The sequence below is a fragment of the Microcebus murinus genome, chromosome 2 (genome assembly GCF_040939455.1).
Source record: "Microcebus murinus isolate Inina chromosome 2, M.murinus_Inina_mat1.0, whole genome shotgun sequence".
In the NCBI taxonomy this organism is placed as follows: Eukaryota; Metazoa; Chordata; class Mammalia; order Primates; family Cheirogaleidae; genus Microcebus; species Microcebus murinus.
This window is the reverse complement of record NC_134105.1, coordinates 4,718,018-4,859,420: the sequence shown is the minus strand read 5'-3', so window position 1 is coordinate 4,859,420 and position 141,403 is coordinate 4,718,018. Positions and strand designations below refer to the sequence as shown.

General features: G+C 55.7%; 1 protein-coding gene and 1 pseudogene across 5 annotated transcripts; both read right to left on the bottom strand.

Moving 5' to 3' along the window:
• Positions 1-1,202: 1,202 nt before the first annotated feature.
• On the bottom strand, positions 1,203-9,788 carry LOC142861647 (mitotic spindle assembly checkpoint protein MAD2A pseudogene; annotated as a pseudogene).
• A 45,867-nt stretch (positions 9,789-55,655) lies between these two features.
• SPSB1 (splA/ryanodine receptor domain and SOCS box containing 1) lies at positions 55,656-123,446 on the bottom strand. Of its 5 annotated transcripts, XM_075993810.1 has the most exons (3): positions 103,628-104,076; positions 66,386-67,231; positions 55,656-57,738 (listed from the first exon to the last, which is right to left on the bottom strand). In XM_075993810.1, exons 2-3 carry the CDS (start codon positions 67,077-67,079, stop codon positions 57,611-57,613), a joined length of 822 nt encoding a protein of 273 aa, XP_075849925.1. In that variant the 5' UTR covers positions 67,080-67,231; positions 103,628-104,076; the 3' UTR covers positions 55,656-57,610. The 5 variants fall into 5 exon arrangements, with proteins under 5 accessions (XP_075849925.1, XP_075849918.1, XP_075849911.1 ...); XM_075993803.1 differs by lacking the exons at positions 55,656-57,738; positions 103,628-104,076 and adding an exon at positions 123,269-123,446 and having other exon boundaries at positions 62,939-67,231; XM_075993796.1 differs by lacking the exon at positions 55,656-57,738 and having other exon boundaries at positions 62,939-67,231; positions 103,628-104,077.
• Between the last annotated feature and the right edge of the window lie 17,957 nt (positions 123,447-141,403).

Here is a 141,403-nt window from a genome sequence, read left to right as displayed (position 1 = left end):
GGAAGAATGTGACACAGCATTTGCCCAGCTCCTCAAATCTCTCCCATGAATCAGAAGACACAGTGGTTCCCCTGAGCTTAAGGAATCTACTTAGATTCTTAAAGTAGAGTGAATTCCTCAATCACCCGGGAAATGTTTGCAGAAGCACCCAGCACCTAGACAGCTGCCAGGCGCTCAACAGACACTGCCGAGTGGACGTGCCAGGCGCTGTCTGGGCTCTGGCTGCAGAGCTGGCACTCCAGTGGGGAGGCAGATGAGGAAAAAGACAAGTAACACGTGCTATTTTATTTACTGACTTTAGATACGTGGTTTCACTCTGTCATCCAGGCTGGAGTATAATGGCAAGATCATAGCTCACTACAGCCTCGAACTCTTGGGCTCAAGTGATCCTCCTGCCTTGGCCTCCTGAGTAGCTGGGACTATGGGTACGTGCCATGTGCCTGGAAAATTTTTAAATTTTCTGTGTGTGGGGGGGTCTCACTACATTGCCCAGGCTGGTCTCGAACTCCTGGATTCCAGTGATCTCCTGCCTCGGTTTCCTAAAGTGCTGGGATTACAGGTGCGAGCCACTGTGCCTGACCAATGTGCGCTTCTTTAGATGGGGACAAAAGCTAGAGGGAAATCACAGGTGGAAGGGGGACATGCATGGAAGGGTCTGGGGAAGAGGGTGGTTGGGACGGCCTCACTGCTAAGGGGCACGTGAGTAAACACGGAAAGGGAGGGAGGGAGGGGGCAGTGTGGATGACTCGGGAGAGAGTTCCAGCTGAGGGCATGGCATGTGCCACGGCCCTGAGTTGGAAGTGTCTGGTGTGTGCGAGCACCTGTCCCCCAAAGTTCACACACTGGAAACCTGATCCCTAATGCAGAGGTGTTGGGAGGTGAGACCTTTCAGAGGGGGTTACTCATGAATGGATTAGTGCCAGTATCTCCTGAATGGGTTCCCTATAAAAGGAGGGGTTTGGCCTTTTTTGTCTCTCTTTCTTCCCCCATTCCTGCCCTTCTGCCTTTCACCATGGGATGGAAGATGCAGTATGAAGGCCCTCACCAGACACCAGTGCCTTGACCTTGAACTGCCCAGCCTCCAGAAACTGTGAGAAGGAAATTTTTGTTCATTATAAATTACCCAGGCTCAGGCATTCTGTTAGAACAGCACAAAACAGGCTAAGGCAGAGCCTCATCTTCAAAAACTTCCGTAAGCATACTGAAGGGAAAAGATCATTATTATAAGATGATATGACAGTGACAATGTTAGATAAAACAGGCTGCAAAATAACCTGTGTTGGGGTAAGTAACAGGAACAGGCAGCTGGAGCTTCTCCGGAGTGAGGCAGGTTGTTTGGGCTTCTGAGGACTGCAAGAAGAGAAGTGATCTGGGATTGAAATCGCACAGTGAACCCTGCGGACCCCATGGTCTGCCGACCCTCGAGTGAGGAGAGGTGTTCTGAAACCTCCTCTGGCGACCGGAGTAGCACTTTAGATAGGACAGAGCGGAGTCTTTATTTTAAAATGACAAGCATCTCCTTCTGTTGAAGTCAAAGGAAGACAGAGCTCACTTCTTTTTTTTTTTTTATTTTTATTTTTTTTTGGTATATGCTCACAATGGAACAGAGCTCACTTCTTTACACCTGGGCCATATCTCCTTCACATCATTCCAGTCTTGTGTTTACGTCAACGACCATTGGTCTCATTGTCCTCCCGTCAGGACACCCAGCAACCAAACTCTGTCTGGTCAACACTGATAAAGAGAAAGCTTTCTTACCGAATCTGCCTTTGTCTCCGGTACCTAAACCATCTCCTGGTCCAGATTTCTCCCGTTCAGATTTTCTGAAGGCACCGTTCAGATTTTCTTAGGGGAAGCCATCACAGCACATGATGCCCATGATTATTTTGGGATCCAGACCAAGTCGCTGTCACTTAGCCTCCCACCACTTGATCATGCTAAGATAAAGCAACTACTGCAGAGCAGAGATAAAAATAAAGAGCTCCCCCACGTCAGACTTTGGCCACTCGCTTTCTCCCCGCCACTGTCCTGCTGAACAGCTCAGGACTTGGACAAACAGGTCGATGATATTTCAGCCCTTTGCTGCATCTGGTCACTTGGAGCTGGGCCCCTGTCACTACTGTGCAGGGCCACCTTTCCCCACTGCCCTGTTTTCCCAGAACCTCTGTGAACCCAGAGAACGTCACTCCATAAATGTGTGTTCTTCAGATAAGTATTTTGAGCCCTTGCGAGCTTTTGTTTTTGTTTTCACCAGTGTGGGGGGCTGGCCAAGAGGACACTGTGGCCTGTGGGACATCCTTACTTTTGGAGGTGGCTTCCATGGCACTCTGAGTCACTCTCACACCACACAAGTGGAGCCATCCTGGAATAAATACTTTTTTTTTTTTTTTTTTTAACAAAACCCTACCGTTTCCTGGCAGTTTGAAGCTCACGAGGGGATGGTCCAGGAGCGAGGTGTTGCAACACCAAGGGGGCAGGTCGAAGGAGGGACAGCCGTGCCACGGGAAACTTGGCCTCACCGTGCTGATGCTGGGTCTGCTTCTACAGGGAGCAGTGAAGGAAGCAGTGAGAAGAGCCGGGGTCCAGACAATGCCAGGGAGGGCAGGGGACTGGGGGGAGCAGAGAAGGCTGCCCCGGGCGCCCTGAGGAACTGGATCAGATGCCAGTGGGAACGCTGTCTGCTGACCGGCAGCTCCGATGCCTCTGCTGAAACCCCAGCTGTGCTGGGAACTGACCTCATTCATGAAGTAAACATTGAATCAGACACCAGCAGGCCTAACCCTGGTTGAGTGGAAATAACATGGACGTTTCCATAATTATGAAGCTGCCAATTGGATTTGGCAAGAGAATCTCTAAATATGTCAATCGGAATGAGTTCATTACCTCCTCTTGCCAACTTAATCAGAAGCCAGTTGCCTTGTTGCGGTTGAAATTATTTGTATTAAAATGCTTTACTTACATCTGAGCTTTTATATTCCAAATAATGTACTGGAAAGCAGCGTAGTCTAGCAACTGGAAGACAATATTGGGAATCCGGCGGTTGGCGCCCAGTCCTGGCCACATCGGGAGCGCTTTGTGCCAGCAGTAACCGCACTCAGCCTCGTAATCCTGTTCTCGGGAGGCGGGGGCCGTGCAGCAAGGTCCTGTCTCATGACACAAGCCGGGCGAGAGTCCTGGTTCTGGTATTTGTGTGTGGGGTCCCTGCGGTCACGGACACTGCAGGTTTGCGCAGCTCGCCTGGCATTACGCTACACAGACGCTGTGCACCCAAGACGCAGGCTCTTCACGCCCTTGACTTCCCCGATCGCCCCACGTCACACGGTTCATTCAGGAGACGAAGGAGTTAGTCTGTTACTCCATGGTGGCTGAGACCACTGTTTGCAATGCAGTTTCACAATGTGGGGGAGAAATAATTCCCATTATTCCTTTCTAATCCTTGTTTACTGACACCGCCTGAGTTCAAACCCCAGCTCTAGCCCTGGTAAGAAGGGTGACCCAGGGCAGGTTACTTAACCTCTTTTCTGTGCCTGAATTTCCTCATCTATAAAAAATGACGAAGGCAGCACCTACCTCATCGTGCTGCTGGAAGATTAAAGCACTGAGAACGAAGAGCTCAAAAGGGATTAGCCTTTGTCTTAGTCTGTTTGTGCTGCTCTAACAAAATGCCACAGACTGGGTAATTTTTAAATAATAGCCATTTATTTCCCAGAGTTCTGTGAGAATCCACCATTAAGGCACTGGTGTTTGGTGTCTGATGAGGGCCTTCTTGCCACAACCTCACAGGAGGCAGGAGGGCAAGAGGGCCAAGCTCACTCCCTTGAGAACCTTTTATAAAATAAGGCCCGTGGCCAGGTGTGGTGGTTCATGCCTGTAATCCCAGCACTTTGGGAAGCTGAGGTAGGAGGATTACTTGAGGCCAGGAGTCCAAGACCAGCCTGGGCAACATAGTGAGACCCCGTTTCCACACACACACACACACACACACAGAAAAAAAAAAAAATTAGCTGGGCATGAACCTGTAGTCCCAGCTACTTGGGAGACTGAGACAGGAGGACTGCTTGAACCCAGGAGTTTGAGGCTGCAGTGAGATATGATGATGTCACTGCACTCCAGCCTGGGAGACAGAGAGAGACCTTGTCTCTAAAAAAAAGGCATCTAATCACCTCCCAAAAGGCCTCACCTCTCAATACCACCAGCATAGGGATTAAGTATAACATGGATTTTGGAGGAGGCACCGTCATTCAAACCACAGCAGCCCTGGTTATCATTATTACTATTATTATTAGTCTGAATGGGCAAGAACAGACCACATGGAGTAGCTGTTTGAGAAATTTACAAAGGGTAAATCAACAACTACATTCCAGGCATGGTGATAAAAAGCCAGGTGACCAGAGCTATGACCAATGTGCCATGGCACTTAAATCAGTTACCCAGTTTCTCTTTTATTTCCTTTATCTGTTACGTGGGGCTCATGTTTACTGTTCCTTCCTTAGAAAGTCCTGTCTGATTTTGATGTTGGAATAGCGCAAAGAAAGGTGCTATAATGTGCTATCACTTCATTTGGAGATGGTTCTGTTGCTTATTTTCCTTGTTGCGCCCACAGCTGAAGTGAACAGCGCACGCCCACAGGCCCGTCTGGCAGGGCCGTGGAAGCTGTTTCGCCAGCTCATGACTTCCGTGGTTGCCATGTGTCAGTCTCACAAAGACCTTTCTCCAATCAAACTAAGCCATCCTCCCTGGTTCCTTCCAATGCTGTCACAGTTACTAATGGACCCTCCTCCCATTTCTCATGAAAGCCTTGTGGACAGTGACAAAAAGGTTGTTAGAGCCTGAAGGTAGAGCTCCGTGAAAGGTGATGCTATTTGCTCCAGGCCACACAGCTAATTAGGGCCCGAACTGGAATCTGTGCCCAGGCCCTGTGTCCCAGGTGAAGGTTCCTTACGTTGCCCATGACTTCCCCAAGCATGGTGAGGTGGAATTGTAATAGCAGATGGGACAGTGCTGTCTCAAGGCATCCTCCAGTGGCATGCCAAGCAGTTTTGTTCTTGGCCCTAAACTCTTAACATTCTATCAACAACTTTGATAAGGCCAAAGATAACTGCCTATCAACTGTGCAAATAACAGCAGTCTGGGAAGGAAGGCCAATACACTGGAATTGCCAGATCAGGATCCAAAATTATCTCAACAGGAAGGAATGATTGGTCGAATCCAACAAGATAAAATTTAACTGGAATACATGTAAGGTCCTGCATTTAGCTCCAAAACTTGATTGCAAAAGTATAGGATGTGGTCAGAAAACATGTCCAATCTCACCCGTAATCAAAGAAATGCAAATTAAAGCAACTATGAGATAAACATTTTTCTCTATCAGATTGGCAATGATTAAAAGAATGAAAATTCCCCACGTTGGTGGCTAGGGTGTGGGGAAACAGGCTCTCTTGTAAACCACTTGTGGGTGTATAAGCAAAATCACCCTTTCTGGAGGGTAATCTGGAAATATAGAGCACAACAAACTTTGTCCCAGAAGTTTCATTCATAGAAATGCATCCAAAGGCAAATATGAAAAGATTTATGTACAAGGATATTCATAAAGCCACTATTAAGAACTTTTTTTTTTTTTTGGTGTGGTAGAGTGTTCAGTTTGAGAACAGAAGACTGGGAGGCCCCAGAAGCGTATTACACAGCTATTGTCAAATACTTGATGCCACAAAGAGGAGGACTCAAGGTCTCTGTAGTGCCTGAAGGCCAATTCAGGACTTACAAGAGATAGATTTGGCTTAATATTTACAAAGCACATACTAACAAACAATTCTGTTCAAAATTAGGATGGGCTTCCTACTACATTCCCAACTACTGGCACATGGCCCTCTGTCAAAGATGTGGGGGAGGACAGTCAGAGTTCTTTAGCCATTGGGATAAAATGCCTGTCTTGGTTCCTTCTAACACAAAGCGCCACTGAATCTATGCTGCATTAAACCAAGAAAAGGCAGAGTCACCACTCCAGTTGAAGGGAGACGGGTGTTCACATCAGGTTCCAGTTCTAGACACCGAGCTCCAAGAACAAAACAAGAAACCTTCCTGCTGCCCAACACCACTCTTACTGAGAGCGGGCAGGAGGTGACGCCCATCCCTACCCCTGCCCCCAACCTCTCAGGAGTACCGGCTGCACATCAGGATCCTGACGGTAAACCTAAGGGAAGCTTTTATCTGAACCTCAAGAAAAGAAATAAAAGATGAGTGCTGCTCTTAAACCACTTCCACTGGATTTGGGCTTCTCAAAGACAGGCATATGGGGTCAGCATTTCACTGCTCTATCTACATCTTTTCTCTTTTGCATTAGTCTCATCTAAAACGTTCTGTTACAATTAGCAATCACCTCTGTCTATAGTATATCCAGCACCAAAATATGGAGAATTCAGTACTTTTTTTTTTTTTGGTTATATAGCAGCAATAGGAAATTCAGTACTTTTTGATGCTTACATTGGAATGGGCGAGGCTAACAGTTTCCACTTCCGTGAGGGCAGCCGAACAGTAAACCCTGGACTACGCGCTGCACATCTGCCATCTGTTCTCTTACATTTGCTGATCGCTTCAGTTTATTAAGTCCTTCCTGGCTTCTTCATTCAATCCTCCCATCAACCATGTCAGGTGGCCACTGTGAAACACATTCATCAGGAACCCTTTACAGAGCCCTTACTGTGGGTGAGGCACCATGCACCGTGTCACCATCATACCAACTCTGGAGCCAGGGCCAGCCTCCCTCCAACCCCAGGGTGGCAGAGTAATCTTTTTTTTAAATGTACAAATTTAACCTTATTTCCCCATTTTCATCTAAAGCTTGATTTTACAAAACTCACACAAAAAATTTTTTAAGAGTTCTGTATCACAGTAAATTAAACAGTAGAAATACCCATTGCTTCATGGGTTCAACTTATATAAATTAAAATCAAATAATTGGAAATGTATTCAATATGGAAACTATACAATGAAATAAATGACAGAAGGACGTAACAGAGCAATATGTTATTACTTATGGATTATTAGTTATTTTTAGGATTTAAACAAAGATTCTGAATATTCATACTTCTTTTGCTGTATTTTATATTTAAATTTCTCCCTACCTACATTGAGTCAAGCTACTTGACCAAAATGTCTGACTTGGGTAAGTAATTAGCTTCATAGCAAAAGTTCTTCCATCTACAGTTACCCTTCAATGAAGTTAACATTACAGTTCTGACAAAAATCTGTTGGTTCCCTTTGAACAATGTGCAATGAATTCACTATGTCAACCCTATGGTAAGTCAAAAAGGTACCAAAAAAAATGGAACAATTATACATAGTTTAGTAAAGTATAATGTTGGTTTTCCCCATCTAAAAATTAACCAATGAAATAAAACATTATCAACTATAGTTGACTTAGGTTCAGGAAAGCCACATTTAAAAATGATTTATTACATGATTTTCCTCATCGCATCCTTAGTCATTGACAGGAATTTTGTAGGCTACCATGCTGTTTACTTTGTGGATTGTAGTAGTAAATGAACGAAGACGGACTTCCTCAGAATTGGTAATGAACTGTGGTCCCGACTCTTCCCATTTTTCAGGTACAACCAAATCTTTGTCTGTATAAATCAGTAGATCAAATGAACAAGAAACTTCCAACAGTGGCAGAAATGTCACTATAGCTGTGATCTGTCTGATCACTGAACGGATTTCATCCTGGATAGCTTTCTGAGACTTTTCTCTGGGTGCACTATCATCTTTTGCAGTCTTGTCACACTCAATATCAAACTGCCATCTTTCAAGGACCTCACACTTTCAATATTTGATATAACTACAACCAGTTTCTGAACTGAACACTTGTATAGCCAATCTTTTAGTTGTTCCACCACGTTGTTTAGATATTTTATGACCTCGAGATCAGTAGTTACAAGCAAGGTGAGTCCATATTTCTGCACTCAAGTAAAGGTTTCAGATAGATAAATGGCACGCTGATATAAAATGCTGTTGATGCCAAATGAGAAGAACTTGGCCACGATTTCAGCGATCCTGTGCAGGGTGATGCCCTGCTCCTGGGCGAGCTGCAGCACCATGGCCAGGCCCACGGACGAAGGCGCCCACGGACAAAGGCACGCACGCGCAGCTGGCAGACAGTGACCTCGGCGGCTGCCACGGCACTTCCCGGCCAGGCATTTCCCAGAGTAATCTTTTCGTGAGACAATTCCTATAGTATCACTCCCAAGACCAGCCCTAGGTGGCCTCCAAGGCCCTGCATGGGCTGCTCCTCACTCCAACTCCAGCATGTATGTCACCCAGATCCCTCACTCTGAGCTCAAGCCACATGGGCCTCCACTTCCTCTAACTTGTCAACAGCCATAGGATTTCTGCACATATTCTCCCCTTTGCTTAGAAGGTTCCCCTTGTCCCATGCCTCATTTTTATGCATCCTTTGGATCTTAATGTTATAAGCTGAATTGTGCCTCCCCCGCAATTCATATGTTGAAGCCTAAACCCCTAGCATGTCAGAAGGGACTGTATTTGGACATAGGCCCATTAACATGATTATGTTGAAATGGAGCCACTAGAGTGGGCCCTAATCCAGCATGATAGGTGTCTTTAGAAGAGATTAGGACACCTAAGAGACACCAGGGGTGTGTACACACACAGAAGAAAGACCATTTGAGGACTCAACAAGGAGGTGGCCATCTGCAAGTCAAAGAGGAATGCCACAGGAGAAACCAAAGCTGCTGACACCTTGAGCTTGGACTTCTAGCCTCCAGAACTGTGAGAAAATGAGTGTCTGAATGTCTGCTGTTTAAGCCCCCCAGCCTGTGGCACTTTGTCATGGCGGCTGGAGCAGATGCAGACAGGTAGAAGTCACTTGCTCAGGGAAGCTCTTCCCCACCCTGCCTTTTAAGCTCTACCTGCTTTTCCTTCATCACACTTATCACAATTCATGAAGCATCAATTATCTGGGTGACTACGTGGCTATTGTCTGTAGCCCCTTCCTCAGTGTACAGACCCCTGGGAAGCTGGGGAACGTTCTGGTTTTTCATTGCATCTCCAGCAGCTAGCATAGTGCTTGCTGCCATGTAGGAGGTGTTCCATATTGCTGAATGAAAGGCTGAGGTATCATCTCAACCACCTTAAAAATTAGGTAACAGGCTCAGGAAGGTTAAATAAATTTTTTAAAGACCACAAAGCAACTAAGCAGCAGAGGCGGACTGGAACACAAGCCCCGAAAGCTCCAGCTCTTAACCACTGCTTAACCCTCCGATTTTCAAATGCATTCTCCCCACAGATACTGACTGAGCACCTATCATGTGTCAAATTCTATCTAGGAATTGGGGGTACAGCAATAACAAAACAGACAAGTCCCTGCCTTCATGTGAAGAGTGACATAAAATAAAGAAGTAAATTACATGGTACATTAGAAGGTGATACATGCAGTGGAGCAAAAGGAAGGGAATGAGAATGTGGGCTTTGGGGGATGTGATTTGCAATTTAAAATCAAGAGATCAGAGAAGTCCTTTTTGAGTAAGGAATGTTTGAGCCAAGGGAGCCCTAGGGATAACTAAGGACAATTACGCAGAAATAAAGGCAAGTTCAGTGTCCTACAGGCAGAAGTAAGCCTGGCAAAATGCCAGTGTTGCCAGTTAAGTGAGCAAGAGAGTCAAGAATGGACAGGAGCTCAGTGAGGTTGTGGAAACTTGGTCTTGTAGGTGGAGCATTTCTGGCTGTAGTAAAACTGGCTTTTGCTCTGAGATGGGAGGTTTGGAAGGTTTTTCATAGAGAAGTCACATAATATGACTTTTGACAGAGTTACTCAGGTTGTTATGTGAACATAAACGGAGGGGGAGAGGGGTAAGGGGAGGAGAAGGGGCAATAGTTAGGAGGCAGTTACAATAATCCAGGTGAGAGATGATGGAGGCTTGATCTAAGATGGTGTCAGTGGAGGTTTTGCTAACAGATTGGATGTTGGATGAAGGAGAACTCAAGGTTCGGAGCCTGAGAAGCCAGAAAGGTGGAGGTGCCATTTTCTGAGACGAGGAAGAGTCCCAGGCTGGAGGTAGACAAATGGGAATCATCAGCATATAGACACAGTTGTTAAAGACATGAAACTGGATGAGCTCATTAAGAGATTAAGTGAAACGAGAGAGGAGTCCAAGGAGCCAGTGCTGGGGGCACTGCTACCTTTAGAGGTCAGGGGAAAGAGGAGCTAGCAAATGAGACAGAGGAGGGGCTGGCGTGGGAGGAAAAACCCAAGTGTGTGCGGTTCCAAAAGCCGAGTGAGGAAAGTTTCACGGAGGAGAGGGTGATAAACTGTATCAAAGGTTTCAAACAGAGCAAGTAAGACGAGGACTGGGAGATTAAGAGTGTCACACAAAGAGTGGGATGAGAGAGCTGGACAAAGAATTGACTCTTTCAAGGTGTTATGATAGTCAGAAAATGAGAGATGGGATGGGAGCTAGAGGCACGAAAGGGCTTTCTTAGGAAGGGAGAAATAACATATTTGTATGCTGATGGGGCTGATCCCGTCGAGAAGAAACTGAGGCTCAAAAAGGTTAGGTTACTCCTGCCGCTAGTCTACTACAGACTCTTCGCACTACGAAGCTACTTAAGTGAACTTGAGTCTTACTGTGCCTCCTGCCTTACATGGAATCCGACCTAGGGCGGTCTGAATTTTTACTTTAACTGGGCCATCGAATATTTAGTACCTTAAGTCAAGAAGCGCCTCAAATTGATGTTTGGACGCAGACCCTGGCTCAGCTCCCCAGCAGGGCCTCGCGCGTGCTTTCGAAACCTCGCCGCCGTTCTCCTCCAATCCCGTCTCGGAGGCGGGGCTCAGTGAGCCGTCTCTCCAGCAATGCCTTTGCCAGTCAGGGCTCAGGGCTTCTGAACAGCGGGTGGCGCCTTCTGATGACGTCACACACCCTCAGCGCTTGCGTGACGTAAGCCCCGCCTCCCTAGAGAAGGCTCTGCAGAGCGGCAGATATGAAAAGGAGCCTGAGACACTGCGCATGTGCGGTGTCAGGTTGGCCCAGGTTTTGCAGACTGGAGTCGGGTTTGAGGTTTGCTGGTTCTCACTAAAGTGCCTTTCATCTTAGCCGGAGAAATCATCGGAGATGCTATAGGTTCCGTTCGGTCCTCTCAGAGCCCTCTTGCAGGCAGATACCTGAGAGTCAGACTATTATTCGTTCACTTCATCTTGCCTGTCTATTACCTCTGGCGAGATTCTCCCTGCATCTCAGTCTTTCTTTCTTTTCTTTTCTTTTCTCTTCTCAGTCTTTTTTCTCCTCTCCCCTCCCCTCCCCTCCCCTCTCCCCCCCTCTCCCCTCCCCTCCCCTCCCCTCTCCCCTCCCCTCCCCTCCCCTCCCCTCCCCTCCCCTCCCCTCCCCTCCCCTCCCCTCCCCTCCCCTCCCCTCCCCTCCCCTCTCCTCTCCTCTCCTCTCCTCTCCTCTCCTCTCCTCTCCTCTCCTCTCGAGTCTCACTTTGTTGCCCAGGCTAGAGTGAGTGCCGTGGCGTCAGCCTAGCTCACAGCAACCTCAAACTCCTGGGCTCAAGCGATCCTCTTGCCTCAGCCTCCCGAGTAGCTGGGACTACAGGCATGCGCCACCATGCCCGGCTAATTTTTTCTATATATATTAGTTGGCCAATTAATTTCTTCCTATTTATAGTAGAGACAGGGTCTCACTCTTGCTCAGGTTAGTTTCGAACCCCTGAGCTCAAATGATCCACCCGCCTCGGCCTCCCAGAGAGCTAGGATTACAGGCGTGAGCCACCGCGCCCGGCCTTCAGTCTTAAAATGCTAGTTGCATTCCCAGATTGCTGCTGCCAGCGAGCTCCCTCTAGCAGGCCATCTCCTTTCTAAGCTGGTGCTTCTAAATGTTGTGCGCTGGAAAGATCAGTACCATGCTTTTCAGCACCGGTTGTCAAGGAAGGGTAACTAGACTGAGGACCAGAGAAGTTCAGCTATGAATCAAGTATTTGAACTTTTACGTGCTAGGACTTGTGACTTCGGTTGACTGCTTGTGGTTCTTTCACATTCTTAGCCAGAATCCAGACCTTTGACTTTGCCAAGTAAATGACCTCCAGGAGAATGAGATGTCACTGTTCTAAAACTGAGAATCCTTTTGCTTAATTACTTATTCACTGACGTTGATTAAGCACCTATTCCATGCCGGTTACTGTGTTGAGTCCTGGGGCTACAGTGAGGATGCCGTCCCTTCTTCCATCAATGGTAGTACATTTCATTGATTAATTCAAGAAACGTTTATTGAACGCCATCTGTGTGCTAGGCAGGGTTTAGATCATTAACGTTCATTGAAAGAATGAAGTGTGATCTAAGATCTAGCATGAAGCTGGGAATTGATTTGAATTTGAACCTTGGCCCTGCTCCTTACTTGCTATGTGATCTTAGGTGAGTTACCAACCACCCTGTACATCAATTTCATGATCCATGAAAGTGGGCATAATAATGCCTACCTTCTAGGGGTAATATGAGAGTTCAACCTCATGGTACAGTTTGGGGACCCTTTTCTTTCCACTTCCTTCCATTTCTTCCCTTCAGAAGAATGAAAAAGAAAAAAATCCACAACGTTCTCACTCCTTACTCACAGAACACTACCGCTAGTGGGAAAACAGCCCCCTGAGCAGCACATGATCTCCGTGGCCATCCACAGATTCTCCTCAAATTGTTTTAAAAGCAGCTTTCATCTACATACTGCTTTTTGTGGGTCTGTATGCTGAGGCCCAGTTATAAATAAGCAGAGCCCCCACCTCACTCCCAAACAATGCCTCTAAAACCATCGCAATCCAAAAGGAAAAGAAATTTTTTTTCTTTAATTGCGTGATGACCTGAAGCTAACCAAGGTGTTGGCAGGTGGCCTGTGAGACTGTGTCAGATCCTGGGTTACTGTCTGAAGAGGGACAGTGCACCGTAAGGGTTGGGGAGCCGGTGTCTGGCTTCTTTGTCACCACAAGGCCTGTGGTTTCCAACTCTGTCTGCACCGAGTCCCACTAACCAACAGCGGGAGAGAAAACAGACGTGCACACAGGCGGACACACGCATACACACACACACCCCCAGACTTGCGCAGCCTTCAGAGGAAGTGGAGCACCAGATGTCCTGGGTTTCCTGTACGATGCTTCCACAGCTGGTCGAGTCTGTGGTTGTGGTTTGTCTGTCTCGGGCTCATGTGAGAGACAAAAGCTGGGCTGACGGGAAACCTCTCCTCCTGGCTCCCCCTCCCCAGCTCGGACCCATCAGCTACACAGAAACCAGGCAGCCCAGAAATTTCCTGAAGCACCCAGAGCTCGATTCTCTCAGGAAGAGCCTGAATTCCCTTATCCCCAAGGAGCAGCCTCTGGGCTGATGGCTGGCACTCACAGAACCTGGGGACGGTGGGAACCTCTCCAAATATGCCATTAATAAAGGCCACCATCCCAGCTGAACAGAATGAAGCTGAGGCCAGGTTGCTAAAGCCTCTAATCCGGTGCCTGGCACAGAGCTGCCGCTTGAAAAACACTCAACACATGAAGGAATGATTGAGAAACAGAGAACTTCATCTTTGGGGGTTGAGTATAAGAGTTCCAGCTGGGCATCGTCGGCTTTGGATTCAAACAGACAAGCCTTTGAAACAGTACTGTGCTGCTGATTTGCTGTGTGATTCGGAGCAAGTAATTTAGCCTCTCTGGGCCGGTTTCTGCACTTGTGAAACGGAGACCATTAAATCTATTTCCTGAAGTTGTGAAGGCCCAATGAGACACCATACGTGGATTTCCTTGACAGAGTCTTTCTCAGAAACTGCTCAGTGGTTGCTGGGTTCCCTTTTCTCCTTGCAACACTGCAGTTTATTTAGGGAGAGACACTAAAAAGCCAACAAGATAAAACAAGGAACAACCACAGCACTGATCCCAAGACAACTGCCTGGTGGGGCCATGTAGCAAGAGAACTGTGTTGGTGCCCACTGGGAGGGAATGTTGAGAGAAGGGGCTGGGGCCATCCCAGGGTCTCCAGGCTCTGGAACGTGGTACCCAGTGTCCTCTGGGTGCTGAGTAGGATTAGTGTCTTGGAGATGAGAGGGAGGACAGGCAGAGTGCGCCCTCACCCCGTAGCTCAGTAGTGACCTGAACGATCATGGCTACCGCTCAGTCTGCATTTGGGGCTGGAAAGGGACTCCTGCCCTGAGCTCTACCCTTAAGCAGGCTCCACTCAGCCCTCCTGCACTGCGTCCCTCCTTATGAGATGAGGCATCTACAGCTGAGTGCAGCCAGTAGGGCCACTGCCTCTGAAGTCTGACCGACTAGGTTCCGATGTTGACTCTCATCAGCTGTACAACCTTGGGCAAGTTACTTTACCTCTTTGTGCCTCTCTTTCCTCATTTATAAAATGGGTAAAATAATAACCACACCATAGGTTATCATAACTGCAAAGATTCAAAAAGTTAATAATATATGTAAAGCACTTAGCATGGCTGCGAATGCATGGCAAAGGATCAGTAAATGTTAACTGTTCCACACACAGATGGGTTTGATTCTTAAACAACCTACCTATATGTAGGTTCTGATATTAACTGCATTTTACAGATGAAAAAACTGAGGCACAGAGAGGGGAAGTAATGTCTGCAAGGTCAAGGTTGCAAGATCAAGGTTGTAAGGTTGTACTTATAAAATAAGTAGCAAGGCCGAGACTTTACTCCAGTTATTTCTGGCACTTTCTGATGTGTGCAGTTTAACCGCCTCTGCCAGCTGCATTTTCCCCCTTTCCTCTGAGTCCCCCACTCCTACCCCTTGATGCTCAGCCTCTCCTGCCACCCAGGATTGCACCACCTGCAGCCTCTGGCTGGACTTGCTTTCTTAGATCAAGGTCTTGACTCTTGACTAACATTTCCCTGTAAAAACCGACCTTGCAGAGTGACTTCTTACAAGCAGTTGTTTCTAGCTGAGAACAACCTGAGTTAATTCATGAGAAGGTCTCAATATTCTAGGACTCTTTGTATTTTAACCTAAAGAAATGCCTCTTATGGGAAAATTTCAGGTACAAAGAGCAGTCTGGCAGGGGAGACATTTTTACTGGTTGCTTTGGTTGGGGAGGTGACCCTTTGCTGTGCCACTCAAATCCCACAGCTCTGTTGGTGGCTTCCTCCCCTCCCACTGTATGCAGCTGACCCAATGGCAGAAGGCAGCATGGAGCAAGGGTTTTCAAACTTAGCATCATTATTGCCTGGGAAGCTTTTAAAGTGCAGATAGATTCCTAGGCGCTGGCTCAGTGTGTCTGAACTACATTTTGAAAAATATTTGTATTGTGGCAAGAGACACAAGACCTAGGTTCAATTGCTCTAATTAGCTATGTGACCTTGGACTTAATCCTTCTGAGCTTCAATGTTCTCATCTTTAAAATAGGAGTGAAGTCTATCCCATCCACCTCTTGGGGCATCACCCGGGAAAGTGCTTCGTGCCCTGTTAAATGCCTTGTAGCGTGACAGCGTTTCACTTTTTTGCTAGTACTCATTCAGGTGCTATAGAGAAATACAAAGGAAAGCACAGACCCCGGCCCCAGCTTCAGAGTCCTTAAATCTTTGGGGCCCCTGAATGTAAGCTCATAAGCACTATTTGGGGTGAAGGCTGTTGGCCAGAGGGGAAGGAAGTGTCGTTTTCCGTCTCAAGTGTTCCGGTCTCTCCCCGTGAACAATATGGCAAAGTATACCAGAGTGTGCCAGGAGCTTGAATCAGTCAGGGAATGCCAGGCAGCGCTGCAGTAACGACCAACCCCTGGGGCTCAGTGGCTGAGCTTATTTCTCGATCATGCTATATGTTCCCGTGGGTTGGCAGGCAGTTCTCCTCCACAGACTCGTGCAGAGGCCCAGCTGACAGCAGTCCAGCCATGTGTGGCTGCGGCATCTGGAACATTCAGCCTCCATGGCTGCAGCAGCTGGGAGAACAGGGCATTGGCTTTCTACCACCTCGGCCTGGAAATGACACACATCACTTCTGCTAAATTTCACTGGCCAAAACTAGCCACGTGACCCAGCTGGGCAACGCAGGGAAACACATGGTGTGTTTGGTGAGCGTTCTTGTTTCTGCCACTGGAAACTTCCAAGAGTAGGGAGATCTGAAAACTCGTGGTCTGGGTTTCCAGCTGAGGCACAAAGACCGATGTCTCCTAGAGAGAAAGGGAAGGAAGACGCCTCTGTTGAGTTGCTTCTGCACCCCACTTGCCTATCCTCAACACGTGGGAAGAAAAGCAGTCTGTATCAAAGAGCCAGCAGTCTGGCCCAGGCCCTCCAAGATGGGGAGGAGCCATTTCCCAGCAGACCAGGAAATGCCCCAGGAGCCCCAAGGTTCTGTGGGCCCCAAGATGGGAGCTGACACAGCCAAGAAAGCCCAGGTCGGGCCGTGCGGAGGCCCAGGCGGTGTGCCTGGCTGCCCGCAGCTCCATCTCTGTGCAGAGCACAGCCGAAAACAACCCAGATATCTTTGGAAATAAAGAACACTGGATTGGAACCCAGCAATTTGGGACAGCAATTTTTCTGGAGCACACAGCTTGGGAATTTGCCTTAAGAAATCTTTCATTCCTAGAGCGTTGGTGGATAGATGGCACTTATTTGTTTAACCTCAAATCAAGCCGCAGCCCCCATTTCTGGGCTGCTTTGAGAGAGTTGTTTTAAAATAGCTGAACAAGCTGAAAATCATGGGTCTAGGTTGCTGGAATGGCTTTGCGGAAAGCAGCCAGGCTTAGGAAGTTCTTTAATTTTCCATAGAATGTGACAGGCAGTGGTCGGGGGCTAGGAGTGGGGGTTGGGGGAGGGGGGTGGATTGTCAGGGACAAGCAAAACCCGGGCCCTTTTTTGGGAAGACTCCATATTGGCTAGACTCTCTCTGCAATGGGTTCAGCCTTGGCCTGGTTAGTGTCCCCTTGGGGGCTCGGGTGGGAGGATTCCCTGGAGCATTTCTTTCTGAGACTGCTGTAGGCAGCTTTGCATTCGACAGAGTGGGATTCTTCTGTCTGACCAGCCTTCGCTCCCCTCGTCTTTGTGGCAGAACATCTCTTCTTTCCTTGGGGAACTTATTCCATTGGCTTAGCTAAGGCTGATTCAGTGGTGTGCATAAGTGCTTAACAGCCGGCTCTAGGGGTGGGGTGAGGAAGCCCTGACTTGTAGCGTTTGCTAATTTCCATGGTGTCCCACCATGGGCAGTTTCAAGCTACAAACATGACATCACTGAGACGTCGCTGAGCTGTGGAGTTGGGAGGAGATGAGCACACTCAGCTCTCACAAGCATGTAGCTGGTGCTGATTCTGCCCCGTCCAGGGATAGACACACAACCCAAAGATGTGATGCGTCAGAGTTCTTTGGGGCTGTCAGAGCAGACCGTTTCTTTTCTTTGGCATTGCTAAATAGATAGGATGTTAGTCTGGGGCTGCCAGCAGCCATGTTGCCAGCTAGAGGGAGAGTGTTTGATTGAGAGAAGGGAGAAAAGGGGCATCTGCATCATCTGAACTCCTGGATCCAGCCATACCTGAAGCTGTTATATTCCTGGGCTTTCCAATGACACCAATTACTATTCCCCCTTCTTTGCTTAGGTAGTGTGAGTTCCTGCCACCTGCCAATAAATATGTCATGAATAAAACAAATGGATCACCCATAGGAAGCCAATAAAATAGATTTGGCTTTATTTTGATTGTGGTGGTAAAACTCATTGAGTTGTATACTTTAAGTGGATGTAGCTTATTGTAAGTAAATTGTATCTCAATAAAGCTATTAAAAATATAAAACAATATGAAACAGATGTTTGGTATGTAAACAAAAAAATATATATAAAATAATAGATTTGGGGTGTGTGTTGTTTTGGGGGAGGGGTGGCTTTTTCCACGTCTAATTCTGCCAAGCAAAGGCCCAGGTGGGAAAACAAAATGAAAATAGAAGGACCATTGCATCACCAACATCAACCAGTACCTGCTTCAACCTGTACCGCGATTTTTATCCACCCACATACTTAATACCTGGGACTTTTGGGAGAAGAGACAGATGAAGGGAGGAAGGAAACAACTCCCTTGGAAGTGGGAAAAGCAGAATCCTCCCAGGCTGAAGGTGGGTGTTCTCTGCCCCTGCAAGCTCCGGAAACCAGCCAGAGTTACCATTATCCTTTGTCCAGTGACAACAGCCTTGCAGAGTGACAACAATGAACGGTGCAAAAGGGAAACCCAGCAAAGTTTGTGTGGCCTGGCCTCCCTTGAGAAGGAGGTGAAACTAATATGATATTAATCCATCCCCCTTTCTCTCTCTGGGGTGGGGGACAGGGTGAGCTCCCGGTTGCAAAGAAGGGGGAATCCCATCTCAGGCTGAGTCCTCCGTTCCTACCGCTCAGCCCTGGCTTAGGACCCTGAGGCTCCTGGCCTGCCGTCCCCTCCCCCGGACTGCTTAGGAGCATGCCCGGGTGCCTGGGACCACACCTCGTTTCTGGCACTGCCAACCGAGTTCCAAATGCAGTTGTGAAATATTGACACTCTGCTGCTGCTTCCCCACGAGGCCATGTGAGTGCACGCCCTACGCCTGGCTCTGCGAGCTTGAGCTCATTTAATTTTCACAATCCAAGAAGCAAATTCTCTGATAATCCCTACTATGCAGATGAGGCAAATGAGCCTCAGGGAGGTCAAGTTACTTGCCCAGGATCACACAGGAGGCATTACTGGACTTCGAACACACGTCTATGTGGCCCCAACCCTGGCTTTCCTGCTAGTAGCACAGCGTGCAAAGCAAAGAGAACTGACTTTATCTTTCTCACCCAGTGGCACCCAATTCATAGTGATCAGTTGCAAAGTAGGTGAGCCAGCCTTGGCAAGATGAATTTTAGATGCCTGCTGCCAGGATAGGAGCGCTCTGAGCACCGTGGCCAGGGCAGAGTTTTCCCGACTGACACACAGATTCCCCGCCCCACCCTCAGACCCTGGGGGGACAGCTGGGGGACAGAGCTGGGTAGCTCAGCTGCCAGGGGCCAGACCAGCCTGGGACCAGCTCACAGCTCTGCAGGAGTGGCTGGGCATAAGTGAGGTCCCTGGCTATGGGCACCACTCCCAGGGTGGCAAGTGCACACCGTTTCATGTCAGGCCAGGGCCTCTGCCCAGTCTGCCCCACATATACCTTTCAGATGCCTGCCTGGCCCCAAGGAGAGGGAGGGCAGGGCCATCAAGAGATCTCATGGCCGTTCTGATCTCCCGCAGGATGGACACAGGTGCGGCTCCTGTGCCTAGTTCACTCCGGTCTCCTGAAGCGTCCATTGGAATTACCCCCTTCCCTGCCTGTAGTTTGCCAAGAGTCTGCTCCTGGGAAAGGATTCTCTTTGGCTGAGATTTTAACTGGATTCAAGGGATGCTGGTTTGGTCTGATTGGGTGATGTGGGTGGGTGGATAGGTGGGACAGGAGAGTGGGGGGAGGGGATGGGATGGGGGTGGGGGCCACAGGAAGAGGCTGCAGGGGGGGGCTGGCTCCACCCCCAGATGTGGAAGGAGAAGGAGGAAGAGGGGGATGCCAGGTCCGGATGTGGATAGGGAGCAGGGAGGCCAGTGGGCTTAGGGGGAAGACAGACCAAAGGGAGCCCCGAGGCCAGGCAGGGGAGAGGGCAGCAGGCACCCCTGAGGGCTTGGGAGAGGGATGCTGATGGGAAGAGGGGAAGAGCCCCTGAGCAATCCCAGCAGTCAAAGGGTTGCAAAATGCTATCAGATCCCTCAGGTGGCAGGAAGTTGACCAAGGCTGGTAGGTGGTGGGGAGATGAGGGGTCCCAGGAAGCTGCCCCAGTTTAGGGATGAGTGTCTGGGTGTGTCTGTGACGGGCAGGAAGCTGGGTAGGCCCTTGCCCACTGGGTTTGGGCTACGATGTCTGCGGGCCCCAGAAGCCATCCTGGTGGCGGTGGGGCTGGGCGGGAGCAGGGCAGGGTGGGGTGACAGCTATTTCTGTAAGGCAGCTTTTCTCAGACAATGGAATTATACCATGGACGACTCTGGAGCAAGAATAAACCCCGGGAGGCTTTGTTTAGAACTCCGGCTAGACGTCTAGGTATTCCATCGCTGACAATACTTAGGCTCTCCCACTTGTGAAGTGTTCGCAGTCTGTGTGACTCACGTGGCACTTGGCATGCTCAGCACTTAGCGTGTATTATGCCACGTGATTGCTCACCACTCCTGTGGTGGAGGCGCTACTCTACAGACGGGGAAACTGAGGTTCAGGATCCAGCCTCAGTAGGTCGTGGGTGCTGGCACTGGGATTTGGGCTTGGATCTTTCTTTTCAGCTTGTGTCCCTAAGCAGCATGCCTGCCTCCAGGGACGGGGTGAGAGTCGGGGCAGGGTCTGCAGCCACGGGGGGAGGTGGATGCTCCGGGCCCCACATTTGACGCTGGGCAGCTGCCACCCCTCTGGGGAGGCCCTTGGCCCCTTGCCAGCCAGCTTCTCCCCGGGGGACCTGGAGTTTCTCCTCCTGCCACTTCTCCACGTGGCCAGTGGGGGCGGGGCCGCTCTGAGCAACCGGAGGTGTGAGTGTGAGTGTGAGTGAGTGTGAGCATGTGAAGATGTGTGAGCGAGTGTGAGCATGACTGTGGGAATGAGTGTGAGTGTGATGGGTGAGGGAACGTGAGCACGCGAGTGTGAGCACGTGTCAGTGTAGGAGCGTGACTGCGTGCTGTGGGGGTGAGTGTGCAGATGTGTGAGCATATGTGTGTGTGAGGGGGTTCCACTCCCTCTCTGTTCCAGGAAGGACATGTTGGCTGTTGCCAAGTCTGCCTGTCCCAACAGGAAGTCACTTGCCCTCGGTGCATGGACAGCCTTCCCCGGGCCGGGACTGGATGCTGGGGTCTCCGCAGAAGAACGGGAACCCGGAGGGAGTGGGAGGGAGGCTGTGGCCGAGGAGGCTCAGGAAGGGTGGGCTGGGAGACAGGCGTGGGGAAGGTGAAGCGCCATGGGTGGGGTGCGGGAATACCAGAGGGCTGGGAAGAGCGAAAGGTGAAGACACTTTGGAAATGCTCCAAGACCCTGAAAAATAAGAGCAGGAGAGGACCTTGTCGAATGTGCCCAGGATGTACTGGGGGAGGAGTTCAGCACGTGCCTGCCTGGAACGGACCTGGTTCACCACCAGCCTGCATCTCACTGCTTTTCAGCCTCTGAGTTCCTCGGAATGGGCTCTTCCTGCCAGGCCAGGACGGGTGCCCCTGCCCTGGCCCATGCTGTCTCTACGCAGCTGGCGGGAGCCGGCCGGCTTTCAACATGCAGCTTACGCTTCGCCTCCTTTGAGAAGCCTGCCCACCCCATGGTATGGGGGTTTCTCTGCCATGGGCCAGGGCTCTCATGTGTACTGATCCTAACTCCCTGCCCTACTGGGGAGTCTCACCTGGCTCTCCACCCTCCTGTCTAACAGGGGCCAGGGCTGGGCCACAGTCCATACCCCAGCCGATGGTCAAAGCCATGTGCATGGGTGGGAAGTGAGATGCAGGAGACATCTCACCCCTGGGCCCTGTCCCTACTTTTCTTTTAATAATGTTTGGCATGATTAAAGATGGGGACTTGGGACTTAAGCTAACTTGGGTTCAAGATCACACTCTTGCTTAGTGTGTGGCAACCTTTCATGCTGTAATCCCACATCTAGAAATAATGAGAATTTGATGTAAGACAATAATCTCAAAAAAGAAAGAATATTCCATATAAAGATGTTCACAACAGTGTTATTTAGAATAGAGAAGAATTGGAAATTACCTATATGTATATCCTAAAATGGGAAAAGGGCTAAATGAATAATGGTATATTATCTACTGGATAAATATTAGGTAAACATTTAAAAAGATGGTTATGATGACTTTGAGGTAACACAGAAAGTGTTATAATAATGTAAAACACAGCACGATTATAGCTGTGTTAAAAAACAAAACAACAACCCTCTATCCAAGGGTGTGCATAGGAGACATAGCAAAAGTAAACACAGCAAAGTTTTCCTGGTTAACAGTACCATAGGTGATTTCTAATTTTTCCTTTCCACTTTTCTGTAATAAGCATGAATGACATATCAAGATTAATTATACTTTAAAAATATTTTTTCTTATCTTGAAAGTCAAAGTTTTTTTTTTGTAAAATAATATGAATAAGGAAAAGAAAATAAACATGTTAACATTTCATGTATTTCCTTCCAGTCCTTTCTCCACGCATATTTCCACATCTATAAATAGATACTCTTTTGACCAGGGAAGAAAAATCCCAAGGAATTTTGGAGGCGTTCTCTCGAGGCTTGGAAGTCCCAGTTCCCGGGAAGTTCCCTGCAGCTCTGGGAAGAGTTAGGCAGCTGCCCTGGCTCATGGGGCAAGAACTGCCCCCTGCTTAGGATCTCCGGCCAGGGGGAGCCCAACACATGGCCACCCTCAAACAGAAAGCTGCCCCTTGATGACCCTGGGCCCAACGTCCCCAGCCCAGCCTCTGGGCCCTGGTCTTGCCCCCTACAACGCCTTTCCAGGAACCTCAGAGCAACCAATCTTGTTACTTAATCCTGACCTTTCCAAAGTCTAAAACCTCTAACCTGTGGGAGATTTGCCCCTTTCAAGTGGTTTTGGCAGTTGTTGGCCATGGGTGGGGGATTTTCCATTTGGGTTCCAGGGGTTGGCCAATCAACAGCAGATTTGGCCTCAGAGGTTTGGTGGGGTTGGGGCCTGCTGGGCCGCGTCCTGCTTCAGCCTGCCCAGGTGGGGCTACTTGCCTCGGGGCTCTGCCAAGGCTGCACCATCCTAGCCCTGCGCATCTGCAGGCAGCACTCAAGTGTGTCCCCTCAGGCCAGGCCAGCTCGCCCTTCCCAGGCCTGGGGGCTCTCTGCTCTTCCTGGGAACTGCCTTGCCTGTGCTGGGTGGGTGCGGCCGTCTGGCCCATCCTAGCCCCTTCCCAGCCTGTGGCCACATCTGCCCCCTGAATATTGTTCTGTGATTCAGAACTTCTCTTTCCTCCCCACCCCCACCCGCCATCCTCCACCCCCACCATCCCAGCCCCTCAGCAGCTTTCTGATAACCACGGCTGCCTTCCTTTCTTGGTCAGAGGCCAACACGAATCGAGAGTCACCGGGTTCTGCCCGGAGCGGGTTTCCTTCGCTGCAGCTTGTTTCCACTTAGAAGGCAAAACAGGTCAGGTTGGCCAGGCCCTCCCTGCTGGGTCAGGGTGAGGGCAGGGGGCTGGGCTGGGGACCGGGGCAGGCGTGGGCGGAGGAGCTATGGGCGCCCAGGAGCTGCACCTTCAGGCTGCTGCAGTGCCCAGCACGGAGCTTGGCACCCAGAGGTGCTTCAGAGGACTTGTGGGGTAGATGCTCTTCCCAAGCCCCGAGGGGATGGGGTACAGGGGCAGGGTCACGCTTTTATTTTGTGATGTTGGGAAGAATTCTTTGGTTCCACTCTCTAAATGCCTAAGAGTATCCAAAGAGCATCTAAATAGCCACTGAGTGCAGAATATGTGCTTTTTCCCCCAAGGAAAGCTTTGTCACCCCGTCCCTCAACCCCCATGCCAGACTTCAAGCACCGAACCCCGCTGCCGGGCTCCGGCCCTGGGCCCCCAGCCTGGCCCGGCAGGACAGGGCGCTCCGCTGGCCAGGCCTTCTGCGGGCCTGGTGGGTGGGAGCTTCGGTGGACCTTCTTTAGCCACATTCCCTTTAATCCATTAAGCATGTCTTTCAGGTTGAGATGGCACTTTAAAAACCAGTGTCACGGTATGAGGACGCCGCAGACACCAAGGGGCCCCGGAATCGGTGGCGAACAAATGGCTGGCCTGCGTGAGACCTGAGCCCTGTGGCACCGCCCGACTCCTCCCACCCAGGGACCAAGAGGGCCACTCAAAGTCTCCTCCTCAGGCCAGGTGCGGTGGCTCACGCCTGTAATCCTAGCACTCTGGGAGGTCCAGGCAGGATTGCTCAAGGTCAGGAGTTCGAAACCAGCATGAGCAAGAGCGAGACCCCGTCTCTAAATAGAAAGAAATTAATTGGCCAACCAATATATATAGAAAAACTTAGCCGGGCATGGTCATACGCCTGTAGTCCCAGCTACTCGGGAGGCTGAGGCAGAAGGATCGCTTGAGCCCAGGAGTTTGAGGTTGCTGTGAGCTAGGCTGACACCAGGGCACTCACTCTAGCCTGGGCAACAAAGCGAGACTCTGTCTCAAAAAAAAAAAGGTCTCCTCCTCAGAAGCTGGGAGTCACCACCAGCAGGATGAGTGTGGAGCCAACACTGAGAGGGACCCCAGCCAGGGGACACGGCTGTCCCCTCAGCCCGGTGCCCCTCTATCCCCTGGGAAACTGGTCACTGCATTGCCAAGACACCACCTTCCCTTCCTCAGGGGCAGGCCCCTCTGATTGGCTCTGAGCTCGCCAATCAGCATATTCACCCACATCCCTGTCTGCAGTGATTGGCTTAGGAACAAGCACAGTGATCCATGCTGGCCAATCAGAATACTCCCAAGCACTCTTTGCCCAGAGTTGCTGGACAGCCGCTCTTTGTTCTGGGGCACTGCTGAACCGGAAGGATGGCAAGTTTTGAGTTTCAGGTGACGGTCATGCTGTGCCGCAGACATTATCTTGGAGTTGTGGAGAAAGATGGAGATGTAATGACACCACGTGGACTCCTGGATCTTCATGTACCTGAATCTGGCCCCTCTGTGAACTTTTCAGATATAAGCTAGTGGACTCCCCCAGCCCCTTCCAATACTATGAATTGTGTTATGGGCACTATTAAGGAAAAGACAGCCCCATGGAGTTTATTACTGCCATTCTCTCCAGGTGGCTACAGCTTCCTTCCTTCAAAGGAAGCAGCTGGAGCAAATTTCTTACAGGAGGTCTTCGTGGCTCGAGCTTAGGTTCTGTCTGCATCCTCAGTCCCCAAGTCCCCAGAACACCCACACTCACAGCACAGGTTTCTCTTTGGCTGGCCTCAGTGTGGCAGACGGAATAATGGCTCTCCCAAGATGTCTACATCCCAGTCCCCAGAACCTGTGAATCCGTTACCTTACACCGCAAGGGATTTTGCAACTGTGATTGGAGTGAAGGACCTTGAGGTAGGGAGATGGTCCTGGGTTATCTGGGAGGGCTGAACGTAATCTCTAGGATCCTTATAAGAGTTGAGGCAGGAGGGTCAGAATCAGAGAAGATGTGACAAGGGACCAGAGGACAGTGTGAATCGAAGAAAGGGTCATGATTCCAGGAATGCAGGTGAACTCTAGGAGATGGGAAAGACATGGGGATGGATTCTCTCCTAGAGCCTCCAAAAGAAACACAGCCCTCCCAACACCTTGATTTTAGGTAAGATGGATTTTTGGACGTCTGAACTCTAGCAGTATAAGACAATAAATGCGTGCTGTTTTAAGCCACTTGGTTTGTGTTGTGTGTTACAGCAGCAATAGGAAACTCATACACTCAGCCAGCATGCTCTGTCTCTCATCCGAACATCTTCATACCTGCTGTGCCTTCTGCCTGGCTTGCCCTTTACTGTGCTCTTAGCCATCTAACTCCTGTCGATCCTTCGGGATCCAGCCCAGATGTCTATGAAGACTTCCTTGGCCTCATGATAACCATCCACTTATGTCTCTGTCCCCTCCCTCTGCCTGCAGCTAGACAGAAATCTCCCATTTCCCATTTCTCCATCCAACAGATATATATTAATAGTATAACAATTCCTTGAATAATGTTTCGTTATAACATTGATGAAAAAAAATTGAAAATCCGTGTATAAGTGGGCCCCTGAGGTTCAAAACCGTGTTGTTCCAAGGGTCAGCTGTATACTAAACACTGTGTGTGTGGCGCTTGCAAATCCTCCCCACGTCTATGTGGGTTTTCTCCGGGCACCCCAGTTTCCTCTCGCACCCCAAAGATGTGCATGTTAGATGAACTGGCATGTCTAAAGTGTCCCAGTATGAATGATGTGTGTGTGTGTGTGTGTGTGTAACCCTGAACTGGAATACATGGGTAAACAATGATCTTACCTATTTTTATTAATCTTTCTTAAATGTATGTATAACTCACACTTGTTTCAGTGTCTAATATTAGAAGTATTTTGAGTCTTTACTTAGAAGTGCGGTGAGATTTTGTTACCAGAAATATGCTGTAAGAACTTAACCCTTGCTTCAATCAATTAGCCTATGGTAAAATTAGTTTCATTATATGTCACCTAGAGTCGCAGTTTCCAAGAACCTATCAAAGACAATAAGTGACAACTTACTGTATACAGTTGACCCTTGAACAATGCTGGGGTTAGGGGCATCGATCTCTTGTACAATTGAAAATTGGAGTATAACTTTTTTTTTTTTTGAGACAAAGTCTCACTCTGTCGCCTGGGCTAGAGCGCCATGGCGTCAGCCTAGCTCACAGCAACCTCAAACTCCTGGGCTCAAGTGATCCTTCTGCCTCAGCCTCCCAAGTAGCTGGGACTACAGGCATGTGCCACCATGCCCGGCTGATTTTTTTCTATGTATTTTTAGTTGGCCAATTAATTTTTTTCTATGTTTAGTAGAGACGGGGTCTCGCTCTTGCTCAGGCTGGTTTTGAACTCCTGACCTTGAGCAATCCACCGCCTTGGCCTCTCAGAATGGAGTATAACTTTTGACTCTCCAACAACTTAACTACTATTAGCCTACTTGTTGACCAAAATCCTTACTGATAACATAACACATATTTTGTATGTTCTGTGTATTATATGCTGTATTCTTATAAAACAGTAAGCTAGAGAAAATAAAATGTTACTAAGAAAATTATAAGGAAGAGAAAATATATTTACTCTTTGTGAAGTGGAAGTAGAGCTTCAAAAGGTCTTCATGTTCCATGGTCTTCACACTGAGTAGGCTGAGAAGGAGGAGGAAGGGGGGGTTGGTCTTGTTTCTCAGGGGTGGCAGAGGTGGAAGAAAGTCTGAGTGTAAGTGGGCCCCTGAAGTTCAAACCCGTGTTGTTCAAGGTCAACTGTATACTAAACACCTATTGTGGTCTGTGCAAAAGCCAACATTCTTGTCTTTTTGGAGCTTTTGTCCCAGCGGAGAAGACAGGTGAGGGACAGAAAACAGGCTCTCAAACTCTGTCACCTGTGTTTCCCCAGCACCCGGCCGTGCCAGGCACATGGTAGACTCAAGATCTGCTAATCTCATGAGAGGCAGAGTGAGTGCGGGATGGGTGCCCGTCTGAAAGAGGCCACAATTCTAGGCCTCACCCTCACACAGATCGTGAAGGCTGCCCTTGTGGAAAAAGTCCAGACTTTGAGTCTGGAGGCTGGCAAATCAGTCAGAGTGGGTTTTGCTGGCTCCAAGAGTTCCCTGGGTCCTCCTACACTTGCAAAGCCCCACTGCTCAGCCAGCCTCCAAGGCCAACTCTGGGGCCAATAGCACATGTAGCCCATTCATCAGGCTGTGCCCTCAATGTGTCAGCCCCGAGTTGTGTTTTTCCCTGCCCCTCCTTTCCTGAGCCTGATGGTTCTAAACTTGGGGCGGTTTTGCCCTCCCCCGCAGCAGGGGACATTTTGCAATGTCTAGAGTTTTGTTTTTTGTTTTTGTTTTGAGACAAGGTCTTACTATGTTGCCCAGTCTGGAGTGCAGGAGTGCAGTCATAGCTCACTGCGGTCTCAAACTGGGCTCAAGTGATTGTCCTGTCCTACCTCCCAAGTAGGTAGGACTATAGGTGTGCACCACCATGCCTGGCTAATTAAAAAAAAGATTTTTTTTTTTTTTTGTAGAGACAGGGTCTCGCTGTGCTGCCCAGGCTGGTCTTGAACTCCTGGCCTCAAGCGATCCTCCCACCTCAGCCTCCCAAAGTGCTGGGATTACAGGCATGAGCCACCATGCCTGGCCCTTGGGATATTTTTGTTTGTTATGCCTCGGGGTAGGGCAGAGTGCTCCTGACGTCTAGCAGGTAGAGGCCAGGCAGGCTGCTAAACACTCCACAATGCACAGGTCAGTCTTCCCCTCTCCCAAGACAAAAAATGATTATCTGGCCCCATGTCAACAGTTGTAGGGCCGAGAAACCCTGCGGTCTAGCCCCAAATTTTCAACTATTTTTGTATGGAGAGTTTTAGTGCTTGGTTTGTGGAGGATTTGGTCTCTATTTTTATTTATTAATTTTTCTTTTTCTTTCTTCTTCTTCTTCTTTTTTTTTTTTTAAACCACCATCTCCCCACCTGGTCCCTGTTTTTAGAAATAGATGGGCGGGTCTCTCCTGTATGATGTTAGGGTGGTGTCTTGGTCCAGGGGCTCTCTGCTACCGCGTTATCTTCTTTTGAAGGCCTTCTGTTGTAACTGTGTTCTGCGGCTGGTACAGGCCATGGCCGTGGTGTCTGGAGGTCAGACCAAGCTGGGAGAGAAGTGTGTTAACTGACTCCTGACATGACAAATCCCCAAACACACTGGGGTTCAGTTTCTGCTCACCTGGCCCAACTCGAGTGCCACGTGCAGGACTCATCATCTTGGCATTAGACCTTTCTCGGATGAAGGCCTTGCTGTGCGGCCATGGAGCCCCAGCTTCCTGACTGGTAAGGCAGGGATGGTAAAACCTTCCCCGTAGAGCTGTAGGAGAATGAGATGTGAGCCCCCCAGCACACTGGAGCAGCAGCTCAAGAGCTGACTGTTAAATTTTCAGGAATTGTTTGAGCCAGTTGTTAAACAGCCATCATTAACAAGTAAGTTCTATAAACCTAGTGTTAAATAACTTGCATTACAAATGATGGTATAAATACTCAGTAATTGTTTTGCTACATTTTACTATTGCCTGCGTGGTGAAAATACTACGGGATGGTGGTCGCTCAGCATCTCTTCTCAATTCCACATTCGATGACATCATGGTGATTCCTTGAAATCAGCCGTGCTGGGAATATTTACACCACAGAACTTGGCAAATACTCTAAGTCAGGGCTCACTTTTTTTTGTTTTGTTGATTTTCTAGACTTAAGAGAGTAAGGGAGAAAATGTTAATATGGCAGATCAAACTTGAAAGTAAGTTGTATCTCTAGCCATTACATTGCGAGTAGCACAAAAATAAGGAAATATTCCGGCAGTATCCAAAAACTGTTATCTAATGTAGCAAAAATACAGTTCCAAAATACAGTCACTCCTCGGTATCCAGGACCCCCTGGGGATACCGAAATCCACAAATGCTCAAGTCCCTTAGAGAAAATGGTGGTATTTGCATATGACCTACATACATCCTCTCATGCATTTTATATCATCTCTAGAGTACTGATAACACCCAATGCAATGTAAATGCTATGCAAATAGTTGTTATATTATATTATTTAGGTAATAGCGCCCAAAAAAGTCTGTGCATCTTCAGTACAGATGCAACCATCTATTTTTTTTTCAAATGAATATATTAGATACATAGCTGGTTGAATTCACGAATGTGAAACCCACAGATACAGAAGGCTGAGTGTACATCTTTACTGTTTCGCTTTTCCTTACTCATTAATATAAATGAAAATGTCAATCAACTCTCATGTCAGAACTGCACCTGCTTTTCAATAATATGAGATATTTCTTTTGCTGAGATGGGTCGGATAGTAGTCAAACATTTATGTGTAGTAAGATTTATGCTCAATTATGTACATATATGTATGGGTACATATTCCCCCCTCCCCTCCAGAGAGTTGGTTGTTAAACATTTACCAGCACAGCACAGAATGTGGCCATGGTTTGAACATTCTTTTTTTTTTTCTTTTGAGACAGAGTCTCACTCTGTTGCCTGGGCTAGAGTGCCATGGCATCAGCCTAGCTCACAGCAACCTCAAACTCCTGGGCTCAGGCGATCCTCCTGCCTCATCCTTCCTAGAAGCTGGGACTACAGGCATGTGCCACCATGCTTAGCTAATTTTTTCTGTGTATTTTTAGTTGGCCAATTAATTTCTTTCTATTTAGTAGAGACAGGGTCTCGCTCTTGCTCAGGCTGGTTTCGAACTCCTGAACTTAAGTGATCCTCCAGCCTCGGCCTCCCAAAGGATTTGAACATTCTTAACACAGGGACAGTGCCCCACAGTGTCAGCTCAGCTGATGGCCTTGCAGCTGGAGCCCTGTGGGAAGGTGACATGTGTGTCTCAGTGACAACTAGTTCTTGTCATTGTGGCCTGCAGGGTACACTTTCTCTGCCCATGAAGAAAACTTGTGGGCATCCTTGGAGCTACATGGCACACACAGGACTTGTCTGGGCACTTGTCTGGGAACCCAAGGTGGGATCCACCTGGTTTGGGCAGGTCCAGTGCCCACTCATCTTGGGAGATGATCCAGGAAGCCCAGGTTAACCTGGACTGAACAGATTGGAAGGGCAGGAACAAGTCCTAGGTGGCTCCTTGGGGGAGGGGGGAAGGGCCCTGGGGGCAACACTCAGAGTGAGCCCAGCCCAGCAGGCAGAATTTGGGGCACTGGGTCATTCATTTATTCAGACAGCATCCAGTCTGTGCCAGCACCGGGCTGGGTGCTAGTCCTACAGCTCATTTATCTTTTTTTTTTTTGAGACAGAGTCCCACTCTGTTGCCCTTAGTCGAGTGCTGTGGTGTCAGCCTAACTCACAGCAACCTTAAACTCGTGGGCTCAAGCAATCCTGCTGCCTCAGCCTCCTGAGTAGCTGGGACTACAGGCATGCACCACCATGCCCGGCTAATTTTTTCTATATATTTTTAGTCGGCCAATTAATTTCTTTCTATTTTCAGTAAAGACGGGGTCTCGCTCTTGCTCAGGCTAGTTTTGAACTCCTGACCTTGAGCGATCCACCCGCCTCGGCCTCCCGGAGTGCTAAGATTACAGGCGTGAGCCAATGCGCCCGGCCTATCTTTCTTGATAAATAATATTTATTGATTAGTTTTACCTGTGCTGATAATTTGCTGATCTTGGAATTTATTGTTATTGAGAAATACTGTGTCCCGGGCCCTGCTCTGTGCTGAACGAGGCTCTCGTGGAACTCACAGTTTAGTGCGAGGTAATGAAGTAACAAGGAAATCACAACATCTATCTGGGAGTCTAGGAACTGGTTTGGGATAGGAGTCTCTGTAAATCTTCTGAAGTGGGGATTTCGAGGGTGTGTGTGTGTGTGCGTGTGTGTGTGTGTGTGTGTGTGTGTGTCTTAAGAGAGGGTACCCAAGCCAGGACCCTCCCAAAGTGCAGGCACAACTGCCATACACAGAATAAGCGTGGTGGCAGAGGAGGTTCAGGTGTAACGGGATGGTCTGGGGTGTCAGGGAGGGCTTCCAGGAAAAAGGCAAAGCGGCGAGCTGGAAGAGACAGGTCCTGGAGACTAGAGAGCCGGAATCAGCGGTGTTGCTGGCGGTGGGGCGACAGCAGGTGCAGGGACAGACAGACCTGATTGGGAAGACACGCCACAGGACCGCTGTAAGCAGTAAACTTTATCCCCGGCTCACTAGTTACGCAGGTAAGCACGTGGTGGCTGAGGAAAGCGATCAGGAGACAGGAAGCTCGCACCTGAACTTCTACAGGGGAGGAACGAAAGATTCTCGGATGTCTGAGGATGCTCTTCCTGGGGCGCTTCATTTAAGCCCCCTTCTCATGGCCCCTCCTCGCCAGAATCCCCCCACAATGTTCTGCACCCCCACCCCTAAGGTAGCTAGATTTAGCAAGTAAAAACAGGTTGCCCAAACTCACCAACTCCCACCCGCCAAAGGCTGAGCTGGACCCTGGGAGGCTGCAGGCCGGGAACTCAGGAGCACAGGCTCCAGGTCTGAGTTCAAATTCTGACCCTGACATTTATAAGCTGTGACCTCGGGCAGGCACCCACTTTCCTTCTCCGAGCCCTTGTCCTATCTGCAAATGGGGAGATTAATACAACCCGTAGGTGACTCAGCACGGTGCCTGGTGTGTGCTGAGCACTCAATAAATGTCAGGCATGATCATACCCTTACCTGTTGTTATATATAATTATATATATATACAATATAAACAATTATACAATAATTATTTATGACAATAATTATTTATGACAATAATAAGGCATTGTTACTATAGGCTGGACTTTTGTTTACTGCTATCTCCCCAGCATCTGGAATAGTGCATGGAACAAAGTAAGTGCTCAATAGTTATGCGCTGAATGACTAAATGATGGCAGAATGGGCTTAGCCTGCAGGTAGCTGGTAAGGGCCCAGTGTCCCTGAGCTTGGCCTACCGCACTCCCACCAGGCCAAGCCACTCCAATCGCTCTAATAATAAATAAATAAGACACAAGGGGGCATAGACCCCAGGATGAAGTGTGTGGCTTCCTTTCAGCTGAGTTCTGGGAAATAGCCCCTTTCCAACCTGTGACAGGAGGTGGGTGGCATCTTGGGGAAGCTCTGGATCCTGACTCGTGCCAAGGGCCTGTTGGGACCAACAAGGTCTTGATCTGTCGCTCCAGGGCGGATGGAGAGGAAGCATCTGGAGGATGAACAGGGACACAATTCCTGCCTGTCCTCACTAGGCTGCACCTCCGTGGCGTCCAGCACGCCTGGCTGGCATGGCCAAAGGACGTCCCCACGGCCCATGTGTGAGGACAGAGCTCTGGTTTCATGGTTACCTGCAACTTCAAATTCCTGGGCCTCCAGGTGAGATGCCCAGACAGCCCCAGACAGGTGGGACACTGAGCTCGTGACCTTCTCCCACTCCGCACGTGCTTCTCCCTAGGTTTCCCGCCTCTGACAGTGGCACCTCCATTCTCCCGGATCTCACGCCAGAGAGCAGGAGTCCTCTTCCCTTCCACACCCTCTCCCTACCTACAAGCCGGACCCACCTGTGGATTCTGCCTCCCACATACCTCCTGATCCCCCCCCCCACTCACTCGCCCCTCTGGGTCCAAGCATGCCGCCATCGCCTGCTCATTGCTAACTGCCGTGGCCTCCTGGCACCTCCCTGCCCTCTCCCCCGGCCTGGTCTCCAGCAGCAACCCCTGAGCCGGGGCCTCTGCCCGGCTGCTCTCCATCCCATGCATACTCTTCTCCCGGTTTCACTCGGCTACTTCCTACTCAGCCCCAGGGTGCCTGCCTCCACCATAGACACCCAAACACGCAAACACCCATTGCAGACAAGATGATACTTTGCTTTGCAGTATTTCAGCAAGTACCTTCCAAGATCAAGGACAGTCTCCCGCATGACCTAAAGTCCATTTTCATACCCAGGCATCTCACCGATGCAGGGATATTAGATAATAGGCAACCCATAATTAAATTCTCCAATAGACCAGGCATGGTGGCTCACGCCTGTGATCCTAGCACTCTGGGAGGCCGAGGCAGTAGGATCGCTTGAGCTCAGGAGTTCCAGACCAGCCTGAGCAAGAGCAAGATCCTGTCTCCACTAAAAAAAAAAAGCAAGAAAAAATCGCAGCCAGGCATTGTGGCGCAAACCTGTACACCTAGCCTCCAGGGAGGCTGAGGCAGGAGGATCGCTTGAGCCCAGGAATTGGAGGTTGCAGTGAGCTATGATGATGCCACTGCACTCTACCTGGGGAGACAGAGCAAGACTCTGACCAAAAAAAAAAAAAGTCACACAACGTATTTAACTACACCCCCCTTTAGTCCCTGTTGGTCCCCCTGGCAGCACCCGGACTTCCCCGCAGAGCAGACCTGTGCTGCAGAGCCGCTTGCTGAATCTGAGCTCCCCGTCAGCTGCGAGATTTTTGAGGGCAGGGCTGAGCCTGTCTTGGGTTGGTGGCCTCCCTATCTCTCTGGAGTGCCTGGCATCTAGGAAGCAGGCAGTAAATACTCTCTGAAGTGGAATCAAGGAGATGACACAAATCCTGCTTGCTTGTAACTATCCTTTCCTTTCACGATAAAATCTGCTGCCCAGTCAAGGAGGGAGGGGGGTGTGCAGCTGAGGAAATACTTTTTAAATTAAAAAGAAAATAATTTTTTTTTTTTTTTTTAGAGATGAGGTCTCGCTCTGTCGCCCAGGCTGGAGTACAGTGGCGCGATCGGTGTGATCCTCCCGCCTCAGCCTCCGGAGCGGCTGGGACTACAGGAACGCGCCACCACGCCCGGCCCAGTGCGGAAATACTTTTCACTCAAACGCTCACTCTGTCTAAACCATGGAAAGTGTGAACCACGGAAGGAGAAAAGACAGCTTGTCTTTGCCTGGCGTGTCGTGTCGGTCTGAGACATGACAGTGTCCTTTTCTATCATGGAACGGGGACAAGGGACATGCAGGTGGGGGTGGGGGAAGGGCAGGGTCAAGCGTGGCCTCCTTTCTGGCTCTTTCTGAGTCAGGGCCCGCAGCATCGCCTGCCGCTCTGCACCCAGGGCCGTGAGTTCCCAGAAGGTCTGGGAGTCCTGGCTGGAGCAGGCTGCAGAGCTAGAAAAGGCTCCCCGGGTTATCAGCTCGCTGGGGTCACTCACTCCCCAAGGCGCTCTCGCTGGCATGAAGTGTTATGCGCTGGCTGGAATAACAACAGCCCGGACAGGGTCTTTGGAGGGGCAGGAAGGCCCAACAGCCCTGCGAGACAGAGAGGTCATTCAGAGTCACCAATATTTATTGACACAGCCATGACTGTTCCTGGGACAGCTGTGAATCAGAGGAACTGCCGGGAATAGCATTCAAAGGCCAGACTCACACTGTCTGACCAGCCGTCTGCTGGGGGCCACCACCCTGCCCCCCAGCACCAGGGCAGGGACTGTGGCTGGGGCTGGTCCTGCAGGGCTCTGGCAATCTCGGGTCCCGGATCAGGCGCTGCAGATACAGGCTACCTGCTGCATGGTCTGAAGACAAACTCCACTTCTTCATTGGTTCACCATGTAGATTGTGCACCTACTGTGTGCCAGACAGGGTTGTAGGCACTGAGCACCTACTGTGTTGCAGCTATGGTCTAGATCCTGGGTCCTGGGTACTTGTTCTTTATTTGTTTTAGATTTAGAATGCATGGCAGGGTAACCCAAAGCAGTAGAGCAAAGCACAGAACCAGGGTGTCTTTGGGTCCTGGCTGGTCCTGGGCTGGGAGAGGGCAGTTTGTCCCCCGGACTCCAGCAGGGCTCTGTGTCCCCCAAGGGCAGTTTGGTAGCGGGGCAGCCCCCAGAGGGGACGGCAAGAGTGAGTCCAGGCTGCTCAGCCAGGCTGGCTGCCACCCGCACTGGCTCCCCGGGCACCCCCTCCCCGTCAGAGTGGCCCTGGTTGCTGGGAGACGCTGTGCAAAACAGTGCTGGCTGTTCTGCAAACCTGGCGAAGCCCCCAGCCCCCCGGGCTGCTGCAAGGAGCCCGATCCCCTAATTAGAACCGTCAGGCTTGGCCTGCGCCCTCCTCAGGTCCAAGCCCGACTTCAGTGGCCATAAAACTTGCAAAACTCTTTCCTGTGGGCTCTCCCGGGATGCAGCCTGCAGGAGCCCGGGAGGCGAGTCACTTCCCCTGGCTGAGGGCTGGGCAGGTGCAGCTGCAGCCACTGGCCTCCCGGATCAGAGTTAGCAGCTTTGGGGAGCAGGGCTGGCCCTCCCAGGGCCTGGCACTCTGTGGGCTTTAGGAAGGGACTGCTGAGTGGAAGGGCCCCCACTGCTGGAGGCCTGGCCACCTGCCTCCCAGGCCACGGAGGCATCCTTGCCCCCGTCCTGCAGAGCCAGTCTGCCCTGCCAGCTCCTGCTCCTGCAAGGCCCAGCCCCAGGGGCCTCCCCAGATGGGCTGCTTCTCTCTCTGGGCGCAGACCTACTGTGCTGCCATTATTTCACTTGTCTGTTTGTGAATTCCTCAGGGTAGGGACTGAGTTTTGTCTATTTCTGTATCTCAGCACTCACCACGGGCTTGGCACAGGACCCGGGGAGGTTTGCCAGGTAGCCGAATTAGAGGTGCTGAAACTCCTCTTGAGTCACCTGGCTTTGGCAGGAGGGAGCCCACCCCTCCTACAGGAGCAGAAGTGTCGGAGCTGAACTTCTTCCCATGGACCTCGAGAGGCTGGCATGGCCTGGGCCACCGAAGTCTCCAGCCAGGTGGACAGGGCTGACTCCAGCTCATAAGCCAACTCTGGCCAAGCCCGCGCCGAGGTTTCCACTTGGAGAAGGTCCCCATGGTTGGGCTGGCCGAGGACCCAACTCGGAATCTCTGACTAATCCCAACTGTCCGACCTCTAGTCCCTGGGTGCAAAGGGAACAGCTGCCACTCAATTTCCTCCCCGGCTCCTCTTCAGCCCACTCCGAGTGAGAGGTGGCCGGGGCCTTGTTTCTGGGCTGGGCACCCCGATGTCTTCTGGCTCCCCTCCTGCGCCTAGAAGGTCACGTCAGTTTGCAGTAAGCCATGGTTCCAGCCCCACGAACTGCATGCAGTGGCTTCCAGCAGGGCTGGGCTGGCTGGCTGTTTTCTGGAAAGATGGCTACTCTTTCCTGAACTTCGGGGGTGTTTGTCCATACCAGAGGCAGTGGGATTCCCCGGTGGGAGGCCAGGGGGAAGGGCTGTCAGCTGAGACAGGGACTTCAAAGGGCTCCTGGGCCCCCCACCTGGGCCTCCAGCTGCAGGATGGGCTGAGCTGCCAGCCGACAGCTGGCAAAACACGGTTCTGCTTGCTCTAAGCACCAAACAGCAAACAGGGACGATTCGCAAGCAAAGGCGGCTCAAGAATGGAAGTGACAGCTGGAGTCCTCCCGGGACATGGGGGTTTGAGAGTGTCCAAGCAGGGTCTGCATCAGTGTCCCCCTGGGGCTGAGCAGGGTGGGGACCCCCAGCAAAATGTAGCCCTGGCTGGTCCTCAGCTGCCTTTTTTGGGGGAGGCAGCCCGGCTCTTGCTGATTATTTGGTTGTTACTAATTTGTACATATCCAAAGTGGGGGCCTAGACAGGCCCTGCGTGGTGCTGCCGAGGAGAGGACACTGGCATTTATTAAGCCCCAACTGTATGCTTGGCTTGCCCTGGATGTTGGGGCTAGAACAAAGGAGGAGGTTACAGTCTAGGAGCCACAGTGGGGGCAGCAGCTGTGGGTTGGGAGAGAGTGGTGGGACGTGAGTCCGGCTGCCCTAGAGTCAGCTGGGGATGGGCCCCCCGAGGCCCTCGTCCTTGTGGGTGGGGCCCGCCAGTGTTTCCAGAGGATGAGGTCTTTGGTGGGCCACATCCCTGGAAAGGAGGGAGGGGCGGGAGAGAGGAAGTGCTGTCTGGGCCGAGGCTGCAGCTGTATCCTCCTCGCAGCCTCTTCCCAGCCTTCCCTCCCGCTCTGGCCGTCCCTCCGCCTGTCCCAGCCCCCAGGGCTCCTGGCAGAGGCTGTGAAACGGCACTGTCCCCTGCCCCCCACCTGCCTCCTGGTCTCACATTCCCGTGTGACTCAGGAGGGTGGAGACACAGCCTGGAAGCTTCTCAGCATCCTCCCTCAGCCCCTGCGGGCTGTGGGCCAGAAGTCCACACCTTTACCATGGGACCCGGATGGCCTGCCGGGCTCCTCGGGCCTGCAGGGCACGTGGGGTCTGAACCCTGCTTCCACTCAGGAAAAACCTGGTACATTCCACTCAGGAAAGACCTGGCTCGCCCCAGGGCGTGGCCGGTGGCCCCTGCCAACCGAGTCTTGGCCGCAGGGCCCCGGGCCTGCGCTCTGTGCGCTGGGGTGCTCTGAGCCGTCGCCGACTTGACTGAAAAGTAACTTGCAGTGTCTCCCGCTGCGGGCTGTGGAGCCCTGATAGAGGGTCGTGGGCGCTGGAACCTGCCCCCAGGGATGACCCTGCAGGAGACCGGCCTCCAGCCCCCAGACCCAAGGGAGCAGTGCTCCCCCGGGGGGCAGGGCAGCAGCAAGGCCCAGCCCACGCCTGGTGGCTAAGCCATGGGAGGCCTCTGTCCCCACAAATCCAGTTTGACAGGACCCGGGGGCCCTGGGCTTTTAGGGGCTGGCCCTGGAGGAAGCAGGGCAGCTGGCCCTGGGGACAGCCACTGCTGCTGGGCATTCTTTTGGGGCAGCGTTTTCCTTTCTTTCCTCTTCCTGGGGATTGCTGAGACCATCCAGTGTGTCTGGCAGGGCGCAGCCCCTGTCAACTGCAGTTTGCCAAGGCCCAGACTGTCCAGGGCTGGGGAGCCAGACCCCACTGCCAGCAAGGTCTCCGGGTGGGGGTGCAGCCAATCCTGTAGATGCCAAATCTGGGAAGCGTGGTCTGTGTCGGATTCCACTGTTCCTCCTCTGTCATAAATCATTTACCTTAAAAAAAATCCTACAGCTCTCACTAGATCTGGAATTCCGCCCCAAGAGTCGATGCAAGTGGAGCTCGGGAAGCCAGGGGAGTCCTCTCCGTCCTCACAGGGACTCTTCCCCACGGTTTCACCATGTCCCGTGACTTCCTGGAGAGCTGGGGCAGTGACCTGCAGGGACACAGCGAGCACTTGCATCTGGCTGCTGGGCCTCTGACCCTCCACCCCTGGTGCTCTGGGGGACGGTTCTCTGTCTGCCACTGGGCTGAGGTCCAGGCCGTGTGCATAGGTCAAAGGTCAAGGGCAGCATTCTCAACTGCAGGGGTCAAACTTGCCAGACGGTCCTCTGAGGCAGGGCCAAATAATTTGCCATTAGTGAGAGTTAGGCTTGATGGTAATTGTGTTAAGGTGGGCATGAGGCTAATTCTTATATGGGACGTGGTAGGATAATGGCCCTCTGGAGATGATTACACGACAAGAGGGACTTTGCAGGTGTGATCAAGTTAAGGACCTTTAGACAGGGAGACTGTCTTGGATTATCCAGGTGGCCTTAACGTGGCTATGAGGGTCCTTAACGAGAGAAAGGCACGACAGAGACAGGGATACAGAGACAGAGAGGGAGAGAAAGAGACAGAGTTAAAGAGACACACACATAAGGAGAGAGGCAGAAAGAGACACAAAGAGACAGAGACACAGAGACAAAGACAGACACAGAGAGAAAGGGAGAGAGATGTACCGGATGCAGTGGCTCACGCCTGTAATCCTAGCACTCTAGGAGGCTGAGGCGGGTGAATCGCTCAAGGTCAGGAGTTCGAAACCAGCCTGAGCAAGAGCAAGACTCTGTCTATACTAAAAATAGAAAGAAATTACCCAAAGAACTAAAAATATATAGAAAAAGTTAGCCGGGCATGGTGGCGCATGTCTGTAGTCCCAGCTACTCGGGAGGCTGAGGCAGAAGGATCTCTTGAGCCCAGGAGTTTGAGGTTGCTGTGAGCTAGGCATCAGCTGGCAATGGCCCTCTGGAGATGATTACATGGCAAAAGGGACTTTGCATGTGTGATCAAGTTGGGGACCTTGAGACAGGGAGACTGTCTTGGATTATCCAGGTGGCCCTACTGGGGCTATGAGGGTCCTTAACGAGAGAAAGGCACGAGGGTCAGAGACAGGGATACAGAGAGACAGAGAGGGAGAGCTACTCCCAGCTACTCGGGAGGCTGAGGCAGGAGGACTGCTTGAGCCCAGGAGTTTGAGGTTGCTGTGAGCTAGGCTGACGCCACGGCACTCTAGCCCGGGCAACAGAGTGAGACTCTGTCTCAAAAAAAAAAAAAAAAAAAGAGAGATGGGATGATGCTACATTCTGCTGGCTTTGAAGATGGATGGGCACACCAGCCAGGGGACGCAGGGGCCTCTGCGAGTGGGAAAACGCGAGGAGACGACTCCCCCAGCGCCTCCAGAAGGAGCCGCCCGTCAGACATGTTGCTTCAAGCACTTTGGACTCCAGAACCGCAGGCTGGCGCGGCTGTGCTGTTCTAAGCCATGAGCTCGGTGGCTGTTTGTGACGGCAGCCCCCAGAAACTACGGGGGCCATCTGTGCTCTTGCCTGCCCTGCCTGGCGTCGGCCCCTGGACCTTCCCGTGGGAGCCTCCCCTCCCCAGTCTAGTCCCGGGTTTGGGTGGAGCAGACCACGCCCAGCTCCCGGGTGGAGCATGTGACCAGAAAATTAACACAATCGGAACAGGTGTCTCTCTGAGGTGGCTGAGGATCAGCCAACCCCTGCCACGCCCCTGCCCAGTCGAGCCGGAACACTTCCGATGCATGAAACACTAAAGCCTCTGTTTTGCTTGACCCAGCTTGAGGTCGGATTCTGTCACTCCCAAACCACAGAGCCCTATGCTAGTGTCACTCTCAGCCCTTTGTACCGAGGTCAGTTTTCTCAGGTGGGGGCGAGGGCGGAGCTGCAGGCAGCAGGAACTGCCCTTGGCCAGGCTGGTCTCAGCCATGCACATCAGTGTTTGCTGGGGGTAGCTGTGAATTACTAGCTCTGCTCCCTGGTCCGTCTTATGCTGGGAGCTTCCATGAAAACCTGAGCATGCTTCCTGCCTGAACGTCTTGCATCTATTATGTGCAGTGCATGGAAAAAAAAGATGGGGAACCGCAATTCCGGAGGCCTGAGCGTCAGTGACATGCTTAATGTTTCCCTGGTGCATTGTCATCAGGAAATGCGTGTTGGACTCAGTTCCTGGCACCAACTTGGTAGGAGCCACTCAATCAAGCTGGGGATCACACCGTCTCCTGGGAGGCGGGCAGGGGGCAGCCGGCCGAGGGGCTTGGGGGTTGGTGTTTGGGGGTGGAGCTGGCAAAAGAGGGAAGAAAACACTTGCAGTTCTCCTGGCTGGGCCCCTCCCCAGGGGAACACCTGCCTCTGTTCTCCCTCCTGCAGACCGAGACCCTCTTTCCTGATGTGTTATTCCGTGATGGTCTAGGACAGAGGACATGCGGGCATGGGCGAAGAAAGCACAGGGTGGGGCTCTGGCGAAATCTCATGGATGGCATGTGATAACCGGCAGGGAGGGCACTGGTGGAGGGGCCCACATTCTCACTCTGTGCACAACGAGGGTCTTCAAGGGTCCATCAAGGTCTCCATGGCTCCCATGGGAACAGAAGAGCCACAAGTCTCCTTTGGACACCTGGGTGTGTTGCCACCGTGACAGCAACTATCCTCTCTCATCTCCCCCCCACCCCAGATCCTAGCTCTGCTTTCCACCATGCCCCGCCCTGGAGGCTGAGTGGTGTGGACCACATCAGGGGGTCCCCATGCCCCGCCTCTGCTTCCAGTGGCGAGCCCACAGCAGGCTGAGGGAGGGAGGAGACACAGGACAGCGTGTTCATTCTCCCGGCTCCCTCCCTTCCAGGTCTGTGCTCGTTTCCTGGAACAAATGACCATGAACTCTGTGGCCTAAAACAGCATGCACTATTCCCTCTCGGTTCAGGAGGCCGGAAGTCTAAAAGCAAGGTGGCCACAGGGTCGTGTGTCCTCCAAGGCTCCAGGGGAGGATGCCTCCAGACCTCTTCCAGCTTCTGGTGGCTCCGTGGCTTGTGGCTGCATCACTCCAGTCTCTGCCCCCGTCTTCATGTGGCCTCCTGCTCTGTGTGCATGTCCTCTCCTCTCCTTGCAGGGACACCAGTCGCTAGAGTTAGGGCCCACCCTAAATCCAGGAAGACTTTACCTTGTGATCCTTAACTAGCTACATCTGCGAAGAACCTATTTTCAAGTAAGGTGACATTCTGAGGTTCTGGGTGGACGGGAATCTTTGGGACTCTAACTCAACCCACTGCAAGTACTCCTTGGCCTGGCTGTGTCCTTGAGGTCACTATTCCCCTCGGTGTCATGCTGTGCCCGACTCTCTCGTTCTGGGCTTGGGTTACTGCTTCTCATCATTGTCCCTTTGAGCCTGGGGGTGACAGCTCTGCTATCCCAGCCCTGGGTTCCTCACTCCCCATTTCTCTCTCGAGATTCCTCTACACCCGCTTCATAAATAAACTCTCTCTGAATTACCTTGAAGGTTCCATCCGTTTCCTGTTGGGACACTGGGGGTACAGTGACCAATGCTGAGCACTTGCTCTGCCTCCTTCATGCTCACAATCATCGTTATTCCCAATTGCAATCAGGACAGGGACACCCAGCGAGGGTGCGTTACTCGCCCCAGGCGTTGCAGCTGAGACGGCCAGAAGGCCACCTGGACACCCTGCTTCTGACCACAGGTCACTGCCGTGGCCCTCCTTCAGAGTCCAAGGAAAAGCCAGTCTGTCTCTGGGAGGGGTCTTGTGGGGTGTGGACGTGGGAGGGAGGAGGGCCTGGCCACTCGCATGGTCCTACACCCCCGTTGCTATGGGCGATGAGACTCAGCCCCAGCCGCTTTCAGCAGAAGAGGGTTTATTGGCTCGTGTGCCTCAAAAGTCTGCAGTGGCCTGGCCTGAGGACTCAGGTGTGCAGGTGATGGCCTCACATAGGCCCGTCTCCCGCCTCGGGTCTGTGTCCCCCACCCCCATGCAGCCCAGCCAGGACGGCCCCTGGGTCTGCAGACTGTCGTCCCGCCAGCCTCAGGCTCTGGGCTGAGAGAGCTCCTTTCCCAGCGAGCTCAGGGGGGACACCGGTGGGTCGGGTCACATGCCCAGCAGGTTCTGGAAAGAGCAGGTGTGGCCTGGGCTCGGGGCCTCAGCTTGGTGGGGAGGGCAGGTGGGGGTTTCATGGGTCACTGTGGCCGAGGGAGGGGTAGAGGAGGGGGCTTCTTACTTCACAGCACAGGGTCCTCCCAGGCCAGAGGTCTGGGGACGGGAATCGGGGATCAGGGGCTGCTTGGGGAGGGGACGCAAGCACTTGGAGGTTGTGTGTCAGATGGAGAAGACACAGGCTGCCACATGTGAACTCCCCACCCACATGAGCCTGGTCCCAAGGACTTTAACACCTTAAACCCTCCCAAGGGACAGGTGACGCAGTTCGACTCCGGCTGACCGGGCTGCAACTTCAAAGTGTGCCCTTTCAGCTTCAGGCACTGTGGCCCCAGACCTCCCTGACTGCTCCCCACGAAGGCTCTTTGGAACCCCACCTGCCATGCTCCAGCGATGTGACCTTGGGCCACCTCTAACTCTCTGGGCCTCAGTTTCCTCTGCAGTGAAAGGGGCCGCTGCCCTTTATTCCAGAGGCTCTAACGGGACTTTGGCTGTGAGAAGATTGCCCGGGCCTTGGGAGACATCCAGCAAGTGCTGCGACCAAATCCATAGTCCCAGCCTCTGCGCCTTGTCCCCAGGGGTGGCCGTGGACCTGGAGCTCTATAATCAGGTCCTGTCTTTGGGTGTCTCCTTTTTGTCTCCTTTCTCGTCAACTCTTGCCCGGCAGGCTGGAGGCGCAGAAGGCAGGGCCACTGGCTTAACGCTGTCCTTGTCACCCGTGGCATCCTCAACAAACGCTCGTTTGAGCGGCTGATGTGCGAGACGGGAGAGTCGGACTCGGGAGGGGGGCAGGGAGGGCTCTGTCTGTTCCAGGTCGTGCGTTGAATAGACTCGTTTTGTGCCGACGCAGTGCCAGGCGGTGCAGGATGCCGGCGGCCGAGGGGACGGGCCCTGGCTCGGAATCAGAGCAGTCTCTGTCTGCATCTTGGCCCTGCCTCCCGCCGGCTCCGGGTCTCACTTTGGCCATGCTTTTCCTCTTCTGTGCCTCAGTTTCCTTCTCTGTAAAATGAGGACAGAACTCTGACTTCAAAGCAGTGCTGTGAGCACTAAATGAGATGGAAGGTTCTGGTGCTTTGTCCGGGCTCGGGGCACAGAGCAGTGACTAAGTCACAGCCTTCGTGGCTGGTTCATGGAATAGCCCGGAGGGGCTTGATTTTAACCCGGTCGCTGCCCACAGCGGTGCTGGGCCAAACCCTCTCTCCCGGCCTGTGACTTGCAAGTGTTCAATCACTTTCCAATCTGAAGTGCATAGGCCTGGCCTGAGTACTGGAATGTTCTTCACTCTTTTTCACTCTCCCCTTCTGCTTCTGTTTTAGCTCCTCCTGTGTGTTGGGAGCTGGGGAGGGGTGACAGTCACAGACCTGTGGGACTCACCCTGCCCCGGTCTCTGTCCTCTCTAGGTGGGCCACCTTCACCTCCACCCTTCCCCTCTGCTCCTGTCCCTGGGGAGGTGCCATGGCCCCTGCTGCTGGAGCACGCTTGCCCCAGGGACCTCTCCCTGGGCGCAGGACCAGAGCAGCAGCCTGTCACCTCCTGGGGCATTTGCTCAGCCCCAGCTGGCCCCCGCCCACCCCACCCACCCTTTCTGACTGTCTTCCCCACCTGCACCTGCAGGTGTCAGCGGGCCAGATGTGTTTGCACATGTCCAGCAGGGAATGACAGCTGGCCTCCCCTGCCTGCTCATGCCCCTTCCTTGCCCCACAACGCCCTCGGGCTTCTCGTATTTTCTCAGACTCCCTTCCTTGTAGGGGGGACAGGAAGACACCTTGTGGGGTGTGGGGGGGGGTGGAGTGAAGCCAGTTCCGAGGCCCGAGTCAGACGAGGGCACCCGAGGCTGCAGTGGCCGGAGCCCCCTGGAGGTGGGTGTAGTTTGGGGTCACAGGGAGAATCCCACTTGCTCTCCTCTGACGACGCTGTCATTACTACTGAGTACTTGGGACCGAGGACACTTTCTTCTTGTCTTGTGCACGCTGTCGGTGTGCGCGGGGAGGCGGGGGAGGAGGTAAGCCCTCTCAGGTGTGCCCGTCCCCTTTCGCGGAGGCCCGCGGAGTCCCCCCTGCTGAAATGGCCTCGGCAGAGGCCTGTCTGCAGCCAGAGGGACGCCCGGGACGGCGCCTCTCCGTCACAGGTCTGCCTGGCGTGGTTCTGGGAATTCCTTACCGAACGTTCCAGCCTAAAGATGCCGTTTAGGTCAAAACGGCTGACAGACGTCCCGACGGAAAGACCTCGGCGTCCCCCCGGCTGTTGCTCTGGGAGGGGACCCAGGTGTGTCCCACATGTGCGGTGCCGCCGCGCCAGGGCCCCCGTTGTCCGCTGGCTCGGCTCCAGAGGGCCCCGCTCTGTGCAGACGGGGGGGGGGGGGGACAGGGAGTCAGCGTGGGTTTGTCACGTTCCGCTGGGGACGCCTTTCCCCAAGCACCGGAGCACTGGATTAGGAGCCTGAAGAATAAGAGATCTAATCCTCACGTCACGTGTGGTCGTGAAAACAGAAGCTCCGCTCCACGTATGGGGCATGTACTGTGTGTCGGACACTGGGCTGGCACTTACACATATGTCCCTGTCAAATCCAGCCCACAGCCCTGTCCCCCAACCGGGGCTGGGTTCCATCTTAGAGAATCCTCTTTGTTCTGTGTAAATCTCCTTCTTCTGCTCACCCGCTGGCCCCCGTGGCCCCCCAGCCCGTATTAGAGGTCAAAGTGAAGACTCTGCTGATCCAAAAAGGAGCCAGGATTTTTGTTCCAGAGACTTAATCCGACTGGGTCTGGGGGAAGGGAGGGCAAGTGGCAAAGGCCTGTCTTGTACAGGTGTTCAGGTTGTGCACCAAGGGTACTTCGCTTCTGAGGGCATTATTCTCAGTGTAGACATAGACTGATGTATATGAGAGTGTGTGGGTGAGTGTGGAGACTCGGGCCTGTGGCTGAGGCCTGGAGCAACAAGTTCCCTTTATGTGACCCCCACACTAGTATGGACACACTCGGGGAGGTGCCTGCACGCCCTGGCATAGCCTGGCACACCTGCATAACGTGTGCGGCAGTGCCACGCCCACCCAGCTCAGGGGACACCCAAGGTCCCTCTGCCTGCCTGCTGCTCTCAGACTTGAGGCCACCCTTGCCCGGCTCCCCGAGAGCGGGCCTGGGGTCAGCCTTCAAGGAACAAATAGAGGACAAATCAGTGAACAAGTGCCGGTGGCCGCGAGGGGCACTGGAGCAAATGGATGATGGAAGCAGGGGCGAGGGGCCGGATCCCTGACCGCGAGCCCTGGCTTTTGGGCTGAGCACCTCTTCTCTCTGGCTAAGCCCAAGTGGCTCTCAGCCTGGGTCCTGCAGCTTCTCCCAGCCCAGACATGGGCCCAGGAACAATGGGTGGAGCACTGACTTTGGGGTCCAAAGTTAAAGCCTCAACTCACCCCCCCGGGCGTCTGCTGCCCACGCAGCACCCACAGGCCCAGTGGAGCAGGCCGCACCAAGGAGGGGTTGCTCGGCCAACTCGGGACACAGAAGGCCCCTCTGGGAACACCTCCGCCTCCTCCCTCCCGCCCACGAGCTCTGCCAGGCTCCCCGGGGGCCTGGGGCAGGGGCAGAGCCAGGCAGGGAGACCGGGCGAGCTGTGTCGCTGCCAGCCCGCGGGGCGTCTGCGGGCCCCTCCCCGGGCTCTGGCGAGAGGCTGGAACACAAAGCTGTTTTTATTTATGATAGTGTCAGTGGGCCGGCCTCCGTCTAGACAGCTGGTGTTATCATTCGAGGCCATCCTGGAATGTGCAGCCCCATTTATTGAGAACAGAGGACAGTGTGCAGATTAAACAGCTCATAAAAATAAGCTGGGAACCGACACTGGGCCAGGAAGACCAAGGTAACCTCAGCTAGGTCAATTGTCCTCGCTTGTTTTGGACACGGGAATGTTTTCAGAGAAAACAAGGAGAGATGTGGCCTCAGGGAGGCCGGCAGGGCGCTGCTGGTGCCCCCTGGGCAGCGATGAGATGCGGGCGGGGAGGCTGCAGGACGCGCCAACCAGAGCGCAGCTGCAGGAGGGGACAGAGGGGCCACCCTGGCTGGGACGGGCCTTCCGGAACAGCTTGGACTCTGTGGAAAGCTCGGCCTCCCCTGGGCCCGGGAGCCAGGGCGGGCAGCTGCTGCCCTCTCCTTGGGCTCCTGCCCTTGCCACCAAGGCCATTGTTGGTCACTCCAGTTATCTGGGCCCCAGGGGGAGCCAGGCCCTGGGTGATGGATCGAGGAGGAGTCACGTGTCCTGGTCGCTCACTTACCACCTTGTTAGTTCATTTCTCTGTTCATTTGCTCCTTCTTCTGCTCACTCAGTCTCCGAACACACGCTGAGCACTTACGGTGGCCTGGCCGAGACTCAGCCTTGTCTTCAAGAGGCTTCTGGACAGACATGGAAACACACGCTGGGTCCCGAGAGAAATACTGGAGGCTCCCGAATTGTCTGAACCGAGAGGCAGCCAAACGCTTGCCCGCGCCGGGAGGACGCAGGCGGACACCTGGACCCCTCCCCTCCCCGGCCCACCGGGAAACCATCTCAGATGTCCGCACCCGGGGAAGCCCTGGTGGCCTGTGCCCTGAGCAGGGTCCTGGAAGCCGGCAGGTGTCGCCCTCACTCCCTGGGCCCCGGAAGCTGAGCGCAGCAGGTGCGGGAGCCCCGGGAAGTTGGGCTTGGCCCTGCTGTCCATGTGACCTTGGACGACGTGCCTGGCTGCCCTGAGCCTCGGGGTCCCCAACTGCAAAGTGGGGGTGAGCACGGACGGGGCCTCTCTCTCAGGGTGAGGACGACACGGACGGAAGGCAAAAGGGGGCTAGGAAGGTTCCGGCACACAGTGAGGGCCTCACCTGTGTCGGCAAGTGGCGTCAGCTCGCTGCTTCTTCAGTCACTCACGTTTCCCCTTTCTACCTTCTGAGCCTGGTGCTGGGCCTGACCCAAGGCGGGTGAGCCCCAAATGCTTGCCGATTGCAGGAACGAAGTGAGAGCAGGGGGCTGGCGGGAAGTTCCCCTCTCTGTGGCTTTCTCAGGAATCCGAGCCCAAATGTCAGTTCCCGGGAAAGAGAAGAGAGGGGAGGCAGCAAGGGTGGCCTTGACCCAGCCCTTCCCAGGGGACAAAGCAGCTGCAGCTCAGGGCTTCTGTGTGGACACGGCGCTGGGCGGAACAGAGGGGGCTCCGACCCAGTCAGACCTGGTCGTTCCTGTGGCAGGAGACCCTGTGGGCAGGGCTCACTGCGCTGCCAAGGGGTCACACCCAGGGCCCCACACAGCGCCCTTCCCAGAGCAAGGGGAGAACTCCCAGTGAACGAGAGCAAGAGGCTCAGGAAGCCCCGGCCTCCTGCAAGGAGCCCAGGACCCACCCAGGCGGGCGGGCCGCATGGGGTCAGAGCATGGGCTTTGGTGCCAGGGAGGCCTGGTTTTAAGCTGTGGACCTTGAGCGAGTGAATGAGCCTCCCTGGGCTTCTGAGTCACAGCAGCAGCCACCATAGAGCGCTGCCAAGGGGTCACACGCGTTCACACACACAAAGTGCCTTTGCCGCATGGGCAGGTTGGCAGGATTGCATTATTGCTAAGATGCAGGTACTATGTATGATCATGCCCACTTTGGAGGGTGGATGTGGCAGCTCCGGGAGGTGGGGGCATTTTGCTAGGATCACAAACAGGGCGCAGAGCTGCAGCCTTTGTCCTCCATCGGAGTCCCAGGTCTGCCACTAGCATCCGTTTTTGAAACTTCCACCCTCAGGAGGCTCGAACTCCACCTCCCCCTGGGCGCCTGCCCAGAAAGCCACTTTAGGAGGGAGGCTGCCTCGATTTGCTCTTGGCCATTCGGGAGCCTGGGGGGTGCTGGGGCCCTGTCCCCCCCTCACGCTCCAGGGTATGGCGACAGCATTGCAGGGCTGGCCCATCGGCACCCCGGAGTGCCTAAGGGGCTGATCTCCAGGCACAGGAGAGGTCGGGATCCAGGACACCCTGCACTGGCCGCCCTGCACCGTGCTGAGTGGGCCCTGAGCAGCCTGCTCCCTGAAAAATGCGACATCAAAGGGGGCGGGGCGCAGACAGCCACCCAGGCAGGCCCAGGCTCTCCTCACGAGAGGCAGGGGCTGGCTTCCCGGGGGAAAACACTCAGAATAGAGACTGCTGGTGGATTCCGAAACTGGAGCACCGGTGGGAATTCGGAGTCAGAGCCTGGAGTGGGAGCTGCCTAGAGGCGGAAGAACCTCTATACTCAAGCAGAGTAAGTGACCCCGGATTCCCAAAGTTCTGGGTGTAAGGCTCCTTCAAGGCACTGCCTGTGGGAGGCAGAGAGGCTGTGGGCTTAGATAACATATTATTATTATTACTGCATCACCCAACCCTTAAGTGACACTATGTGCCAGACACTTTTCCCAGTATCCTACAAAGAATCACCTAATGAGGCCCCCATATTATAGAGGAACCTACTCAAATGGACTCTCTTTCTTTCCCTGGCAAACTCCTATTCATCCTTCAAAACCCTGCTAGGGCATTCCTGCCCTGCTTGCTTAGCAGAGTCCATTGCTCCCTCCTCTGCATCACTTGAAGCCCCATCTCCCCTGCTTGCTGGTCTGTGCCCACCTGCTGGACTCCTTGGTTTTCTGAGTCTGAATCTCTATGCCATGTGCACCTGGCACATATGAGGGTGTCAGGACATGTTTGCCAAATGGGACGACGGAGGCCGTGGGTATGCAGCAGCACCCCGACTCCCACCTGTACGGGGCTTCCTGGCGTGGGTGCTACCCCGAGGGGAAAGGCTGCTTGTTTCCCTCCTAGGTGGCCAGGCTGTCCCAGAGGGCCTGTCCTCCAGAGGTGAGTCTGGGCTGGGCTGCTTCCCCCAGGGGGTGTGACACCTTCAGCTCGTTCTTCCAGGAAGCTAGGTGTGGGGGTGGCCCGAGGGGGGCCCCAGCTTCTAGGGGTGGCTGCAGGAGGCCCAGGAGGAGAAGCTGCTGGGCCAGAGGAAGGGGTCTCTCTGGGCGGGGGTGGCATGTGGAGGGCACTTGTCTTTCCCACTTTCCTGCAAGTAACTATTGTAATAATCAGACCCCGGGCAGGGCACGTGTGGGCTTTGCAGCCTCTCAACGCATTGCCTACACCCGGGCCTCACATGACCTTGGAGACACGAGGAACTTGGCACGAAGGCGTCCTTATGTTCACCTTGTGGAATCGGAAATTGAGGCTCCCTAAGGCAGCAACTAGCCACAGTCACGGAGGCGGCTGGCGTTCTGAGTCCACGCCCCAGAGCCGCTGACCTGGGACTGTTCACACTTCTGCAGGCGTCACCCCTGCAGTGGCCCGGCCTGGGCACTTTCCAAATCCCACCACCACGTCTGGGCTCTGGAGAAAGGGCTCACGGTCTTTGCTCTTTTTGACTCTTTGGGTGATTTTAAAACAGAAAACGGGCACGGGGCTGGGGTAGGGATGCAGAAAGTTCCTCCAGGCTGCCACACACGCAGGCTGGAGGCATCGCCCCTTGCACCCCAGGGAGCCAGGGTCCCCAGGGCTCGCTGCCCCCCACCCCTGCCCGGCAGCCTCCGGGCCCCTCTGCTCCCACACGGCTCTCGGAGGAGTCTTCCGAGAGGCAGAGCCAAATTCTAGCGCAGGCAGAGGATGTTTTCCTTCCCAGCGGACAAAACATTTCTGGCGCTTTTGGGAGGGGACTGAACACTTTGTCCACTTTGGCGCATTCGGGATTCCTGGACGGACACAAGTGCACTCTTCACATGCAACAAGATTAATTACACAATCTCCTCCCTCCCGCGCCCCCCCCCCCCACCTCACAGCCCGGCCCGGCCTGCCCCCTTCCCTGGTCACCCGTTTGCCCCAGAGCAAACCTTCTGAGAAGTCCATTCCAAGTGGCCTCAGGAAGTGAACACTGAGTCATGTGCCTCTTGCCATGTGCCCCTCCTGGCAGGGGGAGGGGCTGAGAAACAGCCCCCAACTCCAAGTGAACCCCAGATATCTCATGTTGGAGAAATTCTGCCCACCATGACGGGGTTGGCCTGGCCTGACACAGTGGCCTCGATCCACAGGTTGGTCCCACTGGTGCCTCCCTGGGACTTCCTGGGTCATCAGGATTCCCAGAGGGTTGGGAACATTTCAGAAGCTCCTGGCCGAGCTGTGGTCCCAACCCTGGTCCCCTGTGGCCTTCCATGGTCCATTTAAAGAAGCTGGCATCAGGTGGCCAAAGTGACACGAGTGGGAGGGAGTAGGATGGAAGAACAGGACCTACTCGTGTCTGCATCCCATCTCCCAGGCCACACCCAAGTGCTTGGGGACAGCCCTGGAGTGGAGGGTCTGCTCCAAGGGGTGCCTCATTGCAAAGCTGTTTGTGAAGTCTCTGCCCCTGTCAGAGGGTCCAGCAGTGAGCTCAGACAAAACATTCCAGAACATTGTTAGGATGCCTGAAAGATGTCTTTAGGGCTATGCTGCTACTCTGGAAGGTGGGATGCTTTGGAAACCAGGCTCCCACCCTGGCTGCACTGGAGGGAGAACAGGCAAGGGCTAAGCGGGAAGAAGCCGAGAGCCCAGTGAGCAAAGGCCTGTGGGCCAGTGCCAGGGCCCTGAACCCGCCGGGGCGAGCTGAACTCCGGCGGGAGGCAGGCTGCTAACCAGTAAGCAAGTTGTAAAAGCCCAGCTCAGACACAACATCTGGCAGCTGCTTCAAATAGTTCTCTGTCTGAAGTTGGAGTCACTCGCGGCCCTCCTGTAAATCAAACCATGTGCACAGAGGAGCCCTGTGCCGACCCGAGGCACCCCCGCTTGGCCGGGCCCCTGCCAAGCCCCCAGCCTCTCTCGTTCTTTAAATAGCCCAGGCTGCGCATTCCATCTCCTTGTACGATCAGCTCAGGGCAGCCCCAGCTGCCGAAGTGGCAGGGATGGAAGCTACAGCCTCTCGTCCCCAAGACAGATGGAGGGAGCTTGGCACTCGGGGCACCATCTCCAGGGCTCAGCTCCCTTTCCAATGCCTGAGTAGCGCCTCCCCTTCCCAGGCTCGGGACCCACTCACTGCCGGCGGGCAGAGGGTGATCGGAGAGAGTCCAAGTCCTCTATCAACTAACGGGTCTCTGGCCTGGTCCTGGCCCTGTGGCTTCCAAGCAAACCCTGGGCACTTACCTCATAGGACATTGATCAGTTCTAGAACAAATCTGGTCTCGTGAGGCTGGTTGTCAGAGACTGGGGCGACAGGGAGACGATGTGTTGTCAACAACGAGGGGACACCTGGCCTGTGTGGCAGCAGCCACCACGGGCCTGGCACTGGGCTCTGTTTCCCACCTGCATTGTTCATATGTCTTCGTGGCCACCCTAGGATTGGGTGCTAATTGTGAAATGCTGCCTAAAGGCGTGCGCATTGTGTGGCGGTCCCATGAAATGTATGTCTGTGTCCCCATCTGGGTACCTGCGAATGTGACCTTATCTGGAAAAAGGGTCTCAGCAGGTATCATCGAGGATCTTGCGGTGGGATCATCCTGGATTATCGGGGTGGGCCCCAAGTCCAATGACAAATGTCTTATAGGAACACAGAGACACGGGGGAGGGGGCCACGTGAGACAGAGGCAGAGACTGGAGTGACGCTGCCACATGCCCAGGAATGCCCAGAGCAGGCTCTGGAAGAGGCCAGAAAGGACCCTCCCCTGGAGCCCCCGGCGGGAGCGTAGCCCTGCCCCCCTTGACTTTGGACTTCTGGCCTCCAGAGCCCAGAGAGAATAGAATCGCGTTGTTTTAAGTCACCGGTGGGTGGCACCTGCTTATGGCAGCCCCAGGACACAAACGCAGTTCGGAAACAGGATCAGGGAGGCTGAGCCCGCCGCCCGCTACCCCTGGTTACCAGACTGCTTTTTAGAAAACCGGATCTCCTTCCCTCCAGAGGGACTGAGGCTGCGGGGCCCAGTCTACTTCCCTGCAAGATGCACCCCCCCCCTGAAAGTTGTCACGGACAAGATGACGCGGCGAGCTCAGCAGGATAAACCGGGGTCCCCGGGCACCAGGGGGTGAGGCGTAATCCCACGGGCTGTTTTTAGCGACCACTCTTCGCAACCAGACAGCGTTTGTTTTTTGCAGACGTGGCTCACTTAATCCTCACAACAACCCTAAGAAGAGGAAATATTCTTCCCACTTGACAGTTGAGGAAATGAAGACGCAGGGAGGTGACGGGGAGGGCGCCGGGGACATCTCTCCCCGAAGCGCCGATTGAAAGTGAAAGAAGCCAGACACCGACGCCACATATTGTCGGATCCCACTGATTATGAAATGCCCAGATTAGGCAGATCCGTCGAGACAGAAAGGAGCTCGGTGGCTGCCAGGGGCTGGGGGGAGGGGAAATGGGAGTGACGCTCAGTGGGTGTGGGGTCCCCCTGGACGTTTGGGACTAGGTAGAGGGGACAGCTGTGCAGCATTGAGGATGTACTGACCACCGATGAAACGGTGAGTGCGATGCCAACGTGAATCAAGGGCAGGGTGGGGACACGCTGGACTGGCCCCCAATGTGCCTGGCCCTGAGCGTGTGGCGTCTCCACGGCGCCCAGGGAGGAAGGCGATGTTCCCATTTCATGGACGGAGGCTGCAGGCTCACGAGTTTAGAGCCACCGTCCTGAGCAGTGACGGGGAGGCCTGGCACCAAGCCCAGGCCCCTGTCCCATCACGAAGCCCCAACACGCGGACCAGACTGGAGCGCCAGGGTCCCTCCCTTCTCGGCCGGGCTTCATTCCACCTGTAGATTTCCGGAGCCCTGGCGTGGCCACTGTGCCTACCAGAAGTCACTGGCAAGGTTGAAAAGTCTTTCGAAAGGTGGTGTAGGTGGCAGAGGGGAGTGGAACGTTGCTTAGGCTGCAAAGAGACGGGCAGACGTGGGCAGACGGGAGGCACAGTCCTGGGTGGACAGCCTCGTCCCCACGCCCTGCACCGGGGCCGTGGGAAATCTCCGTGAGAGCTTCCGGGAGGTGTGGCCCTGCTGGGAGGGTTTTTCTCTGCTTCCCCCCCCCCAAACCCCAAGTTCCCCTGGTGATTCAGATGCAGGGGGCATTTGTGAACATCAGGCAGAACCCCCCAGCAAGGTCCTGTTACTCATCTATGTTCATAAGACACATCCTTAGGGACAGCCGCCAGGGTTGTCCTCAAATGCCGTCACGGAGATGGGGGAGGCTGCGAGCGGGGTCTGAGCGGGAAGACAGACTCAGCGCAAGGTCGGTGCCACCTCCTGCCCGGCCAGCTGCCCTCAGCCTGGGCTTCTCTGCTGACGGTATTCCTCTGCCCAGGAAAACCATTATCAGACTGGCAGCGACAGCAGCAGCTGTCCTCTGGCCCAAGAAGAAAGGTTCTAGAGAAGAGTTCGTTTTCTCTTTTCTTACCAAAAAAAAAAAAAAAATCAGAGGACAGGACAGAGGTCTTCGTGCACCAGGAGGATGGTCGGGCCGCGTCCTGCCTGCCAGCAGCTGAGTCCTGGGAAACCCTAGGAGAGCCGTGAGAGGCTTCCTCTGGCTTTGCTCGGCCAGGACATCATTTGTTGATCCTAGAGTCCAATCCCCAGCTCACGATTTCCTCCCTGGTTGCCATGGCCCCGCGCAGAAAACACAGCAAACTCCTGGCCCTGGGCAGCTCATTTATTTCAAATATTCCTTGCAGCTGGAATCCAACCATGTTTGGGTGTCTGGACTGGAGCATGAACTAATTGCTCTGTCTTCGGCCCGCTCCCCAGCTCCCCCAGCATAGTTTATGGTTCAGTAAAGTCCACATTCCTCATCCCGCCGAGGAGCAGGGGAAGGCGGGAGGGAAGCTGTGTGCAGAAGGGTGGGACGGGAGGGCTCTTCCCATCTATGGCCAAGCCCTGGGAGCCTGCTACCTGCTCAAAGGCAGGGGACTAATTACAACCACATGGGCCGAGTCTGCACAGATGGTTTTATTAATACCGCTCCGTTCAGCACAAAACCCTGCTCCCCCAGAAGTCTCCTGGCAGCACAAAGGCCCTGATTTTCCCCGTGCCCCCCCAACCCCGGGCCTGACCCCACTACTCCCCTGCCGCCCCCTTCAAAGGAAGCCGGAGTTGCAACTGCAACCCAGACATGAACTCCAACCTAAAAATAACTTCAGACCACCCCTTTCCTCCCACCGTGTCTGGGAAAAGCACCCAGGGGACCCCCTTCTCAATGCCCGCTTTGACCTTTGGAGACTTTACCTGGGGAGAGAGAAGGAATCTTTATCAGGAGGTTGGCTTGGAAATGTTCGGTCCATCCTCAAAGACAAAGTCCCAGTCCAGGAACCGCCGTTTTCCAGAAGTGCACGGGCTCCTACAGCGTTCGTTTGCACACTTGCTAGGAGGCCAGGCCCTGTTCTGAGAGCCTCATCTCACCTTGCTGCCCTCCTATGAGAGAGGTGCTATGATGACTGGCCTGTCCTTGTGTCCGAGGCCACAAAGCCAATATCTGAACCCAGGTCTGACTCAGGAGTCCAACCCACCGACACGTGGAAGCGGTTTCCCTTTACCCAGCAACTTTGCAAGATTAAGAGCAGACACAGTTACAAACAGTGGTGTTGAAGCTCTCTTAAGCAAGGCCACCTGGGGAGTTTGGGAAAATGAAGATTCCTGGGCCTGGCCCCAGAAATGTTGATTTGGTCCAACTGAGGCAGGACCCTGGGATCTGCATTTTATTACTAACAAGCCCATCCCAGGTGCTGCTCATAGAGGTGGTCTGAGGACAGCTGGCCGGGAGGCTCTTAGAGAAGGCGACATGGGACTTTGGGGCTCGGGGTCTTGGGCCCTCAGACCAGGCACTTCTCACAGCGCCGTCAGAGCCTGCCGTGCCTTCAGAATGGAGCATGCCCACCGCAAGCTGAATGCACTCTGGACAATTCTTCACAAACTTGTCATGACGTGGGATTGCATCTAGTAAATTTCTTGACTGTTCACTTTATCGCTCATTGATCCTCTAAATAAGCCAGAATTCCCTTCCTCTCTGCTGGCAGGAGGGTTCACTCGTCTGAGGCCCATCAAGCATTGCTGTGCGCTTGGCACCAGGGATACAAGGATCTGCGCCCCCTCACCCCCTACCCCAGCGCCCAGAGCCTGGACTCTGAGGACGCCCACGGTGACTCACGCTCTGCTCCTGAGAAGCCCCCGTGGGAACAGTACAAAGGAACCAGGGGCGCCCGTTAATGTCAGAGTCACTTTCTGTCCGGCTCAGCAGGGCCCCTTAGATCGGGCACCTGCCGGCCTCTGACAAGGGATGAGGGTGTCGGGGCGCAGGCAGTCAGCCGTCATCTGCAGAAAACCGGGCTGCGGAGCTGGGGGGACCCAGGAGGGGTCAGCTGTGCCTCTCTCCCCTCCCCCAGGGCACAAAGGAGGGACTCAAAAGTGGCTTTATGTTTTAAAAACGTTCCTTTATTTATTAGGTTACTATTATCAACCATCATAAAATAGACCGGGAGTTTCAAAACTGTACAAGCCACAAGGCTCTGGGCCGATAGGGAAGAGAGGTGGGGGTCTCGGCCCCGGGGGAGTCGGGGCGAGAGAGCTCGAGTCCCTGGGCCGGCTGGGTCAAGGCCACAGCTGGGATCTGAACACTCCAAACTCCCTCGAGGGTGACGTTCATCAGAGGGTGACCCGCCCTGAAGCAGGGGCGAGGAACATCTTTAAAAGTCTTACAAGTAAGGTCCCCTGCCCCAAAAAGGAAAACAAAAAACAAAAAACAAAAAACCCTCAGAATAAGAAGGTCATTTACATTCCTCACCCGGCCTTGGCACCAATTTTGTGCTTTAAAAAATACACTCCACTGGAAGAGTTCCTTTTTTTTTCTTTTTTTTTTTTTTTACAAAGGTACCCTATAGCAGCTGTTTAAAACATAATTTTTACGGACAAATATATATGTGTATATATTAAACATTTTAAACAAATAAAGTCATCTATTGTACCTGTGCAGAAATGAACCAGAGCCAGACTCAGAGAGAGTTGACTTCAAGATCAAAGAAATGGCGAAGGTGGTGGCAGGGGCTGGAGATGCTACGTGGGGCAGGTGCTGGGGACAAGGTGTCCCTTTCCTGCTGGCAGCCGTGCCGCCCTTCTGGAGGCTCTGAGGGGGTCGTGAAGACCTGGGGCTGCCCCCTCCCCCCCGGCCCAGGGCCCTGGCCAGGTGCCTAGCAGAGACCCACGCTGGCTTCTGTGAGGCTCGACTGTCTGTTCCTGATCTCCCCTGTCCCACCCTGCCGATGGCTTTTCAGGGGACGGAGACCCTCTCCTTCCCCCTTCTTAGTTCTGGGGGTCTTCTGGCACACCCATTGTTTCTGAGGATGCACTTGGGAAATTTCAGCTAGAAAAGCAAAAGCAAAATCAAACCCACACCGAAAAACCCATAGAAGAGTAAAGAAATTTGACCACGTGCAAAGTCATATGAGCCCGAGAGGTAAGTGGCTACCTGGAGACATGGGGGAACTGCCACCGCCCTTTCAGGGGGCTCCCCAAGACACCATATTGCACATGAGGCTAATTCTCCCCCGGGGGCCCGCTTGGGAACTCGGAGCAGAGATCCCTGGAAACTGCAGGTCAAGGGACTGAAACAACGACCCCCTTGTGCCTGTGCCCACGTGCACACGCGCCCCAGACAGGGACGACAGGTGAGGCACACACATCCCGGGGAGGGTGCAGGTGGGAGGGAAGCAACGGAACACGCCAGAGAGAAGTGACCGAAACAAAATTTCCTTTCTAAATGGAATAAATAAATGGCTTTTGTTATTTGTTAAAAGAATAAATACAGGGTACGGGGCACCAGCAGCTGGGATGGACGCTGGGTGCTTTTGCCTGTGGAGGGTCCAATCTTGGTCTCTGCCTTGGTGTCCGTGGTGAGTGTTTGATGTCCTGAGCTTCATCTGCCGCGGCGTGGTCCGGCTGGGCTGGGCACCCCTGGCCTGGCGCCGGCCCGTGTCTAAGCACCTCTTAGCGCTCCTGGTCCCCTGCTCTCGGAGCGGTGGCACTGCCCCGGGACCCCCAGGGGGCCGTAGCTCACATCCCACTCCGAGAGCAGGTCGGAGCTCAGTGTAGGCCTTTAGCAGGAGTTTGTCCTCTGAGTCTCTTGTCAAGGAGGGGCTGTTTACGGCATGCAGGGACACTGCCTTCTGCCAGTGTCCGGAGGGGGAAAGAGGAGCCTGTGTCGCAATAGGTCCTTGCCTGGCGGAGGCAGCCAGGGAGGGTGAAGGGGAGAGCAGGGACTTCCGTCCACGGCTGCGACGCTGGTCCAAGGCGTGGGTGCGGCGGCCCCCGCAGCGGGTGGCTCAGTGAGTTGGCACCAGGTGGCTGTCGCGCTGGCGGTCCGGGGAGTGCGTCACTGGTAGAGGAGGTAGGCCTTGAGAGAGGCGGGCAGCGGCAGCGCGTGGATCTCCCCCAGCCGCTCCTTCCCCAGGGCCAGGCGCACGGAGCGGCGGCACAGATCCATGAGCGGCAGCGGCTCGGCTGCGGAAACCGAGGAGAGAGAGAACCGCAGGTCAGCACGGCCCGGCTCCAGAGCAAACGGTACTAGCGACAAGGGCAACACTGCCATCCATTGATACTCATTCCAGTAAACGGAGAGACAATAAAAACCCAATCATTTGATTTTTCATTTTAAATTCCTATGAAAAGCTAACACAGAGAGCCGTCTGCAAACACTAACTCATTTAATCCGCACTGCGGTTGCTTATGAAGGGTTTAATATTCACAGAGACATACTGTTGCCATCATCCCCATTTTACAGATGAGGAAACTAGGGACAGAGTCTAGATCACTGCCCAGGGTGCATGCTAGCAGGAGCAGGAGCAGGAGCAGGAGCAGGAGCAGGAGCTGGGATTTGAACCCTGGCCACCCTGCTCTTCCCCACGGGCCCCTCTGCCCCTCTGGACCAGCCGCGGCCGGTGGCACCTGTCAGTCCCGGAACGTGGGAGCGGCTCTCCGGCACACACCGCAGCGCCGGACCCTGTGCAGGCTTTAGGAAGGGAATCATTCTGTGCCACCAACCGCTCTCAGGGACTGTCCTCATCTCTTTCACAGCCGAGGACACTGGGGCACGGGGGGGGGGGGGAACGTAGCTAATGTGCCAGGGCTAAAGGCTGGGATCCGAATCCGGCAGCCTGGGCCCAGCGTCCACATTCTTGGCCACCAAACACGCTGCCAGTGAGATGGAAGGAACACTGGCCCAGAGTCGCACGTTACAGGCCCGGCTGGCCCCACAGCTTGGCAATGTCATGTCTGCACCGCACCAACCTACAGAAACCCCAGTGCTTCCGTCTGCGGACAGCGAAGCTGAGGGCCCGGGCTGGGGGGTATTGGGCCGGGCTGGGGGTACTGGCAATGCCAGTCCAGCTGCAGCGGACCCTCCTCCCTCTGCCCCAGGAATCACGGGGCTGTGTCCCGGCCAGGGGGCTCAAGGCAGAGCGGCTTGTAGCTGCAGCCTGCAGGGCACCTCCGTGCTGTGTCCCCAGAGGGCCCGGGCCCTGCTTTCCCACAAAGGAGGCTCTGTTCATTCAGCCTGGGTCTCAGATGAACTCTGGGCTCCAGATTTCAGGACTCTGAAAATCACCCTGGGGGATATTGGGGTGGGGGTGGGTGGAGGAATGAGGGGGTGGGGGTGTGAGTGGGGGAGGGCGGATGCTGACCCCTCTCTACTCTCATCCCTGAAGCCAGGTACAGGTGAGCACACCTAGAGCTGCTGGGGCCGCCCCACAGTGTTTGGAGACGGGAAGGGCGGAGATAAATGATTTGTGGCTCCACCCATGGTCTTCCCTTGACTTTGAGACTCTTTCATGACCTTTATCTCAAAATAAAGGTCAGACCAAAAAACTAAAAAACCCCACCAAACCCCATTCCTCCAGTAAAAAGTGGATTAGAGTTCTTTAAAATTCACCAGTGTCTCCAAAATATTAAAAACAGGATTAGAAAACTCAGCTATTGAAAACCAAATCCTAGGCTGGGTGGGGACTGGGGGAGAGCGGGGAACTGGGGACTGACTGCCGACAGGCAGGGGTTTCTCCTGCGGCGGATAAACGCGTTCTAACCTTGACTGCAGTGACGGCTGCTCAGCTCCAGCGGTAGGAGAGGCCGCCCAGCTGACACTCCCGGTGGCTGAATTGTGCGGTGTGTGAATGACAGCTCAATAACGCTGTTATTAACAAAAGGAATAAACCGTAGGCTGGATCAGGCATTTACTAAATTCCAGGCTTAAAAAGAAGAGGGACAAATGCCATCATCTCCCGAGGGCAGACACGGCCACGGAGCAGGAGCTGAAAGGGGGAAGGATTTAATGGAAAGATTCCAAACTTAGGATGATTGAGGGGAACCCCGCCTGGAGGCAGGAGGAAGAACTCAGTGACCCTGGTCCTTTAGGGTCAAGGATCCCACAGACCCCTGGGGGACAGGGTAGGGCTGGTCCCACCCTGGCCATGCCAGGCCTGGCTCCTCACTTCCGCCCTGTGCAGCAGCCTGACCCAGAGCAGATCACTCCCCTCTGCCCGAGTCTCAGTTTCCCCATCTGTAAGATGAGGCATCTAGACCAGATTCTCCCCGCTGTTCTGTCCAGCTAAGATCCTGAAGGCCAGAAATGACCTGGGTGCGGAGAAGTGGCCCTTCTGCCCGATGGGCTGGGGACACTGGGCGGTGCTTCCTCGTCCCTGCACAGGAGTGCTCTGGCATCTGGTTCTTCCGGGCCAGAGAACCTGGGCTGTCCCAGTTCCCTCCCTGGAGGATGTGGCTGGGCCCCTCTGTGGGGGCTGGGGACTCTGGACGGCACTTGAGAAAGCACCAAGAGCCACTGAGTGTGGCCCAAGAGCCAGGCTGTGGCAGCGGGGCTGAGAGGGAGTTCCCATCCTCGCCCTCTCGGCTTACTGGGTTCCAGGCCCCGTCCCAATGCCCTCAGGAAGCGTCTCTAACTGGCAGAGGCCTGAACAAGGCCCAGCTCCACCCAGCCCCTCACTTTGGGCGGCTGACACCACGGCCCCCATAGCAGGGTGGTTTGTGCAGCACCTGTCGTGCGACTGGTAGACACTGTGGCCCCAACCTACGCATGGGGAAGTGGATTCAAGGCAGTGAGAACAGGGGGTCTGAGGTCTGAGGGCCAAGGACTCCAAAGGGCCTGACAGGGGCCTCATCCCACCCTCAGCTGAAAGCAGCCGTCGGTGAGGAATTTATTTCCATGCCCGCTCATGCACCTTCCCAGACCCGCTGCAGGAGGGGCAGCTGATGGCTGCAGGGATGTGTTAGGAGCTGAAAACATGACCTGAGTCACCCCAGCAGCCCACAAATGGGGCTGTGCTCTGGGCCTCAAGCACACAAACAGGTCCGGGCCCCTGACCTTGCAGGAGGAAAGTGGGGGTGCCCAGGGCCGTGCTCTGATTGCTTTTCAGAGGCAACGCACCGGCCACGGAAACACACGTGGGCACCAGGCCGTGGAAAAATGTCCCTCCCACCAATTTTCCTGGTCACTACCAGGATCCATGCAGGTCTCCCCAGCCTCAATACTAGTGACTGGGGGCTTCGGTCTACGCGTCCAGTTCTGCCCACAGTCCCAGACATCCACTGAAATGCCACCAAACTCATGGGTATAGAGGTCCTGTTGCCTGGGGCCTCTGGCCACCACGCTGTCCCTGCAAAGCTCAGGCACTCATGCATTTAAATAATTTATGCCAGTGAGTGAGAGGGGTTGGCGCTGACCGTGCAGCAAAGAAGTCAGGATGGGAACCAGGCGCTACTTCCCGGAGCAGCAGGCTGAGAGACAGGGGGCCTGCGTGCCGACTTCCCCGTGTCTATGAGGAGCAGCTACCTGGTGGCCTAACTGAACATGCGCCGCCCCAGAGCCCATGACTCTCGAGGTTCTGGGAGAGATTTTGACCCAACTCAAGGGCAGGGCGCTGTGCCTGCTTCAAAGGCCAAGTGAATGAGCGGCGGGTCTGCGGGGTCGGGGAGAACCTCTGACATCAGGAAACGCCCGGATTCAGCCACCTGCACATCGACCGCCCGCGCTCACTCCTGCGAGCAGCGTGCAGCCAAAATGCTCCACGAGATAGGTTCTAGAACGTCGTGGGCAGGGGTGGCCATCGAGGGCTGCGTGTGCATTCTCCCTTCACACTGAGAGTGTCTCTTCACAAAGAGACAAACCAAACATCAACCCCTTGGCCCCTTCTCGGCCAGGGAAGGATGCCTGAGATGCCTCCAGGTGATGCAGGCACCTGTCATGCCCTGTCCCTTCCACTTTGAGAACCTGCTGTCCCCACAAGGCCAGCCTTTCTGGGGGAAAGGTCTAGAATGACCCCTCCCCCCATGGCCTGTCACTGCAGAAGGAAGCCCCTGGCAGGGTGGGGTGATCAGTCTCCCCGACGAGGGCCTCTCCCAAGAGCCCAGCTGGAATGGGGTGCAGGAAGGAGCTACCGTCAGGTGAGGCACCTGGGAGGAGGCCACTAAACGTGTCTCCTGAGGGACAGAGCTGAGCCCTCCCTGAACCCTCAACCCCAACAAACCACACCCAGCTCATCTGGGAGTGTGGAAGAAGAAAGAGTTTCCAAATGCAGCAGGGCAGATGCTTCCTTAGCGGGAGACTCTTTTAAAAGCAGGGGGGTGGGGTGGGAGAACTCACAAGGTCAGAGGTCACCCTGGAGTGACACCAGCCTGCCACTTGCAAATGGCCTTTTCCTTCTGCATCTCCAGAAAGGACAGTGGGCAGGGGCCACATGTGGCCCTCTGTCCCCACTCAGCAACGGCCATCTCCACCCCTGCCCCCAGGAAAGACAGCAGGTGACACAGTGGCACCCCTGGTTGCAGCCCCAGCACCTCTGGTTGCAGCCCCAACACCCCTGGTTACAGCCACAGCACCCCTGGTTGCAGCCCCAGCACCCCTTGTTACAGCCACAGCACCCCTGGTTGCAGCCCCAGCACCAGGGACTCGAGGAGGAACCAGAGCAAATGGGCCGTGGTCAGAGCTAGCTGGACATCGGGGAGGTCACACAGGGATACACTGAGGACTCCCTGCCTTTGCTTGGCCCCAGCATGGCAGCAGGGACTCTGGCATGCAGGATAGCGGGTGCAGGGATGGCATGGGATCTCTGGAGATCCCAGGAAGGGCGCACATGCCAGGTGACTTGGGCTGACCCTCTCTACAGATAGCTGCTCCCTGCTGAGGTCGGACCCTGGTGTGGGGTGGGGGGCACCAATGACTTCCCAGATGTCCCAGGAAGCAGAACCACTTCCCGGATGGTGACAGCAAAACCCTGACACAGGCCCGACACCAAAAAGACGGGTTAGCCAGGCACGGTGGCTCACGCCTGTAACCCTAGCACTCTGGGAGGCCGAGGCAGGAGGATTGCTTGAGGTCAGAAGTTCGAAACCAGACTGAGCAAGAGCGAGACCCCGTCTCTATTATAAATAGAAAGAAATTAATTGGCCAACTAATATAGAGAGAAAAAATTAGCTGGGCATGGTGGCGTATGCCTGTAGTCCAGCTACTCTGGAGGCTGAGGCAGGAGGATTGCTTAAGCCCAGGAGTTTGAGGTTGCTGTGAGCTCGGCTGACACCACAGCACTCACTCTAGCCTGGGCAACAAAGTGAGATCCTGTCTGAAAAAAAAAAAAAGACAGGTCTAACCAGACCTGGCCAGAGCTTCCACCTGCCATGCCCTGCACCCTGCATGGAGCCCGGAAGGTGGCCTTTGACCTAACCTGATGAGCAGCCCACCATCTGTGGGGGTGAGGGGAGGGTGGGAGCTCTGGGCTCGTCCGTCCCTTCCCCCAGGCAGTAGTGTGGGGAGCGGATGGCCTCGTGAGCATGGTCTATACTTGCTGCCTGCACATCTGTAGTGGGTTGGGTGTGTCCTTCATTCCTGTTCACCCTCAGCCTCAGAGGGCTGCCTGATTTAGAAACAGAGTCTTTGCAGGTCTGCTTAGCTCTGATGAGGTCCCTAAATCCAATGGCTGTGTCCCTCTAGGCAGAGGGGAGGGCGCAGAGAGACATACGCAGGAGATGCCACGAGCCGACAGCGGCAGAGACTGCAGAGGCCTCCCCAGCGGCCTGGGCAGAGGTGGGATTGGAGGCTGCTGACACCTTGGTTTTGGAAGGTGGCCTCCTGGACTGCAGAGAACACACGCCTGGAGTTTTAAGCCACCCTGTTGGTGGCAATTTGTTGCAGCAGCCCCGGGAAACGAATGCACCAGCCTCCCCCTTCCTCTCATAAAGCAGCCCCTCCAGCACCGGCCCACCCAGACCACTCCTGTCACGGTCACTAGTGACCTCCTTGTTGCAAAAGCCGAAGGGGAATTCTCAGCTGCCGACATAACTGACTGGCACCTCTCTGCCCTCCTTGAAGTTCCTTCTTCCCCCAGCGCCCAGGATACCAATCTCCCGGGTCCCCCCACCTGGGACCCCCGCTGCACGGCCAAGCCCCTCTGCCTCCTCCTTGGCCTCCTGACCTCGAGACAGGCTCAGCCTCGGGCCTCCTCCCCCTGCTCTCTGCCCCTCACTCTCTCGGTGGCCTCATCCAGGTCACGGTTCTAAAGCTGTCTGCATGTGGACCATTGACCACTGACCACTGTCCTGGACTCTGGGCCTGCAGGCCCCCCTGGATGTGTTGAGAAAGCATCTCAAGTTTAACCTCCGCCTTTCAACCTGCTCCTCCCTCGTGCTTCCCCCATCGTGGTGGGCAGCGGCCCCGTCCTTCCACCTGCTCAGGTTGAACACCTGGAATCTCCTGGGCTCACCTGGACGCTTCCCTCTCCAATCCTCTTCAATCCGCTGATGTGCCCTTCCAGAGAGCCTCAGGACCCGGCCACCTCTCCCCACCTCAAGGCGTCCTCCCTGGCCTGAACCCACGCCACCTACCACCTGGACACCTGCCATGGCTCCTCCCGGCCTCCTAGCGGCCACTCTTTTCCCTCCCGTCTGTCCGTTTCTGCGGAGCAGCCAGCGTGGTCCTTCTAGGACCCAAGACATCCCTCAATGAAGGCCCCGAGGCGTCCGTCTAAGCAGGCTGAGGCTGGCGGCTGACACACGGCACCCTGCAGCGGGCTCAGGAAAATGCATCACCCCCACGTGTTCTGCTCGGCAAGAACTGGCCAAGGAACTGACCACATCTACGTATTTTCCAATTGGGATCCTCCAAAGTCAACTGGCCACGTGCAGCAGGGCCCACCACATCTACCAGCCAGGGAGGCCAAGACGCCAGGGCCCGCACATGGCCTGGCAGGGCGGATCGGGTCAGGGGAGGCCCTCGTTATTGACCAAGAGTGCCATGAGCTGACGGAGGCTCCAGCCAGATTCCGATGCAGATTCAGTTTCTAACAACTTATCCCCATTCTCATGACCTCCACCACACAACGCCTGTACAGATTTCCAAATGATTACAACTACGCAAGCATCCGGCATCTCGTCTGCTGCAGAGCTGAGCAGGGCATCATCTACTCACAAGACACGTGTCTGGGCCTCTCGGATGGTTCTGGCAGAACCTCCGTGCGGGCTGTGCCCCAACATGCCGGGGCCAGCAGGCTCCAGTGCTCCCCGGCCGCTCTGGGGTCTGCGTTCTGTACTCGAGCTGGGACACACTAACAGCGAAGCCACGCGGACTCACAGCACTCACGGGAGTGTCAGCCGGCCTGTTTCCAGAGGGGACCGGGCTGGACACTCTCGTGGTAGACACCAGTCTTGGTGGCCAGGCAACAACAGCAGGCTCAGCAATCCCTGCGTGTGTCTGCACAGAACAGACGGTGACCGCCCTGGATCCATGACCACCCTCTGCCAGGAGGGAGGCAGGGCTGAGGGCCAGGGCTCCCCAAGATCCTAGGTCCTGGGGGGCCGGGGCCCAGGGCTCCCCATCCCCACCCAACCCTGCTGGAGGCAAATTCGATGTGGATTTAGTGCCACTCACAGCTATCACCTGGGAAGAGGGACTCACAGAACTCGCTCTGCAGGTTCCCTAGCCAGGGCTGAAGTCACTTCCTTAGGGAGGTTGGCTGCTGGATGCACCCTGGGCAGCCCTGCCAGGAGCACCATGGCCTCGGGGTGCTAGGTTGTGCAGGTGAGGATTGAGTAGCGCTGGGAGCCTGCACCAGACGCCCTGTGTGGCTGCCAGCTCCCTGCCACTACCCAGTCAAAGCCAGAGCGGGGGGCAGGGAGAGGGAGGGGCATGGAGGCTTCCAAAGAGAAATGCTCATGCCCAACCCATCCAGTGTTTTCTCCAGTACCTTTCCAAGGCTGCAGTGGGGAGGAAGATGAGTTGGAAGAGGGGGAGGAGGAGAGGAGGAGGGAGAGGGGAAGAGGTAGAGGAGGAGGGAGGCCGAGCATGAGGATGGACAGTGCTGCTGTGCCAGGACCTCCTGCTAACCCAGGCTCCCAGCCTCCCCCCAGCACAGTGCCACCGCACATGGCCTGAGAAAGGCCACTCCCCTTTCCGAAGGGATAGGCAGAAATAGCTGCTGACTCAGCCTGTTTCTAATCCAGTGCTCCTCCCAGTCTCCTGGCAACGTGACGCGACAGCCCCCTTCCAGACAAGGTCTCACGGGAGCCCACTCAGAAGCCTCTGGCAGCAGGACAGAAAGACCCTAAGCCTGTCTGAAGAGTGAGAGGTCACTGGCTTTCACTTATCTGAGAGGCCCTGCTATCCCCAAGGCTGCAACCCCCAGCTCAATGACAGGCTGGCTCCGGGCTAGCACTGCAGATCACACCTGGAGGCAGGTTAGCCTGAGACAAAGACCATCCATCCATTCATTCATCTTTTCATCCACTCATCCATCCATCCATTCATTCATTTATTCATCCATCTATCCACTCATCCATCCATCTATCCACTCATCCATCTATCTATCCACTCATCCATCCATGCATCCCTCCAAACACTCATCCATCCACCTGTTCATTCCTCCTCCACCATCTGTCCACTCATGAGGCACTGCCAGGTAATCTGGCAGACTCTGGCTAGAATCCCTCATTTATCTAGATGTAGGCAAACTTGCCTCTGAGGGTCTGAATACACTAGGATATCTACTTAAAGACACTTTAATTCCAACGACCGTGTAAACCTCCGGCCCGGGCCCACCCGGGGCCATGGGAGGGTGGGGAGGGCACCACCTCAGAGAGCCCAGGGGACACTTACGATCGAGTCCGTTCAAGTAGCGCATGCGGATCTCACAGTGGCCCCAGACGGCACTCACTACGGGGTACAGTTTTTTGCCCTTGAGTCCCCGAAAAGCCACTCCCATGTACTGTCCATCCACAATGAAGCTCAGGGTCCCGTCGTCCATGTCCAGGGCCACCAGGAAGGAGTCGGGGACGATGAACGTCTCGTCCGGCTCCAGAAAGGCCGGGTACGTTTTGCTCGGCTGGTTCTTGCCGTCGTGGTAGAGCCGGTTGCGCCCCAAGTCCCAGCCCCAGGACTCGTGGTTGTTCCCCACGAGGGTCGTGTACCCCACGGAGTGCAGGGGGGCGTCCGCCGTCGCCACTCCCACCACAGCGTGCGTGCCCCGCTGCCTCATGGCCCACGTGATCTGCCACACGTGCAGCCCTCGCGTGTACCCGACCTTGCCCCTGATGGCGTCCGTGCTCTGGGCCACGGGGTGCCGGTGAAAGATGAGCTTGTCGTCCTCCTTGACGAAGACGTTGAGCGAGCGGTCGTCGTTGTTCCAGGAGTGCAGCAGCTGCACGTCGTAGGGCACGGGGGGCATGTCCAGCAGCAGGTCCAGCCGCGTGGGCTTGCAGTAGTCCAGCCCCTGCAGCTCCTGCTTCAGCGGCCGGTACGCGGGGTCCCTCATGTCCACGGTCTTGATCCCTCCGGTGACCTTCTGACCCATGGTCGCCTCGGACTCAGCTTCTCGCCAGCCCCCCAGGCAAAATCATCAATCTCGGGGCCGCGTCGTGGTCTCCAGTTTTCTAGCCGGGGCGGGCGAAATTCCTAAGGAGGGTTGCTAGGAGACCTCTCGAGTCGTGGGGCGTTCAGGGTTGCCTAACGGGCGGAAAGAAAAACAGAGGCTGTGAGCGGGCTGCGGGACGGAGCGGGGAGGGTAACAGGGAGGGCAAGGCTGGCCATACCACACGCCCCACGGCCCGCGCCGAGCTCCTGGCACGCCGGATCCGGGCAGGCGGGAGCTACGTCCCCGTCCTCTTGGCTCCGTTGTCACAGGGACACCCAGTGGTCTGCGTGGCGGGGTGGGCTTGGGGGCCAGGTGTCACTCTCTGCTGTGTTGCTGGCCGTCTGAGGCAGGCACCAAATACCTCATGGGGGTTTCACAGGGCGGAAGGCCATGGTGCCACCAAATCTGGAATCAGCCGAGACGCAGTGGGCATTTTCGTGGCCAAACAGAGGGAGGCGGAGTGCTCGTGCCTCGCTGTTCAGAGGGGAGTGGAGCCCCAAGTAGCAGCAGAGGTTGATAAAGACACAAATCCCAGCTCCTCCCTTTCTGGTGTGAGACAGGGCTCCCCTCGTCTTGGAGGCCCTGTCCTCTCTTCAGAGACAGGCTAGGACTCCTTGTGTCCAGTGTATGCAAAGCCAGTACAGAGCTGAGGTGTCCCTCTGCAGCCGGGGTGGGAGGGGGACTGCCCTGGTTCTGGAAATTTCTGTGGATACTGTCACCACATGTCCTGGATCTCCTAGGAAAATTCTAATCTCAAGTTTTCGGTCCCATCCCCTCTCCCGGTAGCTACCAAAACCTCCAGGACTCCCTCTATAGCCCTGCTGAGGGGTCACCGTGGCTGACCACGGGAGGGTGGAGAGAGCCGGGGTCCATTGTGGCACAGCCGCAGCCTTCCCTGAGCCCCCCATTCCCCCACTTCCACTCCGGCATCTCTCTGAGCTGCAGGAAGGCGGGTCCGAGGTGGCCCCCAAAGTCAGGGTGCGTGTAGCAGGCCACAGACACACCTGCTCCCAGCCCTGCCTGAGCCTCCCCTCTAGCTTGGTGCCCGGGGACCTGTCCTTGCCCTCGATTTTGCAGGACCCCGTGGGGACAGGGGTCAGCTCCCTGGGAGGGCGAGCAGGGAACTAACTTTCTAAGAGAGCTCATTTTACTGCCTCCCGCTTCCTGTAGCCCCTCTGCCAGCTCTATCGTCACCGCAGGAAGGACATTGCTCCCAGGATGTCATCTGTCATGGAAGATCCACCCTCTTTCCATGCAGGGGAACAGCTGGGGAGAGGGAGGAGGCTGGGGGAGGGGAGAGGAGATACTGGAGATACCTTTTCTGGAAAGGGCTAGATAGCAAATATCTTGGGCTTTGAGGGCCAGAGGGTCTCTGTGCAACTCTTCAGCTCTGCTGTTGTACCACAAAAGCAGCCACAGAGATACATAAATACATGAGCATGGCCATGTCCCAATAAAGCTTTATTTATAAGAACAGGCCAGCCATAGTCTACCAACCCCTGCACTGGACAGTGCCCCGCGTGTTGGCTCCACTGAAGAGAGATGTCAGGAGGAACCCCACAGCAGTGAGGTCAGTCCAGCCCCAGAAAGAGCCACCAGAAAAGATGGCATCGCCTCAATGTGGTGTGTCCACTGTCTGTCAGCTCACAATGGCCCAGCGAAGGCACCAACACCAACCTGTGTGTTGTGTCTTCCCTTCTTGGCCTCCCGTGTGGGGAAGTGTCAGAGAGGAGGCCCCTCCTGCATAGCCCACGTGGCCAACGCCCAGTGTGGGAGGGTGGGCCTGGGAGGAAGAAGGCTGGGGACAGACCGGGGACAGGGCAGGGCGGGCAGGTAAAGGCGCCTACAGCATCGTAGGGTGTCTCTCTCACAAGGGCACCCCAGGGCATAGCAGGGGGTGTGGGCCACCCACCTGGCCACTTCTGGGCCCTCCTGCCATCTGAGTCACCTCCTTGGTGGCCAACCACTGTGGTGACCCCAGGGCCACTCTGACTCATCTGCCATCCACCCTGTGTCCGGGCTATGGTTAAAGATGACACTTCCTTCTCCTCAGCCTCCTGTTGTCCACACCTCGCCACCTCCTTGCTGTGCGAGGACACCGAAGCTATCCAGCTTCCTTCCTCCTCCTGTCTATTTTAAAACGTGGCTGCACAGATCCGCCCTTCCTGCAGGTCCCCCAGGCGCTCCCCATGCCCCCTGCACTGGGGCTGCATCCTGGGGGCACCCCCAGCCCTCTTCCTGGGGCTCCCAAGTTCACACCCTGCAACAGTGGCTTGGGCCACTAAGACAGGCACCCTTAGCTCTCCTGAGCATCTGGCTGCCCATCTGTTAGATAGGGGCCACCTGTGCGTCACAGGTTTCCTTGACACTCAGAGGAGACAACATTCCAGAGAGGGTCTGGCGCGACTGTTTCTGTTTGCTTCTGTTTCGTAGACTGTGCTCCCTTCACTGAACAAAGATCTTTGTGCTCCTGGTCACCATGTCTGGCCCTGCAGACGGATGCTATCTTTGGGCCAAGACCCAAGTGTTCGGAAGTCTCAGCTAGAGCAGATCAAGTTCAAGGTCCCTTCTAAAGCAGTGGTCAGCAAACTTGTGCCGTAAATGGCCAGATAGTAACTGATTATGATTTTCCAGAATGTACGTGAATGAATGGGCACGGGTATGTTTGAATAAATTATATAAATAATAATTATATATAAATATATATAAATAATAATTTATATATAAATAAATAAATATATAAATGATAATTATATAAATAATAATTATTTACAAAAATAGACAGCGGCCAGATTTGGCCCAGGGGCCAGTTTGCTGAGCCCTGTTCTAAACCCGTGCAAAGCTGCTAATATGCATCACCAAAAAACCTGGCCATGGTGCTCAGGGCGGGGGAGGGGTGCAGCCCACAGGGGCTGAGTGACAGGCGCTGGTGGGCTTGAGCAACTCCTATTAACACTGGGCTGAGACAAACACCACTGGGCCAGGAGGGGATCCAGCTGTGAGTACCAAACTTCAGGCAGGATGTGGGAGAACAGGACACGCCCTGGTCCTGGGGCCACCCCATCTCCTGCTGCGCTAAGAAGCAAGTGCCCAGGCCTGGTGGGGCCTACAGGTGCCGCAGGAGCATCAGGTCCTGGCACTGCCAAGCAAGGGGTTGGTGAGTCTCCAAGAGGTGGGGGGACTCGGCCCTCGTCCCTACCCAGGAGGAGCAAAGCCACCGAGGGTGGGAAGGGTGTGTCTGTGTAATGCCCTGTCACGCTGGAACTGGACAGCAGAGGACAGAGGTGGCCCTGGGCTGCCACCACCACCCATCAGTCACACGCATGCATCCTCCATGCAGACACATGACACACACCCACGCACACACACGCTTGTAGAACTGGTAGCAGCCGAGGCTAATGAGCAGGACAGAGGCGTTACAGTCTAGGCAGTGCCCTGGCTGGCGACACCTGCTCTTCTCTCCCTTATTGGAAGTTTTCATTCTTAGAAAGCTCGTTCTTGCATCAGCCACCGGCTCCCGCAAGACTGCATCTGCCCGTTCCTCCTCATGGCTCTCGAACCACCCCCGAGACAGATTCCTGGTTTGCACCCCTCTTGCCCCTGGGATGTGCGTGCGATGGGTGTGCATGTGTGGATGTGGATGTGTGCTCATGTGTGTATGGTATTCATGCATATGTGTGTCAGTGTGTGTGGTGTGTGTGTGTGGTGTGTGTGTTATGAGTATGCGTGTGTATGTGTATGTGGTATGTGTATGTGTGGGGTGTGGATGTGTATTTGTGGGGTGTATTTGTGCATATACGTACGTGTGTGTATGTGTGTGTGGTGTGTAGGTATCTATGTGTGGGGTGTAGATGTGGATGTGTATTGGAGGGATGTATATGGGTGTGTGTACATATGTGTGTGTACGTGTGTGTGAGTGCATGTGTGTGTACATGTGTGTGAGTGCATGTGGTGTGGATGTGTATCTGTGTGTGGTGTGGATGTGTACTGGGGGTGTACACGTGTTTGTGTATGTGTGTACATGCATGTGTGTGTGAAACCACGCAGGACCGTCATTCTCGCGGGGGCCCTGGGGAGCGGCCATCATTCCGGGCCGGGCGCCCCTAGCAACATTTCTCTACAGGCAGCATCAGATTAAAGTAAGACCAAAAGGGACTCGGGAGAACAATCCCCACAAAAGGTGGGGCTGGGAGCTTATGAGGGAAAGGACACTCTTGACACAACCGTCCGCGAGTCTGCGAGTCACGAAACAGCTGCAGCTCATTCGGGGTCTAAGAGGCGATGCTGGTGGCAGGAGCACGTGCCACGGGGGCTCAGGACGCCCTGCGGGAGCTTCCCCCACTGTCACCGCGTGCCCTTCCCTCGCCAGGGACGGGCTGTCGTGTTTGCCTGTGCTGGTGAGCGTCTACGGTGGCACCGAGGCCCCGGGCTGCCCGCTGCACGCCCCTCTGCTCCTCCGCTCACAGCTCAGCGGCCCCCAGGGCCCACGCTCAGGTGGGGTTAAAGGCAGGAGGACCCGCCCCAGGATCACGGCCGAGCCAGGGCACTGAGAGGCGGGGGCTTGGCGGGAGGAGGCAGAGAGGAGCACGGCAGGGACAGAAGCAGGAACCACGGCCGGGACCCCCTGGGCCAGAGGGCAGGACCCCTGCGCCTCAAACACGGGCCTGAACTGCCTTGCCCGACCCTGCAGAGGGACAAGGACGCACGGACACATGGACACACACACACGCTAGAAGCCTGGCAAGACCTTCATGATTCTGCATTTACTAACGACAGAGTAAATGAGATACCAGATGACACCGAGCTCTACGGTTTAGCTTCATTTCACCCCCTTTCCCCATTGGGAGCTGCCCCCCTCCCACCCTACGACGGCCACACACACACACATAACCCTCTAGGGGCAAACGCCTTCAAACGCCAGGGCCCCCGACGGCAGCCATGGGATGGGGTGGCTTGGGGCTCCGAACACCCACCACAGCGGTGTGTTCATAATGGAGACGGGGGGGGGCAGCCCAGGCTCTGAGCACCTGAGCACCCACGGCCTCCTCCTCCCACGGCCTCAGACAGCCATTTAAAGGGGTCTTTGTCCAGGGTCCAGGGACCAGCACTGCTCTCACGGGAATAAGGCCTGCTTCAGGGACGGCTTGCCAGGGGCCAGGGGCTGCCTAGGAAGGGAGAAAAGAACCTCGCAAACCACTTTCCTCTAGTTCCGGGGGCGGGGGGGGGGGCACCAGCACGTGAATCGGCAGGTGCATGGGGGGGCCACACCTGGGTGCTACCTCCCTGAGGCTGGGAGGAGTCGAAAGCATCCCCAAAGTACACTGTTTGGGGGTCCAACACCTGGGCAGGGGAGGGCACTTGTCAACCCAAAGCATTTAATGATCTAAGACAGCGACTCTCTCTGAAGAGGCGGGAGAGACGGGCACGTGTTCAGAGAATGCCTGCTGGATACACCTGCTATTTGTTTTCTTTGCACAAGGCACATAGAAAAGTGAAACTGGGCAGAGCACCATGCATGGCAGAGGGACCAGAGAGCCCTGTGGGATGCACAGGGTTAAAAAAAGTTGCGGGTCTTAGCAAGGATGTGGGGAAAGGCCACTCTACACAGGTGCGAGTGTGTGTCGGAGAGAGGCAGGCAGACCCCGAACTGGGACAACTTTCTTGGCATGCAGGTGCGACATGGCAGTCCCCATCCAGGTGCAAAAGGCCCAGCACTCAGACAGCAAGCGCCTGCTCTTCCTGGGGTCTTGCATACGAAACCCTGCAGGCCTGCAGGGGACATGCGGATGAGGAAACTCAGGTGGCATTGGCCTGCCTGGTCCACTCCAGGGAAGGTGCAGCCCTTAGAGAGGAGGAGGCAGCCCTGGATGTGCTGATGTGACATAAAATGTAACGTGACGCCGCTACATTTACAAAAGCAAATTGCAGAACAACATGCAGTGCATGATCCCGGGTCTGAAAGAACAGGATTTAACAGATTCTCTTCTGTTTGCAGGCACACAGAAAACTCTAAAAGAATAAATAAACAAACTTTTCACAATGGTTAATCCTGGAGGGTGGAACCGGAGGAAAGATGTGCTCACTTTAAACACTTTTTGAATCCTAATTGTTCTTAAAGTATATTATGTTTGGAACGAAAATGATTTTTAAGCACACAAAAGAGAATCACAGGCTTGGAGACACTGATTTAACACACTGCATTCACAAGAACAAGTTGTCCCCAAAGCAGTCCCTAAAGGTGCTCCACCTGTGTTGCTTTCTGTACAGCAGGTGCAGGGTAATGGCTAAGCTTGAAGATACAGGTGAAAGGTCTGTAATCAGCAGAAGGACATTTAAAGTAAAGGGCGATAATCCTCCGGAAAGTTTTGGGGCCGTCTCAAAGAGGGACATTATTTCTACAATGATTTCTCCTAAGATTTCCAATTACACTGCTTCAAAACCACAAATTTTAATTTGCCCAGTAAAAATGGGGCCACTGTCTGTCTCTGCCAGCCCCAAAACACACGAAGAGAAGAGCTGCTCCATCCCCAAAGCCAGCCAGGAGGTGGCCGTACAGTGACTCTGCACTTGGCAAAGGCCAGGTGAGACTGCCCCAGCGGAAACAGCAGAGGCCCCGCAGGGACAGCCTGCACGGCACCTGCCTGAAACCCGATGATGTCCCTTCCGTTAAAGCCACAAGCCTGCAGACCCCAACTTCCCCCAAAGTGCTTCCGGATCAACTGGCCCTAGAGCCCCACTTCCACTGAAAATTACCCTTTTGTGTTAATAAGAAAAGGTCTGTTGAGGGGACTGTACCTCTGTTGGAGACATACCCAAGGTACAAACAGATGCGGGGTTGGGTAGTGATGCACTGAGGGGGTCACCAGGATGGCAGACGCGCCCCCACCCCCTTGAGCTCCGTTCCCCCACGGTGTGTCTTGACTGACCCCAGAACAGTAACGCCATTGTTTTGACCCAAGATGGGGAAAGAATGAAATTCAGGATGTGGAACAAGGTGACCTATTTATAAAGCCTCCTTTCACCTGCAGATCACAGACGTTCCCTCCCTCTGCCTCCCCGCCTCATGCATCGGCGGTTACAGCCCAGGATTTTGCAAGAGAGACGTGCTCCGAGCAATCTGTTATATCAGAACGCAACCTCTGCAGCCTGGCGGAGCAGCCCAGGCTCTGCCTGCACAGGGGGGGCCGTGCTCCCCCAGCCTCCCGGGCCAGGCTCGGTGGGGGGAGCACTCAGGGTGTGCTCCGTGCGAGCCTGGCCATGGTCCCCTGGTGGAGGTGCCACCACCAGCAGGCCTCGTGACACGTGGCTGCCACCCTCCCACCCCACTCTAATGGTCCACTTTAGGAGGGACCCTTTAAGTGGGGATATAAAAATAAGTCTCAGCCCCTAGAAGCAACAAAAAGGATTTGGACTCTTCTGGAAAGTTCTGACTAGCGATTTTGGAGGAAAAAAAAAATCCCACATGGTCCAGAGCTCTAGCCTCTAACCTCAAAAGACCAAAAACACACCTGCTGTAAACACCTACGGAAGGACCCAGATTACTCACGGCACTTTCAGAAAGGGCTCGAACCAGTGGGGCCACGGCCCTGGGAAAGCAGCCTCACATTCATACAGAGACTGAAAATTAAAACAAGTCCCGGCGGTAGCCTCGTCAGGGCGGTGAGGACAACGGACTTGCCCCGTTCAGAAGAGAAGCCCGTCCTTGGAGGGACCTTGGCGACACACGGCGACCCTCCCCAAAGGTTACCCAGGCAGTGGCGGATGCACCTTCAAGCGGCAGTGGGAACAAGTCCAGCCTGCAGACGACCCACACCACCCAGCCCTGGGTGGGGGTGGGGACGTCTGTCGCAGCCTGGGCCTGCCTGCTCCGCATGGGAGCTGGGCGTCCCAAAGAGCAGAGGCAGAAAGGCAGGGCTGAGAGCAGCCCCGTGGCCAACTCCAGGGCACGAGCTGCCGACATGGCGTCTGCAAGGAAAGGCTCAGAGACCCTGGCCCCTGCTCACCCCCCAACCCTCCCGCCCGCTCCCCAGGAAGGCAGGAGACCCGGAAGCCTGCAACCCCTTAGGCTGTTCCTGCAGAAGGCCGGGCCTCCTTCTAGCCGGGCCTCCCTGGGACTCCAGGGCTTGGGAGCTGCCTGGCTTGGAAGGAGGAGGCAGGAACAAGTCTGAGGACTGTCACTTCACTGCCCTCCATCAAGGTGGCCCATATGGGAACAGGTGACACTTTGGCTTCTTTCTGTGGGATGCGCCAACTGGCAAAGGTCACCTCTGGGAGTGGACCCTAGGGTCACCCCCATGTACCTCCAGGGAGAATGAGCAGGACAGTGGCCGGGGGAGGATCTAAGGCCTCAGGAAGCGTCAACTCCCAGACAGATTCGAGGGGCCACCCCGCAGCCCGTGCGAGAGTGAGAGGGGCCCGGGGTCTGCTCATCCCACCCCGCATGCCCCGGTCGATGCTCTCAGACCACCGGGGACATAAGAGGATGAAGAGGGCGGCACTCACAATCTCAACATAGAATCAGGTGGCTATAGTGCCCAGTACAGTAGAGAGCACACAGTAGGAGCTTAATACACACTGCTCTCCCTTCCTGCCACCCCCAACACAAAGGGGACACCCAAGGTCAGGGGCTCCTGAATGCCAAGCGCTCAGCCAGGGGTCGCCAAGGCAGGTGCGGGTCCTCCCCGGTTGCTCGGCCCGTCACGGGACCTGTGGGGTAGATGGGGGAGACAGGGAGGCAGGAGGGCCTGCCTGAGGCTGCAGGCCCTCAAAAACCCCAAATTCAATCACGTCAACCCCTTAGGTCAGAAGCAGGGGCAGGTGGCCCAGAAGATCCCATGGGGGAAGGGCCCACAGGGATGTTCTCCCGTAACTAGGTTTACAGGAGTGGTTCTCAAAGTGGGGTCCCAGATCAGAACATCAGCATCCCCTAGGAACTGCTCGAGATGCAAATTCTTGGCCCCTACAAGACCTTCTGAATCAGAAACTTGGGGTGGGACCCAGCAGGAGCCCTCCAGGGGATTCGGAGGATGCTAAAGATTGAGAACCGCTGGGTTAAGGACATTATATCTCAACATCGTAGAATCTCAAATCCATCTTAAATGAAAACCACTAGGATTATACTTATACCATACTTTTTAAAAGCTTCTCATTCTATTTTGATATGCATTATTTCAAATGTTACACATGCCCATAAAGAAACCTCAAGACAAAAATGTATAAAGTATAAAATTAAAGTGCCCCCTCTCTCCCACTGCCCAGAGGGAAGCTCAGAGGTGCAGGTGTCCTTCCAGACCATTCTGGTGCTCACAGGAGTGCAAGGACGGTTCACTTATTGCAAAGGATCACAACACACACTACTCCACAGTTTGCTTCTTCCAAGTCATGATATATTAGCTCCGACATCAATTTTATGTGTTCGTGGCTGTATAATATTCCATCCTGTGCTATTGTTATAATTTTTATAATATTCCCTGATAGATGGACATCTAGGTTGTTTGACTGTAATGACGGTCATGTGTGGGGAGTTAAGAATTTCTCCATAATAGGAGAAATTGCCTTAGAGCAGTTTCTTTCTTTCTCCTTTTTTTTTTTTTTTTTTTGAGACAGGGTCTCAGTCTGTTGCCCAGGCTAGAGTGCAGTGGCATCATCATAGCTCACTGCAACCTCCAACCCAAAGCAATCCTCTTGGCTTAGCCTCCAAAGTAGCTGGGACTACAGGCATGTGCCACCATGCCTGGCTAATTTTCCTATGTTTAGTAGAGACAAGGGTCTCATTCTTGCTCAGGCTGGTCTTAAACTCCTGAGCTCAAGCGATCCTCCTGCCTCAGCCTCTCAGAGTGCTAGGATTACAGGCGTGGGCCACTGTATCTGGCCCAGTTCCTTTTAATTCAGTTCATGGCCACCTCTCCTCTTATCACCCTTAAAATCTTGAAATCTCAGAACCCCTCACCCCATTGTCCACTTTTTGTAGAAGAAAATCAAATGTCCCAGTAACTTATCTCCAGGCTTCCTGGTCTTTGCAACTGGCCACAGCAGGCCAAGGGGGCTTGGGAGTGTCTGCGGAGCCAGGCAGACTGAAGGTTTCTCAACTGGACCTCGGCTGGACCTCAGCCAATGAACTTGGGAAGGATTCTAAAAGAACTGGGCAGCGAGTCTCCTTGCGCAACTCCATCACCATCCCTACGTGGGATTTCATGGGACTGAACAGGATGCCAAGGGAGAGGTAAATCCCGGGGCCTCACAGACAGTTGGTGAAAACAGGGACTTAAACACACTTTTCCAGGCGACAACAGCCTGCAGGGACTTCCTCCTCCAGTCCCATCAACCGGGAAAGTCCTGAATACCTGAGCCAACACTCGAGCGGGAAGGGCCCCGGCAAGTCCAAAGGCGGTGGATAAACAGATGCGAAACTTCCAGGTAAGCTGAAGGGTCTGGGGCCAGGGTGCCAAGGCCCCGGCTTGTCACGTGCAGGATCAGGCAAGGAGGGAGGAACTGCGGGAGTGTTACTCAGCTGTCAGAAATGTCAGCAGGAGGGAGCTCTGTGCAAGAGGCAATGAAAACGTTTGCTATGTCAAGTGGAACAAAGGACACAACTGTATCCGCCCGGAGACTAAAACGTAGAAAAAAAATGAAACCGGCGCACAGGGGAAAGAGATAGAAAGGAACCCAGAAAAATGACAGTGCTGCCGGGTTTAGTGTGATGAGCTTACGGTTTTCCTTCCTTTTACATTTCTTTACTGCTGTTTTGTTATTGTTGCAAAAACATAAACGGACGAACCCAAATGGCCACGGATGGACAAATGAATAAATGAACTATGTGTACGCACACAGTGGAATAGTATCCGGCCACAACAAGGAACAGAGCACTGGTACATGCGACAAGGTGGATGAACCTCAAAAACTTAATGCCAAGTGCAAGATGCCAGGTACAAGAGGTCACAGATCGAATGACTTCATTGCTACGAAACAGCCCGAAGAGAGACAGAAAGCAGATGGGGGCTGCCCGGGGCCAGGAAGGGAGCACGATGGGGAGTCACTGGGGTCCCTTGGGGATGACAACAATGTTTTGGGACTGGAGCCTGTTTTAGGAGTGATGAAAATATTTTGGGACAAGACAGAGGTGGCGTTTGCACGACACTGTCAATGTACTAAATGCCACTGGATTGTACTCTCAAAAGGTTAATGTTATGTGAGTTTTACCTCAATAAATAAAAAATAAATGGATGAAACATGTCCCCCCCCCTCCGAAATCCACAAGGACAGGAGGTGGGGGGGGGCTGCAGAGCAGAGAGAAGCAAGCGGCTTGGGGAGACCCGGCCGACAGGGCCCGACCTGTCAGCCAGGGTTACACGCAGGGACACGGCTAACGATGTTCAGATGTGGGGGGTTCAGAGCCTTCGAGAGCAGAATCGCTGCAATTCAGATCTCCGCGCCCCTCCCCTCTCTTCTCTCCAAAGGAGAGAGCGCGGAGCTGCAGAGCTGCGGTTTGGCAGCCCCGGCTGCCTGGAGACAGCACCTGCAGATCGGGTTTCTCTGCAGGAATCCGGAACGTGTGCCTGCATGGCTGTGCCCGCCCAGCTGTGGCCTGGGGAGGGGCGACCGGCACTCGCTCCAGCCCTGCGGGGGGCGGGGGGAGGAGGACGTGGGAGATCACCCCTCAAAATGCTCCCGACTCTGGGAACGGGGCGGGATGAGTCGGGAGGGACACGCTTGAATTCCTAGGTCGCTGTGTCCTCGACCTCGCAGAGCAGGCTGACATCCCAAGGCTGCTCCAAGTGGCAGAGGCTCTGCTCTGATACCAGGAAGTCGTCCCGGCCACCTGGGTCCCGCTCGCTCCCCTGCCGATGACGTCAGGGCCTGCTGCCGCTAGGATGCCACACGACAGCGCTTCTGCCCCCGGCCAGGAGGACCCGGGCTCGTGCATAGTCAAACCGGACCTGTTGCCACATGAAAACCTCTTCCAAGGGGTCGGGTTTCTGCATCGCCGCGAGGATTACCACTCACGGACCTGGAGCAACCCAGGTGGCGCATGCCAGGTGCCTCCGCTTCCCACAGATCCGTTTCTGGCCAGCCTCGCTCACGTGACACGTGGGAAGTTGGCCAGCAGGGCCGTGCTCAGGCCGAGCTCCGACCGCTTGCTCACCCATCCCGCCAGAACCTGCTCGCCCCTAGGACGGGCTACATGGCCTCTCAACACCGTCCTTCGTTTCTTAGTCCCCGAGTGCCCCAACAAGGTTGACAGTTCAAAAACGTAGGCTACACAGGGTCAGTGTCCAGTCTAGGGGAATAGGGTTCCCACCAAACCGCCAGCAACCATCTTCCCTAAGCGGAAACCGGCCAGAGCTAACAAAACAGACGAGATGTCGCCGGCATAAGTGACCCACCCCAGGAGGTGGTCTGCAAACGCTTAGCTGCAAACGAACACGTGGAAAACACCCAATCCAAATGACGTGCCTCAGGGGCGGAACTGATTTCAAAACTACTTATTAGGCACCTACTACATACACAGAACAGGTGGAACTTGCTGCCCACATGGAGCTTACAGTTTAGTGGGGGCAGATAGAAAGCACAGAATCCTTGGAACAAACGACACAAGCTGCAAGGAGAGGGGCCTCCATCGGTGGTGCTCGCTGTGGTGGCCGTAATGCCCAGAACAGTGGGTGGTACATAGTAGGTGCCCAATAAACAAGTGATGAATGAATGAATGTCTAATATCAATGTCAAAGGAAGATGAATGAGAGTAGTGAGGACGGAGCAAGTGATGGGGGCTGGGGGGGGGAGGTTGGCTGCCCTGATACAGCAGTGTGTGGACGCAGGTGGGACCGCAGCAGAGAGGCCGTGTGGCAGGAGGGAGGGGCCACGGGAGAAGACAGGTGGGTGACAGGCAGAGGGCAGGGCACGCCAGGCCCAGTGGGCACACAGGACTTTGGGTTTTGTGTTCAGCGTGAGCAGGAGTCACGGAGGGCTGTGGGCAGGCAGAGGACACAGCCTGGGGTCCTGTCTACAGACTCTCCCCGGCTGCCGTGCTGGGAAGGGCTGTGGCAGCCCGAGGGGAAGCAGGAGACCAGCCAAGGAGGAGCGAGGATGCAGCCTGGACTGGGGGAAGCAGAAGCAGCAGGACCCAGAACGTAGCCGGAACTGGCTGTCACCCAATTGGTGATGTCGCCACTGGCCTAAGGAAAGTGCTGCTTCGGCAAGGTGTGGTGAGCAGGGCTTGGTAAGGACCCCGGAAGATGGCGGCCATGGACGCAGGGCCTCCAGTTCTTGTTAGGTGCACCCTCGTGGTGGCAACAGAGACACTGGGCTCGAGGCAAGAGTCACTATCGCCACTTGGCTTCCCCGAGCTCTGGTTCTGCACCCGCCATCTGCCACCTTCAGAGGTGAACACAAATCTCTAGCACACCTGACTCTTCTAGTCCTTACCGTATATGAACAGATTTCCTCAGGTTTTTACATCAGTCTCTTGTGAGTTTGGTAGATACCTCTAAACCACATCGACATGGAATACACTGGGGAAAAAACATCCAGTTTCTGAACCCACAAAGTGTGGGTGGGCCCAAGGACCCAGACTACCTTTTTGGGATCCTCATGTGAGTAGCCCCTACTGCCTCTATCCAAGACTTCTTAGAACTGAAACAGGGTCAATGAAGGGAGACCCATTTACCAAGTACCTACAAAGGTGGAAAAGACACGTGCAGTCTGGAGTTGGGCTGCCTGGGCTTAAACTTCAGCTCTATAAGCTGGGTGACCTTGAGCAAGTTTCCTAACCTCTCTGAGCCTCACAGTTCCTCACCCATTGAAATGCCAGCGATGATCGTTCGCGCTTTAGGGGTTAAACGAGGATCCCAAGGAAAGCTTACCACTTAATAAACAGCCCTCACTGGTGACATACTTGCAATTTAGTGGTGTGAGGGGAAAGGAGGAAGGAAAGAGGGAGGGAAGGAAGGGTCGGTTTTGTGAGAAGCGGGTATCTGGTTGTCCCCCAGAGGTGGAATGCGGCCACCCAGTGCTGTGGCCACCTCCCAAGCTCATTGATGGCAACAGAGAGGCCCTTTTCCGGAAGCCTCAGGTGCTGCTGAAGCCAAGGCTGCCCACGCCTGGCAGTGGCTTGGCCTGTCTCTTTCAACTGTGCCTTGGCGCCTCCCCAGCAGTGCGCCCCTGAGGAGGGGTGGCAGCTGTGGGGCGGGGGGTCTGCAGCGTCCTGGTGGGGAGGGGGTGTGGCCCCGTCTGCTCTCTGGGGCCGGGTGGCGGGACCTGGGCATGTGGGAAGTTTCTCAGGAAAGCAACTTGGATCTGGGGTGACTCTGTTCCCTTTGTCACGTTCTGAGAACACAAAAGGGAAAAAGGGGAAGTGAAGAAAAGGGAAATTGGCTCAATATCCATTCAATGGCTGGGCCGGGAGGGCAATGGGCCGAGGGAGGAAGGAACAGGAACGAGGGCACTTGCTCGTCCCGGCAAAGTCAGCCGGGGCTGGAAACGCACGCGCGCCCAGGACGGGCCACCCGCGCTAGACCCTGCGCCCCCGCGCCCCGGTACGGGAGGACTGCACACGTGCACTCTGCGTGCCCGCCGTGGGCAGGCGCTCTGCGGTGTCGCACGGGCCGCGTTCAGAACGGTGTTTCCTCCCCACGCCCGACTGCCCGTGAAATGAAAACAACGGCATGCTACCTGCGCGGCGGGAGGGCGAGCAGAGGAGGACGAGTCCCACGCCCCTGGGTGGCAAGGAAGGCCTGCCACATCCCAGCGCGGGCGGCTCAGACCACAGCCCCGGGAGTGGGGACCCTCCCGCCCCCACGTGCCGCCCGCCAGGCAGCTGGCTTCCACAGCTGGAGCGGCCCGCAGGCCCTCGCTGCCGAGCACGCTGAGTATTTCTGAGGCTGTCCCAAGTTTCCGTTCCCATATCAAAAGTGCCTCTTTTCTGCTGAGGCAGCAAGACCTGCCAACAAAACAAGCCGCTGGGACCCACGTTTCTGTAACACAACGCCTTGCCTGAGACGCACAACAATGAATCACGGAGGTTTAATAGTATCGGCAGCTGGGCTGGTGGCAGGAATCCGTGTGAAAGTCGGACCGCGGAGCTCAGGGCGTCCCCGTATACCAGTGGCCCCGGTCCCCCCCGCCACCCCACCTCTTGACAGCAACCCCGCTCCAGGCCCCCAAATGGAAAACCAGACAGCAGGGAGGACCTGCACGTCTGTCTCCTTCCTCGAGAACAGTCCCTTTAGGGGCGAGGGAGCCGTTCGCCCTGCGTGCCTTGCACCTGGGGACAGCCAGGGCAGCCTGCTCGTACCTGCATCACCTGGGGGCCCATTGGAAATGCAGAGTCTCAGGCCCCACCCGGCCTGCTGCCTGCGATGGTGCTGGCACTAGATCCCCAGGCGACCTGAGCGCCCAAGTGGGAGGGGGATGCAGGGGGTCCTCCCCCAGGCGGGAGGCTTGGAGGACGAACATGTTGGAAAGAAGGAAGACGGGGGGGGGGGGGGCTTCCATCTCTCTCCGGAGGCAAGTCCCGAACCACAACTGACTTCAACTAACCAGATGTAGAGGCCACTGGTGTAACAGAAGTAGAGGCAGTGTCCCCTGTCATAGGACAGGCTGCTGTCCTGCTGCCAGACCCTCAGGAGGTGGGCAATGGGGCACATGAGCCAGCTGTCGGCTCCCTCGCAGGCCTGCCAGAAGCCCAAGGGCCTTCGGTGTCTGGGAAGACGAAGGACACGCCCTCCTATTCCAAGGCCCCTCCTCTGCTCACAGCTCCTCATGGGCTCCGCACCCTCCACCCTCCACCTGCCTCCCTCCACCTTCCATGCCCCGGCGAGCCCTCCTGGCTTCCTGGACTTCTCCGAGTATCCCTTTAGATACTCCGTTGCCACGCCGGCCCTGCCAGGAACTACGAGCCACCACACCTGTTACAGTGACGCTCTTTACACTTCAAACAACCCCCCGACAGGAAGCCTGTCTGTCCAGGCCCCCTCCGCCATGAAGCCCTCCCTGGTTGGTCTCCGCAGCCGTGGCTATCTCAGGACACATCTCCTTCTGCTCCACACCGCCCCCCAACGTTACCTCGGGACCCTGGGTCCTGCTTCAACTTGGAGCAGCGTCCCTCATGGCAGAGTCCTGGCTGAAGTCCATGCCCTGCCTGAGACCCACCCACAGGTGGCTGGGCAGCCAGTGTCCTCACGGTCTCCCCGACACCTACCAGGATCTGGAGTTCTGGAATGTTCCAGGCAAGTGCCTGGGGAGAGAGCCAGGAGAAGAGCCCCTCGGGTCCTCACCACGGGGGGGAGAATTGCGGGAGAGTGAGGGCTGCACCCCGGCGCCCCGGCAGCGGTGCCTTCCCCGCCGGGTCCCCCAGGCCTGCCTTGCCCGGGCGGGATTGGCCTTGGCCCGCACGAGCTCCGCCGTCACCAAGGGGAAGCGGCCCTTGGTTACCACTGGCCGGGAGAACACAGAAGGCAAAACAAACACTGGACGCCGCTCCCGGGTCCGGACTCGCTCCCCACGGCTGGAAACAATTACAAGGTGATCAGCCGGGTTTTAAAAGCCCTCCAGAGTGGAGGCTGTGGGCCCAAGGGTAGACTCGTCCCTAACTCGCCCCCTTCCCGCTGCTGCACCCTCCCCGACACCTGCAGACCCTCCCTCGTCCCGTGCAGGGAAGCAGAGCCAAGCGAGGCGGGAACCCAGGGGAACCGAGGCAGAGGCACCGTCCACGACTCAGAGCCATGAAGTCAAGTTTTCAAAATTGCAAAGGGGCCAGGCTGGCAGGTGCAGAGGTGACACCCTCCCCAGCGGGGCCCATGGGGGCAGACTCGATGACAGCTCTGTTCCCTGTTCCCTTAGCCCCTTCCCAGACCCTCCTCCAGCTGTGACCAACTCTCTAGTCCCCCAGCAACTTGTCCTGAAAGGAAATGAAACTCACCAACAAGGGGGAGAACCTCCCCCTCCCAGGCTCTGGCCTGGGTTGGCAGGAGAGAGGCCCAGTCAGCACCTGGCCCTGCCACCCACCCCCCTCGGTGCTGTCCTGAGGGGCACGGCGTGGGCACTGACCCCCAACTACCTCCTGTCACAGCACACCTGGAACCGCTAGAGAGTCACACACCTCCTCCCCAGGGACAGGGTCTGCCCGTGCAGGGGTGTCCCAAAGAGAGCTCCCAGTACCTGGGCAGTGTCCCAGGTCCCCATGAGCAGATGCTGGGGGCAAACCTGAGTGGAATGGGGGTGGGGAAGAGCCGAGTGACAATCCCCCACCCCACCCCCACTCCAGGTCTGGCCCCTGGCAGGGAGACGTGTTGCCCCATCTGAGCCCTCCTGTCTTCCAGGCACGGATTCAAGCCATTCAAGCCACAGGGGCTCTTCCCTGCACCTGACTGGGAAGGCAGGAGCATCCCCACGCACCCCTCAGCTACACACAGAAGGAGCCCCTGGGACACATGTCACCTCTTAACTTAGCCCTGCCCCCAAAGGCACACTTGGGCCAGTCTTCCCCAGCCTCAGTGGAGCCCTGCTGGTCTGGGCTAGCGGAGCCTGGCCCGGCTTCACCCACCTCCCAGGAGAGACACAGAGTCAGAGAGAAGGGGCAGGAGGCGAATGAATAAGAGGCGAGTGGGGGGGCCTGTCCCTACCAGCGGCTCTGCAGCCTGAACAGCTGTCAGCTCAGGGCCCAGGTGGCCGGAGTGTCACTATCAGGAGAGCAGCCTTTGGCTCTGAGTAGGAGCCACCCCACAGAGCTGCAGAGCTGGGGCCCTTCCCCAGCAAGGCCAGGGGCCCAGTGCTCATAAGAAGAGGGGAGAAGAGCTGGCAGAGGGTTGGGGTGCAGGGCCAGGGCCAGGGGGGATCTTGGGGCATAGCACCCCATCCCCTCAAAGAGGGTTTCCTGTTCCCAAACCAGGGAGCTCTTACAGTCAAAACGAGTTAACCAGCTCACTGACCAGGCAGGCTGGTTGCTGGCCAGGTGCAAGGGGCCTGCCCTGGGCCATGCTTTCCAGGGTGGGGGAGGCAGCAGTGGTGCCACAGTGGCAGTGGCAGCTCCACTAGGCACAGGCCAGGGGGCCACTCGTCCTCTTGGGAGGTGGGGGGCAGGGCGAGGTCCACCCAGAGCAGTCCCCTTTGGAGGCGGAGGACCTCACTTCCCACCCTCCTGACTCAGCTGCAGTCCTTGCTTGTCTTAGAGGGACTCTGGGGCCCGTGCCTCCCCCCAACCCAGTCCTGGGGGCAGGGGAAGGCCCAGTTGCTGGAGTCAATACTGTGGGTTACGGTCTCAGATCTCAACCTTGATATGCTGAGAATTTAAACGGAACATTTCTAGGACAACCAGACAGAAACTACCAGAAAGCCCCCCGCCCCACATTTAGCCCCCTGGCCATCTCTTCCCATGCCAGGACAAGCAGAACTGATGGAGAAGTTTGCTAGAAAGACAGAAGCATCCAAGGCCATAGTGCTGGAGAGAGCTAGAAACATGGTCTGCAGCCAGATGTCAAGCACCTTGAATGCCACAACAGGGAGTTGGGACCTGGCGCTGGGGAGCAGCCCCCCGATGGGGACCGGCCAGCACCAGATGGGGAGGCGGCAGATTGGAAAGTTTCCTCCACAAGTTCATCCCTGGGTTTCCCGACAGAACCAGAAAGAACTAGAGATGGAGATGGAGAGCTCACGTCGTGGTCTGTGCACAGAGCAGTGGCAGCTTCGCCACCTGATGACAAGAGCAGTGAGGGGCAGGGGTTCCATGAACACAGCAACCGGTGCCTTTTTATTGTCCCCAAGTGAGGGACCCGCTGGAGGCAGCCTCGAGTCTCATCCTCACTAACCCAGCACTGGGAGCAGTGGCCTCCTGCTCCTGCCCGAGACACTTCCCTGAGTGCCGGGGCCGATTATCCTCCGCTCCTCTGTCTCTTGCTTTGGGGGAGGTCGGCAAAGGACCAGGCAGGAAGGATTGGAAATGTTCTTTTAGGTATACAGAAAATTTGAAATGAGCCAACAGCCCAAGAAGTGACACTTCAAACTAACAGCATGAGGCAGCGTTGCTCATTTTTCACCTGCAGAAGTGAGCAGAACAATACATGCTCACTCTGGAAGGCTGCAGAGAGGATCAGAGGGGACAATGAACACACACGCAGAGTCCAACAGCCCCCAGCATGTCACAGGTCCCCAAGCAATGCAGGGTGCTTCCCGGGCTCTCACGATGCGTGGGGCGCCTCTGAGCACATCAGACTTGGCCCGAGTTAATGCGTTAGGTGGTGGCTGTCATTATTACCATTCACATGACATCAAGCGGTCAAATCTTAACATCACCTTCCAGCCATTGACCAAAGAAGCACAATGTTCTTTGAGACAGAGTCTCGCTCTGTTGCCCAGGCTAGAGTGAGTGCCGTGGCTTCAGCCTAGCTCACAGCAACCTCAAACTCCTGGGCTCAAGCGATCCTGCTGCCTCAGCCTCCCGAGTAGCTGGGACTACGGATGTGCGCCACCACGCCCGGCTAATTTTTTTCTATTTTTAGTAGAGATGAGGTCTCACTCTTGCTCAGGCTGGTCTTGAACTCCTGACCTCAAACGATCCTCCTGCCTCGGCCTCCCAGAGTGCTAGGATGACAGGTGTGAGCCACCGCGCCTGAACTGCACTCTTAAAAACGGTAAACTGTATGCCATGTATATTTGCCACGATAAAAGATACTTTGTTTTATATGAAAATAAAGGAAGAAAAACCTAAGGTATAGAAAAACTAAGTGATGAAAGATGCGTCTCTCTAGGCCGATGCCACCAGGACAAATGCTAAGAGCAGCAGCGGGGCCTCCTGCCCATGGCCTGTCGGCCTCATTAAGCCACCAGCAAGGCCGTCTGCCCTTGATTGGGCTGCAGCGGAGATCCGCCTAGCAGAGGATAATGTGGCCGTTTGTTTGGCTAACGGCTCTGTGGGCCTCCTGGCCACCTTCCTTTCTTTTCCGCTGGCCCAGGAACGAGGGCCGCGGTCCTCCCAGGCTGCTCTGGGGCCAGGAGTGTGGTGTGCACGAGCCACTGCACGCTGCGGGGGCTTCACGGGGCTGACGGGGAGACAGCACTGGCAGGAAATTGAAGTGGACTTGAAAAGGAAGATAAATGCGGAAAAGACCAAGCCCCAAATGGCTAAGACGCTGGGACAGGTTGCTGTCCAGGAAATGACTCACGTCTCCACTGGTCCCTCGGGTCTGCTGGGAGCAGACACTGAATGGGGTAGACCGAGGTTCTCACCGAGGAAGGTGCTTTCTGGGGTTCTGGCCCTTTCCGCCGTGGACCGTGAACCCCGGGAGGCCGACTGCTGGACACCCGGGGATCGCTGGTGCCTGGCACGGCCCACGAGGGCAGGTGCTCGGCCCACACTTGCTGGTGAAGAGCGCTGACACCAAGTCTGAGTCACAGAGCCCAGGACGGGGCCCCGGGGGGGTGGGCGTCAATACAGCCCGAGGCTGGTGCCCTCTCCTGCCGCTGCCACCACACTTCCTGTGGCCTTTCTGTCACCCTCCACGCACTCCGGCTGCGGAGCCGGCAGCAGGCTGACTTCCGGCTCCAGCCCCTGTAGGGAAACTGCTCTTCCAAGGTCATGGCCTCCTGATCGATAAATTGACCAGGCCTAAAAAAGCATCCTCTCTGCCTCTCAACTGCGTCTAAAAACACCCACCATGCCCTTGACGTGGAAGGCTCCTTCGTCTCCGTGACAGTGAACTACTCACTCTCCAAGGCTCCGTCCCACCTCCTCTGCCCCTTCTTCTCCCTGCCCCTCTCACACATGTGTTCTCTGGGGTCCCCCCCTCCACACGGCCCCATCCTGGGCTCCCCTGCTCTCATGGCTCCAGGAAGTGTCTCCTCTTGAACTTGACCTGTCTACCAAACAGCATCTCCCTAGCAGAGACCCTGGCCCCCACTCACCCCTCCCCTACACCACACAGACTCAAATGGGTCCCCTCCCCACCTTACACTTCTGCCGACTTCTGTCCCCAGCTTCCAGCTCACCCAGATCCAAACCTCTCATCTCCCCGATTCCTCTTCTTGGCTCCCACGTTAGTGCCAAATGCTGTAAATTCCCACCCACCCCCATGATTGCTCCAAGCCTCCTTCACTCTTACTACTCAAGTCATTGTCACTTGCAAGGCTACCGCTAGAGTCTCCAAATCGTTCTCCCTCTCTGACCCCAGCCCACTCAAACCAATCTTCCTAAAACACTCTCATTGAGATTTTTCTTTCTAATCTTGAAAATTTGTAACCCAAACATGTACAAAAGATGTTCATCATCTCAACACTTAAAAAAATGAACAACCGTCAACAGTCTGTCACATTAGTTTTTGGTCCTTTTATTGCACGATGGTCAAACGGCCAGAGGATATGAACAGACAATTCAGAGAAAAAGTAAACGCAAACAGCAAATAAACTTGTACGAAAAGATGCCCAGCCTCCCAAGTAGACAGAGGGACGTAAAATTAAAGGAATAATGACGCATCACTTTGCACCCCCTGGATTTCTGCAGATGTACGGAGATGGCGCCTCCTGCTGGGGGAGGGGAGAAGCGAGCGCCCACGTGGCTCATGGGCTCTGAGTCCCACAGCTTTGGGGAAACGAATGAGAATGAGCGAGTGGCCCAGCAATTCCGCTCCTGGCTCTTGAGCTAGTAAGACCAAGCCCCCGCACACAGAAGGCCATCCCTAAAAGGGTGCTTATCACAGAGCTGTGGCCACTTTTGCAACTCCAGAGGAAGTGTGTCATCACTGGTGGAAGGCCACCCAGGTGGACAGCTCTAATATGCCTACACCGTAAACCACCAGCCAGCAAGGAAAAGACAAGGCAGAACCACATTGGTGGCCTGGACACACTTCCAGGCCTTGAGTGGGCAGAGCAGGGCAGAATAAGACAAGCCCATTTTAATAAACTAACGGCATCTCCAAAGATACATACACACATGCCTGGGCAGGCAGGGGGGTGCGGGATTATTTCGGGTGTATTGTCCTTCAAGAAAAGGTTTATGTTTTTTTTTTTAAAGTCTGTAACAAAACAAAGGAGAGAAAATTACAAGTGTTGGCAAGGAGGTGGCAAAACTGGAACCCTGGTGCCTTATTAGCGGAAATGCAAATGGAGTAGCCACCATGGAAAACAGCATGGTGGCTCCTAAAATAATTCGAGCTAGAATTATCATGATCTAGCAGGGTATTTAACACTACTGAGATGCACATTTACAATGGTTGATGGTGAGTTTTACGTTTATGTGTATTTTGCCACAATTTCTTTTTTTTTTTTTTTCTCTCTAGCACTAACCTTTGAAATGCCATGGTTTTTTTAGAAAGTGTGGAAGAACATGCTCTAGGTTAATGTCCATTTGGGATGGAGAGAGAGAGAGAGAAGGAGGAGGGAGATGGCAGCAAACACAAAACACTCCCCGCCAATGTGCCCGAGTAACATCAGGAATATGCTAACGTGCTTTCCCAGGCTGGGAGGAGTCAGGCGGTTTGTGCTCCATGTTCACACAACACGCACCATTCAGGTGCTTCACAACGCGCACGCGCCTAGCAATTATTTAAGCTACTGACGTGCAACAAACTCCTATGAGAGGCGACACCTTGTGTACCCAGAACGGTGGTAGGAGACCCACGCAGAGGGTCGGGTGTCCCTTTTCCTCTGAGCAAAACACGTGGCCACCTGCTCCTGGGCCGCTCTGCACCAGCTGCCCCGCCATCCACGGCAATTTTCCTCCCTGACTCTAGGAATCAGTCCCAGAAAAGACTCCAAAAGCTCCACAGCGTCAAAGTTTTGGGAATGAACTGTCTATAGAGTCACACTACCCACAGAATGTTCTCTCCGACCTCCCCCGACACGACCACACCCACGCCCACCCTCCTCCCAGCCCGGCGGAGGTCCCACCTGCTGTCCATCCAAGGCCAAGATCTGGGAGGTCTCCGGCGCTAGCTTCTGCCTGGTGGCCGAGCCCATCTCCCAGAACACTCTTGACCCCACTGCCTTCCTCGGGTCCTCTTATCTGCCCTACCTGCCATCCTGCCTCGCCTCCCCGGAACTCCCCATCACCGCCCTCCAGCCCTCGGCATGAGCTCCACGGACAGAGGCACACTCAGAATAGCGCCTCTGCCTCCCTCCCCAGCTGCGTCTCCCCCCCGCCCCCCATGAACCCCTCGGCCGGCAGGGGGCAAGAGGAGGCAGGGGAGGTCAGTTCTTCTCCAAAGTACAAGTGACAGATTCGAACACCTGAGAATTGTTTCTGAGTTTGGGGAAATATTATATCCCTTCCTAGAGAGTCACAAGGCCCATCTTAAAAGCTCTGAGAAGTCCTGCAGGACAGAAACTCACGGGTTCTGCTTAACTTTGGCAGTTCCCAAACTTGAAGAGAAGGGGACATTCTTCCCGAAGCACATCTTTTCACAATGTACCGAGGGACACCGAGTTTGGAGGGCCTCCAAATCTCTTTTGGCTCGGCTGCTATGATGTGCTGGGCCCTGCCTTCTCCCTGGGCACAGTACGGAATCCCCCCCACCTCCACAGCCATGTTTATCTGGCGCTAAAGGAGATGGTGTGAGTGCGCCGTGCAGCTGACAGCGTTTCACCATCTGAGGTAAGGGGCTGTTTGTCTACCGGCTCCAGCTGCACAGATTCTGCGGGGTCCAGCCATGCCCCCCAAGTCTCCCACAGTACAGGTCTGGCTGGAGCACCCCCTATTCATGAATGCAGGGTCAGGGGCTTGCATCTTGGTGGGAAACTGGCTGGTTCTGAACCCCATCCGGGCCCATCCTCTTAATCTAGATCAAGATTGGGCAAATTATGGCCCATGGGCCAAATGTGGCCTACTGTCTGCTTTTGTAAATAAAGTTTTATTGGCAAACAGCCAGGCTCATTGTTTACAATTGTCTGTGGCTGCTTCCACGCTACAACGCTGCCGTTGAGTAGTGGCAGCAGATACCACATGGTCCACGAACCCTAAATATTTACTATCTGACCCTTAAAGTTTGCCGACCCTTGGTTGAGATCTTGGGAAATGGTGTCTACCACTGGAGAAACAGGGGCCAAACTTCTCCCCTAAACTCTGCCAAGAGTCTGGTCTAGCAGGCATGGGCATTTGCACCTTCGTGCACTGGGATCATAAGCTGCACCCAAAGCACAGACAAGCGCTGACACCCTGCTGTCTGCCCACCCCGTGCCCAGTCCTGCCTCTCCCTCCACCCACTCCACCTTGTAAGGTGAACGCCCCCACCCACCTTCCCTGCACCCCCAGTGGCACCCCCTCCCTTGACAAACTTCATTTCCAGCAGGTCCCATCCTTTCCTGGTTACGCACCTGACGGGCCATCAACTTGGAGGCCTGAGTCCCCCCAAAGTCGTACACTCATGCATGCCTGATATGCACGTGCTTCTGTATCAACAGATGATGAACATTATGAAACATACCACCCCCCAGTAGAAATGAAACCAGATGAGAGAAAAAATAAAGCTAGTAATTTCTTCCCACACCCTAGTGGGTCATCCTGTGAGTGGCTACTCTGGAGGCCATTGGCTTAAAGCAGCGGTCCCAGAGCAGGGACTGGTTTCATGGGAGACAATTTTTCCATGGACAGGGTGTGGGGGTGTGGGGGGGTGCGGGGGGTTGGATGTGGGGCTCAGGCGGTGGTGCGAGTGCCGGGGAGCGGCTGTGTAGAGGAAGCCTTGCTTGCTAGCCTGCCACTCACCGCCTGCTCTGCTCCCCCCTTCCTAAGTTCCATAGAAGGTAGTTTTTCCACGGAAAGGGGGGGTGGCAGAGCTCTGCAGCCCAGTCCCTAACAGGCCAGGGACCAGTACCAGTCCACAGCCCGGGCTTAACGGATCACGCGGGAAGCCTCGAATGCCCTGCACACATGCACGGGGGTGTGCTCGTCTCATCCCCAGGAAATGACGGCAGACGCAGCTAAGGAAGAGCGATCATCCTGACGCCCAGCCCCGAGCGCCTGCCCCAAAGCAAAGGCCCCGAGGTGGGGGGATCGGGGGTCTCGGGCCCAGGTGCCTCCCCCACCTGGACTGGATGAAGGCTGCAGGCAGGAAAGGAAGGATTAGGGACCCACCACCACCACCAAGAAGGCGCCAGCTGCTCCCTGGCAGCAAAGCCCATGGTGCATCCAGGGGGGTTTCTGTGTTTTGACTCAGAGGCAATAAGTCTTTCAAACTAAACCAGCGCAGACTAAACGGCAGGGATGAGGAAAGCCCCTTGGAAGCAGTCGGGCTCACCACTTCTGCCAGCTGGTGATCGGCTGGTGTTTAGCTCCGGAGGCGCCTGAGCAAGGGGGACTGTGGCCCGGCGGCTCCCGTCTGGAAGGTGGGCCCGGCAGCTGCAGCAGGTCCCGTGGGAGCCCCAGCTGCTGGGCTCTGCACACCCGGCTCCCGCTCCTGCTCTGGGCCACGCAGCCCTCCCGGGCCAGCCTACCCAGCAGGGAGAACATTCGGCTTCATGCAGATGGCAGTCTCGGGGGTAGCAAGGCCAACCTCCCACCTCTACGTCCATTCTGGCCGTGCCTTTAGCCACGGTGCGGTCTGGAGTGTCTGCTTGGACGCCACCCACCCACTTTCCTGTGGTCACTTCAGGCAGCTCCAGGTGCTTCCACAGGGTTAGTGGCCCACACTGGTGTCCACCCCATAGCACCAGGAGCCTGGGGCTCAGAAAAGTGACATGCCCAGCCCTCAGCATGGTGCCAGGAATAAATTAAGATCTTTCCAAAGGTCCCACAGGGTGGCTCTTTGTTACCCGAGACGTCTCATGAGCATCAGAGGCCCAGCCACCCAAGGCAGGGAAGGGCAAATTCAGCCCCGCCAAGGATACACTACCTGACCTCCAGCGCCAGCACCAGCCCAGCCACAATCCTGGGGACAGATGGAATAGGGGAGGTGGGCGGGGCAGGTCACTCTGACCCCACACTCCTTCCCACCCAGGACACTCTGTCCCGGCCTTGGGACCCAGGACACTGTCCCAGCAGCCCCTCCTTGCCACAGTGACATGTGATCCTGAATTCTGGGGTCAGACACAGAACCATGACATCCCTCTGGGTGGCAGAACAAGCCTCTACTCTGCTCCTGGGGGAGGAGTCAGGGCGGATATGGGGACCTGGACACATCTTCCCCACGAGTTTATATGGAGGAAAAAGTTCAACTGCAGGGAGCTTAGTGCCAGCCCGGGAGGCAGGGCCACCCAAGGGAAAGGCGGCCTTACCGGGCAGCGGGCTGCTTTTAGAAACACACCCTGCTCACCTACCACCCGCGCCGGCCACCTCCGGGTAACAGTGGGACTCTCAGCCTTTCCAGCCTCATTCCCCACCCCTTCCCTGCCACAGCCCTCCCCCAGCAAAACACAGCCTCCGTATGAAAACACTGACAGTGTCCCTAACAAGCTGCGGGGGCGGGAATCTGACTCCTTTGCTCCAGCGCCTGGTTTGTCTCATTCTGGTGGCGCACCTCAATTCTGCTTTTGAGGACCCCCCTCCTCTCTTCCGAAGGTGGGCCTTGGTCTACCCCGAGCTCTGGGGGTAGGGACATGAGCTCAGTCTGCTGCATCAGAGTGTCACATACGCCCAGGACAGTAAATAGACAGGACCAGTCACAGCCAACGCTGGGACTTTTGCTTAAATGACCTTCTGGGAAAGGGGCCCAAAAGAAAGCAAGCACGTGCTTAACTACAGAGACACGATTGCTGATGCCAGGGTTTGAGCCCCTGGATGCAGCTGTGCCTGAAACCCCTTGACTTTTTAGCTACTCACGGTTCAGCAAACCAACCCCTTTTTGTTTGAGCCTGTTTGGGTTGGATTTTCTGGCCCTTGCAACTGGAAAATCCTAACCAACCAGCAAGTCAAGCTCGCCGAAGACACCGCTTCTTTGTTCATGCTGTTTCTTCCACCTGGAATGTCCTCGCTCCCTTATCAAGCTCTGTCCCACGGAGCCTTTGAAACAGGCTCCGGTTCCCTCTGGGAAGTCTTCTGACCTCTGCCCGGCCTCGTGTGGATGCCACAGCTGAGTCCTCGCAGCGCCGGCACATTCTTTCCATTCATTCTCCCTCAGACATGTGTTGAGCCCCACGGTCCCTGTCCCTGAGTGGGCTCGGTCCCGCAGGTAGATGTCGAAGGCAGGGACCAGGCTGCTCTCGCTCCTGGCCCAGGGCCTGGCACACAGGAGGTGCTGGATAAATGCATGCAGGGAGCGAACTTTATCCAAGCCTGTCTGGGAGCAAACCCTGTCAGTCCTGCCTTTAATCTACCCAGAATCCAGCCGCCCTCACGACCTCACTGCTCCCTCCGGGGCCTGGCACCAGCCCCTGGCACCTTGTGACAACAGTAGCCTCCTCGTTCCCAGCTTGAATCCCCAGTGGGCTCCCGTCCCTCCTCTGCCCAGCCTGCCCTGTGGCTCCACTCCGAGAAGAGCCAGTGGCTCACAGTGGCCCCCAGATCGGCCTCTGTCACCTCCTCTCCCCCCACCGCCCTCTCTCCTGCCCCACAGCCTTCTGGCCGTCCCTGGCACATGCCCAGCTTCTGTCCAGAGGCTTTGCATGTCCCCAGGCCTGGGCACCCAGGTGGCTCTTCCCTCAGGGCTCTGCACAGACAGAGGTAATCACACCATTGCGGCCTTTCCCAGCCACCCCGCTTAAGACGGCAAACGTCCTCTGCCCCCAGCTCTCCCGCCCCGTGCCCTGCTCTGCACATTCCACAGCCCCTTGCGGTGATCTTCATCTGCTCCTCTGCTTACAACTTGTCCCCCCACAAGAACACCTGCTCCACAAGGACAGGGACTTTGTCTTGTTCACACTGTGCCTCAGAGCCTGGCACGGTGCCCACGTGGCAAGTGCTCAGTACACACTTGTTAAGTCAGTGAGTGACTCTTTCACGATGCCACCTGCCCACGCCACCATGCTCCATAGAGACGCCATCCCCGACGGCCTTCCTGAAGGGGTGGTCAGTCGTCCATCTGTCTGTCCCTGACCTGCTACAGAACCTTCCCCAGTGGATCCAAAGCTCTCTTGCCCCAGGCATGCCCCCTGCATCCCCCATTCCTTGAGAACTCAGTCCCCAAATGCGGCAAGAGCTGAACTCTACACAGCCCGACAACACCACGTGTGCCGGGCCAGCCAGGACCCAGAAAGCAGGAGCAGCCTTGGCCCCTTCCCTCCATCTGCACCGGCCAGAGCAGGGCACGAGCTCGGGCTGGGTGACAGAGCACAGGCCCTCCTGGACACCCAGCGCCCCGCCTGGGGAAACTCAAGCCTGCACCGGGGCAGAGGAGGCTCCAGCAGCCCCTCTGTACCTACCGAGTCCCGGGATCCCGGATCCCAGCGTTCGCCGCTGAGCTGCCGCGGCCGCGTCCACACAGGCCGCCCACCGGGCAGGGACCCACTCGCCAGGCGCCTCCCGTCCGCCAGCCTGCCCGGGCGGCTCCTGCTCCCCCACCCGCTCGCTCTCCCAAGAAAGAATGTGTCTGGTCTGGATCCGACAAGACCACGCCGGCCCCGTGGCCTGGTGAACAGACTTGTCCCAAGCACGGCCGTCTGGCCTGGCGTCGGCTCTAAAGAAGTCAAGGGTCACAAGAGTTACTGTCGCAGCGAGCTGCGGCTCCGAGGCGGTCACACCCGTTCCCAGAGAGTCCGGGCTCCGGGAGACGCTGGCTGGCACCTCCTCCCCAGGAGCCACACACAAAGTCCCCTTTATGGGAACAGGGCAGGCCGGGCACTGGCAGTCGCAGCCTCAGGGAAACCCAGGTTTGGGTTTTCTCCGAGGGCACAACCAGGCTTTTGTCTCGACGAGGCCCGTCCCCACCAGCGCCGGCCTCCTCCGCCGGCGCACCGAGTCCAGCCCCACGGCCCTTCCGAGGCTAGGCACGGGGAGACACCATCGCGGACGGCAAGGGACGCGCCCAGCCACTGGACACCCCCACGCTCCTCGTGGAAACCTCGATGAGGCCCTACTGTGCGCCGAGCAACCGGATCGCGGTAGAACCTGCCGCACAGCAGAACCACAGATGGGGCCACGCAGACAGCTAACCGGGGTGCCATTCACTGACGCCACAAACAGTGGTGAGTCCTCCCACGTGCCACGCCTATGCTGCGGTGGGTCCCAGGAGATAAGGACAAAGTCCGGCCCGCCTGGAGCCCGTTCCGGCTGCACCAACGCGTCGACTAGCCGGATGGGGAAAGTACAGGTGCCTGATTTTCTACCAGAAATTCGGTTCCCAACTGTGGCATGGATTAGAAACCCCAGGAATGGTGCCCAAGACCGAGCAACCCGCATGCCCTGAGCAGGGATCCCACAATGGATCTCAGGTGGCCGAGGGAGCTTGTGCGCGTCACCTGCAAGCGACCTCTCTATGTCCCCGGAACCTGCCCAGCCTGGGCTCCCGGTGGCCGGAGACACGAGGGCAGCCGCGTGTGAGCGGGACACCGCCTCCTTGCAGGGAGACGGGTCTGTCTTCCTCCTCCTCTGCTTCTTTCACGTCTGGATCCCACGAAGACTAAAACTTAAGCTCCGATTAAGCCACCCCTTGCCACAGAGCTCCAGGCCCGGGCGGGGGGAAACGTGGCCCACCCCCGACTCCTGACCCCTGGGTCAGCCTTGGCACCCGGGCTCCACAGAGAGCACCTTGAGAGACCACTGAGATCTCTGCCGAAGGCCCTGAGGGATGACGGCTGTGGGCACGGACCAGCCCGGCGGTGCCCCAGTTCTACGGAGGCTGAGCGCCCGGCGAAGGGGCTGGGGCCGGAGAGGGCCCGAGTGGAGTCGCCACCCGCCCTGAGCTCCGGCCCAGCAGGAAGTAGTCTGTCTCGTCCCGACGCTCGAGGCCGCCGGCCTAGCCGGGGCACCTCACCGGAGCAGAAAAGGCCGGATGCTCGGACAGCAGGCCTGCAGGGTTCCCTTTCCAACGTGGCAGTGGGAAGGGGCGTCCGGCCGGCGGCTGCTGAGGCGGCAAAGTCCCCGACGGCCAGAGCTGGGAAGAGGTGGCCGCCCAGGCTGTCCACTGCCAGCATCAAAGAGTGACAGCCAGACACTGTCACCACAGGGGAGGTCACATCTGGGTCAGTGCTGGCGGCACGGGAAGGGAGTGAGCTATTCCCAAGGCCCATTCAGGAACCTCCCTGCGAGCCCAGACGTCTGACGAAGCCAGACAACAAAAGGAAGGGCTGAGAAGAGCGGCAGGAAGGGCGCGGCGGGCGAGGGCTGACACCGTGCTTCCCTCCACGACGGGGGCTCCTGCCTCCCGACCGTCAGATAGAGCAAGGCCCGGCCCACAGGCCACCGTCCCTCTCTGCCACCTGCCACCTGTGTGCTGGCTCTCCTGACCCTCTGGAATATTCTGCCAATTTTCAGCCACGGTGGAACCAGCAGGGGGTTCTGGCCTCCCCAGAACTGGGCCAAGGCCCCCTCCGAGCAGGCCCTCCCCAGCCCACCCCCGGCTTCTGTCCAGCAGCGACCCCACTTCTCCTAGGCTTCAGAGGAAACTTGGTGGAGGTGAGTCCTGGGCCGTCTTCCTGAATAGACATCTGTCCTTAACCATCAGGTTAGGACTTTTAAATCCCTCTAGCCAAGAACTTTTGTAGATGATACAGACCAGACAGGTGAGCAGTAGTTTTCTAGACAAGAATAACAAATGAAGAATAACAAACGAGACTCTGAAAAAACCTTGCAAACGTAAGAGACAGGCACAGGCTTTGGAGCTGACAACTCGGGGTTCAGATCCCAGTGCCGAGCCTTTGCTGGCCTCAGTTTCCCCATCTGCAAACCCAAGATAATAACCCTGTCTCACGGGGATGATCTGAGGAGTAGACGAGATGATGCTGGTGCCCACTCTGCCCGATGTCTGGAGCATACTAAGTGCTGGTTAAAGAGAAGCTACAGAGATGGTTCCAAGACAAAGGAGCAAGACCAGACCACCGGGGACTAAGTCCCAGGGATATGGGGTGTTAATACAGAGCCAACCAAGCCCCTTCCAGGAGGGGAGCCCAGAGAGGGCATGCATTTAAATCACCTGCCCAATGCTATTCCCACGCATGCATCACCTGGGCACAGCCTTGGCCCATGTGGAAAGCAGAGACATCATGGCTGTCCCCCATGGGGTTCGAGGTGCATTGAAAGCCCAGAGGGGCCACCTGTCAGCAGCACCTGCTGGTACTAATATCGCTGCTGCTGCACCCCCCCAATCCCCACTCTGCCCGTAAAACGCCACCCAGATACCCTCTGCCAGCGGAGGAGCTCTGGTGGCAGTGCCCCGGCCTGTCCACCCTCTCTGTCTCTCACAGACTCAAGGTCACGTAACTCACATCTTAACATCTCTGCCACTGGGCTGGCCCTACAGTCAACAGCGCGTGACACTGACGATCACCAGCACATACAAAAACGGCGCACCTCACTTTCGACGGGTCTCAGTAGCGATGAAATATAATGAGCCACCCAAGCGTCCACCCCTGTCACCAACTCATGAGCTTCTCCAACGCCTTCTGACCAATTTGGGGCTGCATCCTTGGCACATACGGAGTGTTCAGTGAAGGTCTGAAGACTTGGACTGCTGGAACTCCTGTCGGGTCCCCCGGTGACGACCAGCCGGCCGGGCAAACTGAGATGAGATCACACAGGATCCGCTCTCTCCCAGGAGAGCGAGGCTGTGTCCCGGTGCCATCCGGGATATTTGGAATTCCACCGCGCACACACGCCGCCTTTGTGCGGAGTCCTGCTTCCCCTCCGTGCACCACTAACCCAGAAACTCGACACTCAAAAGAGTCGGCTAAGCCCAAGGAATGCAAATATGCAGGGCCCACCGCCCCGGACGCCTCTGCAGACTAAACTAAGACGGTTTAAGAGCTTTTTTCAGCTTAGCGTTTTTTTTGGGGATTTTCGTTGTTGTTGTTTTCGCTTTCTGAGGGGGCGGGAGGGGTAGGTTGGAAGGGAGACGGGACTATTTCCAGCACCTGTAATTACACGGCTGCCTTTTCCAGCCAGAGTCCCCAGCGAAGCCGCTCTCCCCGCCGCCGGGCCTGGGGTGGGAGTCAGAGACTCGGGAGCTCAGAGACGTGCCTGGAGCAGAGATGAGAGATGCTCGGGGGGATCCTCCGCCGGAGCCCGGGGGCGGCCCCTCCCTGGCACGCCAACCTTCTGTGCCCGCAGCTGATTGTAGCCCCACCTCCCCAAACCCAGCCACGAGCGGCTGTGACCTCAAAACCGCCAGCGACGTAAATGAAAAGGCCCCCACGAGGGAAGAAGACACACAGAGCCCACCCTCCAGGGCACCTTCAAAAGAAGGTGGTGGTCAGCCTGCACAGGGAGAGGCAAGCGGGGTGCGCTCAGGGTCCCACGGCGGGGGCCCAGCCAGGTCAGAGGACGAGCGGCCAGTTCCGTCCTTCCCTCCAGCTCAGTGGCTCCAACTCACGCCATGCGCCGTGCGGACACTCTCCGGCCAGGCGGACGGATCCCCTGCCCGAGGGAGAGAAAGAGCCAGTCCATGGGCAGCCACGGACTGCGAGCCGATTGGGTCAGAGGTGCTAACCCCTCCATGCAGGGGCCGGCTGGCTCGTTCGTGCGTCCATCCCTCCGCTCACACCCCACCCAGCACCCTCCGGCTAGGCCCGCAGCAGGGGCCCAACAGTGACCCACAGGGCCTCTGCCTGAGGCTGTTTCGGCACCTCCTCCGGCACTGTGGGGACCCTCACAAGTCCTGGCCAGGCCCAGCTCTGTGTCACTAGCTCCCTCAGGGACCTGGGCCAGCCGGTGTGTCCCTGCTGCATTGCCCGAAACACCTGCAAAGTGGAAGTGGGAGGTGCGTGCTTCCCCCTCGAATCAAGGAATAAATCAGATGCTCTGAGCAATCCACTATATAGAAAATGTCCCGGCAACAGCGAGCTATGGAACCCCGAGAGGAAAGGGGTTCTCCTGGCCCTCCAGGGCCTCCCCACATCTGCACACACCTGGGGTAGGGCAGGGAGAGGAAAGGCCAGGTGAGAGAAGTCCTTGGAGGTTAAAGCCATCTGGCTGGGGCAGTCCAGGCCCAAGACACAATCATGGCTCAGTACCACCCTCTGGGGTCTGTTCTGCCCCCGCTATCCCCCATCCCATCCCCTCCCCCGAACAATGTCTGGCACACAGTGGGGGCTCTGCAAACATCTGTAGAAGGAAGTGTCTGCCATGCAAATTGAGGAGACAGGCAAAGAGAAACTAGAGTGGGGGGTGGGAACAGTGAGAAACAGACACCCAGACATCTGTCCCTGGCAGGGGGCTCTGGCCATGTTCGGAACAGGCAGGCCTGGCTGCCCAGCAGAAGCCACCTGACCCAGAGGACTTGAAAATGTGGGCCCCCCTCCACCTCTTGGAGGAGGAGGGGGTCCTGCTTCTGAGCCCAGGGACAAGGCAGGCAGGTGGCCAGCTCAAGGCCAGAGCCCAGCCGTGGTCCTCCTAGGAGGTCTGGGGCTGGATGCTTGGGGACAGGAAAGGAAGGGAGGCAGCTCCCCACCTCCCGCTGGCCCGGGGACAGTGACTGGCCAGCAGCTGAGTGGACACAGAAGCAGCAGGTGTGGATGTGGGAACTCACTGACAGGCTCATAAGACTAGTCACCCCTGCTACCCTCCCCTCTGCCCCTTCCCAGCCACCCTGCAGTTCCCTCTCCCCACTGCAGCTGACACTTGGGGCTACTCCGAAGGCCTCAGGGTGCACCTCTGGCCCGGCCGGGGCACGCCGGCTCAGCCTTCTGCGGCGTCCTTGGTGTCAGCTGTCACTCAACACCAGCCACGGAGGGACATGGGCACGTGTGCTGAGATTCCTCCAAGGGCCTAACCTGAGCGGGTCCCCGCCGCCTCCTCCACTGCCTCACGGGGAACAGCAGCCGCCGGAGTCCCAAGGAGGGGTGGGGGCAGCGGGCCTCTGGAGCCATCCAGGCCTGCCAGCCTCTCCTCCCGCCCCCGCACTCCAAGATCCCAGATTAGGAGGAAGAGGAGCCGTGGGGCTTGGTGTGGTCCACGGCCACAGTGAATCATGGCTGTGGCTGGGGCAGCTCATGTGGCCACACGCTGGCCTGCAGCCCCCGCGATGCTGCCCGGCTCGGTGCCCTCCCAGCAGGGCCCCTTCGGGCTGCCCCACCTCCCAGGCCCTAACACCGCTTTACGACTCACTGCAGGACACCCCCAGGCCAGGCTCCTGGCCAGGGCCCCTCCTTTGTCATGCTGTGTTATGATCAGAGGCTCACGTGACTGTCACCTGGCATGGGCGACAGGGACCTCGGGGACAGGGACCCTGCCTCACCCTGCGGTGTGTCCAGAGACTGGCAGAGGCCCTGATCTGCGTAAGCTGCCCAGGTTGTTAAACAGACGGAAGAACACTCCTCTGAATGACGGGAACAGCTGTCTGCCTTCACTTAGACCCGGGAGATTCTGCAAGATGAGTGGCACACCCATTTTCACAGACGTGGAAACTGAGGCACAAGGAGGCTGAGCAATTTGCCCAGGATCCAGGTCAGGAGCCAGCGTCAAACTCCTTGCCTTCCCTGGATGCTGGAAGCCCAGGGTGGAGGTGGAGGGTGGCTTTGGGGACAAAGGAACATGGCAGGAAGGCTTCGTGGGCCATAGGACAGGACACCGTCCCCATTCCCAAGGCAGCCTGGAGCTGCTGTGCCTCAGGCAGGGTCCACACTGCTGAGGGACAAAGGACAAGGAGGCAGAGGCCGGAGGAATGAACAGCCAGGGACGACCAGGCGGGCAGAGACTCAAGTCGGGGGAAGGCCCATCACTGCTGGGCCCCCGGCCGCCTCCCGGGTGGAGGAGCTGGGGGGGCTGTCCCAGACATGTGGGTGCCCATGCCAACCGTCACCCTTGCCCGGACCCCACGACCATGCTCTCTCTGGGCCACAGGAAATGCCATCTCTCCCCAAACTGCAGCTTCCCAGAACCGACGCTGCGTTTCCCCAACCTGCCCAGGAAGGGGAATGAGCGCAGCTGCTTCCCGTCCGTCCCCACCTGGCTTGTCACCAAGCCCGCGGCTGTCCACCCAGCTTCCTCTGGCTCCGGGGGACACTCAGGCAGAGCCCTGCACACAGGGGCCGCAGCAAACATGGAATGAATGGAAAGTCAAACCAAAAGCTAGAGAAGAATAAAAAGCTCCCACTCAAGCTACCTACCGGTCGACCTGCAGAGGCTCAAACCGCAGTTCCCTCGCCACCGGAAATCACCTACATGTGGCCTTGGAGCTGTCTTTTCCCACCCAGTGGCCTGAAAATCTCTACCACGCCCCCACGCACCCCCTTCTCCCAGATACCCAAACTGAAAATCCTGCAGTCATACTGATTTTGGTGAGGACGTTTATTAAGCACCTACTATACGCCGGGTACCACCCAAGCCCCTGGTGGTTTTGCACATGCACACCACCTTGCACCAGTGACGGCCTCCTTCCCTTCTTCCTCCCTCTCCAGTTCTCACCATCCCAACCCCAGCTTCAGTGTCACCTCCTCCAGGAAGCCTTCTCAGATTCACCTGCTGAGAGTAAACCCCGATCCCCACCAAAAGCCTCCAGGACCTTAGCGCCCTGTGCTTAACACACTGTGTGTGAATTATCTCTCCCCCTCCAGAGAGCACAGGAAGCAAACCCCAAAGATCAGGGTTCATTCAGCATTGTCAATTCCACAGCATGTTTCCACCTCGGAGCAGGTGGTGCATCGGGGCCATGCACTGCCTCAGGCCCGGGATCCCGGCCACCGGGAGAGCTCAGGGCAGCCTGCCTGTGTCGCCTCGTCTCACCCTGGGGTACTCTTTTGTTCTGAGACAGGGTCTTGCTCTGTTGCCCCGGCTAGAGTGCTGTGGCATCAGCCTAGCTCACAGCAGCCTCAATCTCCTGGGCTCAAGCCATCCTCCTGCCTCAGCCTCCCAAGTAGCTGGGACTACAGGCATGAACCACTGCACCCAGCCCCACTGGGTACTCTCACACCCCCATTTCACAGATGGGAAACTGAGGCTCAGAGAGGTTCCACGGCACAGCCAGGGTCACAGAGGTGGGAAATACCAGAGCTGGACTCCAGCCACCTCCCCAGCCGGGCTCGTAAGTGCTTCAGCCCCCACCCAGGCCAGAGGCTTCCCAGGGCAGCCTCCTCTGGAGAAGCAGCTCTGCCTTGCAGAAGGGCCGCGCTGCTCCACGCACACCCAGGGCGTCACAGACAGACTTGTGCCCTGAGGCGGCGGAACTGATGGGCTCGAAGATACGGAAATTCTCCTGCACCTTCTGGTAAATGGCGACGTCCCGAGCTCCCTATCTCTCCCCCATCAGTCAGCCTCCTCCCCACGCCCCCTCACCAGCCGGCAGCCCAGGGGGTGTGCCTGGCACGGCAGAGGCCCCCAGGACCCCGCCCTATACCAACCCCCGTCTGCTGTGCCAGTGTCCAGTGTGCTAATGTCACCTGGTGAGCCCCGTGGGATGACACGCACACCCCTGCCCCATCCCCCGGGAGCCGTCACCCCTTCCCCAGCAGAGCTTAGCATGTCTGGGCACACCCCATCCTCGGCTCACCTGGAGCGGGTGGCTCGGCCAGCAGGAAGTGTCTCTTTGCCCAGCCAGTTCTCCTGGGGGTGCCCGCGAGCCCCAGGGTGGGTGGGGCTGGCTGTCCCACCTGGCACCTTCCTCTTCACCCAGCTCCCCTCCCCCTGCCCAGTCCGGGGCAGGGCTGAGCCAGAGAGAGCACAGGGTGGCTGTGGTTCCCTCGGCAGGACCAGGTGGCCGCTGCGTGCCCACGGCCCCTCCACCGCCCTGACCTCCGGCACCTGGTCCCGGCTTGCAAATGACTAAGCGATTTCTACCTCAGAGCCCGGCTGCCGGGAGCCCGCTGGCTGCAGAACTGCACCAGGCTGCCCGGAGCCGCACGCGCTAAGCCCGTAATTGGCGAGCCCTCTTCTTGGGAAAGAAAACCCCCTCCATGTTTTGTTTTGTTTTGTTTTCCCCTTAAATGAAACAAATCCACCCACGTAGTTACTGGAAACGCAAGCATGTGAAACTGAACCGTTTGCAAAGAGAATTAGTCAGCAACCTTGTGAGCAGCGCGGCCCTCCGTGGGTGGGGCTCCCAGCCCTCCCCTCAGGGCTCCTCGGGCTGCAGGTGAGGCCCCGGGAGGGGGTCACTGAGGGCAGGCGGGCTGGGCCAGGTGGGGAGGGCAACGCACGCCGCACTGGGGGCCGCCGAGGGCGAATCGTTCCGTGGCTGGGAGCTGGCCCGGGAATCACCCTCACATTCAACCCAACCCCCAAGTCCTGAGCCTCTCGGGGTCTCCGAGTTTCCTCACCTGTCAAATGGGGACAACAGAACCCACCAGGTGTGTGTGTTGCCTCATCAGGATCACGGGAGACCATCTGCCCAAGACCCTTCGTGCCTGGCACCCAAAAGGCAGCCACCAAAGACCAGCTCTCGACGGGGACCTTGTGCAGGAGAGCCAAGGTGGGCAGACGAGACTGTGTGGGCCTCCACTTCTCAGAGCCAGCACGGGGTCCCTTGTAGCAGTGGCATCTGCTGAGGGGGTCCCAGCACCACAGGGTGGGTGGGCTGTGGGCCAGGCACCAGCAGTTGCAGGTCTGGTCCGGCCCCCTCGGGCCCAGCTGGGCTGGGCTTCTCAGTCTCCGCATCCCTACAGGGAAGGCAGATGCATCTCACAGACATTGTATTTTAAACCAATGCTGTGTCATTTCCTTGAATTATTTGTCAACTTTTTAAAAAGTCTGGACTCTTGGCTTATTTTGGTGGTGGTGGTGGTGGGGAATGGACATTATAGTGGCAATGGGCTCCGCTCCCTCAGGTAGAGGCCGACCCTCCCATAGGACGTGCCTGTCCTGCTTTGCCACACTCCTCCCCCTGCCCTATAGCCTTCCTCGGGCTGCGTCCCTCATGTGTGCCCCGTTCCCAGCCCCTGGGGGCATCCCAGTTGGTGACCCAGTTTAAAACCCTAATTTTATTTGGGAGCATGACCTCGGCCACTTGCCACTAGAAATATCCACAGGAAGTATCCCTTGGGAAGGTAATTAAAGTCTGACGCTTAAGGCTGATTTTTCTCGGAGAAAAATAAGACGATGTAGAAAGACCTAGGCCTGAGTCTGGCCAAGGGAAACCCAGGGATGAGGCTGTCATTTTCTGAAATTCTTTATATGATTTACTAGACAAAGAGCAGAGGCCGACGTCCCGGGCCCTGCTGTCCCCTCCCCCACCCTGCATCCCTCTCCCGTGGTTATGAACCGCAGATGGCCTCTCCCGGTGCCCTGCCCCGCTGGACATGCAGAAGGCAGGCGGGGGTGACAGGCTGAGGATCATCTTCCCGTCGGGAGGGCCCCGGACAGCCGCTCGCAGGGCGGTGAGCCCCCGCTGCTGTGTGCACTTGGGGTGGGGGAGGGAGGATTCACCAGGACATGCCCAGCTCTGCTCCCGGCCCGGCAGAGATGCTGAAATGTCAAGGGGCATTTGGAGCACTTCCCGGTTGTCTCGGTCACTCCTGCACTTGGTCTTAGCCAAAAGGCCGAGAAGTGATTTCGTCACTGCTGAAGGGAAAGCACAAGGTTCAGGATCTGCAGCCTTCTTGCCTCTCCAATAACACACCTCGGTCATTCAGCCTTCACCAAGCTCCTGCTGAGGGCCGGCCACCAAAACCAGCAGGGGGCAAGCTGGACCTGCTCCTCCTGAGCACCCTCCCGGGACTGCCCCTCTGCCCACCTGAGCTTCCCTCCATCAGAAAGTCCTCCCCCCGCAGCAGCCCGGGCTCACGCCATCCCAGAATCTGCACCATATGGCACTGTGGGGCCGGCTGCCTGCTGCCACCTCCCAGATCGGGAGCCCGTCCCCGTTCAGAGGCCTTGTGGGCAGCGGTTCAGAGCGCAGACCTACTGCATCTGCGTCCAGCTTCACTTCTTGGCTATGAGACCCAGGGCAAGACATTTGACTCTTTTTTAAAACTTTGGTTTTCCTATCTGTAAAATGGGCACAGTGATCCCCAGTGCACGGGGCGCTGGGTGGCAGTAAATAAGTTAATGCACAGAAAGTGCCCAGAGCGGGGCCGGGCACAGAGCAAGTGCTCAGTAAATACGGAGCGAACTGCTGTCATTTCTAAAGCCAGTGGGGGGTGGGGTGGGGGGGGGAGGGGTCCGTGCCCACAGGTGCCCACACAGCCCAAAATACCACCCAGGGAGCCTTCCCCAGGTGCTTCCCAAAACTGTGACACTTTAATAAATCAACGTGAGATTGTCACAAAATTCAGCTCATGAGCTGCTTGTCCAAGAAACCTCCACGATGGCACCTGCCTGTGCCGTCCCGCACTTGGGAGACCCGCACCCTTCCCCCGGCTGCCACCTGCGTGGGAAGCAGTGAGAAGTGAGTTCTAGGACGGTGTTGACGGCTGCCTGGCTGCACACGTGTACTAAAAACCATCCACGTGTACGTCTGTAACAGGCGAACTGTGTGGCTGTAAATTACACCTCAGCAAGACTGCTGGGCATGAATCCTGCAGTTGCTCCCACTGTGCACACCCTGAACCCTGAAGCCACAGTACCCCGCTGCCTACAACGTTCAGAAAGGTCGGGTGCTACCTGCTTTATCTTATTTTTAAAACCAGACAGAGAGAGAGGCAGGGAAAACAGCTACACCAAGACAAGAACCTCAGCGTCATGCCTGCTCCTGTATCTCAACACCAAGTCGCGGCTTAAGGAGAGAAGTGGCCCCGAGTTTCTGCTTCGTCCAAGCGCAGCTCTTGCACCTGGCGAGGGCTGAAGCAGGACCGAGAGGAGCCACGTTCTCCAGGGATGCTCGGAACCCGCCTTCCCAGAAGAAAGTAGAGGTCACATCCCAAACACCCAAAGCACTTGGCAACTTGGGCAGAAACATCTGGGGCCCATCTGCTTGGCCCCAGGTGTGGACCCTCACCTATTCCTGCCTGCGGTCCCACAAGCGTTTTGGGGAGACGGCAGATGCAGGGAAGGGTGGGAGACCACCACTCACAGTCGGCCTCTAGGGGAGGGGTCTCTGAGCTTATTTCCAACAGTGCAAACTATTTCCCCCCAAAGTTAAATCTTGCATAGAATCCTGTCTCAAAAAAAAAAAAAGCCAAAAGACCAGGTCACAGTGGCTCATGCCTGTAGTCCCAGTGACTCAGGAGGCTGAGGCAGGAGTTCAAGTCCAGCCTGGGCAACACATCAAGACCCTGTCTCTGAAACAAAAAAAAAAAGCCAACAGGTAAAAGTGGGGCTGCTCCGGTCCAAACGGCCTATCTTCTGCACTCCGAGTAACGACCCGAGGCCCTGCAGGAAATGAGGGACCAGGGAATGCGGTGTCCAAAGGATTAGCCATTCCAGGGAGCTCCGTTCTAAAGCCCAAAGCACGGGAGCTCCGTCTGACCCTTTCTACACTTCAGTGTTGTCCCTAAGCCTAATCCGTCTTTCCAGAAAGGAGGATGGCCCCTGCGCATTAACGAGACGAGTGAAGGAGCGATAATCGTGGACGATGGGGGATGAGGGTGTGTGGGGCTCAAGATATCAGTCTCTCTGCTCTTGCCCATGTCTGAAATTTTCCATTATAAAAACACACACACACGCCAACAGCAGAGCAAAACCTCAGCCATGGCGCGACACACCAGGGGGAAGAAAGAAACCCCAGTCATCGTCCGGGACTCGGCCGAGACAGCCGGACAGAGCCGGCATTCAGGGAATACTGGGTTGAACGATGCAGAAATTTAAAAAAAAAAAACCTTTATCCCGAGCTGTCTAGACGCCCCTGAGCGCGAGGAAGGCGTGGCTTCCAGGGAGGCAGGGAGCAGAAGGCTCTGTCCACCCAGCACAGATGGAGTCCGGCCCAACAGCACGCAACTGGAAGACGGGGGGATTTATCTTTTTACAAACTGTATTTCTCCAAAGATGAGGAAGTCTTTTTAAAGGAAGCCTGGCATTTACATGTAATTTATACAGGATTAGAATAAATTGAGCGCTGGCCTGGCTCCCTTAGGGCGACTCTTCCAAGCTTCTCACACTCAGGAGACCTCTCTCGTTAGAGCTTCCTTAAAATCTCCCAACCGAGAAGACCCTGGACAAGCAGACACACGCATGGGTCTCCCTCGGCCCCATCTTCAGGAAAATTAAGGGACGAGGTTGCAACTCCCAAGTCTTCCTGATCCATCCGGGGGCTCATCCCCCAGCAATCCAGGAACTTGACATGGGTGCCTCACCCTTTGCAAAGACCGCTGAATCTCGTGCTTAATCTCCAGTTCGTGAGCCTTCCCGGGATCGACCTAACAGGCAAGTCCCACCAACACGGCACTGTCCGCTGTGGCCCTCCCATGGCAGGTGCGGGGCCTCCTCAGAGCAGTCCCTCCCCAGCCAGAACCCCCCATCTCGGTCAGACCCACAGCCCGGCTGGGAGAGCCCCCAAGGCGGCCAAAGGACCAGGGAGACGACTTGGGTCTCCCAAGGGAGACCGGTGGGGGCCCCGGTGGCCGTGTTTTACGTGCAAGGGAACACAGAGGAATTACAAGAAAAAAACTCCAGTTCGTCCACGTGTCCCAGGAACAACTTTGGGGTGAATGGGGTGGGGGACGGGTGCGAGGACTCCCCATACCCACTGACAATCCCCGGGCCTGGCATTCGATGCCCTTCTTGCTCTACAGCTCCGCAGCCTTGCCCCCAGTCCTCCTCCCGGCCCCCCAGCATGAAACCCCCGGCCTGGAACAAACCCTCCTGAATGGTCACACGAGGCCTGCCATGCCCATGCACATCCGGGCCCCACCCAGCACGCTGGCGGTCAGCTAATGCTTCCAGCACACACCTGCTGGGGCACAGACTCGTGAGGGCCCAGGGCTGCTGCACACACCTCCCAGGCTGTGTGCGACGGGCACAGGGGAAAGAACGCAGGCCGTGGAGTCAGGCCCACCTCTGCCGCCGCCTGCAGCGTAGGAACCTCTCTAAAGCTCACTTCTCTCACCTGCAGGCCAGGCGGGGAGATCCAGCTCGCAGGAACGCGTAAAGGACTGGAGATCCATCTGCAGCAGCGAGCACGGTGCCTGGCTCGCCGTAGGCATTCGATAAAGGCTAAGACTCTTTCGGGCAGAATTGTCCTCAGAGCAGAGGGATTGCAGACACCGAAACGCTGGCCCGGGCCTGGGATGGAACAGGCAGGGAAGCGTCCGGGACAGGAGCTCCAAGGACAAAGGGGCCAGTGATCCTTCAGGTGATGACAGCTTGGGGGGTTTTCTCCCATGCTTGGAGCAACCCACCAGTTTCCTTTCTACAAACTGTCCCCCCAACTACAGTCAGGACACCATGGGCTCCAGGGGGCCCTGGGCAAGAAGGACCCACTGCCGGAGCACCCATGACCCAGCCGAGGTTGGGCACAGGGCAAATGGCACACTTGCCGGTTGACAAGGGTCAGGGCAACTGTATCACAGCCCCCAAAGCCTTGGCAAGAAGCTCTCAGTCACACGTCAAATGAGATGGAGACAGCCCCCCGCGTCCCCACCTTTCAGGTCCTGACAGGTCTTGGAAAACACGAGGAGGAAAGAAGAAAAGAAAGGGACTTGCTAAAGCTGGAGTTCTGGTCCCAGATCAGGTCAACAGGATTCGGAGGTGACACCAAATTGCAATACCGTCAGTAACCAATCTGGAAATCCCCAAGGAGAAGGAGCAGCACGGGTTCCGGACCCCCAGCCTCAGAGCTGGTCCCCCAGGGACACACCTGGCATCGTGGCTTGAGATGGGCTATGGCAGGGGCGGGGCGGGGGAAGGGGGCACAAGGTCCCCTGGCATGAGGTCATGTGGCCCCGAAGGCCACACGCAGGTCTGGGAAGTCACCTGAGAGCAGTGGGAACCTGACGGGCTTTGAGAAGGGAGCTGACATCATCAGGTGTTTATTTTTAAAGAATCGACGGAAAAAATAAAAACAAGCACCAAGATCACGGGCTGCAAACAGACTGAGGCTGGGTCTCCGGGGGGCGGGGGGACGGACGCGGAGAAAAGACAGGGGTGTGCTGTGCGGGCGACCTTCCCCACAAGCCTTTGAATCCAACTCTGCCCGCCTCCAGGCGGTCTGTGACTGAGCCGAGGCGGGAAACTCAGCTTCCACGTAGGGAGCGCTCAGCCTTCCACGCGAACGCTGATCAGCCAGCGCCGGGCGCGGGAGGCCACGTACCCCAGGATTCCATTCACTGCGTTTACGTGAAATGAACATTGCACAGGCGAATCCGTGGGGTCAGGACGCAGTTGGGGGCCAGGGAATGACAGCCAGTGCGGAGGGGGTCTCCTTTGGGGGTGATGGAGATGTTTTGCAGCTAGACACAGGGGATGACTGCACAACACTGGGAACGTACTAAATGCCACCGAATCGCTAACTTTAAAGTGGCTCGTTTTGTATTGTGTGAATTTCACCTCCATTGAAAAAAAACACCTTAATTAGCCGATGTCACAGAGCACATCCACACCTCTGCTCGGTCTCCACGGAGACCAGACAGCCACTGAGCCCCACACCCGGGACACTCCTGACCCTCCCCAGCCCCCTGCATACAGTTTATCAGGCCACCAGTGACGCTGGCTTTGCTGACCTGTCTCCCAGATCGCTCATTTCCTCCTATTCCTTCTTTGCGGCAGGGAATGGAGGCTAAGGGTATAGACCCAGGAGCTCCCAGCTCTTCCCCTCTCTGGCTGGGAGGCTCTGAACGAGTCTTAAGTTTTCTCATCTGTAAAATGGGATAGCACCTAATCACTGGCATCATGAAGACGGAAACACTTCGTACATGCACAGCAAGGGAAGCTGCCCACACATGCCGGCCTCCGGCTGGCGGCTACTGCCACTGCCCCCGCTGTGGGCCGACCCCAGGCCACGCCCCTCCCCCAGGCAGGGCCAGGAGGGTAGGAAACATCACAAATGAAAACTGGCTATGGCCCCAATACCAACCGGCTATACCAATCTCCATTCGGGACGCCTGGCCGTGCAGGGTGGAAAAGCACCAAGCGAGCTGCGGCCGGACGTGGCCTCGCCATGAGGGAGGCCCAGGGACTCAGCCATCCCGCCACAGGGCCGCGAAAGGGGAAGACCATTGCCAGGAACAAGCAGTCACCCCAGAGGCCCTCAGCTCCTGTGCCTTGATGAGCCCCCTGCAGAGCCTCGGTGTCCTGGGCCCGCGCCCACAGGAGCACGGGGACCCAGCGGCCTTCCAGTGCTCCAACCGCTCCTCCCGCCCAACACGCCGGAGGGAACTCCCTGAAGCGCCAGCCCCCTCCCACCCGGGCCTGCGGGTGCCCCTGCCTCTGTCCCACTCCAGCCACACACCAGCCCACTGCCCAGCCCCCACTGTGAGTGTCCCCACGATGACCTGAGCACGTCATCACCGGAGACGGGCCTGTCCCATCCACTAGACAGAGAGGTCTCTGAGAGTAAGTGTATCCTCAGCCCCAGCAGACTGGCTGCATACAGTAGGCGCTCAGTAAACCTTTGAATGAAAGAATGAATGGCAAGCGATCCAATAATAGCTCCCAAGGAAGGGTGCTTGTTTGGAGTTCCACAAGGTCATGGAGGAAATTCAGGTCAGAGAACCGAACACCTGGCGGCCAGGTTCTGTGAGGCAGAGTCCCCAGGAGGCCTGGTGAGGGCCATCGCCTCCAGCATCCACCATGGGCCATGCACCAAGGCCAGTGCCAATGCACGTCACTCCCTGATGCCTCACAGCCACCCATGAGGTGGCAGCCACACCACAGTCAGAGGGAAGCCTGTGCCCGGCTACCCGGCCAGGAAGGGCTGGTGCCACCGGGGCCCACGTGGAGCTCTCTCCAAGCTCTTGCTGGCATCCACTAAGCCACGGCCCTGGCCTTTGCTCATTTGTCCGACAGGTGTCCAAGACCCTGTGTGAACGCTGAGCCCAGGAGACGCAGCCGTGAACAAGTGCCACATGGCCGAGTCCTGCCCTCCTGGAGCCCACAGGCTGTGGGACAGCTGCAGCTGTCCCGGCACCGCCCAGGGCACCTCGAGGGGCTGAGCGAGGGTCTGGGTTACTGGGCAGACAGTGGACGGCAGGGTGACCTGCTGATCCGTCACGGGAGTGGACATCTATGCCAGAGACAGAGGAAGGGGCGGCAGAGTACAGGTGACAGAGACGGACCCCATGTTGAAACAGGAGAGGGACCCTCCTGAAGAGGTGAGTGGGAAGGAGGGGTGGGGGAGAGGACCTCAGGGAGGGGACAGAGCTGAAGGGCACAAAGGCTCCGGAGGCCGTGGCAGGAGACGGAGTGACCAGAGCTTTCTAGGCAGGGAGGAGGCGATGGCACCAAAGCAGCACAGGGTGAGTGTCAGCAGTTGGCATGGGTCCCCGGTGACCTCCCCTGAGCAGGTTTGGTCACAAAGGCTGCTGGAAAGGCCCAGGAGAGCCAGGGAGTGGAGGCCAGGTGTGCTGAGACCTGGGAACGGGGGCTGGGCAGTGGCCAGAGGGGCTGGCTCCTCTCATCCTGGTAGCAGCAGCTCAAGCAAGCGACAGTCAAGAGAAGCCAGAGCTGTGGGGACCTGTCACCAAAACCCTGGCTCCCAAACCCTCGAAAGCTCCCACAAATGCCAGGTACACGGCTCACGCCTGTAATCCTAGCACTCCGGGAGGCCGAGGCAGGAGGATTGCTTGAGCTCAGGAGTTCAAGACCAGCCTGAGCAAGAGCGAGACCCCGTCTCTACTAAAAATAGAAAAATAGGCATTTGAGCCCAGGAGTTTGAGGTTGCTGTGAGCTAGGCTGCTGCTACTGCACTCTAGCCAGGACAACAGAGCAAGACCCTGTCTCAAACAAGCAAGCAAACAAACAAACAAAAAAGCAGCCTTGCTTCATTCGCCCACCAGCTTTGCCTGCAGAGCGGTGGGTGCCGGGGGGCCAGGGGAGAGGGATGGGGCGTTAGTGTTTGGCGGGGATGGGGTTTCAGTTTGAGAAGATGGAAGAGTCCTGGAGATGGCTGGTGGTGGTGGCTGTACAATGTGAATGCAGTTTGTGCCACTGAATTGTGCACTTAAAAATGGTTACAATGGTAAATTTTATATTATTTGCATTTTGCTACATTTTTAAAAAAGAAAGAATGAAAACCATAAAACCCCGTAAATCAAGAGAGGCTTTCACGGATGCCCGAGTGTACCCCGGCACCCACCTTGGAGACTCCAGCACATGCCAGGTGACGAGTGTCAGTAAGTGTCTGGTGACTGTCAGAGGCAGACGCCACCCCAACACAGGGGCCTGGGCAGGCACACTAGGCCGAGAAGCCAGCCTATGGCCCCTGCCCCGGTCCCAGTCCCAGAGGAAAACGCCAGGAGTGAGGCTCCACACCCTGGGCACGTCCGCCCATGCTCTCCCGCCCATGGTGTCAACCCCCTTTGAAAGAAGTTTCCTCTGTCGGGTCCCACGCCTCGCTCCCACCTGGACACGCCCACTTGCACCATTCCACTCGGGACAGGTTCAAAGCACCTCCACGTACCCAGTCCCCTGCCCTCTCTACAGGGCCACCATCCGCTATGACCTTCAAACTAGCTGGGAACCTTGAGACTCCTGCAATTCTCCACCCTTCTTTACACCTCACACCCAACCAGTTACCAAACTTGCCCACTCTACCTTGGAAACACCGCTGGGTTTTCCATCCTGACGGGCAGGGCGGGCTGGGGACCACGGCCTCCCAGGCCTTCCAGCTCAGCCTCCTCCACGCCAGGGTCTAAAGGCCCCCACACTGTCTTATCAGGGTTCTCAGAGAGACAGGGGGATAGGATACACAGAGACAGAGATAAAGGAGACAGGATTTATTAGGGGACTTGGCTCATGTGATTATAGAGGCTGAGAAGTCCCATGACGGGCCGTCTGCAAGCTGGGGGCCCTGGGCTGCTGGGGGTGCAGCTCAGGCCAAGTTCAAAAGCCCCAGAACCAGGGAAGCCGATGGTGTCATTCTCAGTTTGAGGCTGAAGGCCCGAGAGCCTGGGGGTGCTGGTGTCAGAACACCATTCTGGAGTTCTGATGCCCAGGGGCAGGAGAAGAAGAATGTTCCAGCTTCAGGAAAGAGAGAGCAAATTGCCTGTTTTGTTCTATCCAGGCCCCCAGCTGATGGGATGGTGCCCACTCTCATCAAGGGTGGCTCTTCCCCACTCGGTCCTCTGATCTACACACCAATCTCCCCTAAAACACACTCACAGACACACCTGGGCAGCCGCATAATTCTAATCCAATGCCAAACTACCTGGGTCTCCTGTTCAGCAGAAGAGGGTTGGGCAGTGTGCACTGATCACTGGCCATAATTAATGCTCTGCTGGCCATCGGGGTATCCCTTAATCCAGTCCAGTTGACACCAAAATCGATCATCACGAGTCCTCCCCTTGTCAACCTGGCACCCACAGGCATCTCCTTAAACCATATTTAATTGCCAAATAAAGATAACAACAGCATCGTAGTTCCACCTAGCATGTGTGCCCTGCATACAACCAAGAAGTTATAGACTATCATGTAAAGTTAATACTTAAATACTGACGCACACTCATATATGATAAAGAATAAGAGATGGAGGAAAGCACAGACATTTGCCTACTATGTGTGTCTGTACACACAATCATATCCGAGCAAACAGGGAGGAGACATCCGTGGCAATGGTGGCCCTTGTTTCTGTAACTGCTCAGGTGGCTGCAGCCGGACCGTCCAACACCCTCTAGTACTACCCGCACTGCGTTCCCCTCGCCTGCGGCAGCCACCTCAGCCGCTTGTGGTTCTCCACGTGGAGAGTGATCCAAACGCTCACTCCTGAAGAAGCCGAGTCATTCACAGTCCTACCTAGAGGGGACTGTTGTCATTTCCCATCGAGGTAATCGCAGGGCACGGTAATACTAAGAGATGTCCCAAGCCAGCAGTTCCCAACCTTGGCACCTGGGACCGGTTTCACGGAAGGCAGTTTTTCCATGGACGGGGCAGGGGGGGATTGGAAGGATGGAGCTCAGGTGGTGAGGCGCGGCCGGGTTCCTAACAGGCAGGTTCCGGGCTTTGGCGCGGGAGTTGGGGACCGCTGCGCTAAGGGACCTCCTATATTCCAGGCATACCCTTCCTTACCTCTACTGCGGAGCAGGAGTCCAGTTCCCCCTTGGTGGTCCAGATCAGTCACCCCAGCTGACACCGTCACGCCCTCTTAGCCTGCTGACTTGGAGGCATGAGGAGTCCAAAGTGGCCAGGTAACAATCTGAACCTCCAGTTAGACGGAAGCATTGTGCCTCCTGGTAGCAAGGTACCCCCAGAGGGGTACCTCCCTCTGGAAGCAAGACCTCCGGGCCAGCATGGGAACAGGAAGTAAACATTTTGCTCGTGGGTCACTAGAGGTGATCGTGATGGTGCCACTCCCATTTTCACCCTTGATTCCTGGGCCCGGGAATCCTGGCTACGGGAGAAATGGCAGCACATATTGGATGCTGATCCAGAGCACGTGCAGCCTTCTGAAGAGGCTTGCCCCAGCCCTGCAAGACATTGCCACCTAGCTGGCACTGAAACTGCAACTTCAAACGCCCATTCCCCTCTTCTATCAGGCCAGCTGCTGCAGGATGCTGGGGACGCAGCACGATCCGCCAATCCGGCGCCTGAGCCCGCTGCTGCATGTCTTTTGCTGCGAAGTGAGATCTTCGGTCGGAGCAATGGGTGTGGAGCACCGCGATGGTGGGTGAGGCCCTCTGTAAGTCCTCGATGGTAGTTTTGGCAAAAGCATTGCGTGCAGGGCAGGCAAATCCACATTGAGAGTCAGTGTCTATTCTAGTAAGGACACTGACTCTCAGGTGTTATCTTTATTTGGCAATTAAATATGGTTTAAGGAGATGCCTGTGGGTGCAGGCATCTAGTAAGGACTCCTGCCCCTTCCAGGAGGGAAGCGGCCCAACGTAATCAACCTGCCACCAGGTAGCCAGCTGGGTGCCCCAGGGAACGGTGCCATACCAGGGGCTCAGTGTCAGTCCCTGCTGCTGGCAGACTGGGCAACAGTGGTGGCCACAGCTAGGTCAGCCGGGGGAGTGGGAGTCTATGTCGCTGAGCCCATGCATGACCTCCATCCCCGCCTTTGCAGCCAGTCTGTTCATGAGTCCATTGGACGATGACAGGGGTGACTAGTATCCATGCTGCAGGCCACCCTGTCCACCTGACTGTTAGTCCTCCCCAGCTGAGGTCACCCTTTGGTGGCGCTCACATGGGACACGGCATCTTCACATTCTTTGTCCACTCAGAGAGGTCTATCCACATACCTCTTCTCCAGATTTCTTTGTCACCAACCTTCCAACCATGGTCCTTCCAAGTCCCTGACCTTCCAGCTAAACCACTGGCCCAGCCCGTGAATTGGGACAGAATTGCTCATTGGCCATTTCTCCTCCCAAGCGAAGTGTTCAACCAGCTGCTCTGCCCAGAAGGACTTCCCTTCACCACCGTCCTTCCGGGATGTCCCAGAAAGGGGCTGCAGTGCTGCAGGTGCCCGCTTTTGGGTGTGGTACCTGGCCACCTGTAAGGTGGGCCCACATCTTCTCTGCCTCTGCTAACTGACCACAGGACACTCCTTGAAAGGCCAGAGGTGCAGGCTGGGGGAGAGAAGGCAGCGTAGCAGGAGTGGAGGCCATGGGCACTTGGGACACTTGTTCACATAACTTACCTGCACCTCCAGGACCTGCTGAGGCCCATGGGCAGTCAGGTTGCATGGTAAGTCGGTGACCTGGGTCTAAGGTTTAGCTTCTAGGCCAGCAGTAGCAGGCCAAGAGCTGTCTCTTAAAAGGAGTGCAGTCACCTACAGGTGATGGCAGGGCCTTGCCCCAAAATCTTCAGGGCCTGCACTGCAATTCACCTACAGGAGCCCGCCAAGGGCTCCAAATAACATCCCTGACTGGCACTAACACCTCAGGTACCACTGGGTCTGGTGGCTCACGTTGGCCCGAGTGGCAGGGCAGCCTTCACAACAGCCTGGGCCTGTCTCAGAGCCTTCTCCTGTTTCGGGCCCCACTCAAAACTAGGAGCTGTTCAGGTCACTTGGTAGATGAGCTGGAGTCACACACCCGAATGCGGAATGTGCGGCCTCCAAACTCCGGATAGGCCCACTAGGCGTCTCGCCTCTGTCCTGGGTGTAGGCGGGGCCAGATGCAACAACGTACCCTTTACCGTAGAGGGGACACCCTGACATGCCCCACACCACTGGGCCCCTGGAAATTTCACTAAGTAGAAGGCCCCTGAATTTCCAGTTTATTTCTCACTCTTTGACATGCAAATTCCTTAGCAGTAAGTCCAGAGCGGTTGCTACTTCTTGCTCACTAGGCCCAATCAGCATAATGTCATCGATGTCACGGACAGGTGTGTGACATCTTGTGGAAGAGAAAGGTGATTATGACAGAGTGCTGGAGAGTGGCTATCCCCCGAGGGGGAACAGTGACAGTGTACTGCTAGCCTTGCCAGCTCAAAGCAAACGGCTTCTGGTGGGCCTTATAGACACGTATGGAGAAAAAGTGTTTATTTGCTAGATCAATAGCTGTGTTCCAGGTCCCAGGACATGTTAGTTTGCCCACGCAATGAAACCACATGTGGTATAACCGCTGCAATTGGAGCTACCACTGGGTTAAGCTTATGACAGCCCACTGTCTTCTGCATAGGCCAGACAGGACAGCCGAGTGGGGGTGTGGTGGGGTCATCACCCGTACATCACTCAAGTCCTTGATGGTGGCACTCATCTCTGCAGTCCCTCCAGGTATGCAATGTTGCTTGTGATCTACTATTTCCCAGGTAGAAGCGGCTATAATGGCTCACATTTGGCCTTTCCCACCAAAATGGTCAGGGAACCAGTGTGGGGACACCTGCTAAGTATTCCAACCATGCATTCTGGAACCAGGGAAATAACCACAGAATGGGTTCAGAGACCCACCGGACCCACTGTGAGTTCGACCTGAGCTCAAACTCCATTGCTCACCTGACCTCCGTGAGCCCCTGCTCTGACTGGAGGCCACGGTGAAGTTTCCAGTCTCCTGGAATCGATGTCAGTTCAGAGCCGGCGTCCACTAGTCCCCAAAAGGCCGGATTATTTCCCTTTCCTGGTACACAGTTGCCCTGGTGAAAGGCCATAAGTCCCTTCAGGGAAGGGGGGAAGATGAACAGCACAAATTTTCAGAAGCGTACCAGGGTCCTTCTTCAAGGAGACTCAGCCTCCCTGCATTCGGAGGCTCAGGTGTGTAAACTAGCTCAGGTCTGGGAGTTTGAAGGAGGGACCCTGATTCTCTGTTTTTATGATTCAAGTTAGGCTTTTGTCCACTTCACCTGGAAGTTTTCTGCTGATATAGATCAAGTACGAATTCAGTAGGTTCCCTGTCTATTTCACTTCTCGAACACCACGGTGAACAGACTACCGACGGCCGCTCCGCCTCTGCTGTCCACGATGGTAACCACGCCCACCCTGCCTTTGGTGGTTGAACTGCCACTTGGCCCTGCCACCCCGGGATCCAAGTATTCCCTCTGTTTTCCAATTGTGTGACTGCAGCCCCCACTGTCAGATCCAGCCTGCAGGGAGACCAATCGCGGAGCTCCTCTGCGAAGCTGGGCTCCCCTGCAAATCTATTTCTCACAGTACTGTGAAAAGTGTGTCTTCCGGACCCTCCCAGTGGGGGAGCAGTTCTAAGTGACAACTCCACTCCAGCATTCCGACCTCCCTAAGCCTCTGCATCCCTTCCTCCACATTAAACCAAAGTGATCCGGCAATTCCAACTCACTCGCCGTGAGCCGTCCTTTGATCTACGTTCCAGCAGCCAATCAAACTGTGAGGTCCCTTCTTAAGTCCCTGAGCTGCAACATTTAAACGCAGACTCTCTGCTTAGTGGGCCCTATCAACAAATCCGGCCTGATCCGGCTTTATGTTCCTCCCACCCTTCTCCCACACCCTTAACATCCGCCCCACACGCGAGATCCCTGGACGTCTGCTTGTACAGATGAGAAAACTCAAGTAGCTCTTTTGCAGTGTAGCACACCTCCTCGTGGGTCACACCTTGTAAGCCTCACCTCTGAGGTGGGGTGACCCACGGAAAAGATACCTTGCCCCTCGGAAAGGGTGAGACCAGACCACAAGTGGAAGAAACAGACGCGCACGATACCAGGATGAGTTTTTAACCATCAGAGCGGCTCTAAAAAGGAGCCACGTACAGCCTGTCTGGCAAGAGGTGTTCACAACTGGGGCACCTATTGAGACCTTGTCATGGTGGTCCTTCCAGCCCTGGGACCCTATATTCCCACTTAGCAGTCCTTTCCCGGGTGGGGGGTTCACATCCCAATCCTTTCATCTTGGGCCCAAACCACCCACTGCCTCCCTATTTTCCAAGAGGTGCCCGTGGGTGGCAGAGGCTCCCGGACTCCTCCACCGTCGCCTGCACAGTAAATTCGAGAGGGTTCGGACTGGGTTTAGGTCCGAGCCAACATTTATTGACAAACCATTCTCACATCCCGACGCCCAGCCCTGCCACAAATCCCAGGCCTGCATTGCACAAGGCCAGGCCTCGACGGTGGGTTCTCTGTTCTCTTCCCCATCTCCAAGGGAGGTCCGCGGAGCCGGGCCTGCTGTTGATGTGGTTTGTCTCATGACCGTCGGACTCATTTATTTTTAATGCTGGGCAATAAACAGAACCTTTGAAACACAAAACGAGCAAGGAGCGTCTCAAAGTCTCAGGGGGTGGACACAAGCCAGATTCCCCGATGAGCCCCTGGGTCTTGCCACCCCCGCCTTGGTCACAGCGGCCCCAAGGCAGAGAGGACACGCTACTGACTCCTGCCCCCACACAGAGTAACAGTCAACCCCTTTGACGCTTGCTTCTTTCATTAACTGCTTCTTAGGAAGTAGCTCCAGATGACCCGGCATGCTGTATTCGCTTCAAAATAATCCAAACATGTGTGCGTGCGTGTGCATGTATATGAGCGTGTGTGCGTACACACACATGTAGGAGTGCGTGTGCGTACATGCGTGTGTTGACGTTTGAAACTGGTGCGGAAACCTGGAGGCTCATTATACTCCTTTCTCCTTTGGTAGAAAGGTTGATATTTTCCATAATAATAAAAAACGTTCACTAAAAACATTAAGACGCGCTTCTTGAAGGAAAGGCTGAGGCAGCAGAGGTGGCAACTGTGCTGGCTAAGGGCTTGGGTCCCAAATCTGGACTGGAGTTTTGGCTTCACCACTCGGTAGCAGCAAGACCTTGGCCAAGTCACCTGCCTGCCCCGAGCCACGGGAGAATGTGGATGGAGGGAGAACTTGCTTCCCGGGGTTCTAAGGATGTGGTTAAGAGTCACTGTGCCAAGGACTCGGATCAGAGCCGGTACCAGCGTGCACCATGAGACCATTTCCCACTGTTATTATGGTTAGAACTCAAGCAAGGTCACACCCCTAAAGCACTCAGCAGTACCCGGCTACGGGTGGAACTTCACATCGGGAAGGATGCTATCAGACAGCTGGCAGAGGGGACAGCACCACATTGAAAGTCCAAAATCAAAGTCCCCTTAAGTCTGGATTTCATCGATCTTGGTTGTAGGGGGAAGAGAGGATTATGCACCCCTAGGCAGACTGAGGCACACCTCTACCTGCCTTCGTAGCCTTTGGGCTGATAACACTTTTCAGAACGAAAGGATAAATCAATTCACACACACCAGCCACAACCTATTTCTTGAGAAGAATTGGTGCAAGATACTCAGGCTATACTCATGAACACTGTAAGAATCTGAGGTTTTGCTAAATTTGAAAATGCGTCTGCAGGCAAGTTTCCATCCACCCAGGAGGAGGGGTAGGTGCAAGGAAGGAGCAGGCACAAGAGAACACAGCATGCATTACGTTTGCAGGGGTGGGGGCAGCGCTGGCCTCACCAGGCCCCCGCCCCGCTCCCCAGCTCTGTTGGAGAAATTACACATCTGTGCTGATTCCAAGGGGGTGAGTTCGATGCAGCAGCCCCAAGGAACCCACTGAAGGGTGGATCCAGCCTTACTGGAGCAGACCAAGAAACAGCCTCACCCAGCTCCAAGTGACATCACTCAGGGCCCCAGGCAGGACTGCTCGCTCCTTCCTAAGAGCCCTAAAATCCAGTGACTCTCCTTAGGGCTCAAGCTCCCTGCAGCCCACACCAAGTTTGGCCCACTGCTTGGGGCTGTCAGAGCCACTGGGCCCCATGTGCTAGAACTTTTGTTTCTCTGCTGCTAGGGCAGTAGCCAGGCTGGGAAAGAAAAGACTTGCAAAGTTATTGCCTTAAGCGACTCCACACCTCCCCATCGCCAAACAACACACACACACACACACACACACACACACACACACACACACAAACTCATTCCAGCTACCCGGTAAAGCGCTCCCTGCAGAAGAAAAAGGCAATAAGAGGACAGGAGGAGTGCTTAAAATGATCTAATCCAGCCCATCACTTCACAGCTGGGGAGACACGAAGTGCCTGGCCCATGACCTCAGAGCCGGGGACAGTAACCAACAGCAACAGCCAGGGCTTGGGAGTCTTGGTGCACAGCCCTGGCTGTGCAATTTGGGTAAGTCAGCCATGCTCTCTGGGCCTCTGGCCTAGAAAGATGCCCCATAAGATAGGGCTTCCCTGACTCCGCGATTCCTCACCAGGATGAAGGCTACCTGGGCCACTAACGCTTAATCTAGCACCGTCCAACACCCAGAGGGAAGCATTAGGAAGAGACGGGCAGAGGAGGGAGGAGCTCCCCCTCCCCCTTCCCTGCCAGCGGCTCTCCTTGCACCCAACAGCTAGGGATGAAGTTGTGGGCCCAGCCGCCACCCCCAACGGTCCTACCCCCTGGAGAGAAAAATTCTTCCAAGGACACCAAACCTTAGTCACCGGGGATGGCATTTTTACCACGAACACCTGTTAAAACTCAACTCATGACCAGTTTCTGATGCTATGGGCTGGAGTATTTAATTAAATATTACTCACTCAGGAAGCAGCCCCTGCCAACTCACCCCCAAACTGTATATAGTTCATTTTCAGGGAAAAGGAGAGAGGAAGAGAGAAAGAGCCTGCACTCAGCTGGCACCAGCAGGAGCGGCGCTACTGCGGGGCTGGTGGTCCCCACCGCCCACTTGCGAGACCAAGCAAAGAAACCGAGTGAGGCTGTGCTCAGGGCCCGGTGGCCCCACTGCCGAGTTACCACGGACAGGACACACACTCAGACACACACAGACACGTTCGCTTGCACACACCACATGAACGCACAGAAACACACATTCACAAAGATACACACACGCACACACACGCACACACACACCCCTTCTTGGGAGACCAGCAGTGGCCCACGCAGCCGTCATCAGTGGGAGACTTTGCCCTCCGGTCCACCACTTGAACTTGAACAGGACAGTGACCAAGTCCCTGCACACACCCGGGGCGCGGGGTGACCCATCCCACGGTTCCACCGACAGGCCAGGAGCTCGTTTTTCTGTTTTAATCGATTTCCTGACATAACCCTCGAGCTCTCCCTTCGTTGCCGGGAGAAGCCGCGGCGGCTCCGGGGCGGCGGGGAGGGCGGCGCCGCCCGGGTGTCGCCCGGCGGGCTCCCTGGAGGAGGCGCTGCAGGCCGAGTGCGGAGGCCCGAGGGGACCAGTCCGGCCGCGCTGCAAATCCTGACCCGGACCGGCGGGAAAAGCGAAACTAACTTTGCGGAGCGGGTCGCGCTGCCCCCGCGAGGGGGAGTGGCGGGTCGACGTCCCCGCCTCGGCCGCGGGGCAGTCGCGGGACAGAGGCCCCGGGGCACCCGGGCACCAGACAGTCGGCGGGGCCGCGGCGCGCCCCAGGCCCCTCGGTGGGGATGCAGCCGCCGAGGCTCGACTCCGGGCGCGACAGTCCCCGCGAGACTCCCGCCCCGTCTCGCCCCCGCAGGTGGGACCCGGGAGCACCAGGACCCGCCGGCGCCTGCAGCGGCCGCAGCGCTGGGCGGCGCCCGGCTCCTCTCCCGGGACCTGCGGCGGGGGACGGGCTCCCGGAGCCGCCGCGGGAGGGGCCGCACCGCCCGCGCCCACCGCCGGGTCCCTGCCCAGACCCTCCTCCCTGCCAGGGCCCGGCCTCCCGCCACCCACCCGGCCCCCGCGCCGCCGAGCCCGCGCCCCTCCGCCCGCCCGCGCCCGCCCGGTCCGGACCCGCGCCCGCCCGGTCCCGCCGGCGCCCGAGCTGCCTACCGCGCCCGGGGGCCGCCGCCGCCGTCTCCGGCCGAGCACGCTCGCGCGCCCCGGCCGCGCCCGCCGCAGGCAGCGAAGTCGCCTCCTCCCCGCGGCCCCGGCGCCAGCGCCTGGAGCCCAGTTCCCGCTGCGAGCGCGCGGGCTGCCCAGCGCGACTTGAGCGCGGAGAAAAAAGCAACCGACGGCTTTAAAGTGGAAAAAAAAAGGGGGAGACCGCGGTGGGCGGGGCCAGAAGGCCGGCCCGCCCCTGCCCCACCCGCGCCCCGCCCTCGGCTCGCCCCGCCCCGGCCCCGGCCCCGCCCGGGCCCGCCCTCGCCCCGCCCACGGCCGCGACCGGCCCCGCCCACGGCCCCGGCCGGCCCCGCCCTCGCCCCGCCCACGGCCGCGACCGGCCCCGCCCACGGCCCCGCCCCTCCCCGGCCTCCGCGGGCGCGGAGCGGAGCCGGGCCGGGATCCCGACGGGCGGGGGCTGCGGCGTGTCACGTGCTCGGCCGCCCCCGCCGCCCGCCCCGCTCCGCCCGGCGCCGCCCTCTCCTCTCCCGGAGGCCGCCTGGGGCGCCCGAGGCCGCGGCTGCGCCTCCGGCCCTGCTGTCCGGCCGGCGGCCTGGGCGTCGCCGCCTGGTGCTAGGGTCCCGCGGGAGGCGCGTTTGGGAAACGCTGGGGCTGCAACCCCGGGGGGCCGCGGCGGTGCGGGCCCGGGGAAGGGGTGGGGGCCCCGCTAATTAAGAGAGGACTGTTCGGTAGCCTCCGGAGCTAGGCCTGGCTCGCCCCGTCCGACACGCCCGGCGCTCGGAAGCTGGCACGTGCGGGGCAGGGGCGGGCGCGGGGCAGGGGCGGGCGCGCTGCGGAGCCCCGCAAGTCTGTGCGTTTGGGACGGATGAGTGAGTGCCCGGCGGTCCCCGCCTGTGAGGACGTCCTCATCTCTGTCCCGTGGCTCTAGCTCATCAGAGGGACCTTCTCCCCCTGCCCCCAACAAGGCAGTCGCTGGGACAGGGAAGATTTTAGAGAAATTACTGTTTTAAGAGCAAAACCTCCTCACATTCCCCACTCCTCCCCGCGTGTGGCGTCCGCTGCCAGGGCTGGGGAATCGGCACCACTGGAGGAGCTGTGGTGGGCAGAGCGGCGTCCCTAGTTACTTTGGGAAAGTAAAGGTTATGGGAAAGCTAACCTTTCCCATAACCCCACCAGGGCAGGGCTAGCGTTACCGCGAAGGTGAGAACGCGGTGAGTGGCCTGGGGCAGCAGAGCCCGGAACCCGGCTGGACTGTAAGATCCCAAAGTTTCTTGTCTTCTCATCCCGCTGTGCCGAAAATCAGTTTGGCTTTGTTTTGAACCCAGAATCAAAACAGAGGCTCAACTGACTGCTGTGGGCAGGGGAGTCTGAACGGGCATTCTGACTTTCTAGGTTCAAGTTATCGAGGAACGTGAAAGCCACCCTGCTCAGATGGGCAGCCACCGTCAGCGACCGGGAGGAGCCTCCAGTGTAACAGAGCACATGGCTCCCTCCAGCCACTCTGCAGTTTGAGAACTGCTGTTCCTGCCCGGCACTTGGGAGACCTGTGAGAGCTTCAGCAGCAGGGGGTGTTTCCTGGTTCCTGGTGCACTCCAGGGCAGTCTCATTGATGAATGTCACAGGTCCCTCCAATCAGCTCACTTCTCCCCCTTGGAAGGGCAGCCCTGTTTGGCGCGTTATTCAGTTAGTGTGTGTCCCCTATCAGGTGCCATCCTCTTACAGGGCTGGTGCGGCAGCCACGGGGTCTGGGGTCATGGCGATGTGGGTTTTCCTAAGGGGAACTCCTCCAGCCATTGCCTCTTCTCTTGGGAGAGAGCTTCCAGGAAAGACTGGGACACATTTCCTGTAATTCCAGTGGCAAGGGCTACTTTGGAGCTAAAGACCTCACCTTTAGAAGTGAGTGCCCTGAGAGAGACAGCTCCCAATTAAAAGCCTTCAGCCCCCCACCCCCCACCCCATCCCCCTTCAGTATTAATCTTGAAATCTCAGCTCTGATCCAGTCAGGTAATTAGATCCTGCTGACCTAAATTTCCCGGAGGAACCCCTGGGGAGTGAGCCTTCCTCTCCTGCAGGACACTGGGCAGGTCAGCAGGGTGATGGAAAGCTGGCCGTGCAGCAGTGACTGCAGAGGCATGGAGCAGTGGCGAGCAATCCTGGAGGCCAGACTGTGAGAAGGGGGTAGGGGAGATCAGTGTATCAGTGTATCATTGCTGGCGCTAGTGTTTGCTAAGAAGATACATAATCTTGCAACATTGTAACATTAGCTGGTAACCACTCTCCAGGAATTTGAAGACTGACTTGAGTCTTAAACCAAGTATCTGTGTTCCATGGAGATGCATAGGGAGGGGGTGGCTCTGGGGTCCCAGTGGTGCAACTCCCAGGCTCCCCAACTCTATCCCTACACCCACAGACATTGCATCACTTGCATCAGTACAATTTGCTCACTTCTTTAATCTGCCTCAGGAAAATGACGAGGAGAAATTGTTAGATAGCAAATTAGCATCAGCTGCTTTTTCTGATGATGGTTCAGAATCGGTGTAGAGCTGTCTTGGACACCCTTTCGTCCCTTACAGCAGAATCCTGCCATCCTCACAAGTGTCAGGGGCTCCCATCTTCTCTGAGTCCCTTTTGCTGATTGGAGAGAATGGGCAAAGGATTTGGAATTAGACAAGCCTAATGTAAACCCCACTTCTGCCATTCACCAGCTGTGTGACCTTGCACAAGTTACTTAACCTTTCTGAGATTTCAGTTTTCTTATGTGTATTTGGGGAGGGGGAACAATCATTCAAGAAACATTAATTGAGCACAACATGTGCAGGGCATTGTGTTAGAATCAAATGAAAGGGTTTGGGGAGTTCTAAAGTAAAATAAAGTTTCCTAGAAAAATCTGGGATCCATAACACATAATTGTAGCAAGGTCCACCAGAACAGAAAGAATATGAAAGCATCTAATAAAATTTAAACCCGTGATGCATCCCTAGCATAAGATATACTTATCTCATGGGGTAAAACTGAAGTAAAGTGGTTTTTATGTTACAGAATTTTGACCTTATAGCATTCACTGATTAGTACATTGGTCCATTTCCTATTCTTTGGCTTTAAACTGCTGCAGCTGGCATGAGAGATAACATATAGTTAGACAGTGACACCTGCTGGCCAAATATGAGATTGCAGTATAGCTCTATCAGACATTGCAAATCATGAATAAAAGAAAAGATTCAGAGCAAAGTTTCAGTACTTTTAAATGAGACACTGGACGATAACCAGGCTTGGGAAGAGTTACTGTGACTTTGAGAAGAAAGAAATAAAGGTATTATGTTGGGCTTCTGACAATAATGATTGCAAAGTTCTTCAAAAACACTTCTGGTGAAATAGAAGGTGAGCAAGCTGGATCTTGGTACTTCTCTTAACTCTTCACCAGATGTTTTTAACAGTCTTTCAGTGTATTTTTTCCATGGGACATCTTGAATGTTACATATATTATAATATAATTCTATAATTATAAGACCAATGAATAAATATTGAATGATACTATTCTGCATGCTGGAGAGTGGTAAATGAAAATGGACCAGGGTCCTGGCCTTAAAGAATTTCCATTTAAGTGGAAGTGACTGATAATAAACAATAAATGAGGTAATTTCAGTTGGTAATAGTGTTATAAATTTGTTCTGTGGTCTATTTCTGTTTAACTTAGAGAAGGGGAGAGAGAGAGAAAGAGAATATCTGTATTGAGGGGCTTCAGTTCAAATTTTAAGACTGTATATAAAGATTCTAGAAAGGTCACCTTTCTATCCCAAATAACAGATCAGATACCTCCAATAGCCAGGAACACATTTCTCCCACTGCAGGCCTTGCTGGTTTGGTAGACATCTTGACAATGAGTGCAAACTCACGGGTCCAGCTTCTCTGCTCCATCCTCAGTTCAGGATGCTCCAGTCCTCAGCTGGCAGGTGGGCTGCCTAATCCATTCAGTAAGCATTTATTGGTTGTCAGCAGTAAGCCCTGCTCTGTGCTGGGAGCTTGTAAAGTCAGTGTTGATCCCGTGAGGGACCAACTTGGAGAGTGAGAATAAATTAGCTCTCATTTTGCCTCACTCCTGGAAAAACACCTCCAAGGGCATCAGTCCTGCCACTTTTCTGCATAGATCCTGGCACCTTCCATCTGGGAACGTGGTGATCCTGGCCCTGGGAGGGCTTTTTCTTCAGTGGGGATGTCCTGAATCTTTCTCTCCAGGGGGTAGCAGATTGGAAGAAGAAATAATTGAGGCACAGGATGACAATAGATTTTTTTTAAAGCTAACATTTATTGAGTGCTTGCTATGTGCCAGGCACTGTGCTCTGTGCTTTACATATAGTATTCTGTGTGACCCTCCTGTGAGGTAGGTACTAGGATTATCTCTGTTTTATAGTGGGGAAGCTGAGACACAAAGGAGTTAAGATCACCCAGAGTCACCAAGCCAGTAAGCAGTAGAGCCAGGACTTGAACCCAGAGCTGCTCAAAGCCCAAGCTGTGTGTTGGCCGAGTTCAGATTGAGTGTGACCAGTGAGAACCCAGGGCATCAGGAGCACCAGGTGGCAAAGACAAGGGTAAGTGCTGCCTTCCCAGCCCCTGCAACAGGTCATGGGCAACAACTGCCAAACAGAAGACCCGTGCACGTTGGAGACAAACCTGACCATGCGACAGGAAGTGAGCAGACACAGCCATAAGGAGTTGCTCCGTGGTCGAGTAGAGAGGTCGGAAGGGGAGTCAAGACAAGAGGGGGCATCACGGGTGGCCCAGCTCCACGTTCCATGCATTTCACCCCCTAAGCAACTCCCAACAGTGTCCATCCACCACCTCCTCTACCCCCATCTTATGCCACACTGTGCCCCTAAAATTCACGTCTACCTGGAACCCGTGAATGTGACCTTATCTGGAAATATCGTCTTTGCAGATATAATCAAGTTAAGATGAGGTCATACTGGATTATGGTGGGCCCTAATCCAATGACAGGTGTCCTTACAAGAGGAGGGAGATTTGGACACAGGCACACAGAGGAGAACACTCCGAATGTGATGAGGGAGGCAGAGACTGGAGTGATGCATGTCCCAGCTGCAGAGTGTAAGGATTGCCAGTGGCCATCAGACTCTGGAAGTGGCAAGGAAGGCTCCACCCCCAGAGCCTACAGAGAGAGCGTGGCCTTGCCCACACCTCAATCTTGACCTTGGCAGCCACAGACCACCATCACCCCTCATCAGGCCTCCTCACCCACCTCCCTGCATTCACGGCCCCTCCGATCTGTGTCCCACTCAGCAGCAGAAGTGATATTTGCAAAATGCACATTTCACAGGGACCCCCACCCACTGCTCTTAAAACAGCGTCTAGAAATCTTAGTGTGCCCACAGGGCTTTAGGAGGTCTCACTTGTTCACTGTCCCTTACTGACACTCTCCTGTGGACCCCTCCCTCGTTGCCCTTGTCGTGGGGGCGATTTTTACACGTACTTGTCTCATTCTCTGACGAATCTGCATCTTACCAGACAGTGCATCTCATGAGGGCCTCTGTTTGCTTCCCACTGAATCCCCAAAGCTTATCTCAGGCCTCGGCACATAGTAGGCCCTCGTATCAGTCGTCCATTGCTGTGGATGAAACTACCCCCAAACTCGGTGGCTTGGCGTCACTGTCATTTATTCTCACTCCCATTTCTGCAGGGTCGCAAGGGTCAGCTGGTCACACTGGGCTTGGCTGGGTGGCTCAGCTCTGGGCTACAGAGGTGCTGGGGCGTGGCTTGCTGTTTGGGGCTTGGGCTGAGGGCGGTGGAGACGCGGGGAGAGACAGCAGAGGAGCCAGGAAGGAAAGCCTGGTGGAGCCAGTGCCCTTCAAGGCTCTGCCTGAGTCTCGTGCGCTCATTTCCCAGTGGCCAAGACGGGTCACCTGGCCGAGCCCCAGGTCGTGGGGCAGAGAAGGACGCTGCCCCAGTAGGGGGACTGGGGGGGGGACTGTAAATATTTTCTTAATGATAATCTAATCTCCCGCTGTCCTCAATCAATATTTGTTGAGCAAATGGAGACATTTGCTGGAACAGACTCAGTCAAACAGAAGCAGAGGGATGGCGGCTGAAGAACTGAAGGAGGGTCCTGGATGCTTTGCAAGTTGGACACGCCCCAGGCCCTGGTTTCCTGCGGTGGCCTTCCGGAAGGTGCCTGCAGGGGGCGCTACAAAAGTCAGCGTTAAGCTCCTGTGGAAGGCTGGGGGTGCCTGCCCCCCTTCACTGTGGGGTGAGAAGCGCTGGCCCTGCCAGTGGCCACAGAGGGGGACTCTGGGACAGGACTCCCTCCTGCTCACCATCCCCACAGCTCCCATGGGCTCTGTCCTGGTCACACGGCCCAGCATGTGCCTCTGGGCTGGAGCCGGCTGGCCTGTCTATCCCGGCTACAGCGCACCTGAGAGCCGAAAGGCAAGAGCAGGTGTTCTCCAGCAAGCCCTGTACCCAGTCACTACTGCTGTCCCCTCCCGCCCCTTGCGGCAAGAGAACTGCATGTCCCATGGTCAGGAAGTCAACTTACAGACCCCTCCCCAGAAGCAGGCAGGAGTGGGCCAATCGTTTCCTTACCTGCCTGGAACGTTAGCTGAGCAGCCCACAAATCACAAAATCCTCCAATGTCAGCACGCTGGGGCGGGGAGGGGGAGATGATCCTGAAACACCAATGATGGGGAAACTGAGGCATGCAGACATATGTAATTTGCTCAAGGTCTCAAAACTAGCTGGTGACAAAAGCCAGAAATTATCCCTAGGGTTTTAGAGTTGAATTCCACGACTGGGAGCAGAAATGTGTGTAAAGTCTCTCTTTGTGCCCTGGACCCCCAGCAAACTCGGAAGCCCCCTCCTCCCTCCAGAGTGAGCCCTCAGCTTGGCCCTATAGGAGTCTGTTGGTTCGATTATAATTTCTGCCATACAGGCAATTCTCAGAAAGGCTGGGTGGCCGAGCAGTCTCGGGCATCCAACTGCCAGGGGCAAGTTCCAGCTCGACCAGGCCTTTAGGAGAGCCATCTCATCGCTTTGCCTTAGGGTCCTCATCTGTAAAATGAGGATAAGGATGGGGAACACCTCAGAACACCTGTGGCAAGCCCCTCCTGGGCCTTCCCCATCTCCAGGTTGAGGTGTCACCGTGACTACAACCCTCCGGCTCTGCAGGAACACTGGCCTCACAGGTGTGACCTGAGTGGGACCCCTGGGTGCTTCCCGTACCTTCCTGTTGACACTGAGGCTTAGGAAGCCACCGGACCCTTGTTAGCACCCAAGTGTGGGCAACCCAGAGTACTGGGTGGTTAATATGACAGGAGCAAACCTGTGACCTCCTGCTTCAAGGGATAATAATCCATTACTATCATTGTTTGTTTTAATGTTTAAATTGTGCCCAGTCTAACAGTGGGAGTCCCCTCAAGCTGATTTCTGTCATGCCCTTTCGACATGTTCCCACCATTCTTGGAGCATTTCCTTTGCTGCACAGCAGATGTTCCAGGCTCATTTTATACTTTCCCTGCCCCGGAACCGGCCATTTCTCCAAGGAGCCCTGATTCCTTGGGCTGGAGACAGGTATTTGGGACCCAGGACCTAGGTGTTCATGGAGACTGGCCCTTGCCCATAAACTAGACCCCTACTCAAAGAGGTGCCATGCTGGGTTGGAGCAGGAGGCCAGGAGCCTCCAGAAGTAGGGCTAATGGGTGGCCTAATGTGCTGGCTGTGCTGAGAGGAGAGTCACAGTTCCGTCAGAGATTCCAAAGGGAGAATTAGTGATAGGAGATTAAAAGACAAGGCAATAACTAATTACAGGAAAAAAAAAAACCCAAAATACTGGAAGGAAATATAATCATAGTACACTACATGGCTCAGCTGTAAACAATATTTATATATTCATAATAATGGACACAATGAATATTGATTTAAACAAAACTTGTGATATAGCCATATTATGAAGTTGTCAGGAGAGTGTTACTCCTCATCTCTCATACATGGAAGAAGAAGAAGAAGATGATGATGATGATGATGGTGGTAAGCACCAACATTCTTGAGAGCTTCTTATGTTCCAGGCACAGAAGATGTACTTACACATGTTAACTCCTTTAATCCTCACATGAGCCCTATGGTGTAGGTACTACTACTCCTTATTATAGATAAGAAAACTGAGGCACAGGTGAGAAAAGTAACTTTGATCAGGGTTGCGCAGCTAATAAGTGGCAGAACCTGGATTTGAACCCAGGTAGTCTGGCTCAAAACTCAGCACCCACTATGCTGTGTGGCCTAAATTGTGGCTACCTGTCCTCTGGTTTATATGTGCCACAAAGATGTCCCATGCTCTGAGCAGTGACCATCCTTCTCTGGATGAATTCAAAAATGAAAAAAACTATAAAACAGAAATATAAGCCAGCTATTGGGGAAATGTGGTGGTAAATTTCAGAATAGCTAAAAAGAATTGCAAGTTATCACCTGTAGGGTATAGCAATTGGTTATGGGAAGAGGGCAGCAAGAACATGCTGGGGGGGGTTTGTTTCACTTGTAGCTCTCTGGTATTTAAAAACAAAAAAACAGGCCGGGCGCGGTGGCTCACGCCTGTAATCCTAGCTCTCTGGGAGGCCGAGCCGGGCGGATCGTTTGAGTTCAGGAGTTCGAAACCAACCTGAGCAAGAGCGAGACCCCGTCTCTACTATAAATAGAAAAATTAATTGGCCAACTAATATATATAGAAAAAATTAGCCGGGCATGGTGGCGCATGCCTGTAGTCCCAGCTACTCGGGAGGCTGAGGCAGGAGGATTGCTTGAGCCCAGGAGTTTGAGGTTGCTGTGAGCTAGGCTGATGCCACGGCACTCACTGTAGCCTGGGCAACAAAGCGAGACTCTGTCTCCAAAAAAAAAAAAAAAAAAAAAACTATGTGCATGTGTCTTAGTCCGCTGAGGCTGCTACACCAAAACACCACAGACAGCAGACATTTATTTCTCTCAGTTCTGGAGGCTGGTAAGTCCAAGAGGCAGGTGCTAGCAGATTCTGGTGAGGGCCAGCTTCTTGTGGCTGGTGGGAGGGGAGAGGGATCTCTCGGGGGACTCTTTTACAAGAGCACCAAATCCGATGTGAGGGCTCCATCCTCACCACCTAATCATCTCCCAAAGGCCCCACCTCCTAATGCCATCAGCTTGGGGGTTAGGATTTCAACATATGCATTTTGAAGGACACAAACATTCAGACCATAACAGCATGCATCAGTTTGGTTAAAATGTAAAACAAATCGAGACAAGGAGATTCATTCCAACAGTCCCCCAGTCTCCCTCCCCAGAGGCCACCCTCATACCAGCTTCCCGACATGCAGAACTTTCCAGAATCACCTGTGCTCTCTGACGTGGGCGCTGCACTCCACACACGGTCTCCCTCTTGCCCCTTGTCCGCAGCAGTCTGCCCTGGAGACGGCTCCCATCAGGGTGCAGGGCCTCTTCCTGGTTCCCATTGCATGGTCGTGCCCTGGCTGCAGGGGGCCCTGGGGCAGCCCTTCGGTGTGCCCCGAGGACCTGCACGGACCTTCATGGAGCCAGGCACGGAGACACCAGAGCAGAGCCCTGGGCCCGGCAGCCCCTCCTCGCAGGCAGCACTGAGAGCCCCGGTGCCCAGCCCAGAGGGAGACACTCCTGCCCCAGCCACTGTCCACTGACTCTTGCTGCCCACACAGGCCCGGCAGGGGAGCTGGGAAGGCAAGCTCGGCAAGCCCGGTGGCCCTGGGCCAGGACCCGCTAGCTGACCACCAGCACCTCCCTGTGCCCCTTCTTATTTGATGGGTCGTCTGGCAGCCCCGGCCCCCTGTGCCCTGGTTTCTGTGTGCCACGGAGATGCCTCGTGCTGTGACCAGTGACATCCTCTCTGGACGGATGGTGCTTCGGGCTCAGGTCGGCCGGCCGCCACCCCTCCCAGCAAGCCTGTCAGGAGCAGGCCAGCCCCACCCTGTCCTCCACCCCGACGCTGCGCGTGCCTCCAGGCCAGTCGCTCAGGGTGGGGGCGGCTGAGTCTGGGTGAGGTCCCAGGGTGCCCACTCGGAATCCAGAAGGAGCAGTGCTGGGGTGGAGCGGGCGACCGAGCTTCCTTTCTATTTAAAGAAAAACACGAGTCAATATTTTTAGGTGCCAGCTAAGAAGTTGCTTCCTTTGCAGAGGGCCTGTCGCGTGGCGGGGTGGCGGCCGACCCCGTCTCCAGAGGTAGGACAGGGAGAGGTAGAGGAGGAGCGGAGAGAGCAGGGGGCCTCCGTCCCCCGGGCTGGTTCAGGACAGATACTGACATCTGGTTTTAAGTGAGGGGGTCTGTTATTTTCCACACTCAACTGGTGGGTTTGCCTGGAGCTCCAGAGGAACTTTCAGGAAATTGGTGGCAATTTGAACCCCGGCTCCTCCTGGCCTCTGGATTTCATTCCGATACCGGACCACCCAGGCGGCTGGCACGTACCGAGAGCAGGCTGAACTGTCTGGAAGCTGCATCTGGGATGCCTGAAGCCAGGGCCGGCTCGGCCTGTGTCCCCCAAGTCCAGGCCTCGGAGGCCCCCCCGTGCCCAGCAGGGCCGACCGGAAGAAGGTGCACAAGGTGATTCTGCAGCTCGGTGGGGTCACAGGTGGCTCCTGGGGCAGCTGGGGAGGACACAGAGCTACAGCAAAGGCCCGGAGAGAAGCTCCACGCTCCCCCCAGGGGGGCTCTGGGGCTGTAGCTGGGGTCTGGGGTGTGCCGCGTGGCGAGGCCTGGGCACACGGGCAATGCAAGTGCAGGGGAAGCCCGCTGGGCAGGCGCCTGGCCCGGTGGCGCTTCTGTGTGTGCGTCCTTGCACAAGTCTGCCTCCACAGGCCGCACCCCCACGCTGAGAGCGCGCTGAGCTTTCAGGGCTTCCAGGTCATTAAGCGGGAGCGGGCCCTCTCGGCCCCTGGGAAAGCCTCAGTCAGGAGTTACATCCTGTCAGAGCCACCAGAACCCAGAGGGCAGCAGCTCCAGCTCACTTGGAGTGATGGGACTGAGGCCCAGAGAGGGGAAGCGGCTGGCCCTGTGTCACACAGCACGGCTTTGCCCACATCTGCGCCCAGCAGACGCATCCCTTCCACCGCGATGGAATCCCACCCTGTGCTGCTCCCCAGGGGGGCTGCCTGCCATCGCCTGGCGCCTGTCTGTCTCCCCACTAGACCAGGAGCCCCGGGCAGGGTCCTCCTCTGTCCTGCTGCCCACACATCCCAGCACCGGGTGCGGGGCCTGGCGCACAGTAGGTGGGCAAGAAACACCTGCGGAGCGACGTGAAATCCGTCTGTGGCGTCTACTGAACTAAACTGTGGCCATCAACTTGACGGGGATCTTTGCTGACTCTCTCATGCCGCCTGCAACAGAACTGCCCCTCTCCGCCCAGAGCCCTGCCGCTCCCGTCCCAAGTTCTCCCATGACATCTGCAACACGGGAACACGCCTGGTCCGTCATTTCCGGAGTGCAGGGCCATGTCTTGGTCGTCCTTATATAAGACCAAGCCCTGGCAGAGGAGGACCCTGCACTGGGCAGGTGACTGGGCTGGCGTGTGCAGGTGCAGACAGGTGGCCCTGCCCCTGCAGGGTGGCTCGGCTCTCCCTCGCTCTGACCCCGGGTGCCATGATGAAGCCCCATCTTTGTGCCTCCTTTCTGGAAAGCAGGGTTTATTACTCCAGTTCCCAAAGGAGGACACCAGAGCTCACAGCGGTGACATTGCCCTGTGTCCCTCACTGCTAAGCAGCTGGGTCACAATTTGAACTCAGACCTTTCTGACTCAGAGTCCAGCTGTTACCCTTACAAGGTGCTGCCTCCTCCCAGGTGTCCTCAAAAGGCCAAGGACAACAGGGACCCCATGTCCCCGCTCCTTCCATCCTACAGAGAGGGAGGAAAACGCGCGCAGGCCAAGCCGAGCACCCCCTGCGTGTGTTGGACGGGCCTCGCTCTGAAAGGAAGTCGCTCTTGGCAGGCGCCCTCTGCGAGCCGGGCCGGGTGTGTGGGCAGAGCGCGGAGCAGAGCGCGGGCGGCCGCGGGGCGCAGGGACCTCGCAGCCTCTGCAGCCGCTGATAGAAAACACATGAAGGGGAGACGCCCACGGGCAGCACAGCACGCCGGGTCCGGCTCAGGCCTGACAAACCGTTACTGATTCAGTGGTTGACTCAGTCAGCAGGCACTCGCCGAGCACGGACCGTGACCCTGCGGCGAGGCCACGGGGCGAGTAGCTGGCCCTCGCCCCACCGCGGGGGGAGGTTGGTCCACAGGCCAGCTACGGCAAGGTGGGGGGGCCTGGCCCGCCTGTCCGCAACCGGCACCTACCGCTCGCCACGTGCGTGGCCCTCCGTGGTCACCTGTGGCGTGAATGAATGAACCGCTCCGTGGCGAGCTGGCGTGGCGCCTCCCCGGTTAGAAACCCTGTGCTGATTCCCCAGCGCCCGGGAAGGGGGCCTCAAATTCCCCCCCCAAACTGCCCTAACCCTAACCTCAAGTGGGAACAGCTTTGAGGCCGTGTGTTTCACGTTTGAAAGGGATGGAATTTTGTGCTCTGCTCCGGGCTTGTTCTATCGTAAAAATAATATTTGCCTTCAACGCTCGGGGTACGGTCTTTGTTCCAGGAGATGGTGTCTCGTTTGCCCTGTGGCTTCAGGTCCCCCAACTCTATGGCAGGACCCGGTCCGAGAAGCCAGGGCTCTCCTGGGATAACATCCGAGCTCCTAGGCTGAGCTTCAAGGCCTTAGGGACTGACCTCGGGGGCCAGGCCCACCACGGGCCTTCTGTCACTTTCTCCAGGGGTCGTGGGGGCTGCTGCAGCTAGACCCCGGCCCATGGTAGGCCTCCGTGTCACCTGCAGTCCGGCTCAGGGGCTTCCTGCCTCAGGTGACCAACCTCTCGGCGTCTCTGGCAGCTCTCGGCCGGTCCGTTGGCATCCAAGCCAGCTTGGAATGTCACTTGCGTCCAAGAGACAACCTCCCTCTTCCCTGGCCCTCTACGCCGCATTTTAGGATTTTGTGAAAATCCTCCACGGCAGCACATGAAGTCATAATATTTATAAGGAATCAAACCGTGGCTAAGCACAGAGAGGCTGTGGCGGCCCTGGAATTTTTGAGGCACTAGGAGTAATTTTAGCAGTTTGCTGCGGGGGAGCTGAGCACAGCACTGTAGCCCGCGTTGATTTTCGAGAGCAGGAAGAGGCTTCTTCCCCTCCCCACCGGTGGGCGGCGGAGCAGATTGCTGCGAGTCTCCGGTTGTAAACACACCCCTCGGCTGGGTGTTCTTGGGGGGTGACTTGCTTCTGAAATAACTCCATGATTAGAAAAACTTTTGGGTGGATGTTCCCTTTTCTGGAACATGGAATAACAACTGCTAAAGTTGTTATTTCTACTAAACTGCCCTTCTATGCACCAGGAGACATGCGGTGAAAAGCTCCAAGGTCCCGCGCAAGCTCTCACGCCCAGCCCGTGGGGTGGCTCTGTGCGGCTCAGTGCCGCATCTGCCCTTCCTGGGAGTGTCCCCGGGGTGGACAGCCAGCCCCAGCCCCTGTGCAGTCACTGACTCAGAGAGGGGCCCTGCCGGGACCCCCATGGGGAGGGACTCTGATTGGAAAAGGGAGTGTGGCCCTTGCCTGGGGGCCGCCTCGGCACAGCCCCTGACAGAGAGGAGCTCTCAACTGTTCACGGCCAGGGGCTGGCAGGGGTCAGAGGCTGAGGGAGGTGGGGGAGCGAGAGGGCTCCCCGGGCCCTTCCTAGTGCTGCCACCACAGCGACCCACACTGGACCCAACAGAGGCCTCCCCAGCGTGTCCGGGCCAGAGCCACAGGGCCCGATGCCCTCTCTTCCTCTGGCATCCGGGCCCATCAAGATGCTGCGAGCTGCTCCCAGCCATTTTCCCTTACAGGAAAAGCCACACGGAGGAGGCAAGAATGCGGCCAACACTCACAGCAGAGTTGCCAAAGAAAACACAGGAACCCAGGTACATCTGAATTTCAAATAAACAGCGGATACTTTTCAGTATAAGTGTGTCCCCAATGTTGCATGGGCCATACTTATACTAACATTGTATTTGTTCTTTATCTGAAATTCAGGTTTAACTGGGCACCCTGAGGATGTATTCGCCACATCTGGCAGCCTGAGCGCACAGGGAGCTGAACTCAGAGTTTCCTGGCTCCGCTGCCGACTTCCCTGGATCCAGTCATGCTGAAGCTGTTTCCACTCCGGGACCTTCCAAGGACAGGAGCCAGGGCATTTCCTTTTCTTCTTTTCTCTTTTTCTAAATCTAGGTTGAGCTGGTTTCTGTCCCTTGCAACCAAAGGAGTCCTGGTGAACACAGCAAGTGCCGCCCAGAATTCGGGAACAAAGTACTATATAATACTCGGCATGAAAACCCAGTGGCTTGGAGACGCAAAGTTTAGGACCAGGCGCTCCAGAACTCCTGAAGGGGGTTTCCGGGCCTGGTGTCCTGGCCTGTAGCCCCGGCAGCCTCTTCTCGCTTCTCTCCCATGGTGGGCGTGCCCGGCTGCCGCCTGCACCGCACGTGACCTGCACCCACCCTGAGCGAGAGCTTTCCGGGCCTCAGCCCGTGCCTGGAATACCTCGCGTCTTCTGACCCTCCTTCCTCTCTCTTCTGCGCCATTGGTCATTATTGCGGCTAAAATCATCATCGAGTCGGGGTTTGTTTTCCATTTCGAAGTAATTCATGTTGACCAGGTCATTTTAAACCTCACACTTCCAATCATTTAGAAAACGATTAAAAAAAAAAAAAAAAAGGCAGGGAGGGGGGTCGCATCGTAAATACCCGTGTAGCCGCGTCACCTGCAGCAGTGAAGCGTGGGAATCACCCAGACGTTCAGCAACAGAGGACTGGCCAGGCCGCCTTCCTTCCGTGGGGTGTCACGCACGTGCCGAAGCCGTAGGCGCGGGGACCGGGAGGTGGCATGGAGAACGCTCAGGATAGGACATAACACGGAGCAGGACGCGAGGCTGTGTCGACACAGATTGCTGAGACGTGAAACTCCCAGAGAGAAGGAATCACACGGCGGAGCGGCAGGCACAGCGGATGGCTTCCCGGCATTCCGAGTCTTTTACTGCGCTTTTTGTGCATCAATAGAAACCCAAAGGGGAAGAAATTTTTCTCTTACCAACTGCCTTCCCTCTTGGGTAGACGTGAGCAGGGGACAAAGCTTAGCTGTGTGGCACCCAGGATTAAATCCACGAAGAGAATAGATGAAGGGGAAGATGCAGCAGCCTGAGCAATACCAACAGGCGACACCCTCGGACCTGCTCCCGGGATTGGTGGACAGTGTTCCAAGTCTCCCAGATTTGGTAGCAGCCGGCAGGTCTTGGCCACAACTCCTGCCCCAGCTTAAGGCTGTTCTCTGCTGTGGCTCAGTGGAAACGAGCTTCCCAGAAGAGGAGGCGAGTCGGCAAAGTAGACCCTCAGACTTAGTGGGAGCCCTGCCTGGGCCCGACAGAGGCTGGGACGTGGTAGATGGCCTGGCGATGGGTCAGCCACTGGCCAAGGGCCGTTGGTTTGCCCAGCGCTCTCTCCCCCCCGGAGCAACAGCTCCTGATGTGACCTGGTGGGTAAGGGAGAGGACTCCGGGGTTGGGCTGACTCTAGCAGCATTGCCACTTACTTGGTAGCTGTGACCCTTGGGCAAGTTGGGTGACCTCTTGATGCCTCGGTTTCTCCTCTGCAGACGGAGGGTCTCTCACCTGGGCTGTGTGGGGTAGCTGCTGTGACAGGGGTGGCCTCTCACCTCACTGTGCCAGCAGCCTCCAAACTGAGGGTGGGTCCGGTGGGAGGTCCATAGTGGCCTCCAAGAGAGTTCTTCTAGCAGGACGGTGGGGCGGAAGTAGCCAGGAGGCCACGGAGGGTCCGCCAGGGAGGAGTACATGGAGACATCCCTGCAAAACAGTCCCTGGGTGACAATGGTGAGCACTGGCAGAGGCAGCATGGCGGAAGGAAGGTTCTCTTGAAGATGGAGGGATGAACCCCAAATAAGGGGGAAATGCAGGATTCAAGGACAAAGAGCATAAGCACAGTGAGGACAGGCTCTTTGGTCCCTCGGTAGCCCCTGGGCCTGGAACGAGGCCCGGCCATGAGCCAGCAGTTGTGAGGGCCGTGTGGGCAGCCAGCCCGTCCCCGTGTGGGGGGCCAGCACAGGGTGCAGCCCCGGCCCTGGCAAGGGAAGGACATGGCGAGGGCGGGTACACTCCAGGCAGGAAGACAAGGGGGACGCAGGGTCATGCCTCCGTCCTGCTGGTGGGGGTGGGGGGTGGTCTCTGGTTTGGGCTTCAGGAGAAGTGGGAGGCAGCAGCAGGAGCCCCTGGGCAGCAGAGGAGGACAGAGAACCGGCGAGGAAGAAACAGGTGAGGACCCTGGACAAGAGCAAGTTGAAAACAACGTGCCTACAAGTTGAAAACAACACCCGGAGTTGGGAGCCAGGCGACAGAAGCTGGCGGAGAATCAGTGTCTGTAATGGTCAAAGTCAATGGACCCCAAGACCAGCACTGAGGCAGTGAGTTCGACATCGCATCAACAGCCACTAAAGGCCGGGCACAGTGGCTCACGCCTGTAATCCTAGCACTCTGGGAGGCCAAGGCGGGTGGATTGCTCGAGGTCAGGAGTTCGAAACCAGCCTGAGCAAGAGCGAGACCCCGTCTCTACTATAAATAGAAAGAAATGAATTGGCTAACAAATATATAGAGAAAAAATTAGCCGGGCATGGTGGCGCATGTCTGTAGTCCCAGCTACTCGGGAGGCTGAGGCAGCAGGATTGGTTGAGCCCAGGAGTTTGAGGTTGCTGTGAGCTAGGCTGACGCCACGGCACTCAATCTAGCCTGGGCAACAAAGTGAGACTCTGTCTCAAAAAAAAAAAAAAAAAAGCCACTAAGGACCTCCGGCCTCTCAGTGTTTTTCATGCAGTGCCACCCTTCTGGGAAATGATATTTATGGTGTGACAAAATGTTCTTTAGAAGTTCAGCAATTCATTCAGTTTTAAGTGAAATTGTTAATGCACTATTAAAATTAACATCAAGAGAAGGATCTCATTTTTATAAAATATTTAAAACCTCTTCTATTTGTATCTGGGTCTTGAAATGCTACTGTTGTTAATTTCTAGGGGGTTAGGCTGTAGTGGGTTTTTTTTTTTTTTTTTTTTTTTTTTTTGAGACAGAGTCTTGCTTTGTTGCCCAGGCTAGAGTGAGTGCCGTGGTGTCAGCCTCACTCACAGCAACCTCAGACTCCTGGGCTCAAGCAATCCTCCTGCCTCAGCCTCCCGAGTAGCTGGGACTACAGGCATGTGCCACCATGCCCGGATAATTTTTTCCATATATATCTTAGTTGGCCAATTAATTTCTTTCTATTTATAGTAGAAACGGGGTCTCACTCTTGCTCAGGCTGGTTTTGAACTCCTGACCTCGAGTGATCTGCCTGCCTCGGCCTCCCAGAGTGCTAGGATTATAGGCGTGAGCCACCGAGCCCGGCCGAGTGGGTTTTTTTTTTTTTTTTACATATTCATTTGTGTACTTTTCTGCACTGTTTGCATTCATTTATAGCAAGTATGAATGATTTTTTGCAAAAATATTTGTGAGTTTGTTTTTCTTTCAAAAAGCAATATAAGGCCAGGTATGGTGGCTCACTCCTGTAATCCCAGCACTCTGGGAGACCGAGGTGGGAGGATGGCTTGAGGTCAGGAGTTCAAGACCAGCCTGAGCAAGAACGAGACCCTGTCTCTACCAAAAATAGAAAAAATTAGCTGGGTGTAGTGGTGCACACTTGTAGTCCCAGCTACTTGCGAGGCTGAGGCAGGAGGATCACTTGAGCCCAGGAGTTCAAGGCTGCAGTGAGCTATGATGACGCCACTGCACTCTACCCAGGCAACAGAACGAGACTCTGTCTAAATAAATAAATAAGCAATGCAAAAGATCTTATAATCGTTATGCTGAGTGGAGGTAATCTGCATGGATTAGTATTCCTATCTTGCTGCTTTTCTGTATTTATTTTGTTTTCAGTAAAAAAGTAAAGGCTATGGAGCAGCAGGGCGGGCCTGACAGCATGAGCTTTGCTTTATGGTTTTTATTTCCGACACTTTTCCAGGCAGAAAATGTAAGGGTGGGTTTC

Excerpts from the sequence above, each read along its gene's own strand:
- SPSB1 (XM_075993803.1), bottom strand. The coding sequence starts at position 67,079 with ATGGGTCAGAAGGTCACCGGAGGGATCAAGACCGTGGACATGAGGGAC.